Raw genomic sequence first — 109,493 nt, 5'->3', positions numbered from 1 at the left:
AGTGGTGTCCCATACTTCACTGGTGGACGTCTCACCTGCTCCATTATGGGAACCAGGCTACTCAGGCTGGTAGAATTAAGGGAAAGGGCCCCTACATTATTCTTAACTGAAGGCAGACTAAGGGAGGCTGAAGTTTAAAGTCCACATGGGAATCTATTGTATCGGGCAAATAACATCTTTTTCACAACAGAAAGATTGAGAATAATAAGCAATTCAGCCAAAATAAAACCAAGATTCCTAACCAAAGTAGTGCTACCAAGAAATGACCCTTCATATTCCTGCTTTCCAAGCCTTCAGTCTCTATTAAATACATATAAAACTCTTATAATCATTTACTCTTCCAAGTTACCACATTACTTCACCAGGCCCCAACAATAGGCAAACTCAAATGACAGTCATCACATTGCCCCAGCCCACTTACATTTAGATCTTCCTTGTACCGCAATGAAGAAAACAACCATGGAAATGCAGACCACAGTTAAAATAATACTCAAAATTATCCATATTATTATTTCTGTCAAGAAGGAAAATAGAGACATCAATTAGGATAAGTAGCACTGTCTGTCAGTATATACTCAATTTCTCAAAAGAGCCAGATATCTAGTTCATGCTGACCTTAAAGCATATTACCATTTCTCTTTTAGTTTTGGAAAACACTTTATTTACTGTAGCCCCTGTCTACACTAGAGGGGGTGGCCTAGTACTAATCTGATCATGCCACACATGCCCCTACCATTTTTAAATCAACCAGTAATTAAATCACCTCCCTGGTGTCTTACAGACAAAACAATCATTTTAATGATTTTAATATAATTTAATTATTTACTGTGTCATTGTATAAATATTATGAATAAAAGAGGAACTTATATAGGGATAACAGAAAGCTGCTACTTCACTGTGTTGCCAGTCAACAATTTGCTGTTAACAATTACTATATTCATTATTTAAAATCAGACTCTGCTAAGAAACCCAACCTCAAGAAAAAATATTTTGAATTTAATATCACACCTCACACTTAGTAGCAAAGATATGCTAACAACCCTAGTCCAAGTAAGCCTTTGAATAGAATAATTCAATTTGGTATTAGTAGGTTGCCTAAAAAGTATAGTGCAGGGACTCAATCATTTTCTGTACTATTAGAAATTCAACATTACACAAGAAACACAGCTGATAAAACACCACTTAAGGCAATGAGATGTAATAACATAGAAACTAACCTGCCAATAGAAATAATCATTTCCTTCTTCTGGTTGAGTCTGGGGTTGAGGACCAAAAAGGTCACAGTTAACCAGAACTAAAGACTCATTGGAGAACATGCTGTTTCCATCTGCTCTGGTATTTTCAGAGTGTGGCTTTAAATTCTGTCCTTAGGGATCTCTCCAGCTTGCCTCAGGTTCTAGGTACCAGCCTGCAGCCGGACACACCAGATGGACTACTCTGGCATCACTGTTCTTGATGAGGGAAGTGTGGGGAATTTCCTAGTCCTATAAAATGTGAAAGGGACAAGGGGCTCAATTAAGTAAGCAACATCCAAAAATCATTTTGATCCTAGGTTTTAGACATCTAACCAAAAAGAATGATTGTCCATCTCTTGTGTAACTTAGGTAAGAAGAAGATTCTGTAAATGATTTTCTCAGAATGAATGATTACCCTAAGAGATCAAAGGTAGCTGAAAAAGAATAAGAAATCTTGAAGAAATGAGGTATTAACAAATAGTCAAGGAAAGAAGGTAATAATAAAAAGTTGAGTGTTAGGATTTATAGTAATCTCAGAGGCTTGTTGAGGACAGTTCTGATTAAGTCATTACACTGCCACAGATGTTGAACTGTCAGAGCAGATTCACTGAGAAATTCCCTGGGAAAAAGGAGCTTTGCAAAGAAATACAAAAACAACCAAAACTGTATAAGAGAATCCTGAGCCCAAGAAACCAGGAATCAGAACTCTTGAAACTTTTTGGATTCAAGAATATCATTTGCTACTTCCAGAAAACTGCTCCAAATTAAAAATTTTCAAGCTCCCTTTGCATTAGTTCAAGCTTAGAAAACATTCGTGGATTCCAAGTCCATACCTACATAACTCCAAACATTCAGCCAGACTGGAGTGACGTGTAGTATAATTACAATAAGCAATTAAGTTTGAGAACCATATTTCTAGATGATAACCAAAATTTTTATAAGAAATTAAAAACAGAAATTACTCTGTATTTTGATTCATTTAGCTCTTATCTATGAAAAAAAGATATTTTTATTGATGGAGTCATGATACTTGGCTTAAGAAAAAACCATATATTCTGGAATTCTACTTTCAAGATCCAAAAAAACTTGTCTTACTCTTGGGACAAATGCAACTTAAAAATTTATCTGTACTTTCCTCCATAGACTTTGCACTATGAATCAGTTGCCAAAGTAATGCTCTTATAACCCCACTCCCTAATGATATGGCCGTCAATGTCACAAGAGCCTCCTCTCAGGTCAGCAACAGCAGGTCTGATTCATGGAGCTTTCTGGTCGACAAAGAGGGACGGTATCATGAAGATAAATTTAAGTCATTACGTCAGTCAATTAACCTGCCATAATCAGTGGGTGATTCAGTCCTTTCACAGCTGAATTCTTATTGATTTCATCTCTATTCTCTCAGTCTCAACAGATGCTCAGACTCTCAGATTATACTGCTGAGGTCTCAGGTCATCCTTTCTTCCAAGTACTGCCTTCTTAGCTGTATGGAATCCCAGGGCAAGTTCTCTGCTCTGACAAAATTTATGTTAAGGCACACTTAACTTCAGCTACCAAAATCTCCATGTTCTCACTCTCATATGTGAGAGATTTTATTTATTCAAATCATTCAGCCAATTATTATTGGACACACACAACTATAGATGAAAAGTTTGTATCCCTTCAAAATGCCTATGTTGAAAACTAGCACCCAAAATGATAGTATTTAGAGGTGGGGCTGTTGTGAGGCGACTAGGTCATAAGAGTAGAGTCCTCATGAATGAAATTAGTGCCCTTGTAAACGATACCCCAGAGAGCTCCCTCACCTTTTCTGCACTATGAGGACCCAGTGAGAAGACCACCATCTATGATTCAAGAAAAGGACTCTCATGAGACACTGAATTGGCCAGTGTTTTGATCCTGGACTTCCCAGCCTCTAGAACTGTGAGGATAAATTTGATTTTAAGCAGTCTATGGTATTTTTGTTAAAGCAACCTGAATGGACTAAGACATCTACTATATGACAAACATGTTCCAAGTCTTAAGAATAGAGCATGTATTGTCATGAACAGTAAGGAGGTCAGTGTGTCTGGAGCACTGGCAGTGAAAGCAGGTTGGCTAGTTACGGCTTATTCCTGTTATGTTTCCTTCAAATAATGCCAAGTCACTGTTGCTATTCCTTCAAGCACAGCTGAAATATAACTGCAGCACACTGTCTGTCCTCTTGCCTGGACTGTTACAGTACAATTTAAATGTTTTCACTGGAAGTCTGTGGAATTACTACAAGGTTTTCCTTTTGGAAGTGAGACACGATCTCAACTCAAGGACTCTGAAAATTCAGTTCCCTCTGTCTGTAAGCACTTTTCTCCAGCAGGGTTCACTCCTTCACAATCTTCAATATCTAAAAGTCATTGTAGCAAATACATTTACAATGAGAGTACAGAAACAAGAGATTGCTCTATTTGTGGTGTGTGATCCCACTGGAAAATATATGCATGTATATAGCCCTAGGTAGGCTAACAGACTGCCAGTTTGAAACTTTTATCTTAGTCCCTTTTGCCAGACATTTTTTTGTTTTTTACAGATTTCTCTGCTAAGGCTATGAGAAAGGTGAGTACCATCATCCTCATTTATAGTTGATAAAACAGACAGAGGGAAGCTAACAGATTTGTTTAGTGTCTTCTTGGCAAAGAACAGGGATTCTGATCCTAGCTCTTAGCCTACAGTTATAACTAATTAGATAACCTGTATAGGAAAAGCAAACAAGCCAAACCAACCAGCCAAATCAACAAACAAAAGTCCCTTGAATTCTAAGATTTCATCATCATTAAAATTAAAATAACTGATTCTGGGGTTATTGAGTAGAGACAAAGTGGCTTCCATCACGAGCTGGGTAGGGCCAACCATACGACTATCAGAGTGGACCTTACCCTGCCTATTCCCAGATGCTACTTCAGAATATTGGGTCATTTTCACCATAAGTGGTAGAATCATTTTCACCATAAGTGGTAGAACTTCCATCACACACACACATACACACACACGTACACCTCCCAAAATGTGTGGTAATCCCTTATTTTGTATAGATAGAAGAAAGGTGAACGGACTCAATATCTTTCTCTTCTGCTGGGCCTGGGTTTTCTTGAATATAGATAGTATTTAAATAATATTTCAAAAATGTTCAGAGTTTTGGAGATGGAATGGAGCAACTCCACTGCTGTTGGCTTGTTGTCTCTGAGAGACACCAGAGAAGAGGTAAGTGCAAACAATGTGGTGAGGGACCGTTTGGGTCCTCTCAGCCTGTTAGATGCTTTTTCCACACTTTAAGGGCACATTTTAGCCAACACTGCGCCTTCTACTCAGTACTAAAACCAGGTCTTCAAATGGATATGGAGGCTCAAACAATGACTCATATATAATGTGAAAAATACATTTAAATACAAACAATGAACATTCTTTGTAGAAAAAGGGGGAATGAAAATAAGAATAAAGCAAACATTATTTCTTTTTTTAGAAACAAAGTGAGAGAGGTGAACTATTTCAGCTGGAGGAATATAAAACAAGCAACTGCCCAGAAGCGGCTTTGTGTAGATGATTGGAGGTCAAGGCATACCACTACTGGGGAGGGAAACTTGCATCACAAAGGGCAAGAGGATACCACTACTGGGGAGGGAAACTTGCATCACAAAGGTAATTAGGCGTTGAGTTGACAGAGAGCACTAAGTGTCAGAACGAGAAAGTTTTCAATCTACCTTGAAATCCTTAGGGAAATATTTTTTGAAGAATTATTGCACAAACTTGTGACTTCATTTTGTAGGTTTAATGAAACATATGTTTGCATTCCCACTTTGGTCATCTAATTCAGCAGGTCACTAACACAATAATGTAACAGGAAGTCTATTACAAGTAGACTGAAAGGAATTGAGAAATTACTTAAAACAAACAAACCAAAAAAAAAAACAAGCAAAAACAACAAAAAAATGTGTTCAAGAGTGGCTATCCTTCCCTGTTTCCTCAAATTTCAATATTGTTTAAATAATGCTGTATTTGAAACAAGTAAGGCAATAAAGTAATAATAATACTTTACAGAGTACGTAATGAAAGGTCAAGACACTTCATTAGTTGGGACCTGGTCTAAATTTTTGTCTTATAGGATGAAACCTCATTAAAATATTTTATATTAATAGTTGACTGTGCTTCAGTGGGAAAAGTGTTTGGATTTCTACAGAAAATGATTTTATTTTAGCAGTTTGAAGCATCATCCACTGGAAATCAAAACTGAAGTTCCTAATTTACAAACTACTTTACAAATTACTCATAGAGGTTACCTACCTATATCCACATTGTTCATCTGGTACTAATTCCCCTGCCCCCAACGACATTCTCTGAGAAGATAAGAACAGAAGCCTGACAGGGCATACTCTTGAGAAGACCTCCTCAGCCCCCCAGAGCCAAAGTAAACCACCAGGCAGACACAAAGTTGTTGCTGTTGGATGTAACATGCTGCGGATGTAACATGCTGGGATGTAACATGTAGGCAGACTGAGGGTTAGACAGAGATGCACAGGGGGAGAGAGATGGACGGGGAGACTGAGGTGGCAGGGTAGCATGGATAAGAGAAAAAAAAAATTGCTTTAACAATGAAAACTTGGTGTAAGAGTGAAAAATTGGTGTCTCCAAAAAGTTTTGTGATACAAATAATGGAAGAGGGATGCTAATTTTAATAAAGTTGTGGAATCCATACTTCTATATTACTTTAAATATTTTCAAAATAGATGATTAAAGTGATGACTATGTGAGTTTTGGCTTACCAGCAACGATAGGGATCTGTATCTGTGATTACATAAACTGTTCCAGAATATAACTTCACTGAATATCTTTTCTGTGCCAAATACCACAGGCTTTTGAAATAACTGTGAAAAACTTACACTGTTATCATTCCCCTCTGAGGGTGAATGGTAGAAAATGCAGTCTTGTTTTGTTTCAATGAATTGTTATCCCAGTATAAGCAGCACTAAGAGACCACAAGATCCAGGAATCAGCACATGGAAGCTTCATAGCCTGGGTCATGACATACTGGTTGTCCAGAAAATGAAACTGAAAATTGCAGCAGAAATTGCAACTGAAATCAGTTGCAACTGCAGGGTGATCAGTGAGAGAAGATCCATTCCACTGTCTAGGATCTTAAGGGAGAAATATGGAAGAGACTGGGAGGAAGGTCTAAGTTAAAACTGTAAGTATGGGTTCACTCTGTCACATTATAGACCAGATTGTCTCCATTCTGACACAACTGTCTGAAGGAAAGGAGGGAATGCTGAGAAAGAATTTCAAACAGATTGTTCTTGATGCTCAGTGAACAGGAAACCGTGGTCAACTAACTACATACATCCCTTCCTTCCCCGTGACCCAAGTCCAAACAGAGGTCTAGTGGACTTTCTTGGGAGCTTCACCTCCCAGTACTGATTACCATCAGAAAACCTCTCTTCACTCATTGTAAACACCAGAGTTTCAAAGTGTTTCCTGTTCTCTGAAGGATGATGCTTTCTGAAAATGGAGAAAATCAGTTTCCTACCAATAAGCATAACAAAGTAGGGATCCAAAATTACACACATTTTGAAAAGGAAGGTCATCTTATGTACTTTTACTTCCATCCATGAAAAGGTAACAGCCTCACAAAAAGTTCTCCCATCCTAAGTGAGTGAACTGAATAAAATTTCTGAAACAGCTATTTTAGATAATGGACAACAGGTAATACAGGCTTGTGATTGGTGAGGAAGGGAAACAAGCAAACCAAGCCCTAAAACCGCCCCAGTTTTCTACCTGGTGATTTCCAGGCACCTGCACAAAAAGTGGGGATCAATAGAAACCCTGCCATTCTTAGGGAACTGTGTCCAAAACTCTTTAAAGGAATAAAGCAAAACCTGTCACTCAATAATGTAAAAATCACACATCCAGCATACAATTAAAATATGTAGAAATGGGAAGAAATAGGCATATGTGACTGGTAACCACAGGAGACAAAGAAGAAAAAGCAAAAACAGAACGAGTGGACAAGGGATTTACATGTATGTTCAAGTATTTAAAAAATAAACATAATGAGATAAATGGACAATATAAAGAAGAATGAAATGGAATTTCTAGATATGAAAAATATAATATCTGAAATTATGTCACTAAATGGAACTAAAAGCACCTGTAACTCTGAGGAGGAAAAAAACCAAAAAATCAGTGAAATTGTAGGTGTAATAGCAGGCATCACACAAAATAAAAGATTTTAAAACAAATTTACCTAATGATGAGCGTCTCAGGACGTGTGACATATATCAAGCAGGACATGGAACTGGAGTCTTAGAAGAGGAAAAAGAAAAAATAATTGTTGAAAATATTTAAAACAAGTTGAAAACTATAATAAAATTCTATACATGAGATAAAAAATTCTAAAGCATCCAAAGGAAAAAAAGAAATCACACATAGAAGAACAAAGGTAAGAATCACTGCAAACTTACTGTCACAAATAATGAAGGTCAGCAGAGAGACAATTTTATAGGGTTAAAATGGAAAAATTTCTATCTAAAATTCTATATCCAGCAAAAATGTTGCAAAACACTTTCACTTCCAAATTAGTTCAAGTTCAAACATCTTTAGGAACCAACTGAAAATGTGTACAACCATGAAGAAATAATAATTTTTTTTAATATATTCAACATCAGCTATACTATACACAATTTAACTCCTCTATGAATGTAAAAACATTAAACCCTTTCTTTGGACTATTGGAGTCTTGTTTTGGTGGAGTATAGCAGCTTGTTAGAATGAAAAATGAATTTTGTGTGCATTATAACAAATTTTCTCATGCGTTTCTTAATTTAGTAAAAATACAGTTTTAACTATGACTCCAGTATTTTTATTTTATTACCATCATAAAACATACAGTTGGGGAATTTCCTGACAGTCCAGTGGTTAGGACACTGTGATCTTGCTGCAAGGACCTGAGTTCAGTCCCTAGTTGGGGAACTGGGATCCCACAAGGCATGTAGCACAGCCAAAAATACAACAAAACAAAAATACAGTTGATCCTTGAACAACACAGTTTCAACTGTGCTGGTCCACTTATATACAGATTTTTTTTCAATAAAAATATTGGAAAATATTTTTGGAGGTCTGCAACAATTTGAAGAAACTTGTAGATGAACTGCACAGACTAGAAATATTGAAAAAATTAGGTATGTCATGAATGTAATATATATTATACAATGTGTTATATGTTGTATAGATTTACATAACTACTAGTAGACTACTTCAAATTAAGTTCTGAGGGATCAAAAATTATACATGGATTTTCTACAGCAAGGGGCGGGGTGGTCAGCGCCCCTAACCTTTGCACTGCTCTAGAATCAACTGCAATTTCACAGTCAATGTTAAACTTTTGAGCTAAATTTATACTTTCAATTATGTAACTTGTCTCATATTCAACAAAATGAGATTCCAAAATATTTTTTTTTACTGTGTGAACTGAATAAAAGAAACAAATTGTTATTAGAATTAACTGATTTCCTGGTTGATGCAGCTAAAGGCATTGATAAAAACTGGCCTCATTCAAACTCTTGGCAAAATTCTTCCTGTGAAACAACACAGTAACATTAGAATGGTGCACAAGAAAACTTGAAGGAAAAATGAACAAAACTGTTTTAGAAAAACAGTGACTAAATAAAAGGATATGTGTCACAAACTGACATTTAAGCCCCCTTCTGCTGTCTTATATGTAAATTTATCATCTTTGGCTAAAGTCTTCTTAGGAAACTTACTTTTTAAAAAAACACTGAAGCTTCTTCAGCTAATCATGTCTTCTAATTTTCATGGGGTCAGTGATATCACTACTGCTCTTAAGGGATGTGGAAAATACTTCCTGCAAGGAGCACATACACGATCAACTCTCTTTAAAAGAAACACAATTTAATCATCTAATATTTTATTAAATGTAAACTTTTCAGGTTTTCTGCCTCAGTGTTGCCCAAAAGATTCATTGCCAAATGAGAAAATGTTTAAGCCATAAAATAGCTGAAGGTTTAAACCATAGAGTTTGTGACAAAATCATCCCAGCTAGTGTTCAGGCTATTCTTTATGACACTGCACATGGGAGATCACTTATCTGCTGCTTCCCACACACATCTCATTACAACTGCTGTGTAACTGCCCACTGGTAGTCAGGAGCTGAAGGGATACAGCTCACACAAAGTGCCAGTCACTTGCTTCAATCTGAAATCACTCTGCAAGGCCATTCCAGCTCCAGAGCTCCTTGTGGGATCAAAGTCTCTCATCACTGCCTCACAGTTCACCTTGCACTTTCCCCACTTTCTTCCTAATAAAGGTGCACTCAAATGTTCATCTCCAATCTGCATCCCAGAGGTCTTGAACTAAGACCCAAGAGTCTTTCTGGGATCCAGCATGCCACATCTCTCAAAGGCTAAAAAGAAACTGTGCAGGTATAGGCTTGCCTGAGCTGAGAAGAAAATCTGGGTAAGTGTTCATGGAAGCTGCCATGCAGGATACTGAGGTGCAAAGAGCTGTTTGCGCCAGTCAAGGCTGCCATGAGCACAAGAATGCATAGGTGGTAGGGCGCTGAGATCTAGAGACACCTGCTGGGAGTCAGAAAGAGTAACATGCTTTCTACTTAGACTTATGAATTCAGTTTGCTGACTGCTGTACAGAGGATTTAGCAATCTTATGTGGAGAGGGAGAAGAATACAGATAGGTAATAATATAAGCTTACAGAAAGTAAGAGAATATTATCAAAGGATGCTATGTTTGGTTGTAAAGCTTTAAAGGGTGATTTTCTTTAAGCCTTGTGATGCTACAGTTAGCATGAGAGAATGTGTCCTGTGTTTTCAGAACCTATACTTGTTAGAAAAGAGGTATTCAGGAAAGGTCCCTCCTTGCGGCTATCATTCAGAAAAGGTCCTTCCCTTGTGGCTATCAGAGATTAAGGCACCTCAGGTTTAAATAAGACACATCCCCACCCACAGCTTAGAAACTTTCACAGGATCTACACAGAGAAGAATTGCTCTGAGCAGGGATCTCTGCAAGCTTCTGTTTCAATTATCTGTTTCTAGGTAACAGATCACCTTCAAATTAGTGGCTTCAAATAGCAACAATTATCATCATGGCTCAAGAGTCTGGATGAGCTGAGTCCACCCGGGTAGTTCCTTCCTTATGCGGTGTGAGCTGTGGCTGCAGTCATCTGAAGGCTCAACTGGTCTGGAACGTCCAAGATGGCTCACTGGAGGCTCAACTGATTTGGAATGTCCCAGATGGTGGCAGTTGGTGCTGCCTAAAGGCTGGGATTTTTTGTGGGGCTGTCAATCAGAGCACTTTGATCCTCCTTTATATGACATCTTCAAGAGGTTCACTTGGGCTTTCGTAAAAGTCTGGTAGTCTCAGGATAATCAGACTTCTTCTATGGTGACTGAACCCTAAGAATACAAAACTAGAAGTAGTCATGTCCTTCTAAGTCTCAGGACAGGAGTAACATAATAAATAGCACTTATGTCACATTCTATTCTATTAAAGCAAGCCATGGGGCCAGATCAGATTCAAGAGGAGGGGACCAAATGAGGAGACTGCCAAGAGTCATTCATTCCTGGTCACTGATGTAGAGATTGCCACAGTTTCCCAATCTTTCTATTTTCAAACTGAAATGTTCACAGTGGTTATCCTGTCCCTCTTTCTTCATTGGACATTATGTGTGAGTTTAGTCTCTGGATTAAGAGAGGCAGATCTGAAACTTATGCAGAAATTATCATGTGATGCTGAACTTTGAGACTAAGCCAAATGATAGGAATTCTGGGCACCTACCTTAGGGAGGATATTTTGCACATTAAAAGAAGGAAGGTGAATATTTATCAAAGTAATGTATTAGATAATTTAATACATATTACAATGTCAATATAGTATAACATAAAATATATTCTATAATATATAAACTATATAATATATATACCTTAAATATATACTATATTATCATATACTATATATTAATATAAGTAATATTAAGAATATTTTAGAGATAATGTTCTTAAAATTGTTTGAATTCTGAAGAAAATTTTTAAGGTAAATTTTGTGAAGGAGCCTGAGCTTGTGTCTGATAGGAAATTGCTTTCTGACTTAGGACTACACTACAAAGCTACAGTAATCAAAATGTTAACCAAATTCGCAAGCCCATGTGCCTGACACACAGTGAGGCCCATCAATACTGAAGATTAGAGTTTGGAACAGAAAAGGGTTTATTACAGATTCATACACGGAAACGGATGGCTCATGCCCTGAGAACCCCAAAGTTACTGAAAGCTTTCAGCAAGTCCCTTTAAAAGCAAAAGCTGAGGGATGGGTGTGGTTGCTTGTTGCAGACTTCTCTGTGTCAGAGTCTTTGTTCTTGAGGTCTGGTCATAGTCAGGTAATGATGTTCCTGTAAATTTCTACCAGATGACTGTTATTCTCTCTCCTGAACAGAAAGGGCGAAGTCCCAAGATGCGACTTTTACCCTCCAAGGTCCCAGTCCTGGCTCAGAGGAGACAGATCTCATTGGCAGGCAGCTTGTTCAGGGCCAGGTTCCCACATCCTGCCAAGCTGTCATCCCTGAGGGAACCAGGCACCCAACCCAAATGGCCCTTAGTCTTCTCAGGCTGCCCAAAGAGGGAGACTAGGGCTCACAGACTGTAGCCCATACAGACAGCCACTGCTATTAGGCTGTAGAGACAGGGACAGGGGAGAGGCTCACTGCTGCCTCGAGGCCTGGGCCAAAGCTAGTGGAGGGCCTTAGTGAAAGGTTCTGGAGACCTGCAGCATGTAGTCTCTAGTTTGTTCCCCGGGGCCTCTAGTTCACTCACTGGCCCAAGGCTAGGTAAGCTGGAGGGCCTCCAGGAGAAGGCCTGAATCTGCCTCTTACCTCACTCTCCACCTGATGACCACCATACTACCACCCGTTGGCTGAATCACTTCCCCAGTGGTCCCTCATTGACAGTTACCAGGGGGCAGGGCCCACTGCAGTGCTGACCAACAGCTGAGCAGGACAGCTAACGGTTGCTCATTGACAGTTGGTTGCTTGTGGGTGTGGGGCATCGACCAATGGCTGGGCAAGACCTAGTTGCCTAGTAACAGAGTGCAGAGTAATTAGGCATAGCAATGCTACCTGCTAAGGGCTGTGCTATCCCTGTTCTGTTACAAAAACAGTATGGTATTGGCACAAAACCAGACACAAAGATCAATGGAATAGAGTAGAGAGCTAGAAATAAACCCACACATTTTCAGTCAATTAACCTATGACAAAAGAGGCAAGAATAGAAAAGGGGAAAAGATACACTCTTCAATAAGCAGTCTGGGGAATTTAGACAGTTACATGTAAAAGGATGAAATTAGAACATTTTCTCATACCATACAGAAAAATAAACTCAAAATGGATTAAAGAACTAAATGTAGTAAGACTGAAAACCATAAAACTCCAAGAATAGAACATAGAACACTCTTTGACATAAATTGTAGCAATATTTTTAAAAAATCTGTCTCCTAAGGTAAAGAAAACAAAAGCAAAAATAAACAAATGGGATCTGCATAGCAAAGAAAACCACTGACAGAATGAAAAGACAGTCTACCAAATGGGAGAAAATATTTGCAAATCATATATCTTATAAGGGGTTAATATCCAAAATATATAAAGAACTCATACTGTCTCACAACAAAAAGCAAACAATTCTATTTTTAAATGGGCAGAGGAGCTGATAGGCATTCTTCCAAAGGAGACTTTCAGATGGCCAATAGACATGTGAAAAGATGCTCAACATTACTAGTAAAAGAAGTGCAGATCAAATAAGTATCCCCTCACATCTGTCAGAATGGTTATTTTCAAAGATACCACAAATAATAAATGTTGGTGAGAATGTGGAGAAAAGGAAACCTTTAGACACTGTTCGTAGAAATGTAAATTGGTACAGCCATTGTGAAAAACAAGATGGAGGCCCCTCAAAAAACTAAAAACAGAACTGCAATAAAGATCCAGCAATTCCATTCCATGGTACGTATCTGAAGAAAACAACACTAATTCAAAAAGATACATGCATCCTAATGTTCATAGCAGCATGAATTACCATAGTCAACAACAGATGATCAGTCCCTCAACTGATAAAGAAGATGTGGTGTGTATACACACACACCCCCACACACAAATGGAATATTATTCAGGCATAAAAATGCAATTTGGGGGATTTGTCTGGCAGTCCAGTGGTTAAGACTTTGTGCTTCTAATGCAGGGGGCACAGGTTTACTCCCTGGTCAGGGAACTAAGATTTCACATGCCATCTGACCTCAAAAAGAGAAAAAAGAATGAAATGGACCTGGTAGGTATTACGCTTAGTGAAGTAAGTCAGAGAAAGACAAATACTCTATCTTATCATTTATATATGGAATCTAAAAAATAAAAAGATGACTATAATGAAACAGAAACAGATACACAGATACAGAAAAAAAAAAAGTAGTAGTTACCAAAAGGGAAAAAGGTAGGAGATACAGAGGTACAAACTATGTACAAAATAACAAGTGACAAGAATATATACTAGAGCATAGGGAATAAGAGGGTTACAGGTGGGAAGGCCAGAAGTCCCCAAGTGGCAGGAAGAAAAACTGCAAGTGGCAGACACTTTTTTTTTTTACTTCTCTACACAAAATTAAAAGAAGCTTTTAATTCTGTGACACCTGGTTCTTCCTTGAGCTAACCAATGCTTTTTTTTTTTCATGGAAATGTTTTTCTTAAGCTGTGTAATGAAACTATGTATTTGCTTTGGAATCTGCCTTTCTTCAAAATGGTTCTGCCTAAGACTAACTTTTTTTCTTTTCTCAAACCTTAGGATGATAATGGCTCAACAAACCAGCATTCATGTCAATTGTATGGCCGGGGGATGACATACCTCGTGCCATCCTATCTCAAAAATGCATATTGTGGGGAAGGGGCCTGGTAAAACTCCCTCAGCCTTGAGGTGTCTTTCTTATCTGATTAATAGCTTTCTAACAGACATAAAACACCTTGCTAAAAACTAGCAAAGGGGCATTCTTTCTGTCCCCTTTCTGTCTATGTCAGAAGCTTTCCCTATCTCTGTTATACTTTAATAAAACTTTGCCACACAAAAAGCTCCAAGATGTCAGGCCTTGTCTCTGACCCTGGATCGAAATCCTCTCCTCAGGGGATAGGATACGAATCCTGGCGTAACACAGGCTTGCAGCAACAACCTTTCAGGAATATACCCAATATTTTATAATAACTTTAAATGAAATATAAGCTATAAAAACTTTGAATCACTACGCTGTACACCTGAAACTAATACTATCAACGAATTATATCTCAATTTTAAAAAGAGAAAAAAAGATACAGATTAAAATTAGATAAGGGCCCCAGAGGAATCGGGTGGAGAGGGAGGTGGGAGGGGGGATCGGGATAGGGAATACATGTAACTCCATGGCTGATTCATGTCAGTGTATGACAAAACCCACTGCAATGTTGTGAAATAATTAGCCTCCAACTAATAAAAATAATTGAAAAAAAAATTAGATAAGGGGGACTTACCCGGCAGTCCACTGGTTAAGACTCCATGCTTCCAATTTATGAATTGGAGCAAACTCTCGGAGATGGTGAAGGACCAGGAAACCTGGCATGGGGTCCATGGGGTCAAAAAGAGTTGAACATAACTTAAGAGACTGGACAATAACAACAACTCCCAGCTCAGGGGAGATAGGTTTGATCACTGTTTTGGGAACTAAGGTCCCATATGCCACACAATGCAGTGAAAAAAAAATTAGCCAAGGAAAAGGAAGAGTCTAGAAGAACCATCAATGCAGATTTTGTCCTCTCCCCATGAACTGATACAGACATTTAATTCTAGCAACAATGACAGACAACATGCACAAAGTATTACCAACCCACAAAGTTCATCTGAGCCAGGTGTCCAGAGTTTTTATTTGGGATCAGTCACTTAGAAAAGGAGTGACATGGCTGACCTTAGTTACTTAGTCTCTGGACTCTCAGATGTCAAACTGATGTCAAGTGTACCAAAGCCCTATGTAAAAAATGAGCTTTTATCAGTCAGTATATTCCAAAAACTTAGAGGTTAACTCCTGGGAGCCTGGCAAGGGTCAAACCTTTCTTTGGGACATGCAGGTTTTAAGACAACCCAGGCCTACTGAATTTATCCTTTATTCCAGAGAAGCAAGCACATTCTTTCTTGCAATCCAGAAATCGGTGGGGCCTAACAACAACAGGGGTAGCATTAGCAGTGACAACACTTACCACGCACTCACTACAGGTGCTATAAACATGAGAGGATGAGGATGCAGACATAGGACAGTTAATCTCAGGTCTGGCTAGAGCAGCCTTCATGTACCCAGGAGGAAGTGGAGCCAGCACGTCCATGGCAGGCATTTGTGAAGTATACTAAAAAATGTTTAAAATGGCTATAGAAAGGGCTCCAAGCCTAGCCTTGTCATAGAGGGCACTTCTAGTATGTCACCAGGAACTGCCAATCTCCCCCCAGGGGGCCTATGAGTGTGGTGATCATAGAAGCCTGTTGCAGTGTGATCCCCCCATGCCAAACTCACAGGGTTAAGGCAACACGACTGAACGGCACAGAAACGTTTATAGCTGTAAATGCTTACATTTAACAAGAGGAAAGATTTTAAGTCAACAACCTAACTCTATCTCTTAAATATCTGGGAAAACAACCTAAACCCAAAGCTAGCAGAAAGAAGGAAATAATATAGATTAGGGAAAGTTGCCTAAGAAATACAGTACAGGAACTCAATATCATTTCTCTTCCAATTAGAAACTCAGCAGTGTGCACTCAGTCTTAGAACATTTTTCCAGGCAATGAGGTATAATTATAGACAAACTAACCTGAATAAGAAATATTTATTTCATTTTTCTGGTTAAGTCTGGTGTTGAGGTTGGAAGAGGCCACAGTCTTTTTTAGTTCAGTTACCAGGACTGAAAACTCAGCGGAGAACAGGCCTTTCCCATTTGCTCTGTTATTTTCAGAGTGTGGCTTTAAATTATGTCTTTGGAGGTCCAGCTTGCTTCAGGTTCTGGGACCATCCTGCATCTTTACAAACCAGATGGACAACTCTGGCAACACTGTTCTTGATGAGAACATGTGAGGAACTTCCTGTTTCTGTGAAATGAGAAAGGAACAAGCAGCTCAATTAAGAAATCAGAAAGTGATTTGATTCTATTTTCAGTATTCTGATAATGATGGACTAAATGGAAGGACAGCCCATCTCCTGTAGAGTGCTTAGTCACTCAGTCAAGCCTGACTTTTTGTGACCCCATGGACTGTAGCCCGCCAGGCTCCTGTGTTCATGGGGATTCTCCAGGCAAGAATGCTAGAGTGGGTTGCCATGCCCTCCTCCAGGGGATCTTCCCAACCCAGGGATCAAACTCAGGTCTTCCCCATTGCAGGTGAATTCTTTACTGTCTGAGTCATTAGGGGAGCAACAGTGAAAAATTTTCTTTAAAATAAATGATTATTCTAAGTAATCAAATATAGAAGAAAAAGGCAAGAACAAGTAATTTTTAAGAATTGAGAGAACGAAAATATGAAAGAAGATAATAATGAGAAGCTGAGTAAGAATTTACAGTAATTTCAGAAGCACCCTAAAAGTTGGTTGAATGATACAGTTCTAATCAAAAGTCATTATATTATACTACAACAGAAGTCAAATTGTCAAAGCAGAGAAATTATGCACCTTAATGGCAAATTTTACTAATTATTAATTATGGATACAAGCAAACAGTAAGCATAACGTCTATCTCTGGAAGGGTCCAAACTACCATATACACCTCCAAAAAACAGATTTTTGTTCTAGGATGTATTCTGGTTTCAGAGTTAGAGATGAGTGTTCACTGTGTGTGACGGACATGTGCTGTACTAGTCAGTTCTAGGGAGCCATTTAAGTCTAGAGCGTCTTATTTTTATGCGTTCCATCAGTCACTCAGAGAAGGAACCTACAAGACTGACTTCTGCTCTCTAAGTTTTGCTCTATAATCAGTAAATTGCAAACTTCTCACAATAAGCAATGCAAAAATTCGGATACAAAACATTCTCAGATGAGAACTTCTTTGGTTATCTTTGTACTTGGAAATTTACATTGAGGGTTACAGAGCTGCTGTTAATTCTTTTCATTTTGCAGGGATCTGCATAAAATGAACTGCGTACTGAGAGTAGCAGGGGAATGAGTCAGTATATGTCAGATCACTCCCAGAGGCATTCCACAGACACCATATTGTACAAGTTCCACATTGTGGAACTTGGCTTCTTTTAGGTCACCTGGTCAAAGACAATAACATGCTACTGAGCATGCATGAAAGGATGTTGGGCTCCAATGAGAATGTTTTTGATCCTCACCTTTATGAACTATCCTCTGGACTCATAATTCTTCACAGTTTCAAACTTCTTTTTATACATTTCCCAGCTCTCTGTTTCTGATCCATATTGAGGACCAAAAAGGCATGCAGTGCAGTCAGGAAAAAAGGCTAGAGGCAGAAAAAGTGAAAGATGGAATGATCTAATTTAGAGCAAATTAGAAATAGAAATGATACAATCAGTTTGCATCTGATGAAATTCAAGCATGTTTCAATATATGCATTACAGCAGACTTCAATGAGGCAGAAAATTATGAACAATGGAGACAAATTAGAGGAAGCATGCAGAGATGCACAGATGTGCCAATGGCCCTTGATATCCAAATTTTCAGACTTGGATTATATATACTATCTTCTCAAAAGAACACAAAAAGCTCAAACATATACAAAAATTTTATATATTATATAAGTAAGATTAAAATATATTCAAGGAAATGAAGAGAAAAAAATTTTTAAATCTGTGAAAGGAATATAAAAGCATGATATAAAAGATACAATCAATATAAAAGATACAATAATCAAAAATTTTTAATTTAACAATATTTATAATTACCTATGTTAAAAATAACCCATAAAACAATAAAAATTACAAACTTGTATCAAGTGAAAGCTATATTCACTTACCATTAAGAAGCTCTTACGTATCAATTAAAAAAGTGTGAAAGTGCAAGTGTTAGTCACTTCGTTGTGTCAGACTCTTTGCAACCCCATGGACTGTAGCCTGCTAGCCTCCACTGTCCATGGAATTCTTCAGGCAATAATACTGGAGTGGGTTGCCATTGCTTTCTCCAGGGGATCTTCCCAACCCAAGGACTGAACCTGGGTCTCCTGTACTGCAGGCAGATTCTGTACTCTCTGAGCCACCAGGGAAGCCCATAGATAAAAAGATGAACATTATATATGAAACCATTATACTTTCCCTCCAAAACCTGTTTCTCCAACAATTATCCCAGACTCAATGAATAGCAGTTTCATCATTCCAGTTAGATTGGGCCAAAAAACATCAAGCAGTTATGAAACTTTTGTTTCTCTCATGCTTGTTTCAGGAAATCCTATTTACTCGACACTTAACAAAATCTACAGAGTATATGTGCAATACATACTGTCTGTCTGGTGTTCTAAATGAATCTGGGAACAACAGAGTTCAAAATCTTGGTACTTGGCTTCAGCATAACTAGAAAGACTTATCACTTGCTATTTCCAGAAAACATCTCCATATTACCATATTTCAAGCTTTCTTTCCATTAGCTAGAGCTTAGAAAACATTTGTGGATTTTGAATTCATATTTATATAGCTCCAAAAATTCAGTTGGATTGGAGTGCTGTGATTCATGGGGTCGCAAAGAGTAGGACACGACTGAGCAACTGAACTGAACTGGAGTGAACCTAATATCCATAATGAACACTAAAATTTGAGAACTATTTGCATAAATGATAATCTCAATTTCACAACAACTAGAAAACAAAAACTACTCCATATTATGATTAATTTGGTTCTTGCTTATGAACTAGATATTTTATCATGGAGCCCATGATACTTGGCTTAGTTTTCCATAGAGATCGAACTTAGGTGTCAAATGTCATGCAACACTATTCAGATTTTGAATTTAAAATCTAAGGGGATTCAGCACAAGAAAGAACATTTGGGACAAAGTAAATCATTCAACTGGGATGAATCATATATATCTATATATAATACATATAATTACAGTGAGTTAATAAGCATTTTAGAGAAATGCATTTAAAATGTTTATCCCATATAAATACTTTCAAAATAAATTAAAGCAAAACATATTAAAAAAATTAAGATGTAGAAGAAAGAGTTGTCAAGTAGATCACCTACACTGTTATTTAATTTTTCTTGCCAGTCTTTAACCTCAAGTCACATGCTTATTATAATTTTTGAGAGCTTTGATGTTTGTTTCTCAAAGCATTCAGTCCAGTATCTTAATAATGGCCATGACAACTTAAGAACTTATTCTAGACTTTTCTCTACAGACTCTGTCAACTGAATGAAATGTCAAACGAATCCTCTCATGATCTCACTCCCTGAGATATGGCTGCCAGTATCACAGTAGCCACTATATTCAGAGGCCAGCATCAGCAGGTCTGATTCACAGATTTCTGGCTAATAATGGGGGAAGACACCATGAATACAAAGAAGTTATAAGAAGTTATAAATTAACCTATCAAAATTACTGGGTGATTTAGTCTTTACATAGTTGCTATTTATCATAGAATCCATCTCATTTCTGACAATCTCAACTAATGTTCACTAACTCTTATCTCTAAACTCCCAGGCCAACCTTTTCTCTAACAACCACCTTTTCAGCTATAGGCAATCCTAGGTCATCTTCTCTGCCCCTACAGAATATGTAATATTAAGTAACATTTAATACACTTACTGGGCTTCCCAAGTAGCTCAAACGGTAAAGAATCTGCCTGTAATGTGGGAGTCCTGGGTTCAACCCCTGGGTCAGGAAGATCCCTTGGAGAAGGACACGGCAACCCACTCCAGTATTCTTGCCTGGAGAATTCCATGGACAGAGGAGCCAAGTGGGCTACAGTCCATGGAGTCGCAAAGAGTCAGACACCACTGAGTAACACTTTCACATTCAATACACTTAATAGCTGCAGCTACCTAAATCCTTTTCCCTAGCACAGAATGAAGAAATTCTTATTCAAGTAATTCAGCAGAATTGACAGAACTGTTCTAAATTTGGGGGACATCTCCAAGAACAGCAACCAGAGAGTGACTTAGAGTACTAGGATCAAAACCAAGGTTACAATAACTGCTGCTGCTGCTAAGTCACGTCAGTCGTGTCTGACTCTGTGGGACCCCATAGACGGCAGCCCACTAGGCTCCCATCCGTGGGCTTCTCCAGGCAAGAATACTGGAGGGGGTTGCCGCTTCCTTCTCCAGTGCATGAAAGTGAAAAGTCAAAAGTGAAGTCGCTCAGTCATGTCTGACTCTTAGCAATCCCACAGTCTCCTCTGTCCATGGGATTTCCCAGGCAAGAGTACTGGAGTGGGTTGCCATTGCCTTCTCCCAACAATAACTACTGGAGAGGAAATGTAGAAAGGGAACCCTCTTGCAGTGTTGGTGGAATGTAAATTATAGCCACTATGGAGAATAGTATGGAGATTCCTTGCAAAACCAAGAATAAAACTACCATATGATCCAGCAATCCCACTACTGGGCATATACCCCGAGAAAACAATAATTTAAAAAAACACATGTACCCACTGATCATTGCAGCACTATTAATTATTTTTTCTTTTAAATTTTATTTATTTATTTTTCCATTTATTTGTATTAGTTGGAGGCTAATTACTTTACAATATTGTAGTGGTTTTTGTCATACTTTGACATGAATCAGCCATGGATTTACATGTATTCCCCATCCCGATCCCCCCTCCCACCTCCCTCCCTACCCTATCCCTCTGGGTCTTCCCAGTGCACCAGGCCTGAGCACTTGTCTCATGCATCCAACTTGGGCTGGTGATCTGTTTCACCCTATAATATACTGTTTCAATACAGTTTAATATAAAGTTTCGATACTGTTCTCTCGAAACATCCCACCCTCGCCTTTTCCCACAGAGTCCAAAAGTCTGTTCTGTACATCTGTGTACATCTGTGTCTCTGATGGGTTATCGTTACCATCTTTCTAAATTCCATATATATGTGTTAGTATACTGTATTGGTCTTTATCTTTTTGGCTTACTTCACTCTGTAAAATGGGCTCCAGTTTCATCCATCTAGAGAACTGATTCAAATGGATTGTTTTTAATTCTTTTTAATAATCTGAGTAATATTCCATGGTGTATATGTACCACAGCTTCGGTATCCATTCATCTGCTGATGGGCATCTAGGTTGCTTCCATGTCCTGGCTATTATAAACAGTGCAGCACTATTTAAAATAGCCAGAACATGGAAGCAATGCAGATGCCCATCAATAGATGAAGATAAAGATGATGTGGTACATGTATACAATGGAATATTACTCAGCCATAAAAGGAACACATTTGGGTCAGTTCTAGTGACGTGGATGCACCTAGAGCCTGTTATACAGAGTGAAGGAAGTCAGAGAAAAAGAGCTACTGTATATTATTAACACATATATATGGAATCTAGAAAAATGGTACTGATGAAACTATTTGCAAGATAGGAATAGAGATGTAGATAAAGAGAACAGAGGGCTTCCCTGATAGCCCAGTTGGTAAAGAATCCACCTGCAATGAAGGAGACCCTGGCTTGATTCCTGGGTGGGGAAGATCTGCTGGAGAAGGGATAGGCTACCCACTCCAGTATTCTTGGGTTTCCCTTGTGGCTCAGCTGGTAAAGAATCCGCCTGCAATGTGGGAGACCTGGGTTCGAACCCTGGGTTGGGAAGATCCCCTGGAGAAGGGAAAGCCTCCAGTATTCTGGACTGGAGAATTCCATGGACTGTATAGTCCATGGGGTCATAAAGAGTTGGACACGATTGAGCAACTTTCACTTCACTTAAGAGAACAGACTTGTGGACACAGCAGGGGAAAGAGAGGGTAGGACGAATTGAGAGAGTGGCGCTGAAACATATACATTACCGTATGTAAAACAGATAGTAGAAAATTGTTGTGTAACACAGGGAGTTCCCCCTGGTGCTCGGTGGTAACCCAGAGGCCTGGGACGGGGTGGGAGGTGGAAGGGAGGTTCAAGAGGGAGGATACGCATGTATACTTACGGCTGATACACATTGTTGTATGGCAGACATCAACACAATATTGTAAAAAAAGGATCCTCCCATTAAGCTAAAAAAAACCACAGAGTAGTAGGAATTCTCGTTATTTTGCTTCAAATAGTACAAATTACTGTTTATGTTTCTTCAAGAAGAGCTGATATACAACTGCAGTGTGCTCTAGGCATAATATCAAATTTTAGGATTTTCTTAAAGGTATGCAATTTTATAAAATGCACCAACATATAAATCTACTGAAAGAATACTAAAACAAAATATATATGCTTTATAAATGAAAAATTTTATTACAAAATAAAAATAATTGAGTAAATAGGTGTGTGTGATATGTTACACAATCTTAGGTTCCATTGCAAAATGGTAACATGGGTACCCTGTTCAAAATTCAAAGAAAAGATTACTGAAAATACTAAAATATAAAGATTTTACCTTTAAAATGTTTATTACTTAGAAAATATAATAGAGGTAATAGTGATATTTTTAAGTTGTAAAAACTACTATTTAGGCATTATAATTTAAATAAAGTAATGAATAAAATACTACACTCTTGTGACTTCTTGATTGATCATTGATTTTTTGGCTTACCTTTCTGCAAATTTATTAGGTCATCACAATTCAAAGCTTTAGCAACTTTACTTTCATATGGATATAACTGAAAGCAACATAAGGTAGTTTTAGTAAATGTAAGATTGTACCTAATATATAACTTTGAAAAGGATCTTTCTGCTACTAGAACTGTTACTGGAGCTGTGATGAGTATTTTTTTGGTGGTGACAACCCTGGAACATATTTCTCATAAACTATTTTGAAGGATAAACTATAGTTCATGTAAAGTTGTTAAGTCTGACATAACACTTTTTCTGGAAAGATTTAACTCTTTATACAAGTGAGTTTTTTGTCTGAATTGAAAGGTCATGCAATGGCAATTTAATGCACTACAAGGGAAAATTAATTTTCAAGGTGCCTTCTGAATAATTGGTTTATGCAAAGTTTCATATAAAGATAGTGCTTTTTTCTGTTAAATTGTGTGATCTTTAAATTTAATTTCTATCTTTAAGCCTATGGGCACTTGCTTTGTAATGACTCAGCAATTTCCAAAATCAGAATAATACTAATAACTTTCTGATATGTTTTATTGCAATGTCCATGTATATGATGTTATTTTATAATAATTTACTGACAAAGTTTACAGGCTGGGCATCTGCAGTACCTGTCCCAGTGCTCAGCACCAAGAGTTAATCATTGCAAACTCTTAGAGATGAGGTCTGGAGGCAAACAGCCTACCACCCAGGTCCCTGTGCTGTCCCATTTGAAAGCTGTGCCCCTTTTACTCTCTTGGGGCTGTGCCCACTGCCACTTCTGCTGCTGCTTTGGGGCCTCCCATCTTAGGGCCCCTGTACACATACAGACACAACCAGTAGGCCAGGTACTCAGGGACATTGTACCTGCCTTGCTCACTGGCTGCAACCAGCAACCACCATTTATTGCTGCTCCTGACTCTGTGGATTAGTTGGGCTCACCTGAATGGTTTTTCTCTGTATGGTGTGAACTGTGGCTGCAGTCATTGTAAGGCTCAACTGGTCTGGAATATCCAAGATGGCTCACTGGGGGTTCAACTGATTTGGAATGTCCCTGATGGTGGCAGTTGGTCTATGCTATTGGCTGGAATCTCGGGTGAGGCTGTCATTTGATGCATTTTGCTTCTCCTCCATGTGGCCTCTCCAGGTGGCTCACGTAGGTTTCCTTAAAAGTATTGTAGTTTCAGGATAATCACACATCTTCCTTACGGTGGCTGGACCCTGGACCCTGGCAGTATACAGTTTGAAGCTGTCAGGACTTTTTAAGGCTTAGGACAGGAGTTAGTCCAAATGTACTTCTGTAGTTTTCTACTATTTAAACAAGTCACAAGACCAGTTTAAATTCAAAAGGAGGGGACTAAAAGAGGCACACTCTAGGAGTTGTTCATTAGTGGCTATCAGTTTAAGAGACAACCACAGCCAACCAGTCTTTCTCTTTCAAAATGGGGAATGTTCACTGTGGTTGTTCTGTCTCTGTTCTTTCACTGAACGCTGGATTTTGGAGGCAGGTAAGTTGTAATTTTTAGTTTACAAGTCTCTGAATTAAGAGAAGGTGTATCTGAAACTTACATAGAAACTATGATGAAATCTTGACCCTTCAGCCTTAGGCCAAAATGACAGAAATTCTGGTTGCCTCCTTTTGGGAAGGAGTGAGGATATTTTGCATGCTAAGTTAAAGGAGGTAATACTTGTGGCCATATAAGTAGACCAGGCAAATTTAATTATTTTTCAAAAATATTTTCTATCTTATCAGAGCCTTTGAACATTGCTATATTATGGCTACTATTACATTAAAAATTACCCCAAACTCATGATTTGAAAAAATATATACAGGTTTGCTATCTCATAGATTTTGTAGCTCAGAAGTCCAGGAACAATTTAACTGGGTCTTTTGCTTCAGTGTTTCTCATATATTGTAATGAAGTTGTCAGTCAAGGCTGGAATTCATTGAATGTTCACCTAGACAAGGATGTACTTCCAGGCTTACTCAAGTTATTGGCAGAACTCATTTTTTCACGTTTTCTTCCTTGTTGGCTGTCAGGTAGACCCTCAGGTTCCCTGTCACGTGGCACTCTCCCCTCAGTGCCGCTCTCAACATGAGCAGAGTACTTCATCAAAATTAACAAGGAAGAATATCTACTAGTATGAGATTTTCATCTTTGTTACATAATAACGGAAGTGACACCCTGTCACTTTTGCCATAGTCTATGTTAGAGGCAAGTCACAGATCCTGTGACCACACTCAAGGGAATTGCACAAAGGATGACCATATAGGTGTTGGTATAAACAGGGACTGTCTTCAAGTCTGTCTGCCACATGACGTCCCTCATTGAGGGATAATTAGACTTTTGTACCATACATTTAAGACCTGAACATATGACTTATTTCAGCTAATGGATGTGAATTATGTGCTCCTTTGAAGAAGGTCTTTAAGAATCATCATCATTTACCACTTTCTCTTTTTTTTCCTTCCTGCTAAGACTAGCAATATCCCAGATAACCCATCAACCTGAATCCCGGAGCTGATGCACTCTAGGTATGTAAACGGAATAAGAAATAAACTCTTAGTTGCAAGTCACTAAGATGTTGGGGGAGGTGTTTATCTGCAACATAACTTAGTTGAAGCTGACTGACACAGCTGATTCAAGAGAGACATCCCTGGAGGAGAAGCATCCTCTGGCTAGGAACAGGGGAGAGCTACTACTTTCCAAGACCAGGAGGGATGTGGGAAGTTGGGGAGGGACAGAAAGTGTGAACACATTGGCCCACTCTCTGATCTTGGACTGAGGCTGCCCCTTGACAGAAAAGGACTGAAAGTTAGAGTCTAGCAAATGCTAAATAACCCTTCTGGGACAGATGAAGGAAGGAAGAATATTATCGGGGAGCTGAGAGGAAATGACCAGAGAGGAAAAAGGAAAACCAAAGAGTGATGGGATGGAAAAGAGTGATAATGGAATGAATATACAATCACACTGAAAGACTCTTCTCAGGGCTGCATTAATTTAAGGTTAGTGTCTATCAGATTTGGAAAATAAGACTCTTACATGTGACACAAAAAGAGAGATATGTAATTGCCATGAAACAGAGTATGGTGATATGATGTATTGAAATGACTAGTCAATAGAAAGTAAAGCTGTAGAAAGGAGTTCTAGACCACTTTTTTAAAAAGTTTGGGAAGAGATGCAATGATTACCCTTGGATAATTCTGAGACTGGAGAGAAAAATAAAATGATTGGCTTGCAGACAATTTTGTGTGTTAGAAGATGCAACATGAATGAATTCCATTCCTGAACACCTCTATGTTTTTCTTGAAGAAACAAAGTAGGCCATCTGCTAGATAAGGTAGAAATAATGTCTTAGAACTTAAATTGAAGAGCAAGTATGATAAAAGTAGGTTACTGTGACATGTGGAAAGTTAGGAAGATGTACTCAAGAAATGTAATGTCAGAATATAAAATAACAAATGTGGAGCAGTAGGATAAAAGATAGTATTTGGAGGGTAGCCACAAGAGTGGGAAGCTAAAGGTGAATTGAGACAAAGATCATCGAAACTGAGCAAAAGATAAGGATTCAGATTCACTTTCAACAACACTGATATTAGTAATGCTAGTATTATTAATAATATCAAATACTACTGAATGCTGGCTCTGATGCCAGGCACTATGCAAAGAGATTAACATCTATTATTTAAGTCTTCATAATGTCTATAAAATTAATATTATCCACATTTTACAAATAGTGATAGTGAAAGTAGCTCAGCCGTGCCTGACTCTTTGCGACCCCATGGACTATGCAGTCCATGGAATTCTCCAGGTCAGAATACTGGAGTGGGTAGTCTTTCCCTTCTCCAGTGGATCTTCCCAATCCAGGCAGTGAACCCAGGTCTCCCACACTGCAGGTGATTTTGCAAATGAAGACATTGAAATTCAGAGACGTGACATAATTTACCCAAAGTCATAAAGATAGAAAATAAAGAACTGGGATTTGATGACAAGTCTGTTTGATAGATATGAAGTGTTAACACTATCCTTCTTTCTAACATTAGCTTACTTTGGGTGAAATGGGTCTACTGGGCTAGTTTAGGAATGACAGAAAACTTGTTGATGGAAATAATGCAGATATTACTTTTATAGACATTATAAGAACTTAAATAATGTTAATCTCTTTGCATAGTGCCTGGCATCAGAGCCAGCATTCAGCAGTATTTGCTATTAATAATACTAGCATTACTAATATCAGTGTTGTTGAAAGTGAATCTGAGTCCGTATCTTTCTGCTCAGTTTCAATGATCTCTGTCTCAATTCACCTTCAGCTTCCCACTCTTGTGGCTACCCTCCAAACACTATCATTTACCCTACTGCTCCACATTTGTCATTTTCTATTCTGCTTTCAGGGCTTTCTTTAAACTCTCTTGCAGTGCATGTCTGTTGGTGATAAATTATTTCAGCTTTTGTGGTTTTGAAGACATTTTCATTTAACCTTTGTTTTTAAAATATATTTCTAATGGGCCAAGAATTCCATATGGACAGTTTTCTTTCTTTTAGTAATGTAAAGAAGTTACTCCACTGTCTTCTGGTTTGCATTATTTCCACCGACAAGTCTTCTGTCATTCCTAAACTTGCTCATCAGTACATAACATGTTTTTATTCTCTTTCACGGTCATTCTGCCTATATATCCAATGTTCTTTTCTCTCTGTTGAATACTCCTAAGTGAGTTCTTATTGCCAGTCATGCAAGATTGATAAAACAACCCAACACTAAGAAGCCATTCAGAGAAAGCATTTCTATTATCTCCAAACTCATCCAATTGTATATATTAAATATGTACAGCTTTTTTCTTTGAGTCATACACAAATAAACTGGTCTTAGGAAAAAAAAACACTTTTCCATTTCTCTTTTGCAAAGAAGTAATATCTCATTAATACTTACCCTAGATCAGTATCAAGGGGGGAGTATCAAGAAAGACAGGATATAAGGGAAGAGAAATTAAATGTATTGATGGCAACTTTTATGCCACTTATAAAGTAAATAACAGTTGACCTTATTTAATAAAACTGTCATTTTGGGAGTAGTCACACTATCAACACTATTTTACAAATAAAGAAAGCTGGATCCTGAAAGATTGAATGATCTATTCAGGGTATACACCCAGTGACTTGCAGAGCTATGATTTGAACCCAGCTGTGCCAATGGAAACACTTAAGCCCATAACTCTTCTCCAAAGGTTACTGTGGGCTCTAAGGAAAGGTAATGTGTTCACAAGTCACTGCTACCAGATCCCCTGATTCACAGACAGCCTCTGCCCTGCTCACCCTCTGCCTTATTCATCTCCCTAATTCTCTTCTTACTTTCTCATATCACCTGTCTGGTCTAAGAAAATAACTCCTATCACCTGCTATGATAGTGCTGTCAAGAATCCTGACTCCCCCCAAGGAGTCTGAAGGGTCAAGTTTCAACCAAATATTCAATACAGAGAAAAGGACTAACTAGGACTTTGTACAAGTGTAGCAACAACCACATGTAGAGTAACAAGCCGGACCAGCTGGAGATAGGCCACTGCTACACATTTAACCTCTCCTGGCCTCAGTTTCCTCTGGGTCTTCTGAGAAATGCAGAAGAAAACAATGCACCCTAATTTGTTGTGGGTTCAAATCTGTCTCTGTGCTTTAACATTTGTGACCCTAGGCAAGTCCCTCCTCTCAGAGTCTCATGCCTTTACACTGTTCTGAGCCACAAGTGAAAGGTATCAGGAGTACATTTGAAATTCCTATGCAAAGTGCTAAGTGGAGATAAGTGGTCATCCGATTGTATTGATTTGGACTGTTGATCCATACGGCCACGATATTTTACATGACACAGTCTGCTGGTAAACAATGTGATGGAGCCAAAGTCCTGAGCTTGGATGCTGGCTCTGCTATTTGCTATCAGTGTAGCCTTGGCAAATAACATACATTATATGCTCCTTAGTTTCCTTTTATTTAACAAGGGGACAATAATAGTATTTAAATCATAGAACTATAATTGAGATTACATGAGTAAGAACATATGAAAGGCATAAAAGTGTTCCTGGCAAAAGCAACCAATTATATATTTATTTACATGAAATTTATATAAATCAATATAACATATATAATATGCTAAAAGCTTGTTGGCAGTAAATGGAAAAACCAGGATGATACAGGGGCTCATGATGAGACCTGCTAGGCTGGGCAGTGGAAGATGAGGATGGGGTTCACCTTCCTCATTTTCCCTTCTCCCATACTCCAGAACCCTTTGTGATTATTCCATAGCTCTGTGAAGCAGGTCTGGAAGTCCAGACCAGAGTGGGTATTTTCTGTGTTCAGCTTCCTTGGGTAGAAGTGCATTTTAGGCGATAGGAAACTTTGGCTGGTTGCAGAATTTATTGAGTCCTGGTGCATTGGTTCCATCCTTTATTTTTGCACAAAGTTGGGGTCTCCTTTCTGCCTTGATACTGCATCCAGTGGTGTACATAATTAGCAATGTTTGAAAAAAGAAAAAGACATTTGTCAGGTAAGGGAACTCTAGGCTCAGTTCACAATAGAGACTGACTTGACTCTTATTTTTCCTTTTCCTATTCCCACTATTCTAAATCAATTATTGGAATGGAGAGATAACAGGAATGGGAATTCTCAGGAGAGATCAATATATATCATTTGACTAACAAGACTGGTTGGGTGGACAAGAGATATAGTGGAGACTAGGGTTTCTATCCAAAGTTCACAGACCACCTACTTAGATGTGGTAACTGTGATTCATGGGCCATGGATTGGTTCCTAAAGAGTTCAGAGCACCTGAAGAGAACAGGCCTTCAATGCTTATTCAGCAGCTGCCTTCCTATTATAAGTGTTACCTGGCCAAGCCTCTCCCTTGTTTTTGGGCTGACTCAAGAGAGCAATGTTGAGCCTCTAAAAGCCTCTAATACAGATTCTACTCATGAAGCAGAATCCTACAGAATGGAGCACACACATTCCAGAAAATGTGAGTTTCGGTGCCCCTTTACAGTAGACTACTATTTGAAATATCAACTGAGGACCAAAGGCAGTAAGTCATTCTTTGAGTTTGACATAGAAGAATCAGTTGAAAATACACACCTATGTCTGCCTTATGTACGCAAATATGCAAATATGTACCTATGTCTGCCTTATGATTTTTTCACTAACCTTTTGACATTAAGTCTTAATTCCTGGGGCTCTCAGGGCAAATTTTGAAATAGTCTTTTCTCAGCTGAACATTCTACAAAGCTTCCTATAAGATCTCTTTCTCCTCCTTCCAACATGGAAACAGTACAGAATTCAGTTTTATCAATATAGAATGTCACTGTATTCATTAATGAAGGTCTGCTGCTTGCTTAGAATTGGAAGTATAAGAAATGGATCCCCTTTTTCATTTTTCCCCTTGTCTTTCACATCAACTCAGTGGCAGGAGGAGAAAGTGGGAACTTAAAAAGCTAAGGTTTTGCTACTCAACCCAGGCCTCCCCGAGGGATATCCTTTTAGTTCCTTTCATGAGATCTCAGGTCCACAATTGTTGGGACATCAGCTCCTAAAGCCAGCCCTCAAAAAGGATAGCCCCCTGAGGAGAGCACATTGACAGTAAATCAGAAACTGGCACACTTCTAATTCCTTCTCTCTTCTCCACAGGAATTTCAGTGGAGCTGGGCAGTGGGTTGTGCCCATGGGGTGGTGGTGTGAGATGGCAGAAGCAGTATAGGTTGTTTTGGAGGCAACATTTTGGGACCTGACCTTGTACAAGTTGTTAACTTTCATGATATTCAGCCTCATTCCTTGAGAGAGCATCTGGCTTGCCACCCTCACAGGAATGTTGTGACTGTCAGTTGGGATCAATGTGCATGGAAGCACTTTGTAAATGACACAGCACGGCACCTATGTCTGCCTAATGATTTTCTCATTGACCTTTTCACATTATGTCTTAATTCCTGGGGCTCTTGGCAAATTTTGAAATAGTCTTTTCTCAGTTGAACATTCTACAAAGCTTCCTATAAGATCCCTTGCTTCTCCTTTCAACCAATAGGCTATTTTCCTAACTTGAGAGCTTCCCTTAAAGGCATCAATTTTCTCTTTAGAAGAAAGTAATCTCTTATTTTTCCATATATCCTTCTTCCTGGCTTGTTTCTGGAAATTCCAGGACCCCATAGGAGTTGGGATGGCACAAAAAGGGGACATATGGAGAATGGAAAGTGAAAGGAAACCTTCGGTTGAGATAAGGGTACAAGGAAATGTGGAGAAACATGCCATTTGTCAGGTCTGTTTCGCTAGCCTGTCCCCATTCTGCTGCTGGATGCTATTTTTACCTCTTGTCTCTTACAGGCACCTGCACAAGCTCTTTTGATGTGGCTTTTTAGAGCCATCAGAGCAAGATCCTGCCCTGAGGAGTGTAAGAGAGCAACCGCAGAAGGAGATACTCTGTTGCAGAAGGATCTGGGAGAAGTGCTGTTCTGACTCTGTCTCCTCTGGGACTCATGAGTCATCACTCTCTCTGGCCTCCAACTTCCCACTGGACTGAGCTCCTTTCTTGGTTTCCTTGTTTTCACCATCAACATTGGGTGCCCAGCTTCCATCAGAGTTCCATTTCACGCTGAATCCAACATATAGATGGATCTTCTTTCACATCACCTCTTCCCTTTTCCTTCCTACCCTTCAAAACATTCAGATTCTGGACCCTATTTCACAACTAGACCCCTTTTGTCTCTGTACCCTAACTCCTCACCTGACCCCATACTTCTGAAGAGACCTTTCCCTCTTCAGCCATCTATATTTCAAAGGCTGACTATATAGCTGAAGCTGCAAGCCCCTTGGAGGAAACCCCTTAAGCAGATCAAGGAGAAGAAAAATTTCATCTCCTGCATGCTTACCTGTGGGTGAAGAGGGCCAGATGGCCACATAGTCATCCCCCTAAGGTTTTGCTCATTGGCTTAGGCTGGGGAGGGGAGCAAACAGGACAAGAATCTATCACCAACTTAAGAGAGAGAAGATCCTAAGTACCATAGGAAACCCTTAGCTAGAGAGAAGCAAAAAGGGGATGCAGAATTGGAGACCTTAAACAGGACAGCCACTACACAGGACAGTCTTGTAGCAGGGACTTCTAGTAACATGCCACCCTACTACCTACCATAAAGCTGACAAAAGAGTACTTAGAAAACAGGAATAGACATGTGTTCCAGTGGTTTTATCCGCTGAATAGAAGACAGATTCATGGCACAAAACCAAGACACTGTCAACTTCTGTGCAGAGCTCAGATTAACTAGAAATCAGAACTGCATCTATGGGCAAAGGGGATATTGAAACTCAGAAGAAAAGTCAGCCACTGGCTAGATCCTAAAGAAAAACTGAGATTAGGTACAGAATTAATCAAGGAAAGAAAGTCTGCCTGAGTAACTCAAGGCCCAGATTGAGTTCAAAGATATTTTCCTGTGATTACAAAGATCCCTACAACACTGTGGAAAAGAAAAGGATGAGGAACACAGCCTGACCCCTTCAAGTAGACTCTTACATTGCTAAATGCTCTAAACAATAGGCAGGTCACAGAATCATAAAACTCATGAAAATTGTGAGCTTCCAGAATGAGCTACTGTGTTTGAACCTTGTCAGGGAGCCTGGACCAAGGATGCCAGGTCCAACAGACCATTCTCATACCTGCCCCAGGACCTGTCTCTGGGGGTTGGGGGGGGGCGGTATTTCTTCTGGTCAATCATAAAGTCCTTCTCTATTCCCTTTTTGTTGCCAGCAAAATTTCTCTCAAATGTTTCTATACAGAGGAAATTAGCTGGTTCTCTCACTACTGAAGACATTGTGCTCAGTTTTCCATAGTCTCAAATATATTTATTCTAAATGAAGAACGGTGTCCTTTGTCTCTGCTGCATTTGTGAGAAGTTTAGAGTATCCCAAGAACTGGAGCTTAGAGAAAAGCAAGCGGTCAGTTTTTCTCTCTGACTGAGAGCTGGCTTCACTTCTTGAAGCTGATGAGAGTTAGGGAGTGCCAGTGATGGTGGCATGGTACCCACTACCATCTCAAGTTGCTCCATTTATCTCTGAAGATACCCTGCTTAATACTTTTTATAATACTACCTTTATAGAAAAAATTCAGAAGCTTTGAAAAATGAGAAAACCCATTAATTCCATGCCCAAGGGCTGGACTCAGCTCTCCCCCTGTTCCATCATTATTTTGAACTGTATACTACCATGGTTGGAATGGCTGGGGTTACACAGGCATCAAAAAGGGCCAACATTTCCTACTGAACCTCCAGGAATAATAAGCAACAAACTTCACATGCTCCCAAAATGGAACTGGAGTTTGGGAGTCCTAAATTGAGAATGGTAAGGAGGAATTCTCCATGACCACAAATACTTGGGTGGAAAAATCTTCCACCTGTATCCCCAGAACTCTTTACATTCCTGATGTAGGTTACAGCTTCCCTGGTGGCTCAGAGGTTAAAGAATCTGCCCTCAATGTGGGAGACCTGGGTTCAATCTCTGGGTCAGGAAGATGCCCTGGAGAAGGGAATGGCTACCCACACCAGTATTTTTGCCTGGAGAATTCCATGGACAGAGGAGCCTGACAGGCTGCAGTCCATGGGGTCACAAAGAGACATGACTGAGCAATTAAGCACATACACATACAGGCTGGGAGAATAAGCATTGCTCTCCACTTCTTATAGTTGATCTTAAAATGTACAATGGACCACGAGTTACCCTTTCCTCTCTCCATGCAACAGGCTCTGGAGCAGCAAGAAACACAGAACCCCTAGCTGTTTTTAGTGAGTGGGAGACCAGAGGAAAGTAGAGAGTTAAGGTCTCAGAAGACCTGAGAATTGAAGAACATAGTTTTAGCAGGCTTGGAAAAGAAACACCCTCCCCCGCCACCTCACCCCATATTTTCAGGTAGCACTCAACTCACTCTCCAGCCGGTGGAAATGAGCTGAATTCACACTGATAGACATAAGCATCGATGCATGTCCTGAGTCAACTTCATCCATTCTGCAGAAGACAGCCCCACTCTGAAAGTGTTTGACAATGCGATTGTTTTCCAGAAAACAATGTTTTTTGAATGCTAGAGAAACTAAGCCCATCCTATGTACACAGAACTGGATGAGCTTGAAGTTGTCTGATATCTGGGAGTTATGCAGAGGTGGATCATTACATGGGTATGGTAAGACCAAGGAACAAATTAAGGACTGAGTCTATGGAATTTACTGGTCTCAGAAAAAACCTTTGAACTCAATGAATTCTCCCTGCTGAGTGGAGATCTTATGGAAGGAAGCCCCATTCTACAGTGCTTGACTTGATGATTCATTGCAGGGCAAACAGATCATACAGCCATACAATGAAGGGATGATTCATGGGGCTGTCACACAGCATCTACAGAAAAATGACAAGTGTAGGGAAAGGTTGGGCAATGAGTGCAAAAGGAAAAAATAACCCAGCTAGTGGGAAAGAACGGGAACGTTTCATCATCATTAATCATGACACTCCCGACCCCACCACACAACCCACAAACACACACACACCCCAAGCGGTTTATGAGGGTCTCAGACACCACAGAGTGTGCCTCAGAGCATGGAGCTAATGTATCACAGAAGGTTAGAAGGGAATTTAGATTTATCACAAGGAAATGAGCATTTTTATCTTTCTAAGTTATTTTTGCAGAACATCAAATTTCTAAGTGCTTCATTTTATTAGGCTCCAAATTTATTAGGATCCATATCTGGGCTGGATGAAGCACAAGCTGGAATCAAGACTGCCAGGAGAAATATCAATAACCTCAGATATGCAGATGACACCACCCTTACGGCAGAAAGCGAAGAAGAACTAAAAAGCCTCTTGATGAAAGTGAAAGAGAAGAATGAAAAAGTTGGCTTAAAACTCAGCATTCAGAAAACTAAGATCATGGCATCCGGTCCCATCACTTCATGGCAAATAGATAGGGACACAATGGAAACAGTGACAGACTTTATTTTGGGGGGCTCGAAAATCACTGCAGATGGTAACTGCAGCCATGAAATTAAAAGACGATTGCTCCTTGGAAGAAAAGCTATGACAAACCTAGACAGCATATTAAAAAGCAGAAACATTACTTTACTAACAAAGGTCCGTATAGTTAAGGCTAAGGTTTTTCTACTAGTCATGTATGGATGTAAGAGTTGGACTATAAAGAAAGTTGAGCGCCGAAGAATTGATGCTTTTGAACTGTGGTGTTGAAGAAGACTCTTGAGGGTCCCTTAGACAGCAAGGAGATCCAACTAGTTCATCCTAAAGGAAATCAGTCCTGAATATTCATTGGAAAGACTGCTGCTGAAGCTGAAACTCCAATACTTTGGCCACCTGATGTGGAGAACCAACTCCTTGGAAAAGACCCTGATGCTGGGAAACATTGAAGGTGGGAGGAGAAGGGGACAACAGAGGATGAGATGGTTGGTTGGCATCATCAACGTGATGGACGTGAGTTTGAGTAGGCTCTGGGAGTTGGTGGGGGACAAGGAAGCCTGGCATGCTGCAGTCCATGGGGTTGCAAAGAGTCAGACATGACTGAGTGACTGAACTGAACTGAACTGAAATTTACATTTTAATATAACTCTTAATGTGATCATCACAGTAAAATTATAAATGTAAGAAGTACACAAGAATTTCACTTGGGAAAGCACTGTCTAGCAGCATGCACAAAGACTACATATTGCCACATCGACAGGCACATAAATGAAACTGGTAATAACTGTTCATATGGCAATTTCAAATAGTGACAGGGGAACAGTGAAGTGAATGGGTCCCAACTACTCTGAGACCTAGTGGTGGTACTCAGGCTGGGCCACAGTCAAATGATGCAGCAGGGGGCCAGGCTGAGGGCACAGCAGCTCCTCCTAGGGTTTCCACTGGGTTGTCACAGAGATGGTCTTTGCACACAGATAGAGCTGTCACATGTTATTTTTCCAGTTCTAGCTCTTTATTCCATTCAATTCAGTGGTAGTGTCTGTCAGGTGATCAGAGAAAAACTAAGCCACCCAATTCTGGGGGCTGCCCCCACGTTTCCTGTGGAGTTGATGTGAATTTCCTACATGAAGTTCTCATGGACTTTCACACTAGAAAATAGAAAATCTTTCTGTGGATCAATGATGTACTTGGTGCTCTCATGAAGCTAGCAGAGAGGCAGAGGCTCCTGAGTTTCAAGTTCTCAGTGAGATGAGTTACCAAGGTGCTCTGTTGTGGCTGCTGTAGCCACGTGGTTCTTGCTGGGCTGGCGTTGCCACTTGGCGGCTCAGCTTGTGCTGGTCCTGCTGTCCCCTCACCACCAGGAGATCCCTCACCATCACCCCTTGGTGCCTAGAGAGGTGAACCGGCCCATCTTACTCAAGGCGTGGCATCTCTGGCCTCTAAGAGACTGCAGCTGGAGCCCTGGCCCTGATTTTTCCTCCTGGAGGCATTTGTGGGCTGTACCCAGAGAAGTCACATTCATTTTTAACCTGCTCAGCTTGGCAGGCAGAATTTTATCTATGTCAAACCAGTCATTAGGTCCTCTTTCCTCAGAGATCTGGCTGAGACAGCAGCATTCTTCCTGGGTTTCAGGCGGTTGGTCACAATTGGTTTCTGGGGCAAAACCACTTGTGTTGAGAGGGACATGGGTCTCTTTTTCTTCTTCCACATTGAACATACACTTCTGCCCATTGGCCAGGAATTTCAAGTTTTTAGGCAGCACCATGAAGAGTGCTTGGCCTGGTTAACTCAGGGAAGTCTGAAATTCTGAACACAGGACACAACCAACAGCTTTGTTTTTTTATTCACATGTGATCCAAGAAAGCTGGACAAGAAACCTCTGCCACTAACCAAAGGAAAAAGACTAAGTTTCCACGTAAGTAGAAGTTCTAAAAAGGAGGAAATATCCAACAAATACAGATACTATAGCAGCTTTTCCAAATAATGCTTTATAATTAATTATGAAGATCATTTTCTTCATAATCAGAACCTCAGAACACCAAGAACTATTATTTGAAAATACAAAGAAGGTTGCACCTTTCATAGTCTGTTCTTCTAGTATAAGTTTCATTTCTAATGATAAATTTTTTTAATTTATGATTTTTTGTTGTCTTGTTTCTTTCCTTGTGGTATAATTTTTTTTTCCTTTGGCCACACCATGCAGCATGTGGGATCTTAGTTCCCTGACAGGAATCAAAACTGTGGTCCCTGAGGTGGAAGCCCAGAGTCCTAACTATTGGACTGCCAGGGAGTTCCTCTTTTTGTGGTATAATTCACCCATACTGAAGTTCAAAGTGTTAAATGATATTGTTTGATGAGTTTTAAGAAATGCATAACCATATCAGAATACATAACGTTTCCATCAAATGAGAAATTTCCTTTATGTTCCCTCCCAGCTAATCCACTCACTGAGGCAAACGCTGATTTCTTACACCATAAAATTGTGTCTATTTCAGAACATTGTATAAATGAGGTCATCTAGATTTTACTAACACTAAGCAATACCGCACTGTCTTGATACTGCAGCTTTACCAAAAAAACATGAAATTATGTAGTAAGTTCTCCAAATTTATACTTCCTTTATAAGAATTTTTGGCTATTTTAGGTCTTTTGCATCATCATATGAATTTTAAAATCAGTCTGTCAAATTCTACCAAAAAAAAAGTTGTCTGCTGAGATACTGGCAGGGATTGTGTTGAATGTATAGACCAATTTAGATAGAACTGATATCTTAACTATATTGAGTCTTCTAACCAAAAAATTGGATTATATCTCCATTATTTTTGTCCTTTTTATTGCTCTCAGCAATGTTTTACAGATTTCAGTGTATAGGTACAATACTGTACACATTTTATTAGCTGTATTCATATTTCATATTTCTAATGCTATTCTAAGTACTGCTTTTTAAATTTCAATTTACGTTTTTAGTATGTGGCTATAATTTGATTTTTGTATTTTGATCTTGTATATGATGTCCTTGCTAAACTCACTTTTTAGTTCTAATAGCTCTTTTTGTAGATTACTTATGATTTTCTACATAGATGAGCATATGATGTACGAATAAGGAGAATTAAACTTCTTTCCCAAACAGGATGTCATTTTACGTTCTTGGCTTATAGTACCAGCTAGGGCCTCCAGTACATTACTGAATGAAAGTAATAGAAGAAATCATCCTTTTCTTGTTCTTGATGTTAGAGGAAAAATGGTTCATCCCTTCCCATTAAGTATGATGCTAGCTCTTGATTTTGCACTTACTATTATCGGAATAAATAAATTTGTTTTCACAGATGTTGAACCTTGTCAAGTACTTTTTCTACATCTTCTGAGATACCATATTCTTTTTTAGTTTATTACTGTGGTGACTTCCATTGACTGAATTTCAAATGTTAATCCAACCTGGCACTTCTGAAATGAAACCTACTTGCTGCTGCTGCTGCTGCTAAGTCGCTTCAGTCGTGTCTGACTCTGTGTGACCCCATAGACGGCAGCCCAGCAGGCTCTCCTGTCTCTGGGATTTTCCAGGCAAGAACACTGGAGTGGGTTGCCATTTCCTTTTCCAATGCATGAAAGTGAAAAGTGAAAGTGAAGTCGCTCAGTTGTGTCCGACTGTGACCCCCATGGACTGCAGCCTACCAGCCTCCTCCATCCATGGGATTTTCCAGGCAAGAGTACTGTAGTAGGCTGCCATTGCCTTCTCCAAAAACCCACTTAGTCTTGATGTATTATCTCCCTTATATAATGAAGGAATAATTTTGCTAAAATTTTGTTTAGAATTTCAAAATCTATTTTAGTGAGGAATATTGCTCTGTTTTATCTTTTATATCATCTCTGGTTTGTATCAGGGTAATGCTGGCCTTCTCAACTTTTATTTTTGTTTATTTTTTCTATTTCTTCCATTTAATCCTTGCTGAACTCAATTATTTCCTTTCTTCTGATTTATAATGGGTTTCACTTTTTTCCTTTTTCTAATTTCTTAAGGTGGAAAATGAGTCATTGATTTATGACCTTTCACCTTTTCCAATGTACACATTTAGCACTTTATAGTTCCCTCCAAGTACTGCTTCAGAGGCTTTTCAAAAATTTAGATCCATTGTGTTTAATTTTCATTCAGTTCAGAATACTTCATTTTCTTTCTAATTTTTTTTTTAATGACCTCATAGTATGACTTACCTTGGTAAATGTTCTGTATGCAGATGTGTATTCTGCCATTGTTGGGTAAAATGTTCTACAAATGTCAGTTAAGTCAGGTTGGTTGATAGTGGTGTTCAATTCTATCTACTATATCCTTGCTAACTGTTTATTACCTTATTCTATTAATCATTAAGAGAGGGATTAAAAGCTCCAACTGCAACTGAATTTGCCTGAAATCAACAGTTAAAACAACAGTAGTGAGGGACTTTCACATCCCATTCATCAATGGACATATCAACCAGACAGAAAAACAATAAGGAAACACAGGTCTTAAATGACATGAGACTGGATGGGCTTCACTGATATTTATAGAGCATTCCTTCCAAAAGCAGCAGAATACACATTCTTTTCAAGTGCACATGAAACATTTCACGGGATTCAGCACATGCTGGACCACAAAGCAAGCCTTGGTAAAATTAAGAAAACTGAAATCATATTAAGCCTCTGTTCTGACCACAATGCTGTGAGATTAGAAATCAACTACAAGGGAAAAAAAACCCCAAAACACAAACACCTAGAGTCTAAACAATATGCTATGAAACAACCAATGGATTATTGAAGAAATGAAAGAGGAAATCAACAAATACCTAGAGACAAATAAAAATGAAAGCACAATGATCCGAAGCCTAGGAAATGCTGCAAAAGCAGTTCTAAGAGGGTAGTTTATAGCAATACAATCTTACCTCAGGAAACAAGAAAAAATCCTAAATAAACAACCTAATCTTCATACCTAAAGCAACTAGAGAAAAAAGAATAAACAAAACCCAAAGTTAGTAGAAGGAAAGAAATCATAAAGGTTAGAGCAGAAATAAATGAAATAGAGACAAAGAAAGCAATAGAAAAGATCAATGAAACTAAAAGCTGGTTCTTTGAAAAGATTAAAAATTGATAAACCTGTAGCCAGACTCATCAAGAGAAGAAGGGAGAGGGCTCAAATCAATAAAATTAGAAGTGAAAAACGAAAAGTTACAACTGGCATTGCAGAAATATATAGTCTAATAAGAGACTACTACAAGCAACTATACATCAATAAAATGGACAATCAAGATAAATGGACACATTCTTAGAAAGGTACAATCTCCCAAGACTGAAGCAGGATGAAATAGAAAATATGAACAGACCAATAATAAGCACTGAAATTGAAACAAGAGATTTAAAAACTTCCAGCGAACAAAAGTCCAGGACCAGATGGCTTCACAGGCAAACACTATCAAACATTTAGTGAAGAATTAGCACCTATCTTTCTGAAACTCTTTCAAAAAATTACAGAGGAAGGACCACTCCCAAGCTTCTGCTCTTGAGGCCACCATTAACCTGATACCAAAATCAGACAAAGATACCATAAAAAAATAAAATTACATTCCAACATAACTGATGAACACAGACACAAAAGTACTCAATGAAATACTAGCAAACCAAATCATACACCATGATCAAATGAAATTTATCATAGGGATACAAGGATTTTTCAATATCTACAATCTTTCAGTGTGATACATCTCACCAACAAATTGAAAAATAAAAACCATAAAATCATCTCAATAGATCCAGAAAAATCTCTTCACAAAATTCAACACCAATTTATGCTTAAAAACTCTCTAGAAAGTGGGAATAGAGGGAACTTACCTCAACACAATAAAGGCCATAAATGACAAACCTACAGCTAGCGTTATTCTCAATGGGGAAAAGTTGAAAGCATTTCCACTAAATTCGGGAACAAGACAAGGATATCCATTCTTGCCACTTTTATTCAACATGGTTTTAGAAGTCCTAGTGATGGCAGTCAGAGAAAAAAAAAAGAATCCAAATTGAAAAAGAAAAACTAAAATTGTCACTGTTTGAAGATGACATGATATTATACATTGAAAACTCTAAAGATGCTACCAGAAAACTACTAGAGTTCATAAAAAAATTCAGTAAAATTGCAGAGTACAAAATTAATACACAGACATCTGTTGCAATAGTACACACTAACAATGAAAGAACAGAAATTAAAGAAATAATTCTATTTACCACTGCATCAAAAAGAATAAAATTCCATAGAAATAAACCTACCTAGGGAGGCATAAGAACTGTAGTTGAAAAACTCTCAGATGCAAATAAAGTAAATTGAAGACAACACAAAGAGATGGAAAGATATACCATGCTTTTGGATTAGAAAAAAAAAATATTTTTTAAAAGACTATACTATCCAAGGCAATCTACAGATTTAATGCAAACTCTATCAAATTACCAATGGCATTTTTCATTGGTAATCTGATAGAACTAGAACAAAAAAAATCTTAATTTGTATAGAGGCACAAAAGACCCCAAATAGTGAAAGAAATTTTGAGAAAGAAAAATGAAAGAAAACCAAAGCTGGAGGAATTATGCTTCCTGACTTCAGACTACGTTACAAGGCTACAGTCATCAAAACACCATGGTACTGGCACAGAAACAGAAATACATATCAACAAAACAGGAGAGAAAGTCCAGAAGTAAACCCATACATCTATTGTCAATTAATCTACAACAAAAGAGGCAAGAATATACAATGGAGAAAAGACAGCCTCTTCAATAAGTGGTGCTGGGAAAACTGGACAGCTACAGGTGAAAGAATGAAATTAGAACATTCTCTAACACTATATACAAAAATAAACTCAAAATGGATTAAAGACTTAAGTTTAAGACCAGATACTATGAAACTCTTAGAGGAAAACATAGGCAGGACACTCTCTGATATAAACTGCAGGAATATCTTTTTTGATCCATCTCCTAGAGTAATGGAAATAAAAATAAACAAATGGGACCAAATTAAACTCAAAAGCTTTTGCACAGCAAAGGAAACCATTAAAAAAAGAAGACAAGCCACAAAATGAGACAAAATATTTGCAAACACTGCAACTAACAAGAGATTAATCTCCAAAATTTACAAACAGCACAGGTGGCTCAAAATAAAAAAAAAAACACTCTAATCAAAAAACGGGTAGATTCCTTGACAGACCTTTCTCCAAAGAAGACAGAGAGATGAAAAGATGAAAAGATGCACAACATCACTAATTATTAGAGAAATACAAATCAAAAGTACAATGATATATTATCTCACACCAGTCAGAATGACCATCATTAAAAAGTCTACAAGTAAATGCTAGAGAAGGTGTGGAGAAAAGGGAACCCTCCTACACTGTTGGGAATGTAAATCTGGACAGCTGCTATGGAGAACAGTATGGAGGTTCCTTAATAAACTAAAAAACAATACAAATGAACTTATATAAAAACAGACTCACAGACTTTGAAAACAAACCTGTGATTACCAAAGGGGAAAGATGGGGGGAGAGGGATAAATTGGGAATTTGGGATGGACATATACACACTACTATACTTAAAATAGATAACCAACAAGGAGCTACAGGGAACTCTGTTCAATATTCTGTCATAACAAGAATTTTAAAAAGGATATATGTGTATGTATAACAGAATCACTTTGCTGTACACCTGAAACTATCACAACACTGCAAATCAACTGTAGTCCAATGTAAAATAGAAATTTTAAAAAAAATATTTGTACAGGAAAAAAATAACCTATCCGTGTCTCTAAAGTGTGCTTTTCATAGGCAGCATATCGTTAGGCTGTGTTGTTTTAGCCAATATAATAACTTTTATCTAATTGGTGTGTTTGGACTGTTACATGACAATTTATATTGTTAGATTAAGTCTATCATCTCCATTTTATTTCCTATTTGTCCTATCTGTTCTTTTTCTTTTTTTCTGCCTTCTGTTGGATCAAGTGAATGTTTGTTCTGATTCCTTCTATCCCCTTTTGGATTATTAACTATAACTGTGTTGTGTTACTTTAGTGGTTTATTTAGCATTTGTAGTATATACCTTTAGCTTCTCCCAATCTACAGGCTTCAGCAATATGTGAACCGTGAACTTCCAGATGTTCAAGCTGGTTTTGGAAAAGGCAGAGGTATCAGAGATCAAATTGCCAACATCTGCTGGATCATCAAAAAAGCAAGAGAGTTCCAGAAAAAAACATCTTTTCCTGCTTTATTGACTATGCCAAAGCCTTTGACTGTGTGGATCACAATAAACTGAGGAAAATTCTTAAAGAGATGGGAATACCAGACCATCTGACCTGTCTCTTGAGAAACCTGTATGCAGGTCAGGAAGCAACAGTTAGAACTGGACATGGAACAACAGACTGGTCCCAAATAGGAAAAGGAGGACGTCAAGGCTGTATACTGTCACCCTGCCTATTTAACTTATATGCAGAGTACATCATGAGAAACTCTGGGCTGGAAGAAGCACAAGTTGGAATCAAGATTGCCGGGAGAAATACCAATAACCTCAGATAGGCAGATGATACCACCCTTATGACAGAAAGTGAAAAGGAACTAAAAAGCCTCTTGATGAAAGCGAAGGAGGAGAGTGAAAAAGTTGGCTTAAAGCTCAACATTCAGAAAACTAAGATCATGGCATCTGGTCCCATCACTTCATGGAAAATAGATGGGGAAACAGTGGGAACAGTGAGAGACTTTATTGTGGGGGGCCCCAAAATCACTGCAGATGGTGATTGCAGCCATTAAATGAAAAGACACTTACTCCTTGGAAGGAAAATTATGACCAACCTAGACAGCATATTTAAAAGCAGAGACATTACTTTGTCAACAAAGGTCCGTCTAGTCAAGGCTATGGTTTCTCCAGTAGTCATCTATGGATGTGAGATTTGGATGGTGAAGAAAGCTGAGCACCAAAGAATTGATGCTTTTGAACTGTGGTGTTGGAGAAGACTCTTGAGAGTCCCTTGGATTGCAAGGAGATCCAACCAGTCCATCCTAAAGGAGATCAGTCCTGGGTGTTCATTGGAAGGACTGATGTTGAGGTTGAAACTCCAATACTCTGGACAGCTCACGCAGAGTTCACTCATTGGAAAAGACCCTAATGCTGGGAAGGAGTGGGGACAGGAGGAGAAGGAGACGACAGAGGATGAGATGGCTGGATGGCATCACCAACTCGATGGGCATGGGTTTGGGTAGGCTCCAGGAGTTGGTGATGGACAGGGAGGCCTGGCGTGCTGTGATTCATGGGGTCACAAAGAATCGGACATGACTGAGCAACTGAACTGAATATACCACTTCATATATAGTATAAAAGTCTTACAGTAAGTACATGGTCATGTTTTGCCATTATATGAACATATGACCCCTCCAAAGATTGGCTTGGCCTACCTCTGGCAAGTACAATAGTGGATGTGACACTCTTCAGACAGCCATATCTGGGAGCTCTCCAAGAATCTCCTTACATAAGGAATCCCAAAGCAATATGAGACATTAAATTTCCTGTTGATCATCTCAACAAAATCTGGAGCCAGTATCTGTTGGTACCACCTGCAACAGAGTATCAATCAGGACACAGTTCCTAAGGGACTATATTTCTAGATGTTTCAATTTTAGAGGGCCAGAGCTTAGGAGGGTCACTGAATGCATAGTATCAAAGGCTTTACCTATGTTCTTCAGATTCTGATTCTCTGAGCTCTTTTAAAAATCCATGATTCAACTTCCATGTTTATCAACAAGCTATCTCATTTCTAGGATTTAGGAGAGCTCCTTTCTGAACATCAAAAATTAGAATTAAATCTTTATCAATTAAAAGTGACTTTTAAAGGAGATTTTTTTTCAATAATTAAATTTGGCTAAATAGAAGGGGAGTACCTTTTGAGCAGGCATCAAAACCCATAAAATAATAAGAGTTCAAGAAACAGTCTACAATGGAAATAGGGGCAGTTTAACACAGTGGTTAAGTGTATAGACCCTGGCATCAGAATATCTGGGTTTGAATTATGATTTCTGATGAGTGGAAACCAAGTTACTCTTTGTTTTGCTTTTACTCTTAATATCTCGATTTTCTCTTATGTATAAAGGAACTAAAGACAGTTTTTCTGTTTTTCTTTTAAAGATGGAAAATGTGTGCTGACCTTTAAAGCAGTTTTCTGGCTTTAAAATATTGATACCAGCCTTTGCATAAAGATGCTCTTCTTCAGTTTGGTGATGATTCTGAGAGGAGGTTGTGGTGACAATGGCATGCACTGGCCATGATGAGTGTGCTGCCTATTACCAACAAGGTGATGAAGCTCCAGGTGGTGAGAAAGTAGTTCAGTCCTTTAGGAGACTGGAGATGATCCCAGATAACCACCTCAAGGATTACCTGAGATCCCTCACAGATCTAAATTCACAAAACTAGCTGCTGGACAGTAACAATGACTTCCTAGAGAATTCTATGAATTTTCAATCTCCTCACCAAGTCAGAAATTCAGTATTTGCCTATCACAGAAACATATTAAAACCTCTGTAATTCAGTTAGAGCACCAGCCATAAGAATGCAGAACCCTCAATTTGCATCATATGTTGTACCACCGAAAGTCCTCATCAAAATGATTGAATGGGTCCCTCCGGGGCTACTGCAGATAAGGACTCAAACATTGAGAGACTTAACCAGCACAAGAGGAAGGTGAAATTCCTGGCTATAACTACATGAATAGAAATGATACTAACCTGGCTGTGCCTGGTGTGTAAGTATTATGATGTAGAGCTGGCAATAACAAAACAAAAATGATACCTTAAATATTAAGAATCAATGTGGGGAGGTATGTCAAGAATTCATCTGCAAAGATAACATAAAGAGAATTTTATGGGTATTTCATGCTCATGATTTTTTTCAAATTGATTTTTATATGAGTATGAACTAGGAATCAAGGGGTTTTGTTTTGTTTTTGCCAAATGTTTTGCCAGTGGTCCAAATGTTCCAGCATTGTCTATTGAAAAGACTACCTTTTGTCCATTGAGTTACCTTGACAACTTTGTTAAAAATCTGTTGTATGTGTGGTTTGATTTCTAGATTATACTATTTCATTGACCTATTTATTCTTATGACAATACTATTTACTCGATTAGTCTAACTTTATAATAAGCCTTGAAATCAGGTAATACGAGTTTTCTTTCTTCTCAAAGATATCTTGTTTATTCTAGGTCTTTTACATTTTCATATAAATTTTGGAGTCTGGCTGTCAAATTCTACACAAATGCGTGCTGAGATCTTTTCTGTGGGTGATTGCAATAAATATATAGATTAATTTGAGGAAAGTTCATACCTTATCAATATTGAATCTTTTCATCTGTAAATATAGAGTATCTCCTTGTTTACTTAGATACTTTGTGAAGCCCATTTATCAGGTCTAGTAGATTTTTAAAAATTAACCTACTTTTCAGCCACCTCACGAGGCATGCAGGATCTAAGTTCCCCAACCAGGAATCACACCTGTGCCCTCTGCATTGGGAGTGTGGAGCACTGGCTCACCAGGGAAGTCCTTAGAATTTTAAATAGCTTTTGAAATCTTCTGTGTAGAAGACCATGTTGTCTGTAAATAAAGACAATTTTGTTTTCCTTTCCTGACTATACTCCACTCACCTATTCCACCCCACCCTGTCTTTTTGCTTTCCCTACTGCACTGGCTAAGATCACCAGTACAATATTCACCAAGGAAAGTAGAGCAGACATCTTTAACTTTTTCCCAATCTTGAGGCAAACAGTCTTTCACTATTAAATATACTAACTTTAGATGTTCTATAGATGTCCTTCTACTATTTGAGGAAGCTGGCCTTTATTCTGTTACTGAGTTTTATTCTAAATGGATATGGAATTTTTGTCAAATAATTTCCCCCTATATATAGAAATGACCATATAGTTATACTTTCTAGGCTCTTGGTATGTGGAAGTATACCAAAATCTTTTCTTTGTATACTGGACCAACTTTGCATTCTTGAATGAAACTCTACTTGGCCATGATGTACCTTTTTCAAAAAAATATTTCTAGATCTGATTTGCAAATAGTCTATTAAAAATGGCTATGGCTATGTTCAGGAAAAATACTGGTCACTTAGAATTTTCTTGTAATATCTCTGGCTTTAGCATCAAGATAATGGTAGTCTCATAAAGTATGTCAGGGAGCCCTCCTCTTTTCTGGAATAGATAATATAGAATTGGCTTTTTTTCTTATTTAGTTGTATTCAAATCTTTTCAATAACTTAAAGTCTCTGTAGAACGTGAATATGCTTATGATTTCCTTTTCTTGCCTAACTGTACTGGCTAGCTCCTCTAGTAAAATGCTGGGGAGAAAAAGAACTGGTAAAAGCCAAACAAGAAGGCAAAGTGCTAAATCTGAAATGAGATTTTATAGAAATCTATTATCAGATCAATGAGGCTGCCGGGGAGCTGTGATGGTGGAAGGATCAAACGGCAAGTCTATAAGGTGGGAACTATGAAACTGTTCAAACCTACATAAGGTCCAAAGCTGTCACTATATAAAACACCCTCCTCACTAAATTTCCCTATATTCTCAATATGATCCCTAGTCTTTCTCATGCCTCCATAGGAGCAGTTAGGACATGTTTCAAGAAGAAATTTCAGAGTAGCTCAACCTTAGACCTTCTATCTAAGATATGAATAGTCAGTTATATCTGATGTCAGTGCTCTCAACTCAGTGTTCATAATGAGATCAGAAATTTGCCCACACAGGTTCCACATCCCTCTCTGTCAGGTATGCCTTCTCCCCCTGCAGAAATTCTCATCCAGTTTTATAATAGATAATTCAGCCATGCAGGAAACAGATAAGGTGGGCATGAAATGTGAAGGAATCAAGTGGAAACTGAGGGACGAAAGATAAAAAGAACTCATGTTAACTGAAAAATGTTCTCTACACTGTACTTCTATTTACCAGTAAGAAAAAATATTCAGATAGGTAAAGCAGGCTTGCCTGAAGTCATACAATCTTTTGAGTAGTTGAGCCAGGATTAAAACCCAGACAATGTGGTTCAGTACCAAAGTGTTTCCACAATACCAAATTTTCAGTAAGGAAAAGTAAATAGATATTTCAAGAGGAGTAGGAGAGATGGTCAAGAAGCAACAGTTTCAAAACGATCCTTCCAAAAATACAGATCAATTTATATGCTTGAAATGGGAAAATGTGCAACTATCACCTTTGCTGAATCTGATCAACCTATCCTTCCATCTTTGTATAAGAATTTTACATGTATCTTTAGGGGTCATGCTAAGCCCCTCACCCCACTTTTTTTTTTTTGGTCGCACTGTGCAACTTGATCTTAATTCCTTGACCAGGAATTGAACTTGGGCCAGAGCTGTGAAATTGTTGAGTCCTATTATTAGGGAACTCCCAAGCCTTTCCTTGTTAATGCAGTTTCTTGGAATTGATTTTTTTAAATCAAGCATTCTTCATGTCCTTTATAGGGAATTAATGTATATGACCAAAATGATGCCAAGTTAATATTAGCAATTTCACAATGTTTATTGTTATGGGGCATAATAAGGAATATGTACTTTGACAACATTCTATATACATAATTTGTCCTACTAACCATTCAATTCATAACTTTAAAAGCTCTACATGCTATGGTGAAAATGGCCTTCATTAATGTAATAATTTTCCATCATGTCTGCTGAGTTAGGTATCACCACACTACAGATATGTATTCTCTTGTAAAATTTTCTCTATAAAGATGCTGTCAACAAAGTTATCAAATTAATCAAGTTCCTGTTATGTATTAAGCATTGAGCTAATACTGAAAGCTTGTCTGTGTTTTTAGTTCACTATGATTTTTACCACTGCTATGAGTTCTCTGATGTACAGTGAGTTGTGATTTCTGGATGAAAGCTTTCCCACATACAGCACACCGATAGGGTCTTTCCCCAGTGTGAATTCTCCGATGTAAAACAAGATCTGACTTCTGAGAAAACGCCTTTCCACATTCAGCACATATGTATGGTTTCTCTCCTGTATGAATCCTCTGATGACCTGGGAGGTGAGACTTTTGAGAGAAGGCTTTCCCACATTCAGTACAAACATAAGGTTTTTCTCCTGTGTGTATCCTCTGATGTCCAATAAGATGTGATTTCTGACAGAAGGCTTTTCCACATTCATTGCATTTATAGGGTTTTTCTCCAGTATGCGTTCTCTGATGTATAATGAGCTGTGACTTTCGGGAGAAGGTCTTCCCACAAGCAGTACATTCATAAGGTTTCTCCCCAGTATGAATTAACTGGTGTGTAATGAGTTCTGTCTTTCTGCTGAAGGCTTCCTCACACTGAGCACATTTGTAGGGTTTCTCCCCGGTGTGAATTCTTTTATGTATAATGAGATGGGACTTCTCACAGAAGGCTTTCCCGCATTCAGTACACTCATAGGGCTTCTCTCCAGTATGAGCTCTATGATGTATAATCAGTTGTGACTTCTGGGAGAAGGCCTTACCACACTCTCTACATTCATAAGGTTTCTCTCCAGTGTGAATTCTCTGATGTATAATGAGGGGTGATTTCTGGGAAAAGGCTTTTCCACATTCACTACATTCATATGGTTTTTCTCCAGTATGAACTCTCTGATGTATAATAAGAGATGATTTTTGAGAGAAGGCTTTTCCACATTCAGAACATTCATAAGGTTTCTCCCCAGTATGAGTTCTCTGATGTACAATGAGGTGAAACTTCTCACTGAAGGCTTTCCCACATGCACCACAATCATATGGTTTTTTCCCAGTATGAATCCGTTGATGTACAATGAGCTGTGACTTCTTAGCAAAGGCTTTTCCACATGTAACACACACACAGGTTTTCTCCTTGGTTTCAACATTCTGATAATGAATAATGGATTGTTTCTTGCTGAAAACGTTTCCATGCTCAATATCATTACAGGGAATTACTCCATTGTGAATCTTCTCAAGGTTAGAATTGGCCACACTGTGGATGAATGATTTTCCACATCCAAAACTCTCATCAAGGTTTCTTCTTGAATTGTTCTTATTACAACTAGGTAGGTCAATATTAGATTTCAAATTCTTTTTAAAGGCATCATAGTTATAGGGTCTTTGTCTTGAAGCATCTGACTCTATGCACTCTTGAAATATTTTCCTCAGTGCATTATATTTGTAGTCTGACTCTACAGTCATTGTTTTGTTGTTGACGACTGTTACTTTCGTGGAAAGTCTGTTTTTCTGACATCTCTGTAACTGGCCATCACTTTGACAGACTTTTAAAATGGAGTATAATGAACCATCCTTTGTGATTCCTTTCAATATCTTATTATGGAAGGAAACAGACCCCAAAATACATGATTGGGGGTTGTCAAGGTTACTCTTCCTGTCTAAAAGAAAGGAAAATTAAAAAGTCATATAGGATAATTAACAAAACACAGAGGAGTATAAAAAATGAATGATCTAATAAAGGTGATGAACCCAAACAGGGATGAGATGCCATTTCAGAAGACAGTAAAACATACACTATGATCAGGGGAATGAATAGACAAAGATGTTAAAGAGAAATATTCATGAAAAAATTAGACCTGAAGGAGACAGAAAACTATCTGAGTTATTATCACTCTAATCTTGGATTACTCTTTTAGAATCTTCCCATTTCTCCTGCTTTCAGAGTGTAAATGCTTTTCACCATTCAAATTCATTTATTTTATAAACCATCTGCTATACACTTGGCTAGTATTATCCTGCCACCTCTAGCTGAAGAAACAAGGTCTCTTCTGTACTCAAAATATTTTATCTCCTCTCATTCTACTTTCCTAATTAACAACTAATATAAACAAGAGAAAAATCCAAAATCATGCTGTGGATTCAGTATCAGAGTCACACCAACAATCCAAGCTTGAATTGCACTGTTCCTTCTATATATTATCAAATAAAACTAGCAAAGTTCTCCCAGAAAAGCTGTATTTCCCTATCTTCTAGGTTTTGTTCATATATTCTTCTCGCCCACCTTCATCAACAGTTTGCCTTCACCACCCTTTCTCATGATCATCAATAGTCAATTTATCTTTCAAAGCAGCTACAGATGCGTGCTCTGAAAAATGCCTTTTCAAATTCTGTTGCATTTCTTTAGACTCTAATTTTCTCTGAAATTTTAAAAATAGTAGCAGTATTTGACATTTAATTTTGCAATGCAACCTGTGTTTTTAGAAGAAATTTGCCTTCTATTGCCTATTAAGCCTTTTCATAAAATGCATTAAATATATAAAACAATATACATTTAATACAAAAGATATACATGTAGAATCAATAAGAAATAGCTATCCCCTATAAAGGTTCACAATTATTTAATTGATTAATTATTTGTTGAGTGCCTACTAAATTTTCAGCACAGGAACAAACAGTAAGAGAATTCACTAAGGATAGAAACATAAGCCTCAGGCATCAATCAACCAAAATAAAAACAAAACAAGCGAACTGATATTTCACTTACCTAGTCGCCCATCTGTCTGAACTTCATATGGACAGATCCAATTTGGTATGTCTCTTTTAATGATCCATGGATCTTCTCCTTGCTCCAACTTGGAAATGACATCTGGTTTGGAAACTGGATGCCCTATTAAATAGAAATCAGAGGAATTGGGAGAGACTGCACAGAAGGCAAAAGAGAAGATGCAGTTTAAGGAGGCCTACAATGAAGTAGTTCATTTAACCTTCAGAAAGTAATGACCTCCATCGGGGAAGGTATTAAGGTCATCAAAGTCATTATATACACGTCAGGAACCACCTAACTATAGTGACTGGTAAGGAAAGGTACTTGACTGGTCAAGTCTGAGTTATACAGGGAAGTCACTCTTACCCATTGAGACCAGGTGGCTATAGTTCTCCAGCATCACATCCCTGTACAGGGTCTTCTGAGCAGGGTCTAGTTGCTGCCACTCCTCCTGGGTGAAATCCACAGCTACATCCTTGAAAGATACTAATCCCTGTAACAGTAATATTCCTGTTCAATCTAAAGTCATCATTCTTATCATTTCTACTATAGCATGCAAAACTATACCTACACTTAGTTTTGTATCAGAGTATTTGGGAGAATCAATGTCAAATCCTGCCTTTAACAAGAGCCAGACAGGACAGGAAAACAAAAGAGGTAAATCATAAAATGCCTACCTAATACAAATGGTAATTTAGTAAGTGATAAAGCAGCATTAAAATAGCTGAAAGGAAGATGTATTAGCCAATGAATAGTACTGAAACAACTGGAAATTTCACAGGAAAAGAATAATGTTGAATCCATATGTGAGAAACTGAACTGTACACCCTGGAAATTCATAAGTTGAAGTTCTAACCCCTAGAACCTCAGAATGTGACCTTATTTGGAAACAGGGCCATTGCAAATATAATTAGTTATATGAGGTCATTAGGGTGGACCCTAACCCAATATAACTGATATCCATAAAAAAAGGAGATGTTTGAACAGAGTCACACACACATAGAATGAAGGCAGTATGAAGACACTTGAGGAGAAGATAAGTTATCTATAAGCCAAACAGAGAGACTTAGAACAGATCCTTCCCTCAAGCCCTCAGAGGCAACCAACCCTGCTGATTAACTGAATTAACAGCCTCTAGAACTGTGAGATAAAAAATTTCTGTCATTTAATCCATGCAGTTTGCGGTATTCGGCTAAGCCAGTTCTAGCTGTCATAACGAAGTATATCAATTACAATACAATGATATCTTATGTCTTGGAAAAGAGAAATATATATATATTCTGAATGAAGAAAAATTTTAATTTTAAAAATACTAAAAACTATAAAATAACAACAAAACCTGGCTGGGAGGATTTTTATTAATAATTATAGAGAAGGATTTTTAAAGTATAACACATACAAAATTTTTGAGAAGAGTCACATTTAGAGAGTCAGAGAATGTCAGTTATTGAAGATTCTAACCGTATCTCCTCATTTCATAGGAAAGAAATCTTAGCTTCTTCTAAATCTAACAATTCTCCTACATATATGCAATAGCTAGTAATATAACAAAATACATCAGTTATAATAGCAATATTGAAAAAGAACACACTTAAGAAATATGCAGGGAACATTTATGAAAAAGCCAAAACAAAGTATTGACATGACACTGAAATAAAGGACTTGGGTAACTGTAGAGCCATAGACGTTTCTGGAGGGTAAACTAATGATTTTAATCATGTCACCATTACGTATGTTCACAATCAGTCAGTTCAGTTCAGTTCAGTCGCTCAGTCATGTCCGACTCTTTGCGACCCCACCATGAATCCCAGCACGCCAGGCCTCCCTGTTCATCACCAACTCCCGGAGTTTACTCAAACTCACGCCCATCGAGTCGGTGATGCCATCTCATCCTCTGTCGTCCCCTTCTCCTCCTGCCCCCAATCCCTCCCAGCATCAGGGTCTTTTCCAATGAGTCAACTCTTTGCATGAGGTGGCCAAAGTACTGGAGTTTCAGCTTCAGCATCAGTCCTTCCAATGAACACCCAGGACTGATCTCCTTTAGGATGGACTGGTTGGATCTCCCTGCAGTTCAAGGGACTCTCAAGAGTCTTCTCCAACACCACAGTTCAAAAGCATCAATTTTTCGGTGCTCAGCTTTCTTCACAGTCCAACTCTCACATCCATACATGACCACTGGAAAACCATAGCCTTGACCAGACGGACCTTTGTTGGCAAAGTAATGTCTCTGCTTTTTAATATGCTATCTAGGTAACAAAATGTCTTTTTAAAATTTAATTTTATTTTTATATAATTTTTAAAAGTTACTTTCCATTTACAGCTATTACAATATATTGGCTGTTCTTCATGTTTTACCATATATCCTTAAGTCTATCTTACACCCATTAGTTTGTACCTCTCTCCCTCCCATCCTAGTAATGCCACCACCGCAGTTGGTAACTACATGTTTGTTCTATCTGTAAAGTTGTTTCTTTTTCATTTTATTCACTAGTTTGTTGTACTTTTTAGATTCTACATAAAAATGATATCATACTGTAACAAAATATATATATGCTATCTAGGTTGGTCATAACTTTCCTTCCAAGGAGTAAGCGTCTTTTAATTTAATGGCTGCTGTCACCATCCACAGTGATTTTGGAGTCCAAAAAAATAAAGTCTGACACTGTCTCCACTGTCTCCCCATCTATTTCCCATGAGGTGATGGGACCAGATGCCATGATCTTAGTTTTCTGAATGTTGAGCTTAAAGCCAACTTTTTCACTCTCCTCTTTCACTTTCATCAAGAGGCTTTTTAGTTCTTCTTCACTTTCTGTAATAAGGGTGGTGTCATCTGCAGATCTGAGGTTATTGATATTTCTCCCGGCAATCTTGATTCCAGCTTGTGCTTCCTCCAGCCCAGCATTTCTCATGATGTACTCTGCATATAAGTTAAATAAGCAGGGTGACAATATACAGCCTTGACGTCCTCCTTTTCCTATTTGGGACCAGTCTGTTGTTCCATGTCCAGTTCTCACTGTTGCTTCCTGACCTGCATACAGGTTTCTCAAGAGGCAGGTCAGGTGGTCTGGTATTCCCATCTCTTTCAGGATTTTCCAGTTTATTGTGATCCACACAGTCGAAGGCTTTGGCATAGTCAATAAAGCAGAAATAGATGCTTTTCTGAAACTCTCTTGCTTTTTCAATGATCCAGTGGATATTGGCAATTTGATCTCTGGTTCCTCTGCCTTTTCCAAAACCAGCTTGAACATCTGGAAGTTTTCGGTTCATGTAATTGCTGAAGCCTGGCTTGGAGAATTTTGAGCATTACTTTACTTGGGTGTGAGATGAGTGCAATTGTGTGGTAGTTTGAGCATTCTTTGGGATTGCCTTTCTTAGGGATTGGAATGAAAACTGACCTATTCCAGTCCTGTGGCCACTGCTGAGCTTTCCAAATCTGCTGGCATATTGACTGCAGCACTTTCACAGCATCATATTTCAGGATTTGAAATAGCTCAACTGGAATTCCATCACATCCACTAGCTTTGTCCGTAGTGATGCTTTCTAAGGCCCACTTGACTTCACATTTCAGGATGTCTGGCTGTAGGTGGGTGATCACACCATTGTGATTATCTGGGTCGTGAAGATCTTTTTTGTACAGTTCTTCTGTGTATTCTTGCCACCTCTTCTTAATATCTTTTGCTTCTGTTAGGTCCATACCATTTCTGTCCTTTATCGAACCCATCTTTGCCTGAAACGTTCCCTTGATAGCTCTAATTTTCTTGAAGAGATCTTTAGTCTTTCCCATTCTGTTGTTTTCCTCTGTTTCTTTGCATTGATCACTGAGGAAGGCTTTCTTATCTCTCCTGGGTATTCTTTGGAACTCTGCGTTCAAATGGGTATATCTTCCCTTTTCTCCTTTGCTTTTCCCTTCTCTTCTTTTCACAGCTATTTGTAAGGCCTCCTCAGACAGCCATTTTGCTTTTTTGCATTTCTTTTCCATGGGGACGGTCTTGATCCCTGTCTCCTGTACAATGTCACGAACCTCCGTCCATAGTTCATCAGGCATAGTCTATCAGATCTAGTCCCTTAAATCTATTTCTCACTTCCACTGTATAGTCATAAGAGATTTGATTTAGGTCATACCTGAATGGTCTAGTGGTTTTCCCTACTTTCTTCAGTTTAAGTCTGAATTTGGCAATAAGGAGTTCATGATCTGAGCCACAGTCAGCTCCTGGTCTTGTTTTTGCTGACTGTATAGAGTTTCTCCATTTCTGGCTGCAAAGAATATAATCAATCTGATTTCGGTGTTGGCCATCTGGTGATGTCCATGTGTAGAATCTTCTCTTGTGTTGTTGGAAGAGGGTGTTTGCTATGACCAGCGCGTTCTCTTGGCAAAACTCTATTAGCCTTTGCCCTGCTTTATTTTGTACTCCAATGCCAAATTTGCCTGTTACTCCAGGTGTTTCTTGACTTCCTACTTTTGCATTCCAGTCCCCTATAATGAAAAGGACATCTTTTTTGGGTGTTAGTTCTGAAAGGTCTTGTAGGTCTTCATAGAACCATTCAACTTCACCTTCTTCAGCATTACTGGCTGGGGCATAGGCTTGGATTACCGTGATACTGAATGGTTTTTCTTGGAAATGAACAGAGATCATTCTGTCGTTTTTGAAACTGCATCCAAGTACTGCATTTCAGACTCTTTTGTTGACCATGATGGCTACTCCATTTCGTCTAAGGGCTTCCTGCCCACAGTAGTAGATATAATGGTCATCTGAGTTAAATTCACCCATTCCAATCCATTTTAGTTCGCTGATTCCTAGAATGTCGACATTCACTCTTGCCATTTCCTATTTGACCACTTCCAATTTGCCTTGATTCATGGACCTAACATTCCAGGTTTCTATGCAATATTGCTCTTTACAGCATCAGACCTTGATTCTATCACCAGTCACATCCACAACTGGGTATTGTTTTTGCTTTGGCTCCATCCCTTCATTCTTTCTGGAGTTACTTCTCCACTGATCTCCAGAAGCATATTGGGCACCTACCGACCTGGGGAGTTCCTCTTTCAGTATCCTATCATTTTGCCTTCTCATAGTGTTCATGGGGTTCTCAAGGCAAGAATACTGAAGTGGTTTCCCATTCCCTTCTCCAGTGGACCACATTCTGTCAGACCTCTCCACCATGACCCGACCATCTTGGGTGGCCCCACATGGCATGGCTTAGTTTCATTGAGTTAGACAAGGCTGTGGTCCTGTGATCAGATTGGCTAGTTTTCCATGATTATGGTTTCAGTGTGTCTGCCCTCTGATGCCCTCTCACAACACCTACTGTCTTACTTGGGTTTCTCTTACCTCGGACGTGGGGTATCTCTTCACAGCTGCTCTGGAATCTAAATGATTTGTATTATTTAAAATTATTTTTAAGGGTTTTTCCCTAATTATTCTCTTATTATCAAATACTGCTTTCAGAATGAAAAAAATTAAATATCAACATTCCCTGGTTAAAAAGATTCCTTTGGTTCCATCTATCTATCTATCTATATATATAATTACTCTCATCTCAATCATCTCGATCTTAAGGTTTCTCTCATCCCACACCATCAACCTACCACACATTTAGTTTGTTCCCATAACAATCCCTTTAGTTTTCCCACTTTACATATGAGATAACTGAGGATTACTGCGGTTAAATCACTTTGTGCCAGAGGTTACACTAAATATATATGACTGATCAACTGTCAGATTTAAAAGCAGGTATCCTGACTCAATACTTTGGTTTTTTGGCCACTGTACTCCATAATGCCTTCCTTGACACTGCAATTAAGACCAATAAAATAATTAATATTTTATTACACTAATACCTCCTTTAGACAAACTTTCCATGAAACACCTCCACTTTCAGTTCAGTTCAGTTCAGTTGCTCAGTCATGTCTGACTCTTTGTGACCCCATGAATCGCAGCACACCAGGCCTGCCTATACATCACCAACTCCCGGAGTTTACTCAAACTCATGCCCATCTAGTCGGTGATGCCATCCAACCATCTCATCCTCTGTCGTCCCCTTCTCCTCCTGCCCCCAATCCCTCCCAGCATCAGGGTCTTTTCCAATGAGTCAACTCTTTGCATGAGGTGGCCAAAGTACTGGAGTTTCAGCTTCAGCATCAGTCCTTCCAATGAACACCCAGGACTGATCTCCTTTAGGATGGACTGGTTGGATCTCCTTGCAGTTCAAGGGACTCTCAAGAGTCTTTTCCAACACCACAGTTCAAAAGCATCAATTTTTCAGCGCTCAGCGTTCTTCACAGTCCAACTCTCACATCCATACATGACCACTAGAAAAACCATAGCCTTGACTAGATGGACCTTTGTTGGCAAAGAAATGTCTCTGCTTTTTAATATGCTCTCTAGGTTGGTCATAACTTTCCTTCCAAGGAGTAAGCGTCTTTTAATTTCATGGCTGCAGTCACCATCCGCAGTGATTTTGGAGCCCAAAACAATAAAGTCTGACACTGTTTCTACTGTCTCCCCATCTATTTCCCATGAGGTGATAGGACCAGATGCCATGATCTTAATTTTCTGAATGTTAAGCTTTAAGCCAACTTTTAGTTTTCCTCAAATTCTCAGCCTTTTCCACTTTTGCAAATGCTGTTTCCCATCCTCATCCTACTTCCTTCATGATCCAAAGTTCAATCATTTTTTAAGCCTCTTATCCTTGCTTTCTCTATAAAGCCGGCTGCTCTTCCTTCTCCACTAAAAAAGTTCCTTGCTCTCATGTCTATTATAGAGCTTTTATGTATTATTGTTAGTTTCCACATCTGTTTGCCCCATTTTTCTCTGTATTCTTCCCAAGAAAGAACCATGCCTAAATTTTGAGTTATTTCACAGCTAGCCAGCATCTGTGACATATACTGAATATTTAAGACATGTCTGCTAAAAAGGAATGAATGAAAATTATAGAGAATAAAGTTCATACTTAGTTAAAAATGGTTTTGCACACTTTGAATAATATTCTTGTGATCTAAAGAACAGTAACATGAGAAAGATAATAAATGTAGAAAATAGAAGAAATCCATTCTTATAAGAAAATTCATAAATGTAATGCTAACATTCTAATTTTGCTTTATCAATAACACTAGAATGCTTTAATATACTATATATGTATAAATTTTGTTAATTTCAAGTAAAATACAGCACATAATCAGTGGAAATGTATCAGTGGAAAATTATATTTTTTGTATCATTACAAGCAATTTTTACAGTTTGAGTGACAGAGACAATGGAAGAGATGGAGGAGATGGAAGGGGAATAGGTGTTAGAGGGAGAAAAGATAGATGTGTGTGAAAATGATGATTTCTACTTCTGGACTGTATGGAAAAAATACAAATCTTTAATCCTAAAGGAATAAGCAAGTTATTAGCCATGGCAGTTGAATCTATTGGGCCAATAAAAAATCCATACTCATCTTCAGAACATATTCAACTTCAGAACATCAGGGACCCCTGCTTTCCAAAGCTTTGAAAGACAATTATATATTTTAAAAAATCATTTATTTATTAATATTAATTGTTTAGATTCCATCTATTCATACAAGAAGGTAAACTTCATATAAAGTTATGATTATCTTTTTTACTGGAATATAATTGCTTTACAATGTTGTGTCACTTTCTGCTGTACAGTGAAGTAAATCAGCTATATGTACACATATATTCCCTCCCTCATGAATCTCTTTCCCACTTTCCCCCAATCTGACTGCTTTAGGTCATCACAGAGCACTGAGCTAAGCTCTCTGTGCTATACAGCAACTTCCCACTAGCTGTCTATTTTACACACAGTTGTGTATACGTCAATCCTACTCTACCAATTTGTCTCACCCTCCCCTTCCCACCCCATGTCCATTTTCTACATCTGCATCTCTATTCCTGTCCTGCAAACAGGCTCATCTGTACCATCTTTCTATTAACAGATTCCACAGAGATGCATTAATATATGATATTTGTTTTTCTCTTTCTGACTTAGTCCTTCCTATGACAGACTCTAGGTCCATCCACATGACTACAAATGACTCAGTTGTGGATCTTAGTTCCTCAACCAGGGATTGAACCTGTGCCCCATTCAGTGGAAGCTCAGAGCTCTAACCACTGCAAGGGAATTCCTGACAATTATAAGAACTACTTTTTGAAAGAAATGAATATTTTGGAAGACCGTTCAAAACATATCTACTCTGTATTATCTAGACTTTGTTGATAGATAAAAGTGGACAACAGGAAGCCTCTATACTCTATCTAGTCCTTTAAAGCAGAGGTCAACAAATTTTTTCAGCAAAGCAGATATTTTCAGCATTTCAGGCCATATGGTGCTTATCCAACTCTACCACTGTAGTACAAAAAAAGCCATAGACAATATGTAAACAAGTGACATGGCTGTGCTGCCAGTAAAACTTTATTTACAAAACAGAAAACTGAATTTGCCCCACAGGCAACAGTCTGATGACTCCAGCTCTAAAGGATAAAGTTAGAGAGTTAGGTTATGATGCTATGATAACTTCCTTCTAAAAGAAATCACTCTATGATGCAGTTACAAATTTATTATTGCATTTACCACAGGAGTGTTGGTGAGAACACTGCATATCCCATTACTGAAAGAAAGATCCAAAACTGAAAGTTGTTTTAGTTTTATATGGCAAGAAATAATTTCTTCCTATGGGAAATGTATCTTCTTTCTCTTTAGAGGACTGCAAATCATGTAACTGATGATGTCAGCAAAAAGATAAGAAAAACTGTACACCAACTTTTAAAGTGGTTTCAAGCCAAATTATCTGCATATTACCTAGCAATTCTTTCTAGGTCTGGATCTTTATTTTGGCTGTCTTTCCCTGATCTAGATTTTAGCTCTCTTCACTTTCCATTTGATTGCACTTAGAACCAAAAAAGGAAATTTAAAAAATTAAAAATTAAAGCAACTAACCTGGGACTTCATCTCTTTCTGCTCTCCTCTAAAATGGCAGATGCCTGAAAAGGCAAAATTGGTGATCAGAAGGGTATTTTCACAGATCGGCTGCAAAATGCAGCTTCTCTATTCACCAGTCTAGAAACAACCACCACAGAAGTTAGGTAGATGATAACCAAACCTGTGGGAGAAGATAGTTTGGTCTTCATAGAAAAATCAGCAAGTATAATGTAAAGTAAGCTCTCTTGTAACTACATACTTTGATCATACAGAACTTGAACAAGGTTTTTTAATTGTATGAATGTGAAGATATGTTTCTTTTTGATTTATTAACAACTTATCTGCCCCTCCCCCCGCCGCCATTAACTAGCAATTCCATTCACAGGAGTTCATAAGGCAACACACACACACACCAAGATAAACACACACACACACCCCCCCCAAGATAAGTTCCCCAGCAATGACCAAATCAAAAACTGAGAAATTTTCCCCTTATTCCCCAGAAACAAATAAGCAGCTAACATCTAATCTCCCAAGAGCTCTTATATTTTCCTTGCAACTCAGCAGATACTCCTGCCAATCAATATGTTTAAACGTTTATTGTTGATTTCCAACAGTATGGATGTCTGCATATAAAAATGGCAGTAAGTTGGGACCACTGATACAAGGGAATATACCCTAATACAGGAAGGTACATACCTGGTAAATCCTTCTCAGTCCCACAAGGAGTTAGGTAGACAAGATTTAACTGGTTCAGAGAAACTGAGTACTCCTGCCACAGGGATACTGTTTTATAGGGGGTATTCTAAGCTTTGTCAAAATAGATCTGTAAGGAAACAATTGGGAGAAATAGTCATACTTACCTCCAGGCACCCAGCAGGTGTTCAATAAATGTTTCCTGAATAAAATATAAAATGATTTCAATAAATTTAGATAGAGGTAGGACAAAAATCATAATTTTCATAATAATCCTATCCTTTCTGACTTGTTTGTTACTGTTTCAGAATGATCATTTTTGTTAGGGCCACCAGGTTAAGGGCATAGTGACAGGTTGAGAAGGGATGTGACCTGAAAAGTTGCCTATGACCTGTGGAAATTTTAATGTATGTAAACGAAAACTAGACCAAGACACTCTGGTCATTACTTCTCCCTCCAAATCTCTGAATCCTGGGGCCTAGCAATCACATACTCCACAGAACTCCCCCATGCCCACCACATCACTGACTGCCACACGGATGCCCTCATCTTTTAGTCCACAGCCTCCCTCATCAATCACTGAGTCTTCAGAGTCCCCTAGATCCCTGACCCTGTCAACACCAGTCAGTCCCCCTACACACCATTTCTGATCCCACAGATAATCCCATAACTGACACACCGTTATCCAATTATTAATCTTACAGCTAACCCCATCCCTGACTCCCAAATAAACCCAACCCTAATCCTACATACACCTTCCCTAGTGACTTTGTCAGTCTCCAATCACTGACGCTCACGGACCCCTCTCATCCCATTACCAATCCAAAAGACACTCATCACCACACATGTCCGCCTTCTGACCTACAGTTCCAGAAACGCCCATCACGGCTCAACCCAAGACGGCTGTCACATCCATAGCGGTGAATTCTCCCGCTTCCTGTGCGGGGCTCCCCAGCGTGCACTGTTCCGTACAGCGGAGTTTTACCCACTCTGCACCCTGGGCGGCTTTGTTCAGGAGGCAATATGGCCACTCCCATGCTATGTGTCTCAGTGGGAGCCGCCATCTTGCTAGATTGGTCAGTTCCGTACAAGCAGAGGAATTCAGTTTGCTCAGAGCGTTTGTCTGGGCTGTACCACAGAGGCAGCAAGGGGAGGGGGGAAAGAGAACATAAAAGAGGATTATACAAACCTGTAACGTACAAAATTTTGCAGAGAGATTTTACAGGATTGGGTAAGAAGTGTGAGTGATAATGTCCTCCATTAGAAGGCTGCATTTGGTAAAAGACGAAAAATTTGGAATAGTAAAATATTCTCACTAGCGACTTCACTTAAAAGTGTTTGTAAATGACGCAACCCTATACCAGGAGATTCTACTTGCTGAGAGGGGTGAAAATGTGGAATGGAAATTCCACTGTGGGGGAAACCCGCCAAAGTAGTGGAAGAGTTCACCAAGGAGTAAGGAAAGAGGATACACATTAATAATGAAATTTACGTTAAGAACGATTATAAGGAATTCTCTAGGGTACACTACTACTGCAGTAACAAGTTGCAGAGGCCGAGTGAAGAAAATAAAAGTGAGAGAAGCTGAAGGGAAAGGAGGCCTCTGTCATAATGAAAGAAATAAAAAAGCTACAGTGAGATATTATTTCTCTTCTATTACCTTGTTTTTTAAAAACAGTATTCTAAGTTTGGAAATACAGAGTGTTAGTAAGAATGCCATGGGAACTTGGAATTCTCATATATTACTGATGGGACAGAAAAATGACATAGCCCTATATAGAGCTGAGCTTCCCTTGTGGCTCAGCTGGTAAAGAATCTGCTTGCAATGCTGGAGACCTAGGTTGGGAGGATCCCCTGGAGAAGGACAAGGCTAACCACTCTAGTATTCTGGTCTGGAGAATTCCATGGTCTGTATATTCTATGGGGTCGCAAAGAGTCGGACACAACTGAGGAGTTTCACTTTCACTATATAGAAGACTTGGCAATAGGGGCTTCCCAGGTAGCAGCAGTGGTAAAGAATCTGCCTGACAATGTAGGAGACCCCAGAGATGCAGGTTTGATTCCTAGGTGAGAAAGATTCCCTAGTGTAGTAAATGGCAACCCAGTCCAGTCTTCTTGCCTGGAAAATTCCATAGACAGAGGAGCCTGGCGGGCTACAGTCCATGAGGTCGCAAAGGGTCGGACTTGACTCATAACTATATGTATTTGTTACCTATTGCTGTGTAACAAGTTACTAGAAAGTAGCAGTTTGAAACTATAAATGTTGCAGTTAACTGTTTCATTGCTTCTGTGAGTTGAGAATGTAGGAACAGCTGAGCTGGGTGGTTCAGATCTAGTCTGTAAAGAGGTTGCTGCACTCAAGCTGTCGTTAGCCAGGATTGTAGTTATTGCAAGGCTAAATAACTGTAGTTATTTAAACTAAATTTCAAGGTTATGCTTCTAAGCTCAATGAAGAAGCTGGTGATAAGCCTCAGAATTTCAATTTCCAGGCTCAATTGCCCATCATGAGGGCATTTCCTTCAGCTACTCAATTATCCTCATGACCTGGTGGGTCTTCCCTCTCTCAGGCCTGCCTCACAGTATATAAGCTGGCTTCTCTGCAGACCAAATGAGTCAAGGGAAAGCCAGTGAGACAGCACACACAAGACAGACGCCATAGTCTTCTTATAACCTATATTAGAAGTGACATCTCATTACTTCTGTATTCTGTGTGCTGAAAGTGAATCATTAAGGGTGCCTGCAAACAAAGGAGTGGGAATTAAGCTCTACCTCTTAAGAGGAGGATTAGCAAAGTCTAAAACCACAACACTACATGTAAGCTTTTGCACCTGAACTCAGAAACTCCATTCCAGGAATATATCCCAAATATACATTACCGCCCCCCCCCCCAAAAAATAGGTTACTCATTGCAGTACTATTTTTAATACCTAAAAACAACAGGCAATCCAAACATTTGCCAACAGGTCCAGCTGTATAAATTACAGTATACACATAAAACAGTACTATTCAGCTGTGAGAGAGAGACAGAAATATCTCTATGTACTACTATGGAGGTAAAGAGGATATAATGTTCTATGAGGGGAAAAGGTAGAAAAAATGAGAATAGTTTGTTGTTATCATTTAGTTTCTAAAATGTGAATAAGTATATAGTTAATTCTTCTTATTCATGGTAGCTATGTTCAATTAAGTTGCTGCAAACACAGAACTAGTGAATACCAAACCATATCTCCAGAGGGAAATAAATCAATATAAAACAGATTACAATCTTAAATTACAACTCTGTATAATTAAGATTATAATCTTAAAAACAACTCATGTTGGTGGATTCTATTGTCTTTATTTTACCAGAAAAGCAAAATTCAAAAGAGTTAAGTAATTTGCCTGAGGTCCAATGACAAAGGCCAGAGTTATATTCAAACCCTGTCTGGCTGCCCCCAGAGCTGGAGTTTCTTGCACCACATTGCATTGCCCCTACCATCCTCATTATCTGTTCACCTCTGTGTAAGAGCTGGAACAAGAATGCAGAGCATTCCCTTGTTTAAACTCAGCCGGGAATGTGTGCATGGGGCAACTCAAATTTTTGGTACTCTGGGCATGTCTGCCTATGACTGAAAAAGCACTGAGTTTGATTTTTGAGGTTACAAATACATTTTAGCAAGTAGGTGAATTTGTAGATACAGAATCTGTGAATAATGAAGATCAACTGTATATGTGTTTACCTTAAAAATAAAAAGCAAATAATGGAAAAATAAGTCACCAAATAAAATATAAACTACAAAAGGTATTATTAGTTATCTTTTGAAATATAGCAACTTACCCCAAAACTTAGTGATTTTAAACAACACACATCTATTGTTTCACAGTTTCTGTGAGTCAGGAATCTGGACATGGATTATCTGAATCCTCCCTCTGCTTCGAGGTGTTCTACAAATCTATAATCAAGGTATTGATCCAGGCTGGGGTCTCTCATGTGAAGACTCAAATGGGGTAAGATTCATTTCCAAGCTCAATTACATGATTGTTGGTAGAATTTAATGCCTCAAAGATTGCTGGACTAAGGGCATTCATGTCCTTGCTGAGAATTGTGAGGAAGCCACCCTCAGTATCTTGCCATGCAGGACTCTCCAACTTGCAGCTTGCTTATCTAGGGAGTCAAGAGAGGAGGCTGTAAGCAAGATGGAAGTCACAATCTTTTATAACCTTATTACATACATGACATCCCCTCAGTGTTGCCATATGCCGTTGGTTAGAAGCTGCTTACTTATGTAGAGTATTTTATCAGGAGGTGGGACTCATTGGTGGCTATCTTAGACACTTCCTACCCCGGGGAGGAAAGAAATAAGACAGAAGGGACACAGATCACATCTTATATTTGAATATACCATAGTTCTGTTGATTTGACTATGTAACCACAAAAAATTTTACATATTTATAAAACAAAATTAAATTTGATAATCAATTGCAAATTTCTGCTTCTGACCAAAATGAAGTAATAGGGAATGGATGGGAACATTCACCTGAACCAATGGAAAAACCAGACAAGTGTATGAAACAATGATTTTAAAGGTATTAGACATCAGGCTGTGAAGGACAGTGATCCTTGAGAGATGGGAAACAAACTGAGGTGACCCTTCTGATTGCCCAGTTTACTGCCTTGAGAACATTTCCAGGTATGACATGAAAAGCAAGTCCAGGCAGGGGCCAATAGACTTCCAGAGTGGTAGAAAAAGAACTAACAGTACAGAGAGACCAAGGCAGCTATAGTCATAGAGCAAAGATCAAAGAGGAGAAAGCTGCACATAATGAGAGCTCCAGAGGCTTGCAGAGGGTCCACTTCAAGTATTCAGGAGAGTACTGGTCAGTGCATGTGTACAAGGAAAATTAGCGTCTGGGAAAAGAGACTCTGGAGAGGAAGAAGGAAGCAGTAACTGGAGTTTAAGAATAAGCCAAGATTAATGCCTGTTCCCATCAGCCAGACTGGAAAATTTCACAATTTACTGGGAAGAATACACGGAAAGGTCTTGCCTCAATAGTGGGAAATCATTAGTTCTACCTTTAACTCTTACTGTGATGCCAGTTAACAACTGTTTCCAAGTAACTTAGCTGAAATGCAGAAAAAAGTATCAAAATAGGTACTGGAATACTAAAGTATCTATCATCCAACATGATAAAATTTACACTGTCTGCCACCAAATCAAAAATTATCAGGCATGTATAGAAACTGGAAAATGATGCTCATAATGAAGAGAAAAATAAACCAAAGGAAAAAAAAACAGTTCAGAATTTTAAAAGATGTTGGAAATTGCAGAACTATATATTGTTACCATAGACCTTACACTCATTAAAACAATAATGTGAGAATATTATGAACTTCAGCCTCATAAATTTGGCAAGGTAGAAGAAATGGACCATTTCTTCAAACACCAAAACTCAACTAAGATTAGATAGATCATTTGCATGGCTCCATAACTAGAATTCTACCAAAATTTCAGTATTCCAAACCATTTTATCAGGAAATTGTTACCAAAACCATACCAAGGCAGTACAATTAAAAAAAAAAAAAAAACTACAGACCAATGTCTCCCATGAACTTAAAACATAAAAATACTCAATAAAATATTAACAAACCAAATCCAGTAATATAGCAAAAGAATTATATACTATGACCAAGTATAATGTATTTCAAGTATTCAAAGCTAACTAAAAATTGAAAATTAACCAAGATACAAAGAAAAAGTAAATGACTACATCAATTGACAGAGAACAGGCATTTGCTAAAAATCTAGTACACATGCATGATTAAAAAACACAAAACAAAAAACCTCTCAGCAAAATAGTAATAGATAAGAATTTTCATAACTTAATAAAGAACATCTACCAAAAAAACCCCACAGAAAATATAATACTTAATGATGAAAGACTGAATGATTCCACTCTTAGACCAGGAACAAGAGAATGATGTTTACTATCACCACTTTACTTCAACATAGTAGTGGAAATTCTACCCACTAAAATAACACAAGAAAGCAAAATTAGAAGTGTACAGATCAGAAAGTAAAGAAATTAAACTGTCCCTACATACAGATGACATAAAGATTGTTTATGTAGGCAATCCAAAGGAATTTACCAGTGTTATGCCTAAAACTAGTAAGTGAGTTCAGCAAAGGAACAGGATACAAGATACAAAAGTCAATCACATTTCTATATACTAATAATAAAAACATTAAAACAGAAAGGAAAACATTAATACCATTTTTAATCACTCCAAAGAAATAGAAACACTTAGACTTACACTTATCAAACATGTAGAATCTTTGGGAATAAAATCACAAAATGTCATTAAAAGAAATAAAATAAATAGACATACCATGGTCACTGATTTGAAGACTGTAGATAGTAAAGATATTAATTATCCCCAAATTGACCTACAGATTTAAAGCAATTTGTCTTAAAAATGACAGCAAGTTATTTTTTGTAGACTTAGACAAAACTATTTATATGGAATTCCTTAAAGAACTAAAAACAGAGTTACCATATCATCCAGCAATCCCACTCCTGGGCATACATCCAAAAAAGATGAAAACTCTAATTTGAAAAGATATATGGACCTTAATGCTCAGAGCAGCACTATTTACAATAGCCAGTTCACGGAACCAACCTAAATGTCTGTCAACAAATGAATGGATAAAGAATATATGGCATGTATGTGTGTGTGTGTGTGTGTGTGTGTGTGTAAAATGAACTGGAACATTGCTCATCCATAAAAAAGAATGAAATAATGCCACTTGCGGCAACAAGGATGGACCTGGAGATTATCAACTAAGTGAAGTAAGTCAGAGACAAATATCATAGGATATCACTATGTGGAATCTATAAAAAGATACAAATAAACTTATTTACAGAACAGAAAAAGACTCACATAGAAAACAAACTTACAGTTACCAAGGGGAAAGAGAGGAAGGAATAAATTAAGAGTTTAGTATTAACAGATAGACATGACTATATATTAAACAGATAAACAAGGACCTACTGGGAACTAGGGAACAAGATTGTCACAGGGAACTAGATTCAATATCATGTTATAACCTATAATGGAAAAGAATCTGAAAAAGAATATATTTATATATACACATATATATAAATTAATCACTTTATATATATATAAATCACTTTATATATATAAATTAATCACAACTGAAACTAACACAACACACAACACTCAACTACACTTCAATAAAAAGTTGGTTTTTGGAAAAAAAAAAACTTACATGGACAGGAACAGGCCCTATTATAGCTAAAATAATCTTTAAAAGAATAAAGTGGAAGGAATTATTCCCACAACTTCTATTAAACATTGTGTTGGAGGTTCTAGTTAGCACAATAAGGCAAAAAATATATTAAAACTATTGAGTTTGGAAGGGAAAGAGTAAAACTACATTCATTTGTAGATAACATGATCTTCCATGTGGAAAATCTAATGCATTCTACAAAGAAAATGGTACTAGAAGTAATCAGTAAACTTAGAAAGGTTGAAGTATACTAGATCAATATGCAATAATTAGTTGTACTTCCATATATAATCAATAAATAATCAGAAATCGTGGGGGGAGGAGAGGGTGAGATGTATGGGGAGAGTAACATGGAAGCTTACATTACCATATGTAAAATAGATAGCCAACGGGAATCTGCTGTCTGGCTCAGGAAACTCAAACAGGGGCTCTGTGTCAACCTAGAGGGGTGGGATGGGAGGGAGACGGGAGGGGGGTTCAAAAGGGAGGGGATATATGTATACCTATGGCTGATTCATGTTGATGTTTGACAGAAAACAGCAAAATTCTGTAAAGCAATTATCCTTCAATTAAATAATAAATTTTTTTAAAAAATGAGATAATAACATTTTAAACATCTAAGACAAATTTTTAAATATGAATGATTTGGGGGCAAATTTGACAAGAGATGTGAAACACCAATACACCGAAAACTATAAAACAATACTAACAGAAATTAAAGAAGACTTAAAAGAGCTATATGACATTCATGTGTCAGAGCCCCATTGTTATAATGTCAAACTCTGCAAATTGAGTTATAGCTTCAGTGCAACCTATTCAAAATGGTATCAAGCTTTTGAGAAGAAACTGACAAGGAAAGAAATAAAACTGTCCCTATATAAAAAGGACAGTTTTATATTCATATGGAAAGGAACAGGACCAAGAATTGCCAAAACAGTTTTGAGGAAAAAATTAAGTTTACAGATTAACACTACCTGATCTCAAGACTTATTATATACATGCTACAAGAAAGTGTGGTAAAATGTATAAATGAAACAGAATAGAATAGTTCAGAAATAGATCCAGCTGATATAATCACAAATACAATTCCGTGGGGGGGGGGAAGAATAGCCTTTTCAACAAACAGTGCTTGAATAATTGAATATCTATAATTTAAATTGAATCTTACTCCATTCTTCATACTACGTACAAAAAAAAAAAAATTCAAAATGGCTTGCAGTCCTAAATATAAAATGCTGCAGTCCATGGGGTTGCAAAGAGTCAGACACAACTCAGCAACCAAACAACAAAAGCTATAAAATTCCTAGAATCAAATATAGGAGAAATCCTTTGAGACCTAGATGGGGCAAAAATTTCTTAGATAACACCAAAAGCATGAACCATAAAATAATAAAGGGTAAACTGGACCTCTGGTCTTCAAAAGACACAATTTAAGAAAGTGAAAAGACAAGCCACAGACTAGGAGAAAGTATTTCCAAATCATATATCTAATAAAGAACCATCAGCTAAAATATATGAAGACCTCTAACAAGGAAATTATTTAAGACTGAGCAAAAGACTTAAATATGCACTTCACCAAAGACATACTGATGTCAAATAAGCACAAGAAAAGATGCCTAACATCATCACTTATCAGGGAAATGCTAATTTAAGAGAGTGAGATAGCATTAATCACTTACTAAAATGACTAAAATTTTAAAAACTAATTATTACCAAGTACTTGGAAGGATACAGAGAAATGAACTTTTACACACAGCCAGTGGGAATGTAAAATGCTGCAATCCCTTTGGAAAACAGGCACTTTCTCAGGTTAAATATTCACTGACTATATGGTGCAGCTATTCCATTTTTAATGTTTATCCAAGAGAATAAGTATTAGGCATGTACACATACAACATAAAATATCCAAGACACAAGCATGCAGACATCTGTAGAGGAATGCTCATAGCTTCATCTGTGAAAGCCAAAACCTAAAATTAATCAAATGTCCATCATAGGCAAATGGACAAATTATCCATACAGAAGAATACTAATCAGCAATAGGAAAGAATGAACTCTTGATATACACAGAAAATTACATTAAATTCAAAATAAGTGTGCTGAAAGAAATCCGTAAAAATAATAGTGCATACATTATGATTCTACTTACATCAGACTCTAGAAAATGCAAATGAATATATAGTGGCAGAAAAGAGGGTTAGTGGTTGACTGGGGATGAAGCAGAGAGCCAGTCAGGGAAGAGGAATTTCCAAACGATAAGAAGAAACTTTGGGGGATGATGAATGTTTTCATTATCTTGACTGTGGTGATGGTTTCACTGGTGTATGAATAAGCCAATGTTACCAAAATAAATGCAATTTATTATTTGTCCATTAAACCTCAAGAAATCTGCTCTTTTAAAAATGCTATAGCCTTAAAATGCCCTATATTATCTTCTTCAAATATTTGGACATCATTATAAACCACTTCCCCTGATTCATTTAACATCAGACATTCTGTTCTTCCTCAATTCACTTTCACCTTAGGGCTTTTGAGAATGCTTCTCTTACTAGTATGTAGATTTGTCACTACTCTCACCAGTTACTGTAGCAAATAAGGCATATTTAGATTATCTCACCAAAATGAAAACACCTTTTTCTTCTGGTCTTCTCATCTTTCTTACTCCCAGCTTACCCACACTTTAAAAGCTTCGTGATATATGGAATTTTGGAATGTAATTTCACAAAGATTATTAAACCAGTAAAACCGTTCATTCATTCTATCATTTAGTTGTTCAGCAAGTACTCAAAAAACACCTACTATTTGTCATGTACTCTTCTAGAGCTTGAGCTGTATCATCTTAGTACAGCTAAATATTCCTAACCCATTTGTGCTTAAATGATACCAAATTGAATAAACAATAAACAAAATAAGTTACAATATGATAAAAGTACCATTTAAAAAGTGAAATAATCAAGGAAAGTTGGATTGCTTAGGAGACCGTTGCTGTATCACACATGGAGGTCTGCTAATCTTGAGAGAATTCTGATCTAATCAGTCATCTAAGAACACAGACTCATAATACAGTGTAATTCTACAGTGATAAAATACTATATAATGGGACTTCCCTGGTAGTCCAGTGGTTGAGAATCCACCAGCCAATGCAAGGGACACAGATTCAATCCCTGGTCTAGGAAGATTCCAAATGCCATGGAGTAACTAAGCCTGTGGGCCACAAGTACTGAGCCTGTACTCTAGAGCCCACAAGCCACAACTACTAAGCACACATGTCACAGCTACTGAAACCCATGCACCCAAGACCCTGTGCTCTGCAACAAGAAGCCACCACAATGAGAAGCCCACACATCGCAACTAGATAGTTGCAACTCAATGCAACTACAGAAAGTCCATGCACAACAATGAAGACCCAGCACAGACAAAAAAAAAAAAATAACAACAACTATACCGTGATAATTACAAGTGAATGTTCCCCAAGTCTACCAGAAGAAAGAATAATGAAGATTAGAGCAGAGATAAACAAAACAGACAATAAAAACTGATAGAGAATATTAGTGAAACGAAGAGTTGGTTCTTCAAAAAGATCAAAAAGATTGTCATTTAACTAGAATGACTAAGAAAAAAGAGAAAAGATTCAAATAACTAAAATCAGAAATGAGAGGACATTACAAATGATTTTATAGAACTAAAAAGAGATTGTAGGAGAGAACCACTAATATGAACAACTGTACACTAACAAACAATCTGGATGAAATAGATTCCTACACACTCAAAGCTTACCAATACTAAATTATGAAGAAAATCTGAATAAATTTAAACCCATTAAGGAGACTGAATAAGTAATCAAAAACCCTGCAACAAATAACCCTGACTACAACTGTTGCCGACACTTTCTTCTACATTAGAAGTCAAGGAAACATGAATATCATACTTCACCCTTGTTAGAGATGAAAGGTTCTGAAACCCAAAGAAAAGCAAGATCTAGACAAGCAAGACAGTCTCAAAGATCAACATAGGCTAGAAGATCAACATAGTTTAGACTGATCTTTAGGAAGCTGAAAAAAAAAACAATATGAGGAAGTCATTATACCCAAATCATGTGTGTGTGTGCTAAGTTGCTTCAGTTGTGGCCGACTCTGCAACCCCATGGATTGTAGCCCATCAGGTTCCTCTGTCCATGGGATGCTCCAGGTGAGAATACTGGAATGGGTTGCCATTCCCTTTCCCAGGGGATTTTTCTGACCCAGGGATCAAACCACATCTCTTATCTCTTCTGCATTGGCAGGCGGGTTCTTTACCACTAGCACACCTGGAAAGTCCCAAATCACAGAACAAGAAAATGAAGAAAAAGGGGGGAAATAAAAGCAGGATAAAGAGAAGAAAGCAGAAACATCTAGAGCAGATAAATATACACAGAAGTACTTCAGAACATGACAGATTTATCAGCCTTGTCTCCCAACACAATAGAAATAAAAGCAAGAGCAAGCAAATGCAACATAATCAAACTTATAAGCTTTTGCACAGCAAAAGAAGCCATAAACAAAGTGGAAAGACTGGAAGAAAATATTTGCAAATGATGTGGCTGACAAAGGCTTAATTTCCAAAAGATATCTACTGCTCATATAATTCAATAACAAAAAAAGAGACAACTGAATCAAAATATGGGCAGAAGACCTAAACAGACATTTCTCCAGAGAAGACATACAGATGGCCAACAGACACATGAAAAGATGCTCAACATCACTAATTATTAGAGAAATGCAAATCAAAACTACAACACGGTACTACCTCACACCAGTCAGAATAGCCATTATTAAAAAGTCTACAAGCAATAAATGCTGGAGAGGGTATGGAGAAAAAGAAACCCTCTTACACTGTTGGTGGGAATGTAAATTGGCACAACCACTATGGAAAACAGTATGGAGGTTCCTTTTAAAACTAGAGTTGAAATGTGATCTAGCAATCTCACTCTTAGGCACAAACCCAGACAAAACTATAATTTGAAAAGATTCATATGCTCATAACAGCACTACTCACAACAGTCAAGACAGGAAAACAACCTAAATGCCCACTGACAGATGGATGGATAAAGAATGCACACACACACACACACACATACAATGGAATGCTCAGTTCAGTTCAGTTGCTCAGTCGTGTCCGACTCTTTGCAACCCCATGAATCGCAGCACACCAGGCCTCCCTATCCATCACAGGCTCCTGGAGTTCACTCAAACTCATGTCCATTGAGTCGGTGATGCCATCCAGCCATCTCATCCTCTGTCGTCCCCTTCTCCTCCTGCCCCCAGTCCCTCCCAGCATCAGGGTCTTTTCCAACAAGTCAACTCTTCGCATGAGGTGGCCAAAGTATTGGAGTTTCAGCTAGCATCAGTCCTTCCAATGAACACCCAGGACTGATCTCCTCTAGGATGGACTGGTTGGATCTCCTTGCAGTCCAAGGGACTCTCAAGAGTCTTCTCCAACACCACAGCTCAAAAGCATCAATTTTTTGGCGCTCAGCTTCCTTCACAGTCCAACTCTCACATCCATACATGACCACTGGAAAAACCATAGCCTTGACCAGACAGACCTTTGATGGCAAAGTAATGTCTCTGCTTTTTAATATGCTATCTAGGCTGGTCATAACTTTCCTTCCAAGGAGTAAGCGTCTTTTAATTTCATGGCTGCAGTCACCATCTGCAGTGATTTTGGAGCCCCAAAAAATAAAGCCTGACACTGTTTCCCCATCTATTTCCCATGAGGTGATGGGACTAGATGCCATGATCTTAGTTTTCTGAATGTTAAGCTTTAAGCCAACTTTTTCACTCTCTTCTTTCACTTTCATCAAGAGGTTTTTTAGTTCCTCTTCACTTTCTGCCATAAGGGTAGTGTCATCTGCATATCTGAGGTTATTGATATTTCTCCCGGCAATCTTGATTCCAGCTTGTGCTTCCTCCAGCCCAGTGTTTCTCATGATGTACTCTGCATATAAATTAAATAAGCAGGGTGACAATATACAGCCTTGATGTACTCCTTTTCCTATTTGGGACCAGTCTGTTGTTCCATGTCCAGTTCTAACTGTTGCTTCCTGGCCTGCATACAGGTTTCTCAAGAGGCAGGTCAGGTGGTCTGGTATTCCCATCTCTTTCAGAATTTTCCACAGTTTACTGTGATCCACACAGTCGAAGGCTTTGGCATAGTCAATAAAGCAGAAATAGATGTTTTTCTGGAACTCTCTTGCTTTTTCGATGATCCAGAGGATATTGGCAATTTGATCTCTGGTTCCTCTGCCTTTTCTAAAACCAGCTTGAACATCTGGAAGTTCTCGGTTCACATATTGCTGAAGGCTGGCTTGGAGAATTTTGAGCATTACTTTACTAGCGTGTGAGATGAGTGCAATTGTGAGGTAGTTTGAGCATGCTACTCAGCTATAAATGGAATGCTACTCAGTCATAAAAAAGAGTGAAATAATGCCATCTGCAGAAACACAGACGCAACTAGTAAGTCAGAAAGACAAATACCATATCATTCATGTGGAATCTAAAATATGACACAAATGAACTTATCTAAGAAACAGAAAATTCTGCTTTGTGGAAAATTCTTCAAGAGATGGGAATACCTCACCTGCCTCCTGAGAAATCTGTATGCAGGTCAAGAAACAACAGTTAGAACCAGACATGGGACAACAGACCAGTTCCAAATTGGGAAAGGAGTACATCAAGGCTGTATATTGTCACCCTGCTTATTTAACTTATATGCAGAGTACATCATACAAAATCCAGTTTTGATGAAGCACAAGTTGGAATCAAGATTGCCAGGAGAAATATCAATAACCCGAGATATGCAGATGACACCACCCTTATGGCAGAAAACAAAGAACTAAAGAGCCTCTTGATGAAAGTGAAAGAGGAGAGTGAAAAAGTTGGCTTAAAATTCAACATTCAAAAAATGAAGATCATGGCATCTGGTCCCATGACTTCATGGCAAATAGATGGGGAAACAATGGAAACAGTGACAGACTTTATTTTGGGGGGCTCCAAAATCACTGCAGATGGTGACTGCAGCCATGAAATTAAAAGACGCTTGCTCCTTGGAAGAAAAGCTATGACCGACCTAGACAGCATATTAAAAAGCAGAGACATTACCTTGCCAACAAAGGTCCATCTAGTCAAGGCTATGGTTTTTCCAGTAGTCATGTATGGATGTGAGAGTTGGACTATAAAGAAAGCTAAGTGCCGAAGAATTGATGCTTTTGAACTGTGGTGTTGGAGAAGACTCTTGAGAGTCTCTTGGACTGCAAGGAGATCAAACAAGTCCATCCTAAAGGAAATCAGTACTGAATATTCATTGGAAGGACTGATGTTGAAGCTGAAACTCCAATACTTTGGCCACCTGATGTGAAGAACTGACTCCTTGAAAAAGACCCTGATGCTGGGAAAGATTGAAGGCAGGAGGAGAAGGGGATGACAGAGGATGAGATGGTTGGATGGCATTACCAACTCAATGGACATGAGTTTGAGCAAGCTCCGAGAGTTGGTGAGGGACAGGGAAGCCTGGCATGCTGCAGTCCATGGGCATGGTAAGAGTTGGAGTCGACTGAGTGACTAAACTGACTGAAGTGAAGAAACAGAAATAGACTTACTGTCATAGAGAACAGACTTGTGGTTGCTAAGGAGAGTTGGGGGTGGGGTAGGGAGGGATGGGTTGAGAGTTTGAGAATAGCAGATGTAAACTCTTATATATAGAATGGGTAAACAACAAGGTCCTACTGAAGTGCACAGTGAACTGTATTCAATATCCTGTAATAAACTATAAAAAAAAAAATATATCAGCCTTACAAACCAGAATCAACTTCAACCATTCCATCCTGTTCACTTTCTACCGTGAACATTTAACTCTATGATTCAAGTCATCTAGACAGGTCAAACCACCTTGTAGGTATAACTTCTGCTTATTCCAAAAGATTAATAAAAGAAAATGAAAAAGAGGGAGAAAAGAGAGAAGAAGAAAAAGGAGAAAATAAATTAGAAACTAAATCAATCAGAGAACAACAGTGACAGAGAAAGAAAAGATGTATAGGAGTTTAATTTTGGACACAAGAGAGAAATTAAAATGAAAAAGAACAACATCCAGATACAGATGGGAGATCCAATAAGAAAGAAATTCAGATGAATTCCATTTCCAGATGTGAAACAAGTTCCATATCATCTAAGGATTGGTATAATTCCTTGCTGAGTTGTTCTCGATCATACAGTTATTAGAAAAAAGAAAGACTTACAGTAGTAGGCTAGAAAAGGATGACTCAATTGACTTTAAAAAGCTTTGTGAAAAAATTATAACTAAATATGAAAGACTGAAAGCATAGCTACATGACACATATATGGAACTGACAGATCTTAAATTGCAGTTGGAAGAGGCCACGCAGAGACAATAAAGATTTCCATATAGGCCACTACTAGAAATTGGGAGAAACTGGGGACAAAGAGCTCTAAAAAGAATTGATATGGTGGTTTAGTTGCTAAGTTGTCTCTGACTCTTGCAACCCCATGGACTGTAGCCTGCCAGGCTCCTCTGTTCATGGGATTCTCTAGGCAAGAATACTGGAGTGAGATGCCATTTCCTTCTCCAGCAGATCTTCCTGACTCAGGAATCGAACCCGGGTCTTCTGCATTGCAAGCAGATTCTTTACCAACTGAGCTATCTGAAGTGAAAGAAGAGCTCAAAATGTTACCAGACCTAAAGGCATCCAACCAGAGGCTAAAGGATGAAAACAGGGTCTTAAACGGTCATAAGCAAAATTTCCAAACTAAATAAAAAGCAGCAAGTGATGGAATTACACATATTCAGAACCCAGTGGACCATAACTAAAAATCACTGGAAACTGGGAAGAATCCTTGATGACTATCATTTTTTAGATATCCTGTCCAATTAGGTCACCACAGATCATTGAGTAGAGTTCCCCGTGATATACACAGGTTCTCATTAGCTGTCTATTTTATACATAGTAGTGTATGTATGTCCATCCCAACCTCCCAGTATGTCCATCCCAACCTACCCACCCCTTCTCCCCTTGGTAACTATAAGTTTGTTCTCTATAGCTATGATTCAAAGACTCTTGTTTTAATATTTCAATATATAAAAATATATTCACATCTGGATTAGGGAAGTAAATAACTAAAACAGTGCAAACTGCAAAAGACAAAAAGAAGAATTTGGGATCGGATATGGTGGAGGAGAATGAAAGCACATGTGAAAAATTAAACTTAAAATTCAAGAATGAGACAGGGAAATACTTCTAAGTAAATAAAAGGATTTTTGTTTTTTGGGTTTTGTTTGTTTATTTTGGTCTCCCAAAAAGACACCAATGCTGAGTTGAAAATAGTAGCTGTTGAATTAGACAGATCACTCCTAAAGGTAACCCAGGCAGCAGTAAAGAAATCTGTCAACAGGCCCAAAGTGCTCTCAACATTAGACACACTTCTCACTTGGTTGAGGTTGCCTACCAGGTGTTTAATAACCAAGATATAGAGGGTTAAAGGGTCCGGAGGCAAATCCACCTACTAGTTGTGAGGCACAAAGTAGATGGGCCCCCTGCCCCTCAGGGTAAAGCAACTGGAGATTCATTCCCTATGGATTGAAACTCCAAGAAGAGAATAGCAGGACAATCAAGGGAGAAGGCTGGGCCCTGCTCAGATCAATTACTTTCATTCTTGAAGTCAGGAGATCTCCATGATCACACACACACAGAAAGGCCCCTTGGAGGCCAAAGGGGAGTTATGTCAAGGGATGTTCTACCAGATGCCTTTCAGAAAAATCCATCTTGGTTAAGAGATGCATGCACACACATGGGAGGATCCTGAGATATACCAAACATGGACTGTGAACCAGGCAAATCAAAATGATTGGTCAAAGGAAGGAGACTGGAAGAAATGCCCCATAAATGTGATTCAAACTGTCACAAGGTCATGACTCAGCAACTTTCTCTCCCTGACTCTGGCTATGTGTCTATCCACACATACTGTACTCTTTTTCCTCCTAATAAATACTTCACTTGCTTTACTACTTTCCATCTTTGTAGGAATTCTTTTCTGCAAGGCTGAAGGCCAGGGCCCTTGTCACTGACCACTGATCTAGTGGTTAGGATCTGGTACTTTCACTGCTGCGACCCAGTTTCAATTTCCAGCTAGGAACCCAAGCCCCGCTCCAAGCCACTGCATGTTGAGGCCACCCAAGTGATCGGATGTTGTTGCCCTTCAGTGTTAACCAGGTGGGAAGGGAATCTGGACTAAGTGCCCATGGAGATTCTCAACATGGTGAGTAGCCCCCTCTGCCTCCATTAAGGGATAGCAAGTCAAGGAAACTAGTACATGATCAGTGCCACATGTAAACAAGACAGACACTGGAAAGGAGAATGCCCTCAGCGCCCCCAAAGGGGGTTAGAAACGGCAGATCCCAGCCACTACTCTCAAATGCAGATGGTCCAAATATATGAAGAATGATGGGGCCAGGGGCTCCTAAGTCGGCACTCCAACTGACCACCTAGAAGCCCCATCTGAGACTGGTCATAGAGGGAAAGTTTGTTGAATTCTTAGTCCATACTGGTGCCACCAGTGTTCTCATTTTTAAACACCAGATAAGGCAAACTCAGTTACAAGAGTTGTAAAATTATTGGAGTATCAGGGAAGGCCCAAGAACAGGTTCTCACAGAGTTATTAAAATGCAAACTGGACAAATACAGTCTCACCCATCCCTTCCTATACATCCCCAAATGTCCTATATCCCTGATAGGAAGGGATATTCACCTACTGGGAGACAAACTGGAGACTGGCATTCCCCTAGACAGTGGGCACAAAATGTAAATGTTAATGGCTGAGGACAAACTTCTCTGGACATATCTAAACAATTAGATCAAACTGCTAAGGGATGGTCTCTTTGCCTATAGGCAGTAGCAGCTACTGGCTAAGGAAGGTTGAGAATTTAAATGTTTTGACAGTCAATCATCATATGAAATGCACACCAGTTTCAAGCATTAATAAGCTCCAAGGGAACAGAATGGGCTTTCCAAGTGGCTCAGTGGTATAGAATCTGCCTGCCAATGCAGGAGACACCCCTGGATCAGGAAGATCCCCTGGAGGAGGAAGTGGTAACCCACTCCAGTATTCATGCTGGTAAAATCCTATGCACAGAGAAGCCTGGTGGGCTACAGTCCATGGGGTTGCAAAGAGTTGAACATGACTGAAATTGTTATTACCCAGAAGGTCAATTCAAGTCCAGGCTACATTTTTGGACAAATCAGTGGTTACTATAAAACCTCAGGAATTCCCTGGCAATCCAGTGGTTAGGACTCAGCACTTTCACTGGGGCATGGTGTGGCAGAAACAAACAAAAATCTGTCAATTTTGCTGTACACTAAATCCTGTCATCTAACCACCTACAGAAATAGGGCCCTTGAACATGAGGGCATAGAAACAATAGAATCAGTCTATCCCAATTGCCTTAACCTAGGAAGTGAGTCTCTCCTGAATGCTGAAGAGGATGGGTGAGGGGAAAAGGCTAGTGGGATATGTGGTAACCTCCCAGACCCAAATCATAGAACCAAGAGACCTATGCCCAGGGACTTTGGCCCAAAAGGTAGAGCTGATGACCCTTACCTAAAACTTAGAGCTCAGGACAGAGAAGATCTTAAATATTTACACAGATTCCTGATATGCATATGCCATCCTACCCAGACATGGAGCTATTTGGAGGGCAAGAGTTATGCTTACTGCAGAGAATAAACAGGCAGTACATGTCTTAAGCATATTGAAGCAGTGAAAAGTGAAAGTATAGTCACTCAGTCGTGTCCAACTTTTTGTGACCCCATCAACTGTAGCCTACCAGGCTCCTCCGTCCATGGGATTTTCCAGGCAAGAGTACTGGAGTGGGTTGCCATTTCCTTCTCCAGAGGATCTTCCCTACCCAAGGACTGAACCCAGGTCTCCCACATTGTAGGCAGACGCTTTACCGTCTAAGCCACCAGGGAAGTCCCTATTGAAGCAGTACAGTTCTTCTAAGTACAACTGTCATAAGTAGTACAGCTTCCAAAAAAGGTAGCAATGATTAATTGTTGGAGTCACCAAAAGGAGGATGCAGAGGTAATAATGGTGTACATAACAACATGGTGGACATAACTGCCAAAGTGAAAGTCGCTCAGTCATCTGACTCTTTGCGACCCCATGGACTATACAGTCCATGGAATTCTCCAAGCCAGAATACGAGAGCCTTTCCCTTCTCCAGAACTGCCAAAAAGGGTGGACCTAGAACCAGTAACTTGGCAACTAACCCACATACTTTGAATGTCAGATTATTCCCCAATCTACACAAAAACGAATTACACAAAGCCCCAAAATGGGGCTTCAATAGGGATTTGGAGAGCCATGGGTGGCTAGTTAATGCCCTAAACTGTAGCTTGCCAAGCCATCAGGGAGGACCATTAAGGCTCTCACTATGGGAAGGAAGTCCTATATATCAATTATTAGCCGGTTGAAATCATGGAGACCCTAGCCATGAAAAACATAATCGGTTGGGTAGTTGACACTTGCCCCATTGGCACAATAAATAACTCCAACGCCAGAGGCCCCAGAGACCCCCAAAGAAGACCTGTTCAAACCAGAGGGACATACCCTGGAGAACACTGGCAGATTGATTTCATTGTCATGCTGAGAGTACCAGGCAATTTCAGATATATGCATTCCCCTCTAGAACTGAAAGGAAAGCTGAAACGACTAAGGCATTACTAAAAGAAATAATCCCCAGGATTGGGCTCCTAGGAGCCCTACAAAATGATAATAATTCAGCATTTGTGTCTCAAGTGATGAAGGGAATAGTGTGATAGTGGACCTTATACTCATCAGAGAAAGCAGAGAGATCCAATCAAACCTTGAAATGGTCCTTAGCAAGCAAACTATGCCAGTAAACTCAAGAAAACTGGATTAAGGCGCTTCTGATAGCTTTGCTCCACATATGCTTAGTTCCAGGTAGGGATAAGTTAAAAGCATTTGAACTCGTGTATGATAGACCCGTTCCCCAAGTCCAAGAAGGGACACGTAACCCCCTTGGAATGAAACAACTCAAGTTTTCCAGGTAGGAGAAACCGTGAAAGGTCTCACAGAATATGATAACCAGGAGGACCACACACACTGACCTGGCCCTATACCCCTTTGGGCCAGGAAACTGGGTGTACCTAAACACATGGAAAACCAGCAGGCCACAAGAACAGCTCACTCCTAAGTGGAAGGTACCCCAGAGTGATCCTAACCATCCATTCTTCCTTGAAGTTGTAGGGGAGACACTCTGTGGGTACATCACACTTGAATGAAGAGGGATCCTGAGACCCACCCTCCAGAGAAATAACCCAAGACAACAGAACCAACCTCCCCCACTCCCCCACCCCCGACAATGACCCTTGCGAACCACTCTCCAACCTGAAACTCCTTTTCTGAAAAATGGCAAAAGATAAGTTAATCCTATATGCCAAGCAGCAGGGATTTTAGGACAACTGGATTGCCCTTGATTATCAGTTAGCTGACCAAGAAGGAGTCTGTGAGAGGGTCAAAATGTCATGTTGCTTTTACATCAATATAAGTGACCTTATCGAAGAAAGTGTAGACAGGCTACTAGAAAACCAACTTGGTTTTGTAACAAAATCCATGGGCTTCCTTGATGGTAAAGAATACGCCTGCTAATGCAGGAGATGAGGGTTCAGTCCCTGGGTTAGGAAGACTTCCTGAAAAACAAAATGGCAATGCACTCCAGTATTCATATCCTGGAAAATCCCATGGACAGATGAGCTGGGGCGGGTTGGGGCTGCTGCGTGGTGGGAGCTACAGTCCATGGGGTGGCAGCGAAAGAGTCAGAGATGACTTAGTGACCAAACAACAGCAACAAAACAAGCCCTTACCTACATTTCTTGGGCCTCTTAATAAGTACTGTCCTCTTGCTGACATTTGGGCCATCTATTTTAAATTGTCTGCTGTCCTCAGTCTCTAAAAGATTAGAATCTATAAAACTTCAACTGGCGGTCGCTCAGGAATACAAAGAGTAAGGGCTGAAGCCCGTTAACAATATGACATACGTATCTCAAGGCAGCACAGACGTCCTGCTCTTCCACACAGAAGACAACAGCCAAACTCAGCAACAGTTACAGAAATCAGACCATCCATCATCCCTCAGCTCCCCTCAAGCATGAGGAGAAAGTCAAAAGACAGAGAAGGGATTTGCCCTCAGTAAAGGCCACTAGGGTCCCTAGGAAAAATAAAAGGGAATCTAAGCCGTAAGGTCTAACCTCTTCTTTTGTGCTTAATCTAGTTTCACTTACCTGTATAGGACACTCTGCAGAGGCCTTGCACATTGCAGCTCCCGGTGCAGAACCGCTATGCTGAACCCCAATTCCGCCTGTGGTGAGCAGAAGCCTGCACAGGCCCTGCAACCCAAGATGGCGGCGGCAGCATTTGAACAGGCCTGCACCTGACCCGGGAGAACTGCTCCTCACCCGCGAGAACTCACCTAACCTCCGAGAACACCGCTGGACCGCAGGTCACCCCTCCCACCACTGACAAGAACCCTAGAAAGCAGCACCATTAACGGTCTTTCCTGGAGAACTGTGCTTCACGTGTGCCCTGCAATACCAGATTGCACCTCTCATTCTGTCACCGAAAAATGGAGAGGTGCAACCAGGTGCTTCCTTTACTTCTGAAGTAGACCTTCTTGCTGCTGTCTCCAAAGGACTGGTAACACATTTTCATTAATATTGAACTGCCCTGAAGAGGAAAACGTTCCCCAAGCATTCTCAAATTTTTCTCTTTAAGTATTACTCAGGCGAGTTAGCTCTTGGTCATCATATTTGTGTAATCAGTATAAATTTGTGTGTGTGTGTGTGTGTTCCTAGAGATTATCCCACTCGCTCAGTACTAACTTCAACCATTGTTAGCTTCGATTTGCAGGCATTTTAAGGAAGCCTCTAAGATGTATCTCTCATTTTGTTACTTCATACTCACAGACCCACAAGGAAAGGCCTTGGACTCAAACTCAAATTCCAGAGTTAAGTCCTTAAATTTCTAGTGAAATACGATCCTGCCGGGAGAATTCTTAAAATAGAGTAAGTCCGCAAGGTTGCCAGCGCACTGCGCCTGTGCCTCGTTCTCACGGAGGACCCAGGCGCCCAAGCACGGTGAAATCAGACAGAACTAGCCAGGACCACGCCTCAGGCGCACCTCGCCTCTCATTGCGCATGTGCGGCACGGCAGCGCGGGCATTCTGGGAGATGTAGTTTGCAGTCGGAGGGAACCTGCTCTAGCTATCCCGGCGCGTGGCGGCGTCTTCTGTGCCTGTGTGCCCTCCAGGTCCTGAGGATGGTGGTCCCCAGACAGGATTGAGTCAAGAGGGGTCAAGCCGCTCACTTAGCTGGCCTTCTTCGGGGCTGGAGGTTGAGCTGTGTGGAGAAAGATGGCATGGGTGTGAGGGAGCCGTGGTGAACAATGGGTCTCAGCCAGGCTTTGGGGTAGAGGCGTGGATCTGTTGCAGGAAGGGGGACCCCTTCCAGGGCCTGAAACTGGGCTCTTGTCTAACACTCGAAAATGAATTGTCCGAGGAGACACATATGCTGACAAAGTGAGAGATTTTATTGAGAAAGGGCACCTGGGTGAAGAGCAGTAGTTTAAGGAAACCCAGGAGAACAGCTCTGCCATGTGACTCTGCAGTCTCAGGTTGTATAGTGATGGGATTAGTTTCTGGGTTGTCTTTAGCCAATCATTCTGACTCAGAGTCCTTCCTGGTGGTGCAAGCCTTGTTTAGCCAAGATGGATGCCAGCGAGGATTCTGGGAGGTGGTCGGAACATATGCTGTCTACTTTTGACCTTTCTTGAACTCTTCCGGTTGGTGGTGGCTTACTAGTTCAGTGTTCATTCCCAGGACCTCCTGTCCTTAAGCAGCTCATGCAGATGGTTACTATGGTGCCTGGCCAGGATGGGCGGTTTCAGTCAGCACACGTCACCTAACAGACCGGCATGTGTCAAAAGCTACATGTGGCATGTGGCTACATGTGGCACGTGTCAAAAGCTTTCCCAGCCCAAGTTCATGAGTCCCAGGTGAGTGGGCTCCTGGGATTGGACAGTATGGGGGCTCTACAGGTGTGGCGCCCCAGAGAGCAACCTGTGGTGGCCGGGGCATACAAGTGTTTGACTCCACGTTGAGAAGTGCCCTCGGGGATGTGAAAAGAAAACCAAGCTTTACTGAAGGTCTGAAATGTTGCTGGTGGAGTTGTTCAGTAAATGAGTCCTGTTGGCAAATTTGTGAGTAAGTTAAGGCAAATTTGGCCTTGGAGTACAGAATGAAGCAGGGCAAAGGCTAATAGAGTTTTGCCAAGAGAACGCGCTGGTCATAGCAAACACCCTCTTCCAACAACACAAGAGAAGACTCTACACATGGACATCACCAGATGGCCAACACCGAAATCAGATTGATTATATTCTTTGCAGCCAAAGATGGAGAAGCTCTATACAGTCAGCAAAAACAAGACTGGGAGCTGACTGTGGCTCAGATCTTGAACTCCTTATTGCCAAATTCAGACTTAAATTGAAGAAAGTAGGGAAAATTACTAGACCATTCAGGTATGACCTAAATCAAATCCCTTATGACTATACAGTGGAAGTGAGAAATAGATTTAAGGGATTAGATCTGATAGACACAGTGCCTGATGAACTCTGGACAGAGGTTTGTGACATTGTACAGGAGACAGGGATCAAGACCATCCCCAAGAAAAAGAAATGCAAAAAAGCAAAATGGCTGTCTGAGGAGGCCTTACAAATAGCTGTGAAAAGAAGAGAAGGGAAAAGCAAAGGAGAAAAGTGAAGATATACCCATTTGAATGCAGAGTTCCAAAGAATAGCAAGGAGAGATAAGAAAGACTTCCTCAGTGATCAGTGCAAAGAAATAGAGGAAAACAATAGAATGAGAAAGACTAGAGATCTTTTCAAGAAAATTAGAGATACCAAGGGAACGTTTCATGCAAAGATGGGCTCAATAAAGGACAGAAATGGTATGAACCTAACAGAAGCAGAAGATATTAAGAAGAGGTGGCAAGAATAACAGAAGAACTACAAAAAAGATCTTCACAACCCAGACGATCACGATGGTATGATCACTCACCTAGAGCCAGACATCCTGGAATGCAAAGTCAAGTGGGCCTTAGGAAGCATCACTACGAACAAAGCTAGTGGGGAGGATGGAATTCCAGTTGAGCTATTTCAAAAGATGATGCTGTGAAAGTGCTGCACTCAATAAGCCAGCAAATTTGGAAAACTCAGCAGTGGCCACAGGACTGAAAAAGGTCAGTTTTCATTCCAATCCCAAAGAAAGGCAATGCCAAAGAATGCTCAAACTACTGCAAAATTGCATTCACCTCACACCCTAGTAAAATAATGCTCAAAATTCTCCAAGCCAGGCTTCAACAGTACATGAACCGTGAACTTTCAAATGTTCAAGCTGGTTTTAGAAAAGGTAGAGGAACCAGAGATCAAATTGCCAACATTCGCTGGATCATTGAAAAAGCAAGAGAGTTTCAGAAAAACATCTATTTCTGCTTTATTGACTATGCCAAAGCCTTTGACTGTGTGAATCACCACAAACTGTGGAAAATTCTTCAAGAGATGGGAATACCAGACCACCTGACCTGCCTCTTGAGAAATCTGTGTACAGGTTAGAAAGCAACAGTTAGAACTGGACATGGAATAACAGACTGTTTCCAAATCAGGAAAGGAGTACATCAAGGCTGTATATTGTCACCTTGCTTATTTAACTTATATGCAGAGTACATCATGAGAAACGCTGGGCTGGATGAAGCACGAGCTGGAATCAAGATTGCTGGGAGAAATATCAATAACCTCAGATATGCAAATAACACCACCCTTATGGCAGAAAGCGAAGAAGAACTAAAGAGCCTCTTGATGAAAGCGAAGGAGGAGAGTGAAAAAGTTGGCTTAAAGCTCAACATTCAGAAAACTAAGATCATGGCATCTGGTCCCAACACTTCATGGGAAATAGATGGGGAAACAGTGGAAACAGAGACAGACTTTATTTTGGGGGGGCTCCAAAATCACTACAGTTGGTGATTGCAGCCATGAAATTAAAAGACACTTACTGCTTGGAAGAAAAGTTATGACCAATCTAGACAGCATACTAAAAAGCAGAGACATTACTTTGCCAACAAAGGTCCATCTTGTCAAGGCTATGGTTTTTCCGGTAGTCATGTATGGATGTGAGAGTTGGACTATAAAGAAAGAAAGCTGAGCGCCAAGAATTGATGCTTTTGAACTGTGGTGTTGGAGAAGACTCTTGAGAGTCCCTTGGACTGCAAGGAGATCCAACCAGTCCATCCTAAAGGAAATCAGCCCTGAATATTCATTGGAAGGATGATGCTGAAGCTGAAACTCCAATGCGTTGGCCTCCTGATGTGAAGAACTGACTCATTTGAAAAGCCCCTGATGCTGGGGAAGATTGAAGGTGGGAGGAGAAGGGGACAACAGAGGATGAGATGATTGGATGACATCACCGACTCAGTGGACCTGAGTTTGAGTAAATTCCGGGAGTTGGTGATGAACAGGGAGGCCTGGTATGCTGCAGTCCATGGGTTCGCAGAGTCAGACATGACTGAGAGGCTGAACTGAACTGAAGTCCTGTTGGACTCTGGGACCCCATGGATGCCAAGCTTCCCTGTCCTTCACTATCTCCCAGAGTTTACTCAAACTCTTATCAATGATGAGTCAGTGATGTCATCCAACCATCTCATCCTCTGTCGCCACCTTCTTATCCTGCCCTCTATCTTTCCCAGCATCAGAGTCTTTTCCAATGAGTCGGCCCTCCCCATCCAGTGGCCAGAGTATTGGAGCTTCAGCTTCAGCATCAGTCTTTCCAGTTAATATTCAGGGTTGATTTCCTTTAGAATTGACTTGTTTGATCTCCTTGCTGTGGAAGGGACTCCCAAGAGTCTTCTCCAGCACCACAATTCTATTCCATGCTCAGCCTTCTTTATGGTCCAACTCTCATCTGTACATGACCACTGGAAAACCGTAATTTTGACTAGAGGGACGTTTGTTGGCAACATGATGTCTCTGCTTTTTAATATGCTGTCTAGGTTTGTCATATCTTTTCTTCCAAGGAGCAAGGGTATTTTAATTTTGTGGCTGCAGTCACAGTCCACAGTGATTTTGGAGCCCAGGAAAATACTGTTTCCATTTTTTACCCCATCTATTTGCCATGAAGTGATGGTACCAGATGCAGGTGGAGTGCTACCTGCCTTACCAAAGGTGTCTAGCCTTAACTCCACAGCAACCCGTAAGTCAGTTTTTCAAACTATGGGTTGAAACCCAGTACAGCAGTAAGTGGGATGAAATCTTTATTAAGACTAATTGTTTTTATTTGCCAGTTCTTTTTAAAAGTTGGGTTAAATTAAAAAAATAAATAAAATATGGAGAAGGCAATGGCACCCCACTCCAGTACTCTTGCCTGGAAAATCCCAAGGACAGAGGAGCCCAATAGGCTGCAGTCCATGGGGTCGCTAAGAGTCGGACACGACTGAGCGACTTCACTTTCATTTTTCACTTTCATGCATTGGAGAAGGAAATGGCAACCTACTCCAGTATTCTTGCCTGGAGAATCCCAGGGACTGGGGAGCATGGTGGGCTGCCGTCTATGGGGTCACACAGAGTCAGACACGACTGACGTGACTTAGCAGCAGCAGCAGCATACCTGCTGTTATCCGGGAGTTTGTACCTGGAACTAGTTACCTTCCCAAATCACGAACGACACCGAACCCACTCCTTTTCAAAACAAAACTGCCCGCTCAGGTCAGGGCTTGGAAGGGTGCTCCGCCGGGCTCAGGGTAGCTTCCGCGTCTGCTCTTACCTGAGAGAAAGCTGTTCCAGACGGGCGAGAGAATGGAAGAGCATCCCGGGAAGATGGGGCAGGGCCACCAGTGTGAAGTCAATCACAATTCTGTTTTTTGGTGTTCTCGCTGAGCAGTCTCCTAGCCCGGGAAAGCATAAAATTACAAAAGGGGTAAAGTGTGTGCAGAACTTGGGGACTAAGAAAGGCTGAGAGTGAGAAGTATTACAACGTATGTAAGAGAAAAAATAAATAAATAAATAAATAAAATAAAAGTTGGGTTAAATTTTAAATAGAATAATTTGCATGTAAATCACAGAGAATAAAATATAAAATTTGTTGTATACCATGCCATCAAAATATAAGACATTTTAATATCCCCAGAAAATTCTGCCCCTTTCCAATCAATCCTTTCCCCTGCATGCTGAGAACCTATTTTCCAATTTGTATCTTTATAGGTTAATTTTGCCTTTCTGGAACATCGTATAAATGGAATCTTGTATGTGACCATTTTAAAAAATAAAATACTGTAAAGTATTACATATGTATCCCTTGTGATAAGCATTGTTTTATGAAACATACTACAGCTACATATATATTTTTTTCAATGACTAGCATCTATGATGGAGAAGGCAATGGCACCCCACTCCAGTGCGCTTGCCTGGAAAATCCCATGGATGGAGGAGCCTGGTAGGCTATGAGTCCGACAGGACTGAGCAATTTCACTTTCACTTTTTACTTTCCTGCACTGGAGAAGGAAATGGCAACCCACTCCAGTGTTCTTGCCTGGAGAATCCCAGGGACGGGGGAGCCTGGTGGGCTGCCATCTATGGGGTTGCACAGATTCGGACACGACTGAAGTGACTTAGCAGCAGCAGCATCTATGAGCCAAACCCTCTTCCTGGTTCTGGGAATACAACATTAATCAGACAAAAACCCTTACCTTTATGAAATTTTATTTTGGTAAGTAAAGATAGTCAATAAACAATAAACACAATATACAAGTAAGTTACATAGTATAGTAGAGGTGATGTGTTGTACACAAAGAAAAAGTAGATGGGGTAAGGGAAATGTGGAGAGGGTTAAGTTTAGATTAGGTAGGCAGGGAGGCCTCCTTGATCTTTGAGGAAAGTCTTAATGAAATAGTGGAAGTGTGCTGGGCAGAGGGAACAGTTAGCATGCATGTGTGCACCCACATACATCCCTACTTTAAATTAGGTTGTTTTGTAAAATATATTTGTTTCCTTAATTTTTTAAAAGCGGTGGGGGGGGGGGGGAGTAAAGTAACTAGTACAACACAGTTATTATTTCCAGTTTTACTGAGGCTCATTAAGGTGAAGTGATTTGCCCAAGGTCAAATAGCCAGCAGGTAAATCCCAGCCCAGATATTTGTCTTCAAATCTCCTATTTCTTACAACATCTCCCAATCTAAAACACAGCATTTGACTGAACTCTGCTCCTCCTCAGCTGAAACCACAGGGACCTGCATCTCAGTTTTCCTGGGGAACATTCCAGAGAGACTGCTGAATGAATCTCACCATGTGCACATTGTATTTCCAAGACTATTGATGTCCTTGCCGGTTCCTGGGTCCTGCTGAGAACCTGATATTGTGCATCCTACCTTCAAACTCTAGCCTGTCTCTATTCCTGTAGCCCTGGTTAGAGTCCACAGAAGGCGTGGTTAGAGGGTCAGAGAAGGTGTACTAATGTTGAGGTATACTCAGCTACCATTTACATTTTGATAAGTATCTGGCAACATTGTTTTTGATCATTACAAATTTATTTGGGATATATGTATCTATTTATTTAATCAGTTCTTTAATTTGTTCCAACTTTCAGTTTGTTAAAAAGTGCTAGAACAAATATCCTTGTAGCTATATCTTAGTGCAAATCTATGGTTTTCTCTCAGTGAGGTCTGGAGGACCCAGGGGACATTCTCCCTCAGTGGCTTCTTCAACCCTGTTGATCCAGCTGTGTGTGGGTTGTCATGGTCACCTGTGTCAGGGTTTATTTACTTATCTAGGACATGTTGCATGGCTTGCCGGATCTTAGTTCCCCAGCTAGAGATTGAACTTGGGCCAGAGCAGTGAAAGTGTCAAGTCCTGACCATTGGACTGCCAGGGAATTCCCTATTTTTTTTTTCTTTTTACGAAGTATGAATTGTAATGAAACATAGGGCATCCTAAGGAACTCTGAAGTATAAACTTTTTTCCTGTTATTTTCTTTTGCATATATAAAGGACTTCTTCTACTTCTTGATCAATGAGAGAGTATGTAAATGTATTGTTATTTACATAAAGTATATAAATATGAGATAGAGATCATGGGAGAGTGAGCAAAAGAAAACAGTCAGGGCCTCTTATAACACTCATTATAATTTAAATAGTTGTTTTGGGGGGCTAAATTACCCCCTCTTACAACTGTTAATTGCCCCCCCAATCCATATGTTGAAGCCCTAACCCCCCAGTGCCTCACAATGTGGCTGCATATAAAGAACTCCCATTGAAAAGAAAAATAACTCAGTTTAAAAATAGACATAGGATCTGAAGAGACATTATTTCAAACAAAATATACAAATGACCAATAAGCACATGAAAAGATGCTGAACATCATTAGCCATCAGGGAAACACAAATCAAAACCCCAGTGAGATACCATCTCATACCCACAAAGACAGCTGTAATTGGAAAGATGGACAACAGTAGCTGTTGGAAAGGATGTATAGACACTGGAAACACTCATACTCTACAATGCTGATAGAAATGCAAAATAGTGCAGCTGCTTTGGAAAACTTTGAAATGTACACTTTAAATAGGTGAATTAGATGTATGTGAATTAAATCTCAATAAAGCTGTTATATAAAAATGAAACCAAGATATGAACACTGGATATGCTTGCTGCTATTGGAGTGTCAGTTTCTGGCCCTCCCAGCTGAGAGAGCAAAGAAACATATATGTTTATATTAACCCATGCATGTAAGCATACCTATACATCTCTCTATATGTACTCATCTGAGTCTGCATGAAGCTAAACATCATTTCATACTGACATCTCCAAATCTAATCCAGTATCATGTAGGTCATTCTAGCCTTCCCCACTAGCTTAACAGTAATCTCTCACTCCAGGGTTTCACCATCTGCCCTTCATTTATTTAATTGTTCAGTTCCAGTATACATGTGTAGTAGCTTTAGGATTACTAACCTGAACCCCTGTGGAAAACAACTTTAGCAACCAGAGTACACTGCTTATATGTAGTTTACTTGACTCTAGTCTCACTTCACTCATTTCCCAAGATAATTGGGTCAATACCTTTTCCTCTCACCCTATTTGGTGAGGTTATTGCATAAATATGTAATATACTTTATTTTATCAAAGTTTAAATTCCATTATGAGATTCCCCCTACTGCATAAATTATTTTTTTAAATTGAACATAATGTTCAAGGTTTTTGCTGTAAAGTTTCTATGGGTTTTGACAATTTCATAGTGCCATGTATATCCATAGTTATAGTATCATGATATTAAGTATGGTATTAATATAATAATTAATATCATGATACAAAATAGTTCAACACCTTAAAAAACTACTGTGCTTCACCTATTCAACTCTCTCCTCCTCTCTCAACATCCCTGAAAACCACTGATGTTTTTACTCTCTGTGTAGTTTTTCCTTCTTCATAATGTCATACAAATGGAATCATGCGGCAGCATGTTGCCTTTTCAGACTGACTTATTTCATTTAATAATATGCATTTAAGAGTCATAAGCAATTATCCTTCAATTAAAAAATAAATTTTAAAAAGTCATAAGTTTTTGTGAAAACAAGCTCATTTCTTTTTGTCACTGAATAACACTCCATTGTATGGATGTGCCAGTCATTTTTAATAAACTTGATTCTTTAGAGCAACTTCAGGTTCACAGCAAAACTGAAAAGAAAGGACAGAGTTTCCCTACATAGGCACAGCATCCAATAGTCTTAACATCCTACCAGAGTGGTACATTTATTACAACTGATAAACCTACATGAGCACATTATATTCACTCAAAAGTCCATAGTTTCTATAACGGTTTATTCTTGCTGCCATATATTCTACAGGTTTCCACAAATGTATAATGACATGTATCTACCATTATGATATCATACAGAATATATTTACCCACCTGTAAAATCTTTTATTCTCTGCCATTGCTTCCCTCCCTCCCCCTAACCCCTTGCAACCACTGATCTTTATTACCGCTTCCATAGTTTCACCTTTTCCAGAATGTCATATAGTTGGAATCACACAGTATATAGCTTTTTCAGATTGGCTTCTTTCACTAAGCAATATACACTGAAGTTCCTTCCATGTCTTTTCAAGACTTGACAGGTCATTTCTTTTTAGAGCTGAATAATATTCCATCATCTGGATGTGTCATTTCCCTTCAGTTCTTAGTTTATCATATATAGGTGTTGGATTTAGTTGAATACATTTTTTGCCTCATATCTTGATCTCATGGTTTTTCTGATTTAGTCTGTTAATAGGATGAATTACGTTGATTCATGAATATTGGACCAGCCTTGCATTCTGGGAATGAGCTCCCAGGCTTGCAGATATTATGTTGGTTTCTCAGTGTTTTGGACATAAGCAAAGGACAGGAGGACACTGTGTCATAAACTCTGGAGAGTAGCCTAACTCTGCTGCTTGTACAAGTCTGTGACTTAGAACTCCGAGATCACACTTCCTGTTTAATGGGGAGTGAGGTTCTGTTTGCAATGAAGACAACCAAGCACCTACACTTTAGCTTGCCTCGTATTTTCATGGCTCTCTAAATGGCTGCTCTCCTCCAAGGCCCTGAATGTAACTGTCAGTTTTGACATTCATTTATGCTCTGGTACTATTGGAATCAGCTTTTGTCATTCTAGTTTAAAAGTTTCTGTCTCTGGACATCTGGGAAGGTAGTGTGGCTCAACAGTTAAGAGCACAAGTTTGGTCCCTGCTTCAGATTTTTTAGGTCTATGTGTAAACGTGGAATTGCTGGATCACGTGATAATTCTGTGTTTCATTTTTTGGGGAACCACCATACTGTTTTCCACAGTCACTGATGACCTACAGTTTTAAGTTCAGATTTTTCTAATATAGCAGAAAGAAAAAGAAACGAGAACAACCAGAAGTAAAATTGACCTTCCCTCATGGAGCCAGATATATACACTTTGGATGAAGACTAAAAGTAGTTTTGTCCTTTTCACTGATATAAGAGTTTTACTTCTTATATTGTTTAAATTTTAAGTACTAACTAACAAAAAGCTTAAAATGTACAGTCTTTGTATGTTCTGGCTATCCATCCATTAGGTGGTCCTTGGGTGCTGAATCATTGAAAACTCCTGGGTAAAATGCTGAACAAATGTGTATCCAACTTATTTGCAACCCCTTCCAGGAACCTTCCCTGCCCCTGAACTGCTGGGAGGTTCTTTCTGTCCCCGGAGTTCCAAAGGTGCTCCTGGTATCCAACACTTACCACACTGATCCTCTTTCACGCTCCGGTGCTCCCCCAGTCTAGACTAGAGCCTCAGAGGATACACTTACTCACCAGTCAGTGTCTCCCGCAAGGCCTGGATGGTTTTGGCATCTTGCCTTTGTCTGCATGTCTGGCGGCTGCTGGGAACAAAGGGTCAGTTTCGGGACCTCAGATCAGCCTGGCCAAGAACAGTGGATACACAGCCCCCATCGGCCCACTTCTGAGAGGCTCCCAGAACTCCAGCCCAAGATCCTTTATTCCCCTTGGCTTTCCATTCCACCCTTTCCTGCCTGGGCTGTCTGCATGCAGTAGGCCCAGGGAGCGCATATTGATCTGTTTTCATTTATCTTGGGATTTCCTTATCAATGGAATTCCCTGGTAGCTCAGCTAGTAAAGAATCTGCCTGCAATGTGGGAGACCTGGTTTGATGCCTGGGTTGGTTAAGATCCCCTGGAGAAGGGATTGGCTACTCACTCCAGTATTCTGGCCAGGAGAATTCCGTGGAATGTATAGTCCATGGGGTCACAGGATTTGGACTTTTACTGCCCCTCAACAGGATTCACATACTTGGGGTTGAATCCAAGTGAACCCCAAGTGAAAAACAACTGAATTTCACTATCCAAAATAAGCACTATTAACATTTAATGTATTATCCTTCCATATATGTGTAGACACTTACAAAATTGTACAAAGTTTATATGTGTATAATTAGAGTTTTACTTATAAGTACCCCCTAGACATCTATTTCATTATATTCAAATTGCTCGATTATTTCCCTTTGTATGGTGTGCGCGCATGCTAAGTTGCTTCAGTCCTGTCCGACTCTTTGTAGCCCTATGGACTGTAGCCCACCAGGCTCTTCTGTCTATGGGATTCTCTAGGCAAGAATACTGGAGTGCCTCTTTTTTGTGGTGCCTCGAAGGCTGTCGACCACTTCAGAATGAAGCTGAACATCTCTTTCCCGGCCACTGGCTGCCAGAAGCTCATTGAAGTGGACAATGAACGAAAACTTCGTATCTTCTACGAGAAGCGTATGGCCACAGAAATTGCTGCTGACGCTCTGGGTGAAGAATGGAAGTGTTATGTGGTCCGAATCAGTGGCGGGAACGATAAGCAGGGTTTCCCCATGAAGCAGGGTGTCTTGACCCATGGCCGAGTTCGCCTGCTACTGAGTAAGGGGCATTCCTGTTACAGACCAAGGAAGACTGGAGACAGAAAGCACAAATCTGTACGGGGTTGCATTGTGGATGCCAATCTGAGTGTTCTCAACTTGGTCATCGTGAAAAAAGGGGAGAAGGATATTCCTGGACTCACTGATACTACAGTGCCTCGTCGCCTGGGTCCCAAAAGAGCTAGCAGAATCCGCAAACTTTTCAATCTCTCTAAAGAAGATGATGTCCGCCAGTATGTTGTGCGAAAGCCCCTAAACAAAGAAGGTAAGAAACCTAGGACTAAAGCACCCAAGATTCAGCGTCTCGTGACTCCATGAGTTCTGCAACACAAACGCCGGTGTATTGCTCTGAAGAAACAGCGTACTAAGAAAAACAAAGAAGAGGCTGCAGAATATGCTAAACTTTTGGCCAAGAGAATGAAGGAGGCCAAAGAAAAATGGCAGGAACAGATTGCCAAGAGACGGAGGCTGTCCTCTCTGAGAGCTTCTACTTCTAAGTCTGAGTCCAGTCAAAAATGAGATGTTCTAAGAGTAACAAATAAATTAGATCAGACATCAAATCTCCCTTCTTGACTTTTAATTGATGATCAAATTGATAAATGAAGGTCCACAAACTCTTATCATGGAAAAGTACGTACTGTATAATCTAGCAGTGGATTAGGTCTACAAGAGATACTTGAGAGTGATAGTCCTTCAAATTCAGAAACAGTCCATATATGATAGTGGAAGAAATGGCCAGAACAGAGTTTCTTTTAGTGGGTGTCTCAGAATTCTTATATTGATTGATTGACTTTTCAGCAAGGCATGGGACAAGATGGGGGAAATAAATGACTTAGGACTATTAAAAAAAAAAAAAAAAAGAATACTGGAGTGGGTTGCCATGTCCTTCTCCATGGGATCTTTCCGACCCAGGGGTCACACCTGGGTTTCTTACGTCTCCTGCATTGGCAGGTGGGTTCTTTACCACCAGTGCCACCTCCTATTGGAAGGCCTGGTTGGTTTTCAGTTTTTCAACGATATAAACAATGCTGAGATAAGCTCTGGCTCCCAGATTATTTATAGACTCATAGAATGCAATCTGAATTTTTTCCACAAGGGGGAGGCCAGCTACTGTGAGCAGGCAAACTAAGATTCAAAAAACAACTAGAAAGTTCTTACTATTTTGCTTTGGGGATGTGTTGGGGGATGTGTGGTTATGTGGCACACAGAAGCTCACCTCAACCTTGTAAGGCTGGTAGTAGTATTTTCCTCATTTTATAGATAAGGAAACTGGGGGACGTGTATGGATTCTCACCAACCAGTGAGTGCCAAGGTGGAATCCAAAGCTGTCTCCTGATTCTGTAGAAGTGGCTCTCTTTCCTTCTCAGCACCTCCAAATGGAGAACAGTGTGTTATTCTCCCTACATTCAGTTCAGCTCTAGACACTGTGCTGGGGACACTCTGAGGCATGCAGAAATGAATTAGAGGATCCCTGACCCTCAGGAGGTCATTATCAAGTGTGAAGACAGACTTAGACATAAGAAGTGGAATGGCTAAATGTCCACTAGAATAGAGAGCCCTGGAAGGTGGGAAAGTCCATTTGACAGTGAGACCAGGCACAGCTTTGTAAAAGAAGTGTGATGCCAATAAGAGCTAAGGTTTATTTAGTATTTACTCTGTAGGAGGCACTGTGCTTAGAGCTTCATATGTATCATTTAACCAGAAGTTCCTCATGGATCTGGACAGCATCAATGTGCTTTTTATAAGGAAGAAAATGGATGATTAGAGAGGCTAAGAAATTGGCTACTTGTGTCAGACCCCTTCAACTCAAATTTTTAATGTGTATTTGGCAGGACCTAGAAGGATTGATAAACCCTTAATAGCCAGAGCTAGGAAAGAGACTTCTAGGAGAGGAAACAGAGAAACCAAGTCTTGGAGGCAAGAAATACAAGCACATTTGGGAATGCAAAAGGATCGGTGTGCCTAGAATGTGAAAGAGGAGGGATGTGAAAAGATAAAAATTAGAGGGAGAAAACAGCCAGGTTGGAGAAGTCTGTGAAGAGCAAACCAAGGAGATCCTACTGTGTTTTATATTGGTAGGAACCAACCAAAAGAGAATGACATCAACTGTGCTTTATTAAGATACATATGGTGTATTGCATAAGGGAACAAGGAGACTATTAGATTTTTTAAATAATCGTGGCCAAAGGTAATCAGAGGAGAAATGAGAATCAGAAGACATTACTGAGATAAACTCCACAAGATCTGACCTCTTACTAGACACGGGAGAGAGGAGAGAACCCTGAACAGTTTCCACCCTTGGGCAACTGGGAGAATGTAGCGTGTACACCAGCAGGGGGTGCTGTGGGGAGGGAAGGTCTCTTCAGGTACAGGTTTGAGGAAACTCAGGGACCTCTGGGTAGAGGGGAGTTAGGAGCAGGAAGCTGGTGATTTAAATGTGGTACCCTTGGACCAAAAGAAATGACTGGGAGTGGCCAGGGAAAATCCATACTTAAGATTCAGCAGGCGTTGTTCATACCCTGATAACCTGCATTTCTACTGTCAGATTTCTGCCGTAGAGATATAAAATCACATGCACACAAGAAAGTGTATGAAGGATGTTCACAGCATCATTGCTTGTAGCAGTGAAATGTGGAATGAGGGGAGAAATGAGTAAATAAGCCATAAAACAGCCACATTGTGCAGTGGTTAAAAATTAAGTAGATAAAAAATGCTAACATGGACAGATCTCTACAACATATAGTGGGTGAGAAAAGCAAGTTGTAGCACAATAATAATGTGTAAGTCTACTTATAAAAAAAGAAGAAAAGAAAAAAAAAAAAAAGAAGAAGAAAAGAATCCAAACCAAAAAATGTTGTCACATATATTTTAAATGGTGTGTGGGTATGTGTGTGTACACAGAGAAAATTCTGGAAGGAGAAACATACTGTTAATTAAGCTGTAGGGGAAGAGTCATGACAAAAATGAAGAGCAAGAGGAGTGAAATGGGATTTTCAGCCTTAGTTGCCAAGTTTTAATTTTATAAGAAGAATGCAATTATAATTACATGAATAAAAATTCCCAAACTATTAAATATATATATATTCAAACTATTAAATATATATATATATATATATAATGGGAATAAGAGAGAATGGAAGAAACAGGGACATAGTCCAAGGCTCTGGATAAGGCAATATTATTGTAAACACTGGGAGAAGTTTCTGAAAGTGCAAAGTGGAGAGGGGATCATGATTCTCACTGACTCTGCAGAGGCAACCAGCAGGATGAGACTTGTGAGCTCAGAGAGTTTTCAACACCTCGCAATTATAACCACAAGCTCCTGTGTCCCTGAAAGGTCACCATGTCCCACCACTAGCCTTGGAATGAGATGGTGTTTGTTCTGTTCTTTCCGGAGTTGTAAATATCCTATGACTTTTCATCCATTTTTTGTGTTTGCACATGCCCTCCCTTTCCCAGAAATTCCAGCATTCTTGGTGTTGTCATTCCAGTCCTTCAAGCTGCCCGTAAAATCCACTTCCTCCCCTTCTGATCCTGGCCAATTCTTGCCTCATCTCTGATCTCCCATTCAAAAATATTCCCACTCCTGTTTACTTATACGAACATTGTGGGAGGCCTTTTGCAGAACTTAGAGTCACCTGGTGATAGATGAAGCTATCTGATAGATGAAGATACTGATTGAGCATACAGAGGTGCTAAACTTCATAGAAAGTATATTATTTAATTCCTCCAATAATCAAGTAGGTAAATACGATTACAACCCTCATTCCTTAGTGTGTGGTGGTAAGCCTGTGGTGGGTGAGTGTTAAGACAAACTAGTTGAATGGGGGGCATAGATTTTGGGGGGCTGGGGTGGAAGGGACTGGATGAGGGGATAACTTAGGTGCTGGAGTGGGAGTTGGAGGGAGTTCAATTTATCAAGTGCCTTTCTAGCCATGATTTCATTTGGTGTCACCACAGTGATCTAATGATGGGGATCATTAGGGAAAATAATGAGTCAAGCTTTAATTCCCTTAAAGTGGCAATCATTGGGTCCAAGGCTTTGGGGGCTTATTAACCCATCATGCTGCCTTGAGTGAGTCTGCAAGGGGGTGGACGCAGACTGAATGGGGGTTCTCCATGGCCTCTTTTGGCACGGCTCTTTAGTGATCATCAGGTTTCTAGCAGCCGCTCCTCCCAGTCTAGAAACTCTTGGCCAGGCACCCTCTGCTCTCCAAGCCCGCCCATCCCAGGAGATAAGGCTAAGTGACAGAAGAGCCAGTTTCCTAGGGTTAATAAATAGGCTGTTTATATCTAGAGGCAGTCACGGGGCAGGCACAGACAGGCTGGGAGGTCACGCTCCGGCTCAATGTGGAGGATTCTGATAAACATTCTCCCAGTGAGCCTTCTGAGATGCAAGAACAGCTCTGGGGTCATTGCCCTTGCAGAGTACCAAGGTCCCCACACCTCACTCCCTCCTCCTTTCTCCCCCCTCCCTTCCTCTTTCCTGTCTTCTGTAATGGAGAGGGGATGCATTTTCACTGTAGACACACCCCATAACTTGGGGCAGGTAATCCATCACTCTGAGTCCCAATTTTTTACCTTATAATATGAGGGTAATGACAGGGCCTTCCTTGCAGGAGGTACGGGAAGGTCCCTAGCCCTGTGTCTGGTACATACAGTGGGTATTTTTCCCCCTCCACCCCATCCTTTCCCCTAATCCTGGTCCCTGCCCTTTTCCCTTTCTAATATGTTTTCCTGATTTGCTCCCGCCCTCACCTCCACCACAGGCACTTTCACCCCCTCTGACTGTGCTTCTGGGTGGATGGGAGAGGCAGCCAAGCTTAGCCCTGAGGAGGGCTGACCACTGTGGGGCCAGTCTGGCCAGGCCAGCCTTGGCACTTACCACAAGGCCACACCCTAGCCTCTCCACTTTTAGTACACAGCCCACAGGATTCGGGGGTGGAGGGAGTATGTAGAAAGGGAGAGGCCAAGATATTTTACTCTTCGGCTTATTATTTATTGCCCTCAGTATGACTCTTCCAGTGGCTTAACGGTCAGTGATCACTGAATAAGCTGCTGTGTGACTTTGAAGTTCCCATTCACTCTCTGGACTCAGCGCAGTGTTGGGAGAAAAGAGGAGAGTACCAGTCCCTGCAGCCAGATTGTCTGAGCTGGACCCTCATCTCCACCACTTACTGGCTTGGGTTACTAACCTCTCTATCCCCCATTTTCCTTGATTTTAAAATGGAATTTATATTATATATGTTGTGTAGGGTTGTTATAAGGATTAGATAAGTTAATCTGTTCAAAACACTTAGAACAGAGCCTAGCCCATAGAAGGCACTCAGTGAATCTTAGCTCAGCCATTCTGTGTAAATGGGGAAGTAAAGCAGGGGGTGTGTGCACATGGGAAAAGCAGGACACCCTCTCAGGGTATTCCAAAGTCCTGAGACCTCACAGTCTGCCTCCGTGTTGACCTCTGGATAAGAACATTTCAGGAGCTTGTACACAAAGTACTTAACTATCCCAGAGAGACCCTAGGAAACTGGACACAGAATTGCAAAGCCAGATGGAGCCCTTAGAGGTCATGTGGTCCAGCTTCTAATGGTTCAGAAAGGGCAGGGAGGACCAGAGAGACTACAAGGACTGGTCTGAGATCCCAGAGCAGTGCTGAGTTGTAGAACTGTGGGTGGTGATTTGAGGGGGCAATGGGGCAGTTAGATGCTGAGGGTCAGAGCCCCAGCTTCCATGCCCTCAAGGATGCTTGGTTCAGGAACGGACTGCATGGCTGGGATACTTGCGGTCATCACTGGCATCTTTAATAATAATGATAACCATGGGAATATATCCCACACTCTGCACCAAATGTTTTCTCATGTATTCTCTCACCCACATAAAATCTCCATTTTACAAATGAGGAAAGATGTCTTTCTCAAATAACTAGGAAAGGGCAGATCTGGGGTTTGAATACACATTTCTCTGATGCCCAAATCAGCAAGAGTCTTCTATGCTTCCCAGTGCCTAATTGGGAGCTTGAACACACAGCTCTCAGAAACAAGGATCTTTGACTTGTCTGACAGAGCTGGCCAAGCAGATAACAGGAGTGGATGAGCCTGGACTACCAGCCATCTTTTCAGCCCTGTCTATTCTGATCCACAAGCCACAAGGAGAGCCCAAACCCTGTGTGAGAGAGGTGGATCCTTTCTTTCAGGGGCCCTGCCTTGATGTTGTCTGCTCCCACTAATTTTTTTTTTACAACTTTGAAAGATTATAATATATTCTCAGGAAAACACTCAGCAGTACAAAAGCCCTCCCTGAGCCCTCCTACCCTGTCATAGGTCCATCACTGGTGGAATGATCCAGAAATTCTTGAGCTCTGGAAAGGTCCCTGGTTGGTCCTGAGGGAACACAGGTCATAGAGGAAAACCCTGCTCAAGTAAGGTTCCTGATGCCTGGAGAACTTTGAGGGCAGATCACTTCAAACTCAACCATGAGTTTCCCACATTTCTTGGACATTTTGGGGGAGGAAGAGCTCTTCTCTAGGAAGTTTCTCCTGCATGCCAGGCTTGACATCCTTGAACATGATGGATATGGTCCTGCTGTCTAGACTTGGGGGAGAAGCAGAAGCAGGTTTTTGGAAGAGGTGAGGAAATAGGGCTTAGAACATGGAGTGAAGCATCAGGACCTGACTTGCTCAGACTTCACCCAGGGCAGGATTACAAACAGACGGAAAGTGGGAGAAGAAGCAGGCAGGGGGTAGCCTGAAAAAGAACTTTACCTCTCAAAAACATAAAGTCTATACAGTAGCTGACATGAATTTGTCAGTTTAACATTAAGAAGCACAAGAGCAGGGTAGGTGGTAGTGGGAATGTCTGTTAGTAGAGTCTAAGGACCTAAGACACTGGGAGTCCAAGGAACTAGGTGATCCCTAAGGACCTTCTGGGCTGATAGTCTCATGAGGTTGAGAGATCAAAGCCTGGGAAGTAGGACAAGACCTGATTCTGACCCAGATGCCCTAAAATCTTTTGGAGTTCATTGTGAAGGCCAGGTTATTTCCCATGAATGTATGACAAGACCTGATTCTGACCCAGATGCCCTAAAATCTTTTGGAGTTCATTGTGAAGGCCAGGTTATTTCCCATGGATCACAGAGCCTTAAGGAAAAGGAACTTGGTGTCCAGACCTCAGTTAGGCTTTCAGTTTCTGGGTCAGCTCACCCTGATCCTTCTCCCTAGCCCTTTTCTCACCCTCATCTGCACTTCACTTCCTGAAAAGACAAAACTTGTTGAGCTGCACCTCTCCCCTATGGAGGGTGGGGAGGGGAGGTTTTCCCCTCAATAAAGGCAAAGTACACGGGACACTCCCAAATCTATGTCTCTCCTTTCCTTTTTCTCATTAGTTCATTCATTCACTCTTAAACAATTATTAATTAAATACCCTCTGTGTGTACCTGGTACTTTTCTAGGGCTGAAGTTATAGTAGAGAATAAGACATAGTCTCTGACATCATGCTGTTTACATTCTAGGTGGAAAAAGAATGGGCTAGACCATAAGTAGGTAAATAAACCAGTGAGAGCATTTAAAATTGTGAAAAGGAATAAAAGAATAGCAAAACATGATGCAGCGGGGAGCTTTCTTCTGTCTACTGTCCTCAAAATAAAGTCCAAAGCTGGAAATTCCACTCCATCTGCCCCTATTTACCTCTCTAGCCTTTTATCTCTTGTCTCTTTTCATCTTGAGCTCTCTGTTTTAGCAATGAAGAACCTGCGTATCAAAGTTGGAAGGGGCCAATAGCCCCTTGACCTGGTGGTTCTTTTAGCTTCAAACACTGTCTCTTTTCACTACCTCTCTCATGTCTCTCACCCAGCTAACTCCTGCTCCTTCTCGGCTTACTAGCTACTTCCAGCTGGAAGCCGGTCCTGCTCCCACGAATCCAGATGCAGTGCCTTTCTCTGTGCTGCACTTTCTCCTTCAAGAGCATCCATCGTCCTCTGCAGCCAGTTTGCTGTTTTCTCCACACCAGACTGTGAGCTCCTAGAAGGCAGGAATCATATTTTGCTCTCCCTGAATCATAGAGGCCTCAATAGTTGGCACAGTGCACAGAACATAGCAGATGATTAAGAAACACCTGTTGAATTAATTAACACTTCATTTAGTACATTTTGTTATTGTTGTTTAGTTGCTAAGTCGTGTCTGACTCTTTTGTGACCCCATGGACTATAGCTACCAGGCTCCTCTATCCATGGGATTTCCCAGGCAAGAATACTGGAGTGGATTGCCATTTCCTTTGCCAGGGGATCTTTCTGACCCAGGGATTGAACCCAGATCTTCTGTATTGGCAGGCAGGATTCCTTACCACTGAGCCACCAGGGAAGCCCTTAGAATGTTTAAAAGCTCAGCAATACGATGAAAAGGCATCGATGAAGCATGGCTTTGGAGACAAATAATTAATTGGGGAAAAATATAACCATTCCTCAGTCCTTTCTGGAGTTCATATTCCAGCATCTTTCAGCTCCAACACTTTACTAGAGCCTCCTAAAAGGCTGACCAAGCAGGCAGGATGGAAATTATTGACCCTACCTAACAGCTAGGGAAGATCACATCCAAGAAGAGTGAATGTACTTCATCAGAAGTTACTCAGCCAGGTGGTGGTAGAGTGTATCTAGATAAGGTTGGGGCCCCAGAGACATCATACCCGATCTCTGCATCATGGAGGGAATGTGGATGGAGGTGCTCATAGGCTGACTCTGACCTAAGTGTCCTGGCTGATCTAAAACTCAAAATAACTGCTTCAGGGTGGCAATGACGGTTGCCACAAAGGAGAAGACATCGTGATTGACCCACAGTCTACCCTCACTCTGTAACGCAACTCCGACTAGGCAGATTCTCCAGGCCACCATTCCATTTGTCCTTAGGGACTCCTCCCTGGGGTCAGTTCATGAGATACTGTATACTCATCGACTGACTAGGATGGAGAAAACCTCAAAAGTCTAACTTCCTCATTTCATAGTTGGGAGAGTCAGGGCTCAGAGAGATGTGATTAGTCTCTGGCATGGATAAATGTAGGATCAGGAGTCCAGACTCTTGGTCCAAAACTTTCTCAAGTATCCCCTTGACATGACCCTCTGTGTTGGGAAAGGGGTGATGATGCTGTGGACCTGATCTAGCCATTTGCTAGCTGTGGTCATCATGGGGAAAGAGAAGCAGGAGGGGTGATAGGCTACCCACCCCATCCAGTTGTCCTACTCTAGAGTTTATTCATTCCCCAGTAGTTCTCATTGGTTTTATGCGTTGTCGGTTAACCAGAGGAAGTAGAATATGGGTAGTCCACTGTTTAGTGACTGTTTATGAAGATCATTATTCCTTCAGAAATAGTCTCCCAGCCAAACAAAAACAGAGCGGATGGAGGGCAGGAGGAATGAGGCCCGCAGATAGCATAGGTAGGGCTCCCTGCTACTAAGAATCGGGGGAAAGGCTATATGTGTTAGGTTCCACTGACACACAAGAACTTCCCAAAGAAGGGAAGCGACACTTTGAAAGTTTCGGACTGTATCCAGCCCAGATGTGACTCTTTATTTACTGTGGGATCCTGGACAAATCATTCGGCCTTTCAGAACCTCCGCCTCTCAAATGAGAGGGTTGAATGAGATGGTTTTTAGGGACTCTTTTCCATAACTCTCCCCACAAATGAAGTGAGTTTTAGAGGAAGTGAGAGTCAGTAACTCCATTTCAGATAAACTCAATAAACCTAGTATTTGCCAGGCCAGATCCTGTTGAAGTTTAATTGGGAGATCTGAGGAATAGAGTTAACACAGCAGGCCTGAGACTGCTATCCTTAGAAAGATCTGTTTGCACAATTGGCCCTGGGTTGACATTCCGGAACTTTGATTTCAAGGGATTCCCACAATTCCCAGAACTGATAACAGTGGCTCACTTAAGCCTAGACTATTTGGATAAACAATGTGGCTCCTGCTGAACACCTGTTTTTCTTCTGGGAGTCTGGCACTTTGGTACATGCTAGGTGGAGGATGCCTACAAGGCCAGCCCTCAACAAAAACTGAGCACTGGCCTTCCCTGGCGGTCCAGTGGTTGGGTATCTGCCTGCTAATGCAGAGAACACGGGTTGGATCCCTAGTCTAGGAGGATTGCTCATGATGAAGGGCAACTGAGCCCACATGCCCCAACTACTGAGCCAGCACTCTAGAGCCCATGAGCTGCATCTACTGAAGCTCTGCACCTAGAGCCCATGCTCTGCAACAAGAAAGCCACCACAATGAGAAGCCCACGCACTGCAACTTGAGAGTAGCCCCTGCTAACTGCAACTAGAGAAAGCCTGTGCACCGCAACCAAGACCCAGAGCCACCAAAAATAAATAAAAACCAATCACTGAATCTAATGGGGTTCCTCAGAGGACACTTTACATGTATTGTCACAGTCTATGGCTAGAGAATTAAGTACATCCTGTGTGATTCAACTGGGAGAGGCCTCTTGGAAGCTTGTGCCTGGTTTCCCTCAGTCTTTTTCCCATGCACTTTTTCCTTTTGCTGATTTATTCTGTAAACTTTTGCTGTAATAAATCATAGTGTGGGTATGATTATATGCTGAGTTCTGTGAGTCCTGATAGTAAATCATTGAACTGGTAGGTGGTCTTGGGAACTTCAGACAGGGCATAAGCCTAGATTTCACAGAAACAACCATAATCCTAGCAATCTTTTAGGAATATACAGCTTAAACTAGCACTATCCAACAGAAATATAGTATCAGTTGCATGTGTAATTCAAATTTTTCTATCAGTCACATTTTACTTAGTAAAAAGAAACAAGTGAAATTAATTTCAATATAACTTCTTTAACCCAAATATAAAAATATTAAATGTTACCATGTAATGATATAAAAATTTATTCAGATATTTTAATTTTTTTCTTTTCTAACTAAGTCTTCAAAAACCAGTGTGTACTTTATACTCACAGCACATCTCAGTTTGGACTAATCACATTCCGAGTGCTCACTAGCCACACCCAGCTAGTGGCTGACAAGTGAAATAGCACAGAGTTAGAGATCAGCATCTTGTCAGAGTCTTGGTTTCGCCACCCACCAGCTGGATGGCCTTAAGCAAAGTCATTTAACTAATATATTAGTTTCTTCATCTCTAAAATGGGTATAATAATGTTAGCTACCTCATTAAGTTACAGGAATTCCATAAGTATGGGATTGCAAAGAGTCAGACACGACTGAGCGACTGAACTGAACTGAGTGCCTAGTATGTATAGGATGTTGGGTGAATGTTGACTGTTACTCTTATCATCCAAAAGGTTGGCCTTTGAGATTAATTTGCTCAATTCTTCACTCCATAGATAAAGAAACTGAGGCCCAGAGTTTGGAAGGCACCAATTTCAAAAGCAGAGGCTCCAGCCACCTCTTTTCCTGTCCCCTGGCTAGCTCTAAGATTGCATCTGCCAATTATTTAGGAATCCAGCAGCTTCGGGGCCCTACCTGGATTCTGCCATCCCTTCTTGATTATAAAAAAGGGCCACCATTGGAGTTGGCATGAAGTGGTGGGGCCTGGGCCTCCCTTCTGCTACCCCCTGCCCCCCATCTGGATTGGGCTGGCTGACCTCATCACTGAGTCCAACTCTTACTCAGCACTGATAGGGTTGGTTTCCATTGTTTTCACTTTTCACTGCCCTTCTTGTTTATTAACTCATGTTCTATCTCCTTCTAAGACACAGAGCATCAGCACTTTTTTTAAAACCTCCTTTTAATCATCTACAGTCCCTGTTCACCCACCAAGCAGGTAGGTAGTGAATGTGCCTAAAAAAGAGAATGTGAAGAGGGACTTGGTGCTCACTTATCTGAGATGCAGTAGAGCAGCTTCTCAGGCTGGAAGCAAAACTGGCTTATGATTCCTCTGCAACATCTGTCTCCACCCTTCCTTTCCTGAAACCCAAATGCAAATCATCTACTCTCCTCTGACAAGCTCACTCAGCATAATTCATGGTGTCTCAAATCTTCCCAGCAGCTGGAATCAGACCAGTTTTGTGGGCTCAGAGCTAGACTAAAATTCTACTTATTCAATTTGCCAAATAATGTTTATTTAGCATTCATTTATTTAATATTTACTGAGCATCTAATGTGTATTAAGCCCTCTGCAAAGTGGTGAGAATGAGACTTTCGTGGACCTTATGATTTAGTGTGAAAAGGGGACAAATAAGAAATAATGGTAAAGTAAATGGTAAACAAAGGTTAATGTATAAAATGTCAAATGCTCTAGGAATTATAATAAATCAAGGGGACCCGAACAAAACTCTTTCCTTAAGAAATGACATCTGCACTGAGACCTGAAAATGGTAGGAGAGAACCAGTAAAAGAGAACATAGAGAGTTCCAGGTAGAGGCAACAACATAGCTGGAGATGAGAGAGAATGGCATGTTGGAACAACTGGAGAACAGTCCAGTACAGCTGGGTAGAGAGAGCAGGAGGAGTGTGGCAAAAGACAAGCAAGTGGCCAGATTTGGAGGATATTGTCCTAAGGGCTAAGGAATTTGGACTTTAACCTGAAGGCCAGGGGAAACAGCCTGGTGCAGAATAACATCTTTCAAAACAGGATTCCAGGGAACAAATCAACCAAATGTGCTAAAAAGGCTGATGGTAAAAAAGCTAGCAAGCATGATATTCATCCTTGTCTTCATGATCTTTGTACTGAGGTTCGAAACTCCTTTGAAAGTAGTATACAACATGAAGGCCCAATCCAGTGGCAGGCTATGCTCCCTAACCTCCCACCCACTGTTCATGAGATCAGTACTCCCGAGTCTGGTTTAGCCCAGGTTTTCCTTAGACCCTTGGAGCTGCAGAGCCCACCATGGAGAGATTGCCAAGGACCCCTGTTTAACAGATGGACCAGAGAAGGAAAGTCACTTGTCTGTGGCCCCACTGGAAGCCTAAGGCTCTGACTCCTTGTTTTCCCCAAAGAAATTGAACACAAGGGCTAGGATTAGAGTAACGCAATTCAGGCACTCAGGGTGCACCATTTAAGCAGGCACTCACTCACGGGTGCCATCTCTGCACTAGCCTCACCCTAGTCCTGGCTCTGTTGGACTCACTTTGAAGGCAGGGATTGTAACTTCCAGAAAACTCTCTGGCATCTTTCATGGTTTTTTTGTTTGTTTTAAGATTTTTTGTTTTGATGTGGACCAATTTTAAGGTCTTCATTGAACTTGTTACAGTACTACTTCTGTTGTTTATGTTCTGGTTTTTTGGCTGTGAGGCATGTGGGATCTTAGCTCCCTGACCAGGGGTCGAACCCATGCCTTCTGCATTAAAAGGTGAAGTCTTAACCACTGGACCACCAGGAAAGTCCCCTCTTTCATGGTGTTGACAAGGTGCTAGACACATATTGCGAGGAATCCTAGATGCCTACTGATGCAAATGAATAATGGATTTCTGACAAACTATGTATACAGATGTTTGTATCTTTGGGTAAATATGACCTTAAAGATACAACAGAACAAAGTCCAGAGGGCCCAAGAATGTACTCTAGGCCTGGATTCTGGTCCCGTCTCGGCCACCAATTTGCTGTGGGTAAATTGCTCCCCATCTCTAGGCTTCAGCAAAATGAGGCCATTGAATAAATAATATTTGTTGACTACATACACTGTGTCAGACACTGTTCAAAAGCCTTTGTGCTTTAACTCACTTAAAGTTAAAGGCCTTCAAGACTCCCTTCACTTTAACAGGCTGTGGTTTGAGGTAAGGAAGGCTTCACAGAGAATGTGGGATCAAGACAGCCTTTCCAAATTCCCATGGGGACCATACCATCTTAAATCATGATAAAGCCATGGTATCTCAAGGCACTTGTCTATCAGAAGACACAGAATCACCTGCCTCAGAGTCAGCTCTAGAACATGGCTGAAGGTGGAGTCTCAGTCTTTGCCCCTAGAAATTGTAATGCAGTGATTCTGAAGGGGGACCTAGGTATCTGTATGAAAAGCTTCTCAGATGACTCATTTAGTCTGATTTGGGAAGCACTGACTCCAACACATACCGTTGTCTATGGATAGAATCATGCATGGACCTCGAACTGCCTGACCTGGTCATCAGCATCTCAAAGCAGAGAAACAAATTCATTGATTTTTTTTTTTTTTTTGGCATGTGGGATCTTAGTTCCCTGACCAGGGATTGAAACTGTGCCCCCTGCACTGGACATACAGAGTTTAAACCACTGAAAAAGAAACTGCAGTCAGTCATGTCTGACTCTTTGCGACTCCATGCACTGTGGCCCGCCAGGCTCCTCTGTCAATGGGATTTTCCAGGCAAGGATACTGGAGTGGGTTGCCATTTCCTTCGCCAGGGTATCTTCCCAACCCAGGATCGAACCTGGGTCTCCGGCATTGCAGGCAGATTCTTTACCATCTGAGCCACCAGGGAAGCCTTAAACCACTGAACTATCAGGGAAACCCCCAAATCTGTTGACTGATTAATGCCACAAATACTAAGCACCTGATGTGTCCTAGGCCCTGTGCCAGCTGTTGATTATGGTCCCTACTCTTAAGGGACTCCTGGTC

The 109,493-nt window shown here is 39.9% G+C and overlaps 1 protein-coding gene, 1 long non-coding RNA gene and 1 pseudogene across 9 annotated transcripts in view; 1 reads left to right on the top strand and 2 right to left on the bottom strand.

Moving 5' to 3' along the window:
• The window catches only part of LOC122439691, a 7,603-nt gene extending 6,138 nt beyond the window's left edge, over window positions 1–1,465 (bottom strand). Inside the window, exons 1-2 of the long non-coding RNA XR_006268963.1 lie at window positions 1,218–1,465; window positions 422–514 (exon numbers count right to left, since the gene is read on the bottom strand). This is a non-coding gene — a long non-coding RNA (uncharacterized LOC122439691). The remainder of the gene's footprint in view (window positions 1–421; window positions 515–1,217) is intronic.
• A 47,028-nt stretch (window positions 1,466–48,493) lies between these two features.
• Window positions 48,494–83,521, bottom strand: ZNF300 (zinc finger protein 300). Of its 8 annotated transcripts, none has more exons than XM_043464928.1 (6): window positions 82,729–83,521; window positions 61,093–61,219; window positions 60,412–60,455; window positions 51,833–51,959; window positions 51,467–51,589; window positions 48,494–50,360 (listed from the first exon to the last, which is right to left on the bottom strand). In XM_043464928.1, the coding sequence occupies exons 3-6, from the start codon at window positions 60,421–60,423 to the stop codon at window positions 48,781–48,783; spliced, it is 1,842 nt and encodes a 613-aa protein (XP_043320863.1). In that variant the 5' UTR covers window positions 60,424–60,455; window positions 61,093–61,219; window positions 82,729–83,521; the 3' UTR covers window positions 48,494–48,780. The 8 variants fall into 8 exon arrangements, with proteins under 8 accessions (XP_043320863.1, XP_043320864.1, XP_043320865.1 ...); XM_043464929.1 differs by lacking the exon at window positions 82,729–83,521 and adding an exon at window positions 61,951–62,073; XM_043464930.1 differs by lacking the exon at window positions 82,729–83,521 and adding an exon at window positions 61,955–62,071.
• LOC122439688 lies at window positions 65,918–95,512 on the top strand (annotated as a pseudogene).
• Window positions 95,513–109,493: the final 13,981 nt, after the last annotated feature.

The sequence above is a fragment of the Cervus canadensis genome, chromosome 4, assembly GCF_019320065.1.
Source record: "Cervus canadensis isolate Bull #8, Minnesota chromosome 4, ASM1932006v1, whole genome shotgun sequence".
In the NCBI taxonomy this organism is placed as follows: Eukaryota; Metazoa; Chordata; class Mammalia; order Artiodactyla; family Cervidae; genus Cervus; species Cervus canadensis.
This window is presented reverse-complemented; position numbering and strand designations above follow the sequence as displayed.

What these genes read in the sequence shown, in the direction of transcription:
- ZNF300 (XM_043464927.1), bottom strand. Translation starts at nt 61,936, where the DNA reads ATGTGTGGTGATGAGTGTCTTTTGGATTG. An exon ending in AGAAAGAGATGAAGTCCCAG is followed by an intron (nt 51,960 to 60,411) that starts GTTAGTTGCTTT and finishes TTACTGTTACAG; the next exon opens with GGATTAGTATCTTTCAAGGA. An exon ending in TAGCCACCTGGTCTCAATGG is followed by an intron (nt 51,590 to 51,832) that starts GTAAGAGTGACT and finishes TCTATTTAATAG; the next exon opens with GGCATCCAGTTTCCAAACCA.